Below are 144,179 nucleotides of genomic sequence, written 5' to 3'. Positions count from 1 at the left end.
CTCAACACGCGATATTCAAATTTCCCGCGCCGAAATTGTCTAAGTGCAATGACGTAATGGTTATTTGTGCTCAATTGTGGTCAGCCTTCATTGTATATAGTACTGGGACGTCATTGCAGTCGACAATTTCGGTGCCCGGGAATTTTGAATATCGCGTTTGAGAGACGGATGTTTTTATTCGTTTTTATGAGTTTGTTTTAAATAAAACCACGTGATTCGTGCTTGATAATTACTTTTCTTACATATATAAAGGCATAATTTTGTGATTGCCGTAGACTTCCTTTAACAAAATTGCTTGAACATTAATTTAATTGCTTGAATATTAACAGAATAATGAATGGGATATAACTGGGTCGAATTCACAAAGTAAACATTCTCTCATACACACATACACACCCCACCCCCACCCATCCACCGCCCACTTTTAATCTTTCTCTTCATCATTTCCATTTAAAAGTTCTCGTATCAATTGACAGGCAAATTCAATCGAAGAACGATTTTAAAGCCGTAGAGAACTGTCAAAACATTACGCAACAATTCTGCAACCTGTCTCCGAGTCCGATGACAAAGGATATGCTTCCAATTGCACATTATATCAAGGTCTTCGCTACATTTCTAAACGAAGAACTGAGGTTGGAAAAAGTCAAGTACTGCAATCAACCACTCTTTCCCATCCGTGAAAGTAAGTCTAGGCCTAAAGGTAACTAATATTATTATATTCGTTAGCAAATTACGCACCACTTTATTGGTAAATAAAACCTATTTCCTCATGTGATAACATACGGTCTACTACTGTCATGACTATAGTCAGAAGGGAAATTGGGGCAATTAATATTCCCGAGGTACTGGTCTATCACCCCGAACACACAGAATCTTTTGCGCACTTCGCGCGCACTGGCCCATCAAAATACCAAACCTCACCTTCGTTATTAGCTAGCTACATTAGTCTAAGGTTGTGTTCTCACTACAGACATGGGGTCTCGTACCTAGGTCCGAGTCCACATACAATTGGACTCAGTCCACGTTGATTTCGCGTTCTCACTAACACCAAAATGTGATGTAGGATCGACTCCACTTACCCGGATGTTATAATATCAAGCGCTTCAATGCATGACCATGACGTCACAAATTCTGTTCCAATGCATGTTTTGAGCCGAACTCACAGCACAAATCAAACTTTACTATAGACTATCAATTTGGAAAGATTTCCAGGCCCCCTGATATAGGCCTATTCCTTCAATCTATGGATATGTTATTTTATGATATATATGCATGTATTTGGAAAGATCTGAAATAAACAGCTCTAAAAACTGTTATTTTATATAGGCCTATCTAGCTCGTTCACATAGCGGTTTCGTTGTCCCACTGGCCTACTTACCGCTACGTATAATAGTAGTGGCGCATTCCGGGGCAGAGCCGCGGGTCGTTATGTGCGCAACCGATTTATTCGAAACCTCATGCTCACCTCCTGCCTTGCTCCAGTAGTTATTTCATATATTTTTTATAAGTCATCCATGGCCTTTAAAGAAAGTAATTCCTCTTAGAAGCAGAAATTTAAGTTATATTAGCTCGGTTATATCTTGCACTGTCACGTACGATCAATTTTGGGAAGTCATTTCCTGGTTTTGAGTTTAGGGTTGGGCGATATCGCCAAAAGATCGTACATGCTTGTTTTTTGGGTTTTTCTTCGTTTTTTTTTAGCTGATTAAATTGAAATAGCAGTGTTATACAAATGTAGTAATGTAAATGAATTATTTCTTGGGATAGGTATTCACATTTTATCATGTATAAATATTTACTGCTTTCTTTTTATTATTATTATTATTATTATTATTATTATTATTATTATTATCATTATTATCATCATCATCATATCTTTATTTAGGCCTATACTAAGTATTTTTAATTATGTGAATATTTGTGCATTTTCTTTTCTTATTTAATTTTGTTTTCCCATTTTATAAATCTATTTATGAGGAAGCAGTGTTTTTATTACTATAATTTATTAACTGTTATTGATTTATGTTTATGTGTTAATTTATTTTGGATTAAATAAATTAGACCAAGTAAAATAAAAACAAATAATTATGAGCCCCCGGGTAAAATTTCCAAACGGCCCGCCAAAATCCCCCCCATCTCGGCCTGCCAAAAATCGCTTGCCCCCCCCCCCCCTCGGGCCGCCAAAAAATCTTTGCTCCCCCCACCCTTTGAACATGCCAAATTTTTGGGATCCCAATTTGCAAACCTTAAATGGTCTAGAATTGTCTTGCGAGTGTAGCGAGCAGGAAAATTTGCATATTAAAGCGTTTACGTACTGTTTTTCCCAACTGTTTTTTTTCCAACAATTTTCAGACCTCCCCAGGGCTCATTATTGTTGCACAGCCCCTTATTTTGTTACTGTATTTTGAGAGTTAGATCCCCTCATCAGGCCCGTACGCAGGATTTCGTAGATTGCCTGGCGATCGGAGTGTTATCGTCAGAGCACCTCGGACTAAGGCCTATCATGCTATACGTGTAAAATGAGAGAAATACATCGGGTTGTTTATTTCTGATTTTGGTAAAGCACGCCGATTCACACGCAACACAACCTCTAAATCATCAAAAATACTAATTTTGATTGGTAATTTTAACTCAGTTTAGCAAAATGTACACCTCAAAAACGAATATTACACCTGAATATTCTTTTGTATTATACTGTAAAGCCCAATGTCGTTTTGCTTAATTCTGAAACTGGATAAAATCTGTACTATATTGCCGCGATGCCGTTGTTTTCACACTGCACGAGAAGCATGCTGCTCATCAAACTACGGCAAGCATCTCGAACGAACGATATATCCACTTTCCCCTCGACTTTTCCGCATAAAAAATAAATATTGTAAATTACATGAAATAAAGCATGTATAAATTTGTTCTATAATACCAGCTACGAATTTAAGTTGAAAATGCATGTTTAAATTTTATCATGGAAAATTATACAATGTAGACATGTATATTGTATAGGCCTATAGTACAACGACGGCCATCAAGGTTGTGCATACAACATTTCCGGTATAAGTGGATCGAGTCCACTTGTAAACGCGTTCTCACTATACTGTTTGATACCGCGTCCTAGGTACGAGACTACCTCAATGAGGTGGTCTCGATGCTACATCCTGGATGTAGGATCGAAACCACTTATTTCGCGTTCTCACTATGCTTGGAAGTGGACTCGATGCAGGATCGAGTCCACGTCCTGGTATCAAACAGGCATAGTGAGAACGCGCCCTAAAATTGACAAAGTGGTGATGCAGTGAAGTTTAAATTGATTTTCCTCTCGTACAAAATAAAGGTATTTTTGTGTAATACGAGAATATTGCCAAAAATGCTTCTTCCTTCTGTTCATGTCTTCAGTTCACCAGTCAAAGCAATTTTTGCAGTATCAGTTTGACAATATCATTTATCATTATCATCTCGATGTTCTTTTTAGAGGTGAATGTAAGTGCGCCAGTAGTGTTACTTGATGAAATTGACGTCACACAGTCGTCCTTTTGGATACCGTTACAAACGGCTCTCACACCTTACAAAGACGCACAAGGCAGACCGTTGCAGATGACGCAGTTAGGACTTGACTCCGATATTTTCTTCAATTACACTCTGGAATCAAGAAGTCAAAGAATTGGTATGTATGTTTGACATTATTATCAGCATTTCAAGTCATAAATCAGACAAAATAATTCCAGATATAAGTACTTGAATATCGAAGGTTGAGAGCCATCACCTGTTCCCACAAAATGAGCATAAAGTCGCCAGAGCACTATGGAAGACACAGTTCATTAATCATGACAAATTTCAATAGAAAACAAAAGACATTGTAGAGGAAATATTGATTTTTGAAGACCAAAGCAAGGAGCCAACTTTATACTCATTTTGCGAGAGCTGGTCATAGTGAGTTAAGGTTTTCTGGTTCTGAACCCTCGATATAATCAGCTTGGGTGTTACATTACCACATTTACACAATCTGTCAATCTCTCTGCAAAATCGGTGAGTTGGCGACTATCATGATGGTAGTGCATCACATGCAACTGTACAAGCTGCGGGTACTTCTTCAGCAAAGTTGAGAAAACTTTCTTGGTTTCTAGTGTGCCCTTGCCTGTTTCGATTTATTTTGATTTCAGCCTCAGTTCTATTCAGCTGCAAGAAACGTTATTAACCCTAACCGTGCCAAACATCGAAAACCTCAATTTCAAAAGCATGCACGGGCAGATATCCCACGTGATATTGATTGCGTCACCATGCAGTCATGTGGCTGGCCAAGCTACACCCCCGTGGCAAGGTAGGCACGTGCACGTCTCTAGCACCCGAGGGGCCGGTGGTTCAAAACCGCACCGAGAAGAAGTTTTTTCTTCTTTCTTTCTTTCTTTCTTTCTTTCTTTCTTTCTTTCTTTCTTTCTTTCTTTCTTTCTTTCTTTCTTTCTTTCTTTCTTTCTTTCTTTCTTTCTTTCTTTCTTTCTTTCTTTCTTTCTTTCTTTCTTTCTTTCTTTCTTTCTTTCTTTCTTTCTTTCTTTCTTTCTTTCTTTCTTTCTTTCTTTCTTTCTTTCTTTCTTTCTTTCTTTCTTTCTTTCTTTCTTTCTTTCTTTCTTTCTTTCTTTCTTTCTTTCTTTCTTTCTTTCTTTCTTTCTTCCTTTCTTCCTTTCTTCCTTTCTTCCTTCCTTTCTTCCTTTCTTTTTTCTTTCCATCCCCCTCGCCAAAAAACAACTAGTGCGTTAGGGTTAATGTATTATCTTTTGTTTTCAAACCGATAGGATCAACAGGTCGTGTGAAATTTGAGAATAATGCTGAGTATACAAATGTGACTTTCAATGAGCATAGTCATGATATTAAGCCAAACACCAACTACACCTTACGTCTACAAGCGTCTTATAAGGAGAGATACAGTGCTGATACCAGAACAATTTACATCAAGACAAAACAGTCAGGTTAGTTGTAGAGGAAAAGATAAGTATTTGTATAAAAATGTTGAAAAAAAGACCACATTAGGGATGAAATCAAAACTTGACCGTCGGTTCCGTCCGGTTGGAGCCAGTTTCTATTGTTCTAAACAATGGAACGCGGTTCAACCGCCGGTCAACCGCTTAACTTCGTATTTGTTACTTTTTTTTGTACAGAAAATATTGTGTCGACTTGGATGGTGGGGTCCATCATTATTGGAGTGACATTGACAATGGTAATAGTGGTCGTCCTAGTCATTCGTCGTAGCTGCTTCTACCGAGTTGTTACTGATGATACCTTGAAAAATAATAAAATATTGGTAAGTATTTGTCGAATATCGTATTTCACTGGAGTATAAGAGCCAAGTTTCTCATGAACAGGACAAAATTACTGAGAAAAAAAAAAAAAACAAATAAAAAAACAATTGCATTGGTCCAATACTAATACTTAACCTTACGGAACCTTGTAAGAATTATAAATTTCTTACCATTGTGAAATGTGTATTATTTATGTCATAAAAAGAGGTTGCTAGGGCCATAAAATACTCCTTTAATATCTTGTTTGAGGCGCTTGACTTTTACTTCCCGAGCTAATCGAGCTAAAGTTGCCCGCTGGATGTGGGTACAGTTTTGTTGGATTGCGTCTTCCAAGAATATACGATCATGAGCTTTTCTTAATGTAATTGCATTGTTCCTTATTTTCAACAGGAGAAAGCTCGAACGACTAAGCCTTTGCTACCATATTGCCAAGAGAATAGCGAGATTATTGATGAAATATCTCGATATATTCCCATCCAAGTGAAAGCAGAAGAAAGCCCCGAAGTGCCAGCTCTTTGCAATACATGCCCACAAGATCAGCCATCAACTCTGGATGGAGGGCCCGTACCAGCTTCGACTTTGCCAATGTCACTGGATATAGCTGAACTAATCCACCAATCTTCTCCCATGGACACCTCTGGTGATAATCAACATTGGGCGTTTCCTCACCTGTACAGCAACCATGGCAATGTGGTCAGATCGCGTAAAATATCGGAGACGGATACTCTTGCTTCTGAGCCGAGATCCCCTATTTCACCTTATTGTAACATGTCTGGTAATGCGGATGGCAATGATAAGAAAAGCGTCTCTCCAGATGTAGCAAAGATCGACCATACTACCAAGTCGTTGAATCATGGTAAGGAACAAAATGAACACGATGAGAATCAGAGTGAAAACGCGGCAAACGGAGAACTCTCCACCTGTCAATTCCAACACGAGTCCTACATTAACATGGCGAAAGATCAAAACAAAGAATGCCTCAACAATAATACCCTGATCTTACCAACTCCTTCCTCGGCACTGAATTACTTCATGACGACCGACGATTATGAACAAGATATAACAGAAAGTGAGAATGAAAACAATACATTAGATTCTTTGGACACTGCAGAATCAACTTGCAACAACCCCGTACTTGAATCAAATGTCACATGTAATGTTGAGAATTACATAATCGCTGACAAGTTGGGGTTCTTCTCAGCTTGTGACTTGAAGGGCAAACAGCAGGAATGTCCAGATGTGGGTGATTCATATGTCCAACATCAGTCGCTTGGGGACATGCAATTTGCAATCTCGGATAAAGATGATAACGACAACCATTACGACCATGACAACAATGAAGGACAAGGTGATGATTCTTCATATTGTCCGCATGCTTTCTTGAAGACCGTGTCCAAAGACTTTCGACCACATGATCTTTATCCGGAGATGCCTTCCACTGACTATTTACCTCGAGATCATTTTAAGCTCTCGCAGAATGTGTCCACTGGATATGTCTCACATAAGTTTCGCCCAGACTTACTCTCAGCTGGATATTGCCCACACGATACATTCCAAGTTGTCATGTCAGATTTGAAAAGCTCCTTGGAAGAAGACGCCTGTGCAGGTGCAATGATAGATCCCACCGATGCTTGTTTGCAAGATTCACATGGGAAAGTAGCCCGGAAAGAAGTCACACCTAATATGGAATATACAAAATTTTCGGAGTTGCCATTGCTTATGCCATCAATCGCCGAATCCATGTAGTCGGGGAGAAATACAATCAAATCACTCTTCTCATGTTTGAATCGTATCACCCGTACATTATATCTAAATACGAGCCCACTTGATCATCGACGTCGGGCTTCATGGTTCGGTTAGAGGACGTCGCTCTTGGGGGAAGACCTACCATTATATTCTTCATCAGATCTTTTACTTCATAGGTGCTGGGCAGTATATTGTATGAATTACTGAAGTAGATCTTTGTCAGTAGCCAGGTAGTTCTGGCAGACATTCGCTTAATCACACATTTCTTTACTAATGCTCTAAACATGCTAAATCAGACATGTCGTTTACAACAACCAGGAAAAGCATTGGCCCAAGTATGGTACCTTGTGGAACTCCACTAACAATATTTTTCTAGGAAGAAGATTCATTTCTAAGTAGGACTCGCTTCAAAACAGGAAACCTTTGATCCATTGACGGAGATTTCCCCTGAATCCAAGTTTATGAATATCCCAGCAAACACAAAACGTTTTCGACATCATTCGCAAAAGGTTATAAAAGGTTGTCAGAAAACGTTTAAATGTCGGGTTATATAAAGGGTATATTAAGGGTATAAAACGTTTTCATAACATTAAAAATCATTTTTTGATAATCTACTGCTCAGAAAACAAAAAATGTTTTAGAGAAAACGTTTAAATGTCGGGTTATATAAAGGGTATAAAACGTTTTAACATTTCAAAAACATTTTTTAACTTGATACAAAACATTCTAAACAGAATGTTATTGTGGGGTTGAAAAAATATTTTGCGAAAAATGTTTGCCCAAAATATTTGTAATAACGTTTTAAAAACGTTTTCATAACCTTTATATAACCCGACATTTAAATGTTATTAAAACGTTTTGAAAAGAACATTTTAAGAACATTTCTGTGTTTGCTGAGTGCAAATATTTTAACATAATGTTATTTAAGTGTTGACAAAATATTTGGCAAAAAATGTTTGCAAAAATAGTTTACAATAACATTTTTGAAAACATTTTAAAAATATTGTTGTAGTGTGTTTTCATACAAAACGTTTTAAAACGTTTTCATGACCTTTATATAACCCGACATTTTAATGTTATTAAAACGTTTTTATGTAAACCAAAAGCCAAAATATAACTTATTAAAAACGTTTCTAAAACGTTTTTGTGTTTGCTGGGATGTCTCTGGTATCAAATGTTTTCGACAAGTATAAATAACACCTGTTCCTACCAAGGTTTTATCCTCATAAGCTCTTGTACAATCGGTATACACCCAAACATACTAATTAATGACTTGTAAACAATAGCTCGATGATTTGAGTGGAATTGGCTAAATTTACTAAAGGTTAGACAATTTACTGTGACATTTGCACAGAAATTTTCAATTTCATTCTATTTTAGCCCAAAATGTAGGTGAAATTTGGTATTTGATGGGCCAGTGTGAGCGTAGAATTGTGCAATTTGACCCCCACTTTTTGTTTTGGGGGCTAAAAAGGGAGATGCACAGGGCAAATTATTGCTTCATTATTTATTCTATTGAAGATTTTTTAGGGACTGACTTCACCCCATGGAAAATATTTCACAAAGTGGACAAAATCCATAGAAGTAAGTGCATGCAAAAACGAAATAATATTATCTTCTTTCAAAGGGATGAAATCAAAAGTCGACCACCGGTTGACCGGTTGTTACCGGCGGTTGAACCGCATTCCATTGTTTAGAACAATAGAAACCGGCTCCAACCGGACGGAACCGCCCGGAACCGAGTTTTGATTTCATCCCTTGTGGGTTGTCTGTAACAATCATCTGTTCAGTGGGGATCATAAATTATGCTACATACTGCCAGTGACGTAGCCAGGTTTTCGGAACCGAGGGGGGGGCACAACTGGTAAAATGTACCGACTGAAATATTTTTGCCGACAAAAGTTGTGAATTGTTGACCCCTTTTTTTGGCCAGTGCGGTCCTCGAAAATCTAAAAAGTGTGTGTGTGTGTGTGGGGGGGGGGGTGGTTAGGGCAAAATTTTCCAAAAAAGTTCAGTGTTTTTACGTTATAAATTAGCAATATCCTTCAATGTGCTAACGTAAACAGCTAGAAAGGAAGAGTCATATCCAAGATTTAAAGTATTTGAGCGATATGTTCTTGATTTCTTCACCATGTATACAAAAAATTGTCTATTGTTGACCCTCAATTATTTTTAGCAAAAGCCCGTCGTCTACAGACGGCCTAAGATGAAACGACGGCAATGAAACACAGGCCCCCTGCCCGCCCCCCCTTAAAAAAAAAGCTGGCTACGCCACTGTATACTACGACTTGTTGTGCCCGGCGCCCATTGCGGTTTTGCTCTACATTTGGAAAAACTGACTCTCTTCGTTGCATGAACCTTGAAATGGTCACTTCATGTCTGATGAGAATACTTTCACATTCGAATTTCTGCCGGGAATTATTTCACTTTTAATATTTATCTTTTGATTCGGCATTTATACTATATAACTCACTATTACCATGGTTACAAATATTACACGCGTGGGTGACCAGTGGATCCTTTCAAGATTGGGGAAATCGAAACTACGAGTATAATAGACTTAATTTATATTATCTTTATAACCAAAAGTAAATAACTTTCCAATCTTGACCTTAGATTTTTGTCCATTGAAAGATCATATTTATCATGTCTATATAGATTTGCCATATGAATTTAAGCTTCAGTTACAGCTTCGTGACGTTATAGTGATACTGTAAAATCTCAGTTATCAAAACAATATTGTGGCATTTCTTGAAGAGGACGCCCTCAATTTTGTGTACGCTTGTAATGTACATTAAAGGCCCATTCAGTGATTTGCTCATCCGACCGATCGGAAAAATCATCAAAATTCAGATTTTGGTACATTTGTCATTGTCATAGATCTATGTGCTAATATTGCCTGCTAGTGGCTCAGCCGAAAGCCTTGTATTTAAGACAAAATAAAACATTTACATGTAATCTGTAATTTACTGTCAGTATATAAAGTAGCTACATGTATTTGAATGGGGCTTCAACTTCTTCAATACTGCCGAGCAGGTAGCAGTAGTGATTGGGCCGCCGAGTGCGAATATGTATTTATTTTGGAGGTTCGTGTTTGTTTAAAATTTTGGGACGTTTTTCCAAAATTTGATATTTCCAAAAAGCGACATGCAAAAGGCAAATCTTTGGGCACATACTTTGTTATTGTTAATACAGTTCATTTCCACATACCTACGTTACCATTTCGCTTGGGCGTTTTCAGTGCGTTGTAAGCTTACCATGAAATTAACGCCGATATCTGGACATGCTCCTTTTAGAATCTATGTCTGATCGTCTGGTTTTGCAGGCAACAAAATGCTTCAGATCAAAATCCTTGATTATCTTCTATGCAATAGTTCAATAGTTCCAAACTGTACCATGCGACTACCATCTACAGAAGAATTTTAATTAATTATAAGGCTGACTTGTCAGCTTTTCTAAACCAGGGGTGTGACTCACCAGACATAACAAGTGTTAAAAAATTTGTTTAAAAAAGTAAGTTAACCTTTTAAACCTTGGGGAATTATATAGCTTTCTGCTAGCTGTTCTACTGCCGCCTCAGAATCGCTCATCAAAGAATTATATAAAATCAAAACCAAAAAAGTATATTATATTCCCAAATTATATTCTTGATGAGTTCATTTTAGTATGGTCGTTGGACATTTGGACCCGTATCCAAATGTTGCAGAAGTGGAAGAATTGCAGCCGATATAATCCTTCCGGTTGTTTGCAGGTTATACTATGGAGAAAGCTCTCAAACAATGACTTGGATCCAAAGCAATGGGGTTGGAAACGCTCTGACACCGTACTAGCACTGGAAGATGCAGCACCACAAAGCTTGCTTAATTTTGTACGATGCAACTGTAAACTACCCTCCAGGAATCCATGTGGATACATAAGAATAATTCTAAAATAAAGATACCCGAAAGGTTTCTGATGACCACCGAATGGTCATCGGGTGGTCACCGGGAAAATTTTCTTTTTGCTATGGGTGTGCAATAAAACGTAGCGTTGGGTGTCGAGAGATGTATAAAACCAGTGGGGAATATATGTCTTTTTTTTAAAGTGTACATGATGTAATATTTTGTCCTATTTTTTTTATTGTCATTGTCAATTTGTTATTGTCATACGATGGAGTATATAAACGCATCCCAAAAAGAACGTACCCAGTTTGATTTTGGTCCATAAATCAAAGATGGGGTCTTAAATCAAGACCTACCAAAATCATGTTACAGATGAATTTATTCCGCACAGTTTGATACCTCATTTGTCCGAATCGATGCAGAATTAATGACACAGTGATCTTTTAAATGCAGTCACTTCAATTTTGCAGTAATCTCTGTTGATGTGGTAACTTCACTTCATATGTTTTACAGATACTCTTTTACTCGTTCCTCAATGTTTTCCCCTTCACTCTTCACAGTCCATATCTGGTATGTCCTCCTGCTGCATCAATGACTGCCAGACATCTGCGGCGCATGCTCTCAGCGAGATTTCTGATGCGCCCTGTCCTTGATCTATCGCTGCCCATATGTGATGCGATCAAGCAAAATCAGTCGGAACTCGGAAATATTAAATTTTCAGTTTCTTACAAAATAGTAAAAAGCATTTACAAAGCTGCATTTTGCAGAAAACTCCATTGAATTTGAACAACCAGTTCCAAAGATATGAGCCATTACAGAGTTGCCAAAACAATAGGAAAGAAAAGGAAATATTACCTTTGTTTGGCTATATCTCAAAATCAATATTTGCGAGTTCCGACTGATTTTGCTTGATCGCATCACATATTGAGTAGCAAATGAATAGGAATTTACTGCAACTTTAAAAATTGAGGTGATAGCATTCTAAAGGTCTGTGTGTCATCAATTCTGCATCGAATTGGACAAATGAGGTATCAAACTGTGCGCAATAAATGTATCTGTAACATACTTTAAGGGCTGGGGTATGAACGTTTGGACAGTATTTATTTTGGGACATTAGAGCACATCAGACATATCGAATTGCATTCTGAATACGAAGAATGTCATTCTGATATCAAATAATTTTGTTTTTTGAAATTCGCAATTTAATACACATTTTATGGCAAATCATTAAAATTGATATTTTGATATTTAACAGTACTCGAAGTAAACTTTATAAATCTGATGATTTATACTTAACGTGTATGTAGGTGGGATGAAATGCCGACGATCAATTGAAAATTTTGACTTTTTGTATTGAAGATATGGATTTTTTTCCCCAAAAGACCTAATTTTTTTTTTTTTTTTTGAAAAAAATCTATATCTTCAATATGAAAGGTCAAAATTTTCAATTGACGTCGGCTTTTCCTCCCTGCTACATACACTTTAAGAATATATCATTAGATTTATAAAATTTACTTCGAGGACTGTTATATATCACAAATTTGAAAAACATCAAATTTTTATAATTTGTCATAAAATTTGTATTATATTGTGATTGTCAAAAAATGAAAATTATTTGATAACAGAAAGACATGCTTCGTATTCAGAATGCAATTCGATAGGTCTGAGGTGCTCTCATGTCCCACAAAAAATACTGTCGAAACGCAATAAACGCTCATTTTAGATCCCTTAAGTTAAGTAGGTTTTAATTTAAGACCCCTTTATTGACTTATGGACCAAATTCAAACTGGATACTTTCTTTTTGGGATGCGTTTATTATGTTTTATAAAAAGTTACAGCTCGATAAAAGTAAACATGCACACAGGTGTATACAATGTCATAAAATTATAATTTCTGTAAAATGTTTATCAGAAATGTTTTTTAATACCTAGCTGCAGCTCGATAAAGTACACAGCTGGTTTACTGATATCAAGTTAACCAAACTGTATTATGCTTAAAAATTTACAGCTCGATAAAAGTAATATGCACACATGTGTTTACAACGTCATAAAATTACAATCTCTGTAAAATGTTTATCAGAACAATTTTTAATACCTAGCTGCAGCTCGATAAAATACACAGTCATGTACATTCTCAAAATGTGATTGCAAATTGCAAAAATTCGGCAAAGTTACAAACAAATTGTATTACAAAAAAATTAAACACACTTTTTATGAACTACTATATACATGATATACTGCTTAACATCGTACAGACAAATCGCCCTTCTATGCGTATGTATATACGCCCAGCGGGATTAAATTAGCGAGCGCGATTCGAATCTGCCGCTGCAAGTCTTAAAAGGGGTTTCCTTGAACATGGTGAGGATTTTGCACCTCTTTCACACCAATTAAAGGAAATTTTGGTCATAAATTGGTCTAAAAGAAGAGATCCAGATCAACAACACTGAATTTGTTATTATCTGTCCTGCGTGCAATTAAGAGGAGTAATCCATGCGTGCAGTACGCACTCGTTTCTAACTGGAATTTCTGACAAAATTTCGTTCGCGCAGCTCTTGCTTTTTGACTCTCGCCCACAGACGAAAGAGATACAGACCGTGTACAATCAGTCAAAGTCTCAGCATCACCCGATAATCATGATAATGAGGGCCGATTGTGCCACGAAATGCGACAGGCCAGACTGCTACGCACTTACAGCGTATTTTTACGGTCTATCGCATAATCGCTGGCGTGATTGTTAGACACGGCACGATCGAATCGGCCCTCATGAATATGCGAGAACTCACATCATACAATGCACGGGGACTTTGACTGGTTGTACGCGGTCTGTTGCTCTTTCGTCTGTGCTCTCGCCCCAGTGTGTGTATTAGGGATGGGCAGCGTTTTGGCCCGTTCTACTGGGTCAATTTTGCGCGGAGCACGAGAAAACTTTCCATTTTAACCCCAAATCAAGGTGATTATGTTGTGTAAAGACGGGAATATTTGAAATATATTTACTCTATTTTGCCCCCAAATCATGAATACAATAATAATATTCTAGTTAATTTTTGCCGGTATATTTTTTGTCGCCTATATTGTGCATCTGATCTTCCCGAGGTTTTCACCCACGAGTGGGCGAAAAATTGGGGAGAAATTGGGGCATTGCCAGCTGTGTTGTAAGGAGATACTTGCTTGAATTGTTTCTCAAAATAAATGTTTGATTGATTGCCACAAACTTGTTTTGCAGATAATTATTCTATCTCTATTAGTCTTACTTTGTAAGGAGCTTAATTTCCTAGTCATTGGTCGGGTTGAAACTTGAAAAGTATAGACATATTTTAAGCGCGGATTTGTAATTCTCACTGCACGGATTTTTATTCTCACTGCACGAACGTGCCAGGAGGCACGTTAAAATAGCCCCTGCGACCGCCTGTCGAGTTTTGATTTCATCCCTAAAGTGAGTTACCATAATCTAATCGTGAAAAGACGAGAGATCTTCACGACATGCATGACATGGTGGTTTGTGTCCTGATCCAATGACTGAGCAGGTCTGTGTATGTTGCGAAGTTGAAAAGTTTGTCAAAAAAATAAATTAAAATAATTATTATAAGGCATAATTCTCCTAGACTTAGCTTGGCCAATATTATGATCAAATCTGTCGCGTAGTTTGAGGCCGCGGGTGCAAATTATCAATTCTGTGCCGTCACAATAACTCAAGCACTGTAATACAGTGTCGATACTATTTTATTTGTGTCATCTCCCGCACCGGGAATCAGTGGCGTAGAGTCATATAGGGGCAGGAAAATAGCCGAAAACGGCTTGTGCCCCCATCATGGTCGGTGCCTCCCCCACCCATATGATGACCCACGCTACGCCACTGCCGGGAATCAAACCCTGGACCTCTTGCAATATTTGTAAAAGATCTCAGTCAACCACTGTGCCATGTTGTTCTTATTCGGGTCAAAACCTTTTTTAAAACCTTATTTAAACTGTTACTTCTTCCTTGATGTGGGTAATTTTGATAAAGTGATGCTAGCTTTCTCACTCCGATTATGAAATATAGGCAAATTTTTAAAATTGTATTTCCCAACGCTACAAACTTATATCGTAGATCTTGAAATGCCTTTTGTTTTTATGATGTGTATGTAGGCTGTGAGCCTGGTCTTACTCGGATGGAAATGCTGAATATGAACCTGACTCTAATAATGGTCCCCACCACCAAATGCTCTACAAAACGCACCTGTATCTTACTCTGTAAAACATAGGATGTAAGTGTTCAAAACCTTCAATATTGAAACTGTTAGAACATTAACTTTATGTTGAAACCTCAGAATAATAAACGGGGTTCGAATCCTCTGTCTGAATTCTCAAAATATACTCTCTCCTCTCTCTTTTTCTCCCTCTCCTCTTTATCTATCATTCTCTTTATCATTTCCATATTAAATCTCTCGCATCCATTACCCACAGGCAAGTTCAATCACGGAACGCTTTTAAAGCAGGTGAGAACTGTCAAAACATTACGCAACAATTCTGCAACCTGTCACCAAGTCCGATGACAAAGAATATGCTTCCAATTGCACATTATATTAAGGTCTTCGCTACATTTGTAAACAAAGAACTCAGGTTGGAAGAAGTCAAGTACTGCAATCAACCACTCTATCCCTCCCGTGACGGTTAAGTATATAGTATTGTTACAAATCAGGCGAGGGCGAGGTGGCCTAGTGGTCTCTTTTGGACCATTAGGGAGAGTTGAGCGAGGGGTCCGTGGTTCGAAACCCCATCCTGCCCGATCATTGTTGCTCACTCTAAATAGTTCCAGTAGGTTGGACATTTCACAATCATAATAATTCTCTTTCAGCTAGTAAAATATAATTGTGATAATTTCATCCACTATGTAGAATGTGCAGGTATACACAGTGGATGCCCGGCGTCTCGTGGTTCGAAGGGTCACGTAAAATGGCGGCACCGTGAGTCAGACGAGTCAAACCTGTGCACGTAAAAAGTTGCAGGCCTTATAACATAACATAATAGGCATTTATTGAGCGCCCCACAAAGAACGGAGCGCTTTACAAAAGAATATATACAGCTACACGAATCATAAACTAATACAAACAATACAAAGCATAATATATGTCAAGACAATTGGATAAGAGCATGATTAAAACTATTTGAACAGGTATGTTTTCAGATTTGCTTTGAAAAGCTGGAGTGCACCCGCTTCCCTGATGTCACGAGGTAGAGTGTTCCATATCCGGGGTGCACATGATTCAAATGAATGATCACCGGTACGTGTCTTGGTTTTTGGTTGAGATAGAAGTGTTTTGTCCTTTGATGAACGTGTGGCATAAGCAGATGTTTTAACCGAGATCAGTTCTTGAAGATATGATGGAGATTGTGAATGGAGGCATTTGAACACGTAGACCAGTAGTTTAAACTTGATACGTTCACGAATTGGTAGCCAATGAAGGAGACGTAGTATTGGAGCACTGGGATGGTCTCGGCCAACACGCATAATTAATCTGGCGGCCCTGTTCTGAAGGCGTTGCAACCGCGTTAAGTCACCTTCATTGGCACCATAGAGCAAAGCATTACCATAGTCAATCCGGGAGAAAATGAGCGACTGAACAGCAAGTTTACAAGCATCTTGTGTTAAGTAACGGCGGATGCGTGACAAATTCCGGAGATGATAGCTAACACATTTAATGATGGAAGAAATTTGGACTTTCATACTCAACGGAGGGTCGAATACGATGCCAAGGTTCCGCAAAGACTTAGTAGGTGTTATTGTTACATTACCAAGAGTCAGAGTGATGTTATTGAGTCGGGCAGCAAACCCTGAAGAAACAGCAACAAAGAACTCGGTTTTAGCCTCGTTTAGCTGCAATTTGTTTAAAGTCATCCACTGCTTGATTTCAGAAACGCAGGATTGTAGTTTCTTCAAGGCAAGTTGACACGCTCCGTCTACTCTCGGATCAAAGCTTATGTAAATTTGCGTGTCGTCGGCGTAAATGTGAAAGCAGACACCGTTTGCACGAAGAAGTTTTCCAATCGGGTGAGTGTAGGCATTGTATCCCTGTGGCACTCCAAATTCCATGATATGATTGTCAGAAAATGTACCAGATAGGCAAACTCTGCTTGAGCGATTCCTGAGATATGTATCAAACCAGTTCAAGGCGTTACCTTTGATATGAAAGGTCTCACGAAGTCTATTGATAAAAATGACATGGTCAAGCGTGTCAAACGCCGCCGAAAGGTCGAGCATTACAAGAAGAACAGCATGCTGTTTGTCAATAGCAGACGCTATGTCGCTTTTTACCCGGAGGAGAGCGGTTTCAGTTGAATGAGCTGGTTTATAAGCCGATTGAAACTTTTCAGAAAGATTGTTTCTGTTGATATGTTCATTTAAGCGAGTTGCCGCTGCCATTTCCATGATTTTTGCCACGGCTTTTATGTTCGATACTGGCCGATAGTTCTGTAATGTATTTGCGTCCAATGTTGGTTTCTTTATTATTGGAGAAATAATCGCCTGTTTAAGGGAAGTTGGAAACACTCCAGCCGTAAAAGACACATTAATCATATTAGTCAGAACCGGAATGAAGAGAGTTGAGTTCTCCTTAAGAAGCCAAGTTGGTATTTCATCAAGAAGGCACGACTTATTTGACAGTTTTTTAATAAGATCAGCCACTTCGTCACAATTCATTGATCTCAGCTCCAAAAGGTCACAACTGTTAGCTTCCAAGGGGACATCAATCTCCTCATTGTGGTTCATATAATAGTCAATACTTGTACTTATCGAAACGAGTAGGTGGACATCCCGGGCTTGTTACCTGCCCCTCCCTAGGACCCAGGGCAGTAGTAGTTGTGTGTACAGTGATGGTAGTAGATTAGTTGGTATTAATAGTAATCATGGTAATGTTGTGAAATGGTGATATAGATAGATTTACACTGTTGAGCAGTGGTGCGCCTGCTATAATTTCCAAAATTGATTGATTGATTGACATGCCATTCTGATAACACTTTGATGTTTTGCAAACGTTCATTCTACCGTTTCTACAAATCACTCTATTGGTCAATGGCAAACAACAAAGGACATTTTTGTGCAATACGAGAATATTCATGTGATTGATATGAAAGTCGGGTTATGTAGACTTTATTGGTCCTACCAAAAATACTTCAGTTCACCGGAGAGAAAACTATTTTTACAATTATCAGTTTAACAATAATATTATTTCCATCTGGATGTTATTTTTAGAGGTGAATGTAAGTGCGCCAGTGGTGTTACTTGATCAAATGGACGTCACACCGTGGTCCTTCACGATCCCGTTACAGATCCCGTTACAAACGGCTCTCACACTTTACGAAGACGCACAGGGCAAAACGTTGCAAATGACGCAACTAGGACTTGAATCCAGAATTTTCTTCAATTACACTTTGGAATCAAGAAATCAAACAATTGGTATGTATGTTTGAAAATATTATCAACATGTAAGGTTATACGTGACTCTATGCTATGATCAGTTCGTAATATGCGAGAATTATTTGGTTTTTGTCACTGCGCGAGTCAATAAAGTCCCAACTTACGCCCGCATAAATTCACAAATGCGTGCGTCAGTCTCACAATTATTATACGCAAAGCGCATTTCGCGTAGGTGCTGCGCCAAGCTGGCGTGTAGGCCATTCTATATCAATCCACGATGTTATGAGTTCCTCCTATTACAGGGTGAGTCAAAAAAAGTGCAATAGAAAAAAGAATCCATTTTTATTAAAGAACCGAGTTGAATCTTTTAGGTTTGAAAACATTTAATATATGATATATTCATCAGCAACCTTGTGTGAAGAAATAAAGGAATTAGCATTTACCGTTTTGTTTTTATGACACATTTTATAGCGATACCCAATTTTAATGTTTGTCCAAGAGACATCTAAAGTTTGAATGTCAGAGCACTCTGTGTAAGGTAAATTTGGAACAACTGCCATTTTCTTAACCTCGTTGGCATTGAAATTAAATGGAGCACGCAAAGTGTTATTGCCCTTGGTCTTTTATAAGGAAAAGAAACATTATTTGTTGTTATTTTCATTTTACTTTTACTTTAAAGATGTTTATTCTCAATCAAAAACATATAAATTTGTAGGCGGGTTTTTTCAAATGTCAAAATAAAATGCGCGTAAATTGAAGTGGAGTGAATTACAAAATATCCAGTAATTTGGACATATTGGGATTAAAAAAACTGGAGTTGGAGTCAAGTGAGGTATGAAGGACTTAAAGTAATGTTAGAAAGTTTGTTTTAACAGAAACACGTAATAATAATAACGCAAAAATCAACCTTTTAAGTTGATGTCCGTTTCAGAGCCAATACCTTTACCGTGCATTGTGTACTCTCATTCAAAATACATGGTATCTCGTGGACAAATAACGAAATTGTGTATCGCAGCAAAAGGACTTATAAAAATTAAACGGTACTCGCGATTCACTTCATATTTTCACAGAAGGTGACTTTTGAGTGTGGTATTTATAAAAATTTTCAATAATGGGAAAGTTTGACTTGGTTCTTGCATAAATATCGATTATTTGCTCTATTGCACTTTTTTTGACTCACCCTGTACAAGCTGATCAGAGTATATTATAAACTTGGGTATTACATTCTACGTTATTTACTCCTAACACTTACACAATCTCGCAAGCAAATTAATGTATTATCCATTGTTTTTCAACCGATAGGACCAACAGCTCGTACGGAATTTAAGAATAATGCTGAATATACAAATGTGACTTTCAATTAGCATAGTCATGATATTAAGCCAATGACTAACTACACTTTACGTCTACAAACGTCTTATAAGGACCCAGCAAACACAAAAACGTTTTAAAAACGTTTTAAATAAGTTATATTTTGGCTTTTGGTTTAGGTAAAAACGTTTTAATAACATTAAAATGTCGGGTTATATAAAAGTACAATAAGGACAGTTTTGTTGAAATTTTAAACAATGAGAATTGGTCTTCGGTTTACAACTGTACCAATGTTGATGAGGCATGGATGTCTTTCTGTGATCTATTCACCACTATCCTTGACTCTGTGGCTCCTCTTAAAGAGATTAGAATAAAAAATCATTCTGAGCCCTGGATCACAGCAGAAATTCTTGAGAGTATTCGGGAACGGGATAGTTGGTTGCGTAGATCACGGAGAGACAAACATGACCCCGAACACTACAATATGTACCGTATGTTGCGTAATAAATTACACAATGACATCAAAAATGCAAAACGAAATTATATTGTTGATAAACTTGAGGAAAACAAGGATAATCCAAAGCAATTGTGGAAACAACTTAAAACCCTTGGGTATCAGAAAAGTACTAAGGAATCTAACGGTATTGTTTTAGATGTTGAGGGTGAAAAGCTTTTTGACAAAAGGGATGTTGCGGATCATTTCAATCATTTTTTTACTGAAATTGCTTCCAATCTGGTTGGTAAACTTCCCAAACAATCTACTTTTGATTATAGTGTTGATACAGACACATTTAAAGATTTTTATAAGAATGTTCTGGCTGACTCCTTTGAACTTCAAGAGGTTTGCGAGGAGTTTATTTTTGAGGAATTAAACAGTCTTAATACAAACAAGAGCACTGGACTTGACAACCTTCCAGCCCGTTTTATCAAAGATGCGGCAGAGGCTATTAAAGGGCCAATCACTTTCATTATCAACCTTTCTATTCGGTCCGGCATTGTTCCAACTCAAATGAAATTGGCAAAAGTCATCCCTCTCTACAAAAAGAAGAGTAGGCTGGATGCAGGTAATTATAGACCTGTTAGCATTCTCCCAGTTGTCTCCAAAATTTTAGAGAAGGCTGTCTTTTTCCAATTGAACAAATTCCTGGTTGAAAATAAACTTCTTTATGAACTCCAATCTGGCTTCAGAGGATCATACTCAACTGACACTTGCCTCATTCACCTTCAAGATCATATCAGAAAGAAAAACTGCTGCTGGCTTCTATACTGGGATGATTTTATTAGATATCCAGAAGGCTTTTGACAGTGTTGACCATAAAATCTTGTGTAACAAACTGTCTGCCATGGGTGTTAAGTCCACAGCCTGGTTTGAATCTTATCTTTGTGATCGTAAACAAATTGTTCTAATTGATGGGGTTGAGTCTGACCCTCTTGTCATAACATGCGGAGTTCCCCAAGGCAGTATTTTAGGTCCTCTTTTATTCCTATGCTATGTTAATGACATGTCCACTTCTATTAATTGTATTATGTTGCAGTATGCTGATGATAGTGCTTTGATATATTCCGACAAAGATCCAGAGAGAATCAGTCATGTTCTTCGTGATAACTTGGAGAGCTGCAATAAATGGCTTATAGAAAATAATCTCTCTCTGCACACAGGCAAAACTGAACTGATTCTCTTTGGATCAAAGCGTAAGGTTAATAATGTTTCTGATTTTTCTATCATTCTTAACAATGGTCAAATAATTAAGTATAAACATACTGTTGTTTATCTTGGTCTAGAACTTAATCAGTTTCTTGATGGTGAGGAAATTGCAACCAAAATTGTGAAACAAGTTAATTCTCGTTTGAAATTCCTCTACAGACAAGCAAATTTTTTAATCAAAAAGTGAAGAAAATGGTCTGCTCAGCTCTTGTTTTGTGCCTGTTTGATTATTCTATTTCCTCCTGGTATTGTGCCATTTCTAAATATCATTCGATCAGATTGCAGCGAGCTCAGAACAAAGTTATCAGATTTATTCTGGGCAAAGATCACATGTATCATATTAACAAAGCTGACTTTCAGGATTTAGGCATTTCAAATATCAGGACAAGGGCTGAGCAGCTCCGTTTGAACCATGTTTTTAATATTTTTCATGATGTTTGCCCAAGCTATATGAAAGAAAACTTTGTCAAATTATCTCATCTTCATCGTTATAACACTAGGGGTAGCAATTTTAACTTCCAAGTTCCAAAAATCAAAACAGCAGATTCTGCTTCCTTTTTTTACAATGCAATCCATGATTGGAACACACTTCCCGAAAATGTAAAATTGTGCAATATAAAATCAAGGTTTAAAAAGATGCTAAAATTATCCTCTTAGACCACATGGTTATATAGTTTTTAATATTGTAATTTAGGTGTTTCATGTTTTAAATAGTTGTAATATATATATTTTTTCATTGTTATTTATAAGGACCCCTTTGGAAATAAGTCGCTGACTTTAAGGGATATCCTTGGCGTATTATCGTGTCAATTTTTATGTTTTAATTTGTATTTTATAATAATTATGTTTTTGTATAATGTTCTGTGCAATATGTTATTTGACTCTTACGATGATATGCTTAATAAACTCAAATCAAATCAAATCAAATCAGGTCATGATAACGTTTTAAAACGTTTTGTATGAAAACACAATACAACAATATTTTTTTAATGTTTTCAAAAATGTTATATTAAACTATCTTTGCAAACATTGTTGCCAAATATTTTGTCAATACTTAAATAACATTATGTTAAAATATTTGAACCCAGCAAACACAGAAATGTTCTTAAAATGTTTTTCAAAACCTTTTAATAACATTTAAATGTCGGGTTATATAAAGGTCATGAAAACGTTTTTAAAACGTTATTGCAAATATTTTGGGCAAACATTTTTCACAAAATATTTTTCAACCTCAAAATAACATTCTGTTTAGAATGTTTTGTATCAAGTTTTCAAAAATGTTTTTGGAATGTTATTAAAACGTTTTTATACCCTTTATATAACCAGACATTTGAACGTTTTCTGTAAAACATTTTTGTTTGTTGAGCAGTAGATTATCACAAAATGTTTTGTAAGGTTATAAAAACGTTTTATACTCTTAATATACCCTTTATATAACCCGACATTTAAACGTTTTCTGACAACCTTTTATAACCTTTTGCGAATGATGTCGAAAACGTTTTGTGTTTGCTGGGGAGAGATACAGCTCTGAATCTGATACCAGAACAATTTACATCAAGACGAGCTCAGACAGTCAGGTTAGTTATAGAAGCCAAGATAAAGTATCATATTGAAAACGATCTCATCATTTAAACTATAATTGAAGACCGAATTAAAAAGACCAGTTTGCGTGTGACGTCCTGTAAACTAGACCAAAAATACTGTACTGCACAGGTCAGCAACCAATCAAGCCGCGCCTTTGCCCTGACGTCAGACACAAACTAGTCTTGTTAATGACGATAAGCATCAAAGATCATTTTAATCGGATCAAATTTGATACGTGCGAACATGGCAAAAAGTGGCCCAGCACGGGCGATTAAAAGGAAAGAAACCAAGGAATGTTTTTCTGTTAGTCAGGATATTACTGATTCTACTGCATATCAACTTACGCCATGACCCCCTTTTTGTTCTGAAAAGCAAAAATGCAATTGCTAATCATGAAGGTCAATTTTACGTGATGCAAACTTGATATTCGCGAAAATGTCAAAAGTGGCCTAACTCGTTCTCTGCACATTTTAATTAATTGAGCATATCGTTTGATCCCGAACTATAGTAAAGAAACCAAGTAAAGATATTTGGTTAGCCAAAGTGTTACTGATTCCACTGCATATAACATTGTTGTCATGATCTCTTTATCTTATTCCAAAAAAGCGAAATTGCAATTGTATAACTTTTTTACAGTCTGTTATATTGTAGACTACATATTCCTTTCCCTTGCTCTTTACCATTCAGCACCACAAAATAAACTAGAAGGCTATATATTTGTACACAAATACGGCTATACCCGCATGTTATCGGTTTACACAAACTTACAGTGCTTATTTGCTGAGGACTTAGGTTGCTGTTGTCAGTCTCTCTAATTCACAGTGAAGCTATGCAATTTAATAGATTGAAATTCACAATATGCAATTTGATTAGGGAAAGCTATTCAGAGGGAGTATGTAAATTAAATGGAACAGCCATTTCAGAGGGAGTATGTAAATTAAATGGAACAGCTATTTTGGGATCATTTCAGAGGGAGTATGTAAATTAAATGGAACAGCCTATTTTGTGGCCATTTCAGAGGGAGTATGTAAATTAAATAGAACAGCCAATGGGTATGTAATTTAACTGGAACAGCCTTAACGTTTATGTTATCTATATTATAATTACGCTATTGTCTGTTAATCTGTTTAGTCCTATACGTGTATGGGGTGGGATGGGATGGGCGTTATTAACTGTATAATTCTCAGGTGCAATCTGTGTACAAACTATGAGCCCTGAAGCTGCTTTATTTGATGACAAACGGACGGCCCTTTTTTAACATTTGGGGACCATAATATTTGACTTATGAGGCTCATGTACATATGTTGAAGTATAATTCTCAAGTGCTATCAGTAGACTCAAGCTGGGCACTGCAGCTGCTTTATTTACTGAGTAACGGCTGGCCCTATGTTTTAGCGTTTTGGGCCCTGGGGCCAATGGTGTGACATACGGGGCTCATCAATTCTCAGGTGTAATCTGTGTACAAACTCTGAGCTCTAAAGTTGCTTTATTTGATGAAAAACGGCCGGGCCTTTGCTTTACCATTTGGGGCCCAGGGCCCATAATATTTGACTTATGGGGCTCATGTGCGTATGTTGAAATATAATTCTCAAGTGCTATCAGCAGACTCAAGCTGGACATTGTAGCTGCTTTCTTTATTGAATAACGACCGGCCCTATGTTTTAGCTTTTGGGGCCCTGGGGCCCATATTATGTGACGCATGGGGTCTCATATATACATATAACAATATAATGCTAAAGACCTATTAGTGTACCAAATCTGAACCCTGTAGCTCCTTTATTTGCTGAGAAACGACCGGCCCTTTGTTTTAACATTTGGGCCTCTGGGGCCCTAGACTTAATTAAACATCTGGGCCAGAATAGGCAAAAGGCAATTTTCAACTTAGGGCCCATACATGTGCCACATATGAGCTCTAGTGCCCTTGTAGTTTTATAACTAGCCTTGTCAATCTGTTGCCCCTTATTTTAACATTTGGGGCCCTGGGGCCCATAATATATAACATGTGGGGCTTATGTATACTTGTATATATAGAGTACCACTGGATCTATCACTGAACCAACTCAGGGCCCTGAGGCTGCTTCATTTAATGAGAAACAGCATGCTTTGTATTTTTACATTTGGGCCCCTGGGGCCCGTGACCTTTGACCTCTGGGGCCAAGATGGGCAAAGGATAAATCTACGGGGTAGGGCCCATAAATGTACCACATATGGGCCTTGGGGCCCTTGTAGTTTTAGCGCTATCCCTGTCAATCTGTTGCCCCTTATTTTAACAGTTGGGGCCCTGGGGCCCATAATATATGACATGTGGGGCTCATGTATACTTGTATATATAGAGTACCCCTGGGGCTATCATTGTACCAACTCAGGGCCCTGAGGCTGCTTCATTTGATGAGAAACGGCATGCTTTGTATTTTTACATTTGGGCCCCTGGGGCCCGTGACCTTTGACCTCTGGGGCCAAGATGGGCAAAGGATAAATCTACGGGGTAGGGCCCATAAGTGTGCCACATATGGGCCCTGTGGCCCTTGTAGTTTTAGCGCTAGCCTTGACAGAATGATGTGTTTGATGGAGGAAAAGGAGAAGGAGAAGGAGAAGAAACCATAGAATGGCAATATACCCGTTCATGCTTCGCATGCGGGTATAACCATCCAAACTTTCCAACACAACCGTGGATTGTGCAATACCGAATTTGAGAGACATACGAATTACTTCGCAGATAAGCACTCTATTATACTCTATACGTTTCCTTAACTTATGTGAGAGACGAATGAAAGTTGTCGATAGTTATCGACTTCGCGCATGCCCTGTTATAAGGAAATCATTTGTAAATTTTGATAAACATAATTATGTTGATTTACACACCTGATGATCAGGATTGGGGAATACAATGTGAAATGGAGACGGTATTCGACAATGTCACTTGATTACTGGCCATGTAGGAAATTTCGCAACATTGGAAATTATGTCAATTTTAATATTTTACCATGACATTCCTTTGACCTACCTTGACTTTGACCTTTGACCTACCTTGCGTCGGCACGGATGCTGATGCACTCTGCCTTGCCATCTGATCCACGGTGATTCCATGCCATGCCACTCGGTCTTTGGTCAGCCTTCCTGCTGTTGCTATGGAGGTGATGTTTCGTGCTAGGCAGTCTGATTTAATAGTGTCCATCCATCTTTTGGGAGGTCTTCCACGTGGTCTTTGTCTAGGTCTTCTAGTTTTGCGCGTTTTCGAGCGCAATTGTCTCAGTAAAACAGGCCACAAATTATGACCACCCGGACCATTTTCACCCTTTCTCACCCCTGATATGACACTAGTGGGGACAACAGTAAAAAAACCCAAGGGCGCAGCCTGTAATGGCATGCAGACCTGGTAATGGGGCACAGAGTATTTTACCCATACGAAAAATCATTCCGTACGGACCGTACCGTGCATGCACAGATCACTGACAGTAACGCAATCAACCAATCAGCAGTTGGAAAATCGTTAACCCAATGACGTCATCGCTGCATTTTCATTGATAAAATTCAAAATCGTTCAAAAACACGAGTTTTTAATTGCAGATATTTAATTTTTGTAATCATGAATGTCAATGCCTAACTCAAATTAACATCGCGTATTATCGTAGCGTTGAATGCGCTGCCCGGGATGCGCTGAAGCTTGTGAGGCGGATCCTTTGCAAATTTGGCGGATCTTTTGTTTTTTGTGACATTAAAAATCCATCTTTCGCATGGCCGCTGTGTGTGTGTGTGTGTGTGTGGGAACGGGGTCAGCTATGCACGCATGGATTCTATTAATAGCGACCTGCATGCATAAACACTAGTACTGCTGACTGAGTGTACCAATCGTAGCAGGGTGTAAAATATAAAACAAAGTCAATGTTTAATCTCAAATACGTTATGGGGTAAATATAAGCATTTGAATAATTTAACAATAATTTGAACCTGAAAATAAATGAACATGAAAGTTCATGAGTGATTTTTCAACATATTTGACTGTTGGATAAATATGGGTGCTGCAGCTTTGGAGCTAAGGCAATATGGCGCATTACTTTGAAGTTGGTAATGGGTAAATTACACTGTGTGGGGGCATCTTGATAATCGCTCTGGCTCAATATTGGGTTAGGTTAGCAATACTTATAGCCATATTAGTGTGAATCAGTGTTTAAGCGCAGGCTTTCCTCAACATGTGCAAGGAAACCTTTTATGACCATATAATTTATTTATTTATTTGCGACATAGAGAGCAGTCCAGATCAGTGAACAAAAACACTGCTTAATCATGATACTTATTAGCTATCACGAACATACAGGTTCGATGAGTGTCAGACCGACTGACACAAACTGGCTGTGTAGGAGACTATCGTATAGGCAGTCTATAAGCAGATGACAATGGCGAATGTATGCTCGCTGACCGTACAGAGGTCAGTCACAGGCTAATGTCATTAGCCTTAGTCGGATGTCCTTCAGCCCACTATGCATTTAAAAACTATTAAACAATGGCCATGCGTGGCTGTGGATTCAACCTACCATGGCCTTTTCTGCCATGAAGATATCGGGGCGATGTCACTGTGCGGGGCCCAGGGGGCAGAAGGGGGCACGTGACCCTAGGCGCCACCCTGAGGGGGGCACCGAATTGACCAATTCAGCAGTCGATTCTGCGCCCCCTCCTAGCGATGAAAGTCAAAATTTTCGCACAAAATCATTTGAAAGATCAATTTAAGACCTATATTCAACTTCATTATAACCAAAATTAATGAGAAATATGCACCATGATTTCTGCAAATTTTCGCGCGAAATTGAGGAGGGCGCCATTATGTATCCTTAGCCCTGGGCGCCACAACCCCTAGCTACGCCACTGCCGTGTGACATTTTAAGAGATGATAGGGACACCTGTTCATTTCATGCAACATTTAATACAGAGTTTCTATGCGTTTTTCATTTTCATTATTAACATTTTTAATCATAATACCGTTTAAGGGATCTAGAATGAGCGTTTATGGAGTTTCGACAGTATTTTTGCTGGGACATGAGAGCACCTCAGACGTATCGAATTTGATATCAGAAAACCAGCTCTGTAAAAAACCAGCAGTTGTCAAAAAATGATAATTCATTTAAGGGAAGGGGTATGAACGTTTGGACAGTATTTATTGTGGGACATTAGAGCACATCAGACATATCGAATTGCATTCTGAATACGAAGAATGTACTTCTGATATCAAATAATTTTGATTTTTTGAAATTCGCAATGTAATACACATTGTATGGCAAAATGATTAAAATTGATATTTTTGATATTTAACAGTACTCGAAGTAAACTTTATACATCTGATGATTTATACTTAAAGTGTATGTACTATGTAGGTGGGATGAAATGCCGACGATCAATTGATCAAATTTTGACCTTTCATATTGAAGATATGGATTTTTTCCCAAAACACCACAAAAAAAATTAGGTCTTTTTGGGAAAAATCCATATCTTCAATATGAAAGGTCAAAATTTTCAATTGATCGTCTATTTTTCCTCCCAGCTACATACACTTTAAGAATATATCATTAGATTTATAAAATTTACTTCGAGGACTGTTATATATCAAAATGTGAATATCAAATTTTAATAATTTGTCATAAAATTTGTATTATATCGTGAATTTCAAAAATGAAAATTATTTGATATCAGAAAGACATTCTTCGTATTCAGAATACAATTCGATATGTCTGATGTGCTCTCATGTCTCACACAAATACTGTCGAAACGCTCAAAACGCTCATTGCAGATCCCTTAAATGGATTGGCATTCTAAGTAAATCCAAACATTTTGTTTTTATTATTATTACATTTTACAGAAATTAATTTCGTGCAATTGTAGGCACCTGTGTGCATTTTATGCATTTTTGCAGAGTTTGTATTCGTTTTTGTATTCTGATTAATATTGTTCAAATATAATACCATAAACTAAATGACATTAGTGAACCTGGTGTGTACTTTCGTGGAGCTGTAGGTAAATGATAATTCAATTTGATGAATTTATATTTACCTGACAATGCTTGTGAAAGACCATATGTTTACCAAAATATCATTTGATAGTGCACAGTAACAGAAACCTTGAAAGATATATTTTCAAGGTATGACGAAAGCCATTTTTGAGCCGATCCTACGATACCAAATTCATGTGTATGGGTTCTGATAAGGATAATGAACTGAGTGCAATGCATTAGTCAAGATAATCGCACGCGCCGTGGAGTTATTGCATTTAGCTCGAGAGCCGATAGGCTCGAGAGCTAAATGCAATAACTCCATGGCAAGTGCGATTATCTTGACGAATGCATTTGCACGAGTACATTATCCGTCATATACTTTGAGTGTATTAAAACAATAGGCAATATTAATTGCTGCATTCATTATATTAGTTTGAATATTAGGTAAAATATCTTAAATTTTAAAAACACCGTCAGGTCATTGACCAGGTAGCATTTACTAGTAACTGGTCAAGAAAATCAATCACTGTATAAGTTAGCTATCAATGGTATCGATTGCGCCATACGTCATACTTTAGTAACTTATTCACGCATGGTTTGTAACCAATTGACTTTATGTTGTGATCATTTAATATCGTGGTTCCGAACACAGAGAGCACTGAAGCAGTTGACCTGGAAATAATCGATTTTGACGTCCCACTACATGTAGTACTACGGTGAATGGAGATGAGAGAATAAACTTATATATCAATATCAACTGGACTTTATAGTTCTACAATTTGAACTTTAAAATCTACTAATATTGTTAAAACACACGACAGTGGAATTTTTCAATTTGTTCAGTATTATAAAGCATGATCATGATATTATACGCTAGTGTGTGTTTCCAGTGCGTGTTTATGTTATCTTAGATATAGGCCTACATGTAATTCATTTGTAAAATGCTGAATATTTTGTAATGGTGTCATCTTGTATAATTATGGTCCACCTGTTTTTAGCCCTTTTTAATTAATAGAAGCTCGATTATTCTCATTTGATGTTTGATTTATTTGAGTTGATTAATCATAATTTATGGCAATGATAGTTGCAAAATATATAGAACAGTTTATAACCTATGATTTACAAAGTGCGCATGAAAAACTACCATACCCTATAACTATTTTAACACCACAGAATGTATATTCGTACTTTTTTGGTGGTATATATATATCGAACATATTGATATAAGTTATATAGTAGTGTGAAAGTAGTATTTCTAGTATTTGAGCGTGCACGTATTATCAGAGAGTTGATATTCTTGAGAGGGCACTCTATTCACGTGGTTTCTTTTCCAACGCTAAAAGATCACGAATTTTGGTGGTTTGCAAATGAAAAGTGTCCGCACTATCGATTGATTACGTAACTGTTATGAATAATGTATTAGGTTTTCAATGCAATCGCCTCGACCCATCAATACATCTGTATTTATCAAAGTACTTGGAATAGCAATCTGGTGAGTTCACTGAACTACGCCCTAATACTGATGGAGTTTTAATGGCGTTTAATGGCGCTAATCCTCTCCATACACAGATGAACAAATACAATAGGAGAAGGTCAACACATATGACCTCCTATATGACATGTTATATGAGATGTACAACAACCTGAATATCATAAAGATAAGTGTTCGTTTGTGCATATGAACTGCATATTTACAATACTAAATATTAGTCGTTATATATTATGCCAAATATTGGTATTATGACAACACGGTATATGCATTGTATATAAAACAACTAATAGATCCTGCTATCATGGCGTCAGGTCATTGGTTCATCATATCCCGTATGTTTCTTAAAATTCATTCATATTTGAGACAAATTTCTGTGCCCATTTTATAGGCGTACAGGTGGATCCGGTTTTTTGGTCATTTTCATTTCTTTTGATGAAAGAATTAAGGTTTTCCACTGCACGGAGGCCACTATGTGATACTAATTTAATGCTATTTGTAAATGAATGCGGATTCCCGGTTGTTGTTTTTCCACAGTGTGACAACTGTCCACCCATCCAGACAACATCATAACATAATAAAACGTCTGTATTTGTACGATGAGTAAATATTAAACTGAACTTTGCCTTGGAACATTGTGTAAGACGGTGTAAGATTTTGTGGGCGCCCTCAACATTATTATCCTCTTTGTATCCGTAAATGACATGGCATAGACTGTGTGAATTCTATGAAGACTACCCGTCGTTTTATCTTTTCAGTTTCTGTTTCCGTATCCGTAATAGTTTTTGTAAGTCATTGTTATTCTGAAGTGGTAGTCTCCCAGGTATGACCAATCTTTTATTCTAGCCTTTTGTTAGTTACTGAAAATTTGAAGCTCGTGAATTTCAGTTTTCGTTTTGGTAAGTTATATTGATTTTTTACATAAAACCTTGAGATGTGCGGTTGGGTGCCAATCTAGACAAAAGAAGAGCCTAAATTTTACGGTCCTAAATTCGCGGTAAATTGTACGGCTTCAATTGACTTGTGTTTGGGTATATGCACTTACGCCTAGACGTAAGTGGCTCTTAAAAAAAGTCTTGCATTAAAATATATACTAACCATGTTGCCAAGTTATAAGCAAAAGTCTTTCATATTGGCGATGAAACGAGCGTCTAAAATCTCCCAATGAGGCGCGTACAAGTTGTGATTTGGTAATCATGTTTTATATTGAAATGCAATACAAAAGAATTTGCATTGGAGCAAAGATAATGTATTCTATTCATGGCAAGCTAATCTGATAATTGGTTGGGCCTATATTCAAGACTCGGGTTTATTTTAAATGTTTATTTTTGCAGAGCTTATTTTCAGTCATGGATCATACTGATAAATTTCGCGAGGGGGAGGGAGGAGGGAGATACTTAAGTTGAGACTGAACAAGCGAGAGTGGGAGGGGGTGAGGAAGAAAGAGAGGAGAGAGGGAGAGACGGAAAGACTAGAAAGAGGAGAATTCAAGAGGAGAGAGTAGGGACCGGGGGACGGGGAGGGAGTGGGGAGACTGATCATAGGGGGGGGGGGGGGGGGGGGGAGGCAAAATAGGGAGATAGACATTGATACGAGTGAAGGGCGACACTGTGGCCCTGCACAAGTGCTTTGGGGTTCGACAGGCTCATAAGCGGACCTTTTGTGATTTTAGGGCTTATTTGCAACGTTTTTACAGAAAAAAGTGGACTTTGTCATTCGGATTGGCATTCATTTTGTCAAATCAATGTAGATCAATTTACCAAGAGGGCGCTAGGCCATTAAAAACACTGGTGTTATCATAATTTTTTCTCTCCCAGTTTTATTGACATAAGCAATCACCTCTATTGAAATAAGCTGATTGGTACTTCAGAGTTAACAATGAAATCAGATTACAGTAACTTACTGAATCCCTTGCGTTTTCGTATCTGAACAAAAGACTTACGGAAACTGAAAAGATAAAAAGACCCTACTTATACATAGGGTCATATCCATGGACACAAGTAACGATAATTGACAACACGATACGCGACTGTATTTAGGGGCTTAGCACTAATAATTAATAATACCGGGTAGGGCCTACTCCTGGGCGACTCGTGTGGGCAAGGACGGTGACCAAATGAGTCTCAAATTTCACCGGGGTGGGGGGCACTCAAGTATGATAGTGTAGGCCTAAACGCATGACTTTTTAAACACCCCTAAAACGAGTTTTACCCTACCAGCAAATTTAGGATCAATAGGCCTAAGCTAACTTAATACACTAAAGGAAGTTTTGGATGAGAAAACGGACATTTTGATGAGAAAACGGCCAAAATGGTGAGAATTTAAATTTTCTCATTCTTTTGGATGAGAAACTTCCTGGTGTGTGTGTCAATCATTATTGTCTTATTAAAACTGGTGAAAATTGGTAATCCCTGCTGAGCTCAAAATAAACATTATTATTTTGTCATCCAAAAGAAGAATGAGAAAATTAAATTCTCATCAGTGGCCGTTTCTCATCGAAATGTCCGTTTTCTAATCCAAAACTTCCTCTCAGTAGTGATAGGCCTATAGCACATGACGCAAAGACAGTTGTGGTAACACCATGGTCGCAGACATGCAAAAAAGCTCAAAAACAGATAGTAATGAAACCAGTTTTTATTTTCCTTGCTCTAGCGAATTCACAGAGAAGGTGTTTCTAGTACAATACAGCGTCGGACTCTAGCTGAGAGCGTAGCCTAAGTCCAAACGGACTCCAAGAAGGGCTCTCCATACACAAATGAACAAACACAAAGGAAGGTAGTCTCCTCCGTGACCAGCTTGATTTCGATGGAGCGAAAACAAATTGGCTGCAGAGGAGACGGGTAATTTTGCCATGCAAATGAGGTGAGTGTCATCCCCCTGGTATTATCTAAAATCTATTGTTTAGCGTGCGGGTTTTAGATATTAAATGTATTGTTTAGCGTGCAGGTTTATATAAACCTGCACGCGAAGTAGTTCGCGAAAATAATGCACGGGAGAAGAATACATAACGATGAATAGAAACGGGCACTAGAAGTATATATAAAGAAAATCCTAAGGTTTTATATATTAATGGGCGTCATTTCCAAGTTAATACCAATGTGCATGCTAGCATGCTATTTTAGGGATGGGAAAACCACCCAAAACTTTCGTTTTGATAATATTATTACCTTAAACGTAAGAACCGCAAGACCTGTGGAATATAAATGTGATTATCGGTTTCCATGATTCATTTTCTGCCGGATTAATGTATTAATATTAAGAAATACACCGAAACTTAAAGACCCATTCAGTGATCCCAGCGCAAGTGTAAAAAACTAAAATTATTTATAAATAGCTTAAAAGTGAAGGATAAGTCATTCAAATTATCATTTGGTATTTTTGAAATGAAAAAGTTGGTAAAAAACGAGGAAAACAGCAGTATTGACAAAGTTAAAGCCCCATTAAGATTCACGTAAATGTCTTATTTTTTCTTAAATACACAGCTTTCGGCTGAACCACTCGCAGGCTATGTTAGCACATCTATGAAAATGACAAAGGTGCCAAATTCTGAATTTTGATGATTTTTACGATCATCCGGATGAGCAAACCACTGAATGGGCCTTTATATGGTTCAAATATGACTCCTGCCTTATTAGTTCTCGTCTTAGTAACTTTATTTCCTATATTGATGAAACAAATGCAAAATAAAACTTTGAGCAACCGAAATTGAATGCATTTAAAACAATAACAAAAAACCGTCAATATTACTTGTCTATACAAATTTTCACTAATATATTTAATGTCTTTTTACTCTATGATTTCTAAAGATGCCAACAATACAAAGCCGATGCAACTAATGGCCAACACCACATCGAAGGACAGTGTGCATATTTCATGGACACCTCCTATGTCCAATCACAACAAAGGCGATGGTGCAACGTGCGTTACACAATATTAAATCAAATTAATAAGCGATACATATTACAGCATCAATATCTTACAACATTCAGCTTCCAGGCTTACACCTCTCTGTGCTTACACCCTGGTAATTACATCATCATGATGCACTCCCTTCTTAAGGGAATTAAGGATATGAAAGGAAATGTTGCTATAATCACATTCGAGTTCAAATGTGAAGGTAAGTAAGTGGTCACCTTGCAGAATTCAGTCGGCCATATACTATGTCCCGTCTGCACCAAATTGGTGTTGTTACTGCCCAATTGGGTGGATTAAATCCTGCTTAAAATCGGCATTGAATTGTATTGTTGTAAACTTTCATCATTCTTAGCTATTCTTTTGTCTACATGTAACACGGGTGATGAAATGCGGTTTAATATCCGCCAAGGCCACATCATTTCACATTTTAGGTGGGATATACCTAAGGGGGGACCCAGCTATGGCTGCCATTCAGGTGTAGGAATGCGTGAAATTGGATTCGTCTATAGCTCAATACAATGCTATACATTGTATTTGTATAGGAGGTACTGTGTCGACTTGGATCATGTGGATGGTGGGGTCCATCATTATTGGAGTCACATTGACAATGGTCATAGTGGTTTCCTAGTCATTTGTCGTAAACTGCTTTTATCGAATTGTTACTGATGATATCTTGAAAAACAATCAAATATTGGTAAGTACTTGTCATTAGAATATAAGGGCTAACTTCGTCTTTTCTTACAAACAGGGCAAAATTGCACTGAAAATAACAAAACAATTGCATTGTCTTAAACTAATTACGGGACCTACACAATGGTAAGAAAACAATCTTACGATTGTGTGCTTTCATAAATGGATATACAGCTCTTATTTATTCAATATCAGATTGCACAGCCAGTCTCTTCACTATATCTTCAGTTCAATAATTCATTTCAGTTTATTTCATCAAATTATATGCCATACAAATTGTATACAATGATCAGAAAGAGCTATACAATTATATAATAATCAAAACTACGAGGATGCAAGTGAAACACAGCTCAGACCGTGTAATTGTGGCATCCTTACTCAGGGGTGTGAGAGGCCACAGACCAAAAAAGAGGAAAATTACAAAAAACGCTGAAAAACAGCGTAAAATCAAGGTAAAAATGCCAAATATGGGCTGAAAATAAAAGAAAATACTTAAATTTTGGCAACAAAAAAAGAGGAAATCAGCTGAAAAGAGGAACTCTCACATCCCTGCTTACTAAGGGTGCCACAATTACAACCATTTGAAATCATGGTAATTGGGGCACCCTTGAAGCAGGATATTGTTTAAAACTATTGTTTACAGCAAAGTATTATCATTACTGTACGCTATGATTTAGGATAAATTTTACCTCAATATCTTGTTTGAGGTGAGCGCCTTTCACTTCCAGTGCTACCGTAATTGCTTTGTTATTTATTTTCAACAGGAGAAAACTCGAACGACCAAGCCAGCCAGAGAACAGCGAGATTATTGATGAAATATATATTCCCATGAAAGCAGCAGAAGGCCTACAGAATGACCCAGACCTTTGCTGCGATACATGCTCGCAAGATCAGCCAGTCTTTCGTGACCTTGACTACTGATTTTCCAAGAAAACCGGTTAAATCGATTCTAGCCAGAATTGCTAGGGAATAGATTAAAGCCATATTGCTACATTTGCTGAGGAGGACGCCCTCAATGTTTTTCAAAAATGTTTTTTACACGATTGTAATGTACATTACTACCATGTAAATATCAAGGCCTTTTGTTTTGTACTTTTGAATAAAAGATTTTGAATAAAACGACTGAAAAGTCGTTTAATTATTATGATCGTAATATTCGATTATTGCGATTGAAACGGAGTGGCTCGCATCGGCGAAATATACGCTATATTGAATAGCGATTTTCTTTGTATTGCCTCATCTGTTTGGGCCAGAATTAAAAGAGGACATATCTGACAGTAAAAACTATTCTATTTCTTATGGAAATGTTACAATATGGCTTTAATCACATTATTTTGTCGTACTTATTTGGTTATTTATTTAATTATTTATCTATTTATATGTTAAAAGTTGTAAATTTACCTATACACTTGGAAACAAATCAGCTTGTGTGCAATATCGACACTATTATTCATTTGGCTATTATCCATTCGAGACAGTTGAGTCCGCCTGTAAGTACACGCGCGATCAAAGTCGGTGTATCTGTAGCGAAGTGACTATGTTCTACAGAAACAGCGCATTTAATCGTGTGTGTATTACACGCGGACGCTGCTGTCTCGAGGAAGCCAAGTGCAATCGACACTATTATCCATTTGGGCATTTGGCTTCCTCGAACAGTTGAGTCCGCGTATAAGTACACGCGCGATATCTGTAGCGAAGTGACTATGTCCTACAGAAATACCGACTTTGATTTTGCGTGTATTACACGCGGGAACTACTTTTTCAAATCGGATATATATAGTATGACTGATGCAGAGGTAGTTTGGTTTCGGGATTTATTTCATGTGGTTGTGAATAAAAATAATTGCCAGGTCTTTTAGCAGTTTAGAGAGCAGTTGCACGCATTGCCAGACACTACCGGGATCCAGACCAAGCTGGGTCACGGTCCATCATGTCAATGCGGATGCCAATCGTGAGCAATAAATTAAATTTCATCACCATGATCACTGCATAATCGACCCACTCCTTCCTCGGTAGCATTACGGTCATAGTTCAATCCTCTTTGATATGAGACAAAACAAATAAAACGACCCACTTTAAAGGATGATAGTCCGATTAATAACATCATCCCCACTTCTGTGAGGTTCTGTGTGAATAAATGTTAAGGTGAACTCACTTAAGACATAATATGGCTGACAAAATCCAAATAATTGAGGTCACTGAGTAAGTTTAGCCGATAACAAAATATTGATACATAAAAAGTGTGGATGAGGTTATTGATCGGACGATTATGAAACTTATGTGTTAAAAAAGTATCGGACTTTCCCCCAGATTTAAGGGAACGGAGACTATACAGTTGTAACTTTGAACAGATATTTTTAGAACAGCAGCAGGGCACAATCCTGTCACAACGGCGCGATAGGACACATAATGCCGAAATACTAAAATATATCTTAACAATTTACAATCATAAAATTGGTATTTCAGATATTAAGGAATAAGTGCAATAACATAACTGTATTATTTACAAAATGTGAGATGGATGAATAAATAATTATCAGACCAAAAATAGATTATGTTACAGATTTGATAGACGCATATTATCTTGATGCTCCCAAACATTGAGTAAAAAGCATTACAATTCATGTAAAACAGTTAATGGAGACCACTCCCAGAAAACACAAAAATGTTTGTACACGTTATAAACGTGTTATAAGCGAGTTTTGGTTTTGATCAAAACGTCTAAATAAAAATGTCACTCCGGGTTAAAGGTCATGAAAACATTTTTGTATTGTAAAATATATTTTGGTAAACATTTAATAATATTATGGCAGTTTTCAAAAATGTTTTCTGAATGTTATTAAAAGGTTTTATACCCTTTATATAAGCCGGCAATTAAACTTTTTCTGTAAAACTTTTTGTGTTTGCTGGGCTACTAGTACTCTATTGTACTCCATTATGTCATGCGTTTTGCATTTTTTCTACGTCCGATTGTATTTTCCTGGGTAAAATATAAATTATAGAAAAGGATAAAGTGTTCACCAACCGAATATTTAATCTTTTTCAAACTTAAATTGTTTGCACACATTATATTGGCTTTGTTATTGAATACCTCAGATACATATTTGGACACCATGTAGCTCAGTATCAAGACACCCATGGACAACAATTCTCAAGTCTTGTTTAAAGAGGAAGCACTGCCAGAGCAGTTCTTCTGGGGTGAACCAAACTTGTCTGGTTATCATTAGTCAATGACAAGGTTATCTCTGAAACTTGACAGGGGCTAATTGATGCAATAATATTAAAACATCAATTAGCACCTGTCAAATTCAGAGACAACATTGTCACTGATTAATTTGATAACCAGGCAGGTTTGGTTTACCACAGAAGAACTGCTCTCGCGGGGCTTCCTCTTTAAAAAGTAACGAATACTTTATTCCATTATGTAGCGATTTATTCGTAAATGTCCGAGATATTCAATAAGTAACTGTAGTTATTGAAGTGACAAGCTGACGGTTCTAACGCTATTTAGCGTATCCCGACCGTGGTGACCTTTGACCATGTCAAAGGTCACCATGTGTCTTTGTCTTGTGAACATTTTAATAAAGTTTCTTATAATTCAGAAATTAAGATATATGGTTCAATTTCATCCACCTTGTTACATTCCGTTGAGGCAGGTGGTGGTGATGTAGGTTGTGATCCGTGCTGAACGTACGGCGATATTGCTACCTGATCTTGCTGCTGCTGCGGGATTGTCACATTGCCACAATTGAGATTCAATATCTCGTTGGAGTCACACACATAATTGTCACTTTTGTTAATACTATTGGCCGCCTTCTCTTGTGATAACGCAACATCAGACAGCATGAAACCTGCCACAGTATTATCATTTGCTCTGTCTGCAGGACAATTCTTGTTTTTATCACACCCAATATATTCAGGTGTGTCATTAAAGATGTTTTTAACGGGAACGCTGTTTTCTCCAAAAGCCAATTTGGAATATGGATAGGAGTCTTGACGCTTGACTCTACAGGGTTTCGGTATCATTCCTGGTGTGTCAGCTGTTCCTGGTGAAGTATCATATGCATCCTGTGTGTTTTGTGTTGCTGTTGGTCCATTCTCATATCCCAGAGGCAAAGTATTATCTTTGTTATCAAATGTGTTTCCAAAATTTGAAACATTCACATCACATGAAACATCGGTATCAGAATATGAGTTAAGTCTAGAGTATTTAATGTTTCTCAAATGTGGTATTTGTGACATCTGACAATATGGGTTTATATTCACCTTGTCTTGATTCGATATTTCGTCTTTTGCTGACAGTAACTGACTTGACTCAGAGTCCATATCTGTCTCTGGTTTGTGTGATCTGAGGTATAAGTCATTCATAGACAAAGATAATTGCACTTGATTTGGTTCTCCTGTACCGACTTTGAGGTAATTGTTTCTTTTTACCAGAGGTTGATTTTCCAGCAAAGGATTCCCTCCCTCCTTCTCATTATGGGACTTCTTTGTAAAATCAGGGAAGTGGAAACAGGACCACCCAATATCTGGCGTAAGTACAGGTAATTCAGAAGAGTTACTCTCAACCGACAGATCACGTCTCACAAGTAGCCTTTTGAACAATTTGTCTTCATCCGTGTTTACGAAAGTTGTAGAGCAGCAGCTGCAATTAGTATTTGAACACGATCCATTTTCGTCGGCATTAGGGCACGGATGTTTAGATGTAACTATAGCGTCGAACAACTCGGGCTCCACGCGTTTTACAGGTGTTCCCGGTGAGGTGTAGTTTTGAGCAAACTGCAAAATAAAAAAGTTAAAACAGAGTGAGGTACGTTGCAAGAGCTCAAATGGAGAGTAAATACACACAATGTAACTCTCTAAATTCCAAAGAGTGAAAAAGTCAATCCTCCTCGGAGTGACTCTTCGGGTCAATCGAAAAGATTGACATTTCAATCTACCAAAGAGTGAAAATCACATATTTTCCTCCATACGAGTAAAATTTAATAAACATAAATAAACTTCAATCGAGAGAGATTGTGCTGAGGGAAGACTCTGTAAAAAGATTGAAAATTTCACTCTTAAAAAGATTGAAATTTCACTCTTTGCAGAGTGAAAATTTTACTCGTATGGAGAAAAATATGTGATTTTCACTCTTGGTAGATTGAAATGTCAATCTTTTCGATTGACCCGAAGAGTTACTCCGAGGAGAATTGACTTTTTCAATCTTTAGAATAAACCAAATATGGAATAGATTGATATTGATATCGTACTCAGATGCTCACATTAACAGCTGAATATCCCCGTGAATATCCGCGCAAGTAAAATGATTTCCCAAGGTACAAGCACCAAATTCAAATACTGTTGAGTATGATTTGGGTGCTTTTAAGACACTTGTGACCTGCTACCACAGCATGAGCGTAAAAGTCGCACATTGGTAGTTTCGAGACGTCCTGGCTGTCTGAGTTGATGGTCTTTGTTTGCCGCGCACCTGTACAAGCCAGTAGTATGTCCTTCGTGAATGGCCAATTCGTCGTCCGTATTCCATAGTGGCGTACAGTGGGGCGCCGCGAATAAACAACTTTTCGAGAAAATCGGGTTTGAAGAAATGCCAATTTAAAATCGAGTTGTGTAAATCAGACATTCATTATATTTTGTAAATGATGTGAAATTTCTGTAGTAAACTAAATAGATTTTATTGTTATATATTTTTCAAAAGAAATAAATACATACTATGGCTGGCAAACTGAAAATAAAACTATACGTCACTATGGAAAACAAACAAAACGCAATACCCTAACCTAACGTTAACCGTACGCCACCTCGGTCGCCGTGTAATCCCTATGGCGTTACTTTTCGTCGTTCGTATTCCATAGTGGCGTATAGGTCCGATACGTGTACGCCACTATGACATACGATGTTTTCATTTTTGCCGATATTTCATAATTATAAAATGTGTATAAAAAGTGGCGTATGGTCGATACGCCACTATGGAATACAAAAAATGTCACTTTGTAACTATACGCCACATTTAATTAATTAATTACAAATTAATTAGCTAATTATGACTGACGAGACTTAGAAAAATGAAAGAGAACATCATTAAAAACATATGTGCCAATTTTCAAAAAAATGACCAAAAATCACTATACGCCACTATGGAATACAGCCGACGAATTGTGCCCCCACTCAACAGGGGCGTATGAAACAAAGAACACCAACGCAGTAGCCAGGGCGTCTCGAAACTACCAATTTGCGACCTTATGCTCATATCTTGGTAGCATAGTGATAACCCGTCATAAAACTAGGAAAGGTCACTCATAGAAAGCGAGCGAAGTTGGAAACAGTCCAAAAGATAAGTTTCAAAAAATCTCATAGGTTTCTTAAACGTATTCAAGATACTTTTCACAATAAGTACAAATTTCTTCATTGATCAGAAATCAATGACTGAAACTATAGCCGGAGACGCAACTGGTACTGTGAATGAATACTATGGTAAAATATAAATAATTGTTTTCAGAATAATATTAACACTGATCGTTAACCAGTGGTAATTGTAAGTAATAATGGTGAATCATCAGAATTAGGTGGCATCAACTAGACCGGTTGCAGCCAAACGGCGCAAATATAATATATCCACACTAGATAAGGTATATTGCTGATCGAGATCGATGGGCAAACGTGATGCATGCTGGGAGTGAAAATGGCTCAAAAGCTATAGAATTCGTCACCCGAGATCGCGAATTTGAGCCCTTTTCCTTCCCAGCATGCATCACTTTTGCCTATCGATCGCTACCAGCAATATACCTTATTGTAGCACCACCACACCAGTTATCTTTGCAGCATGTTAACTATTGCAGAAAATCTAAATCTTACCCTGATAATTTTGTTGTCTTCATCAAGGTGGAATAAATTATGCAAACCAAGAAATCTTTTAAGCTTCTTCCGTTTCCAGAGACAGATCCAGAGACCAAATGACACCACGATGACAATGGCTAGTACAGCTACTATTGGAGGCCATCTAATCACGACTCCACCTGGCAATAAATAAACAAATAAGTAAACAAATAAACACCAAAACATAAACACTTTGTAAATAAAGGTCTGTCTGTATTTTGAATATAATATATTTGTCAATGCGTTTAGAATAGAGTTCTCAGTTCTCAGTGAGCAAATCACTGAATGGGCCTTTAACAGTTCTTCTTTGATTAACAAGGCAAAATGTTAAACGTGCACAACATTTGATTCATCATAAAAAATGTGCCAGAGATAACATGCAGTATGATGTATTAATAGTTTTGCCATTTGATGTATATGCCACAGTGCTGTTTTCTGTTCGTGTGAAATATTTGCTATACAGCATGTGCAATATCCATTGATGTGCTTCATTCTCTCTGTATTTTAAATGCTAGAACCTATTTTATGATTGTATAATTATTCAAAATATCCATTGTCGTGTTCATGTATTTTATGCTTGTATTATGTTCAGCGCATTTTAATGTAATGCGCTTTATAAGAATAAATACTATTTTTATTAGTATTATCATTATTATTTTTATTATTATCATGATTATTACTAATCGTTATCGCGTGTGAAAGTTTTCAATTAGCCTTGAACCATGTAAATAGAAATGTTTTATCGATCAGGATCATTACACAATTATTAGTTGAATGTAATGTTATATAAGTGGTATTATACATAGTTCATTTAATATTAAACATGATGTACCATTATCTCCAGTTTGTGGGTATGTAGTACTGGCAGCCAAGCCGATAGTATAGTTATGGTCACCACTCTGTATTTCAGACGCAACTTCAAATGTGTATATTGCAGGTTCCAGCTCCTCCATGTGATAGCTTGTATTATAGACGATGATCTGCCTTCTTTGCTTCCCATCAACACCTTCCCATTGGTAGATCACGTGATAGCCAACAATGCATTCTGGGTAATCATTTGGAGGTTGCCATGACACCAGAATTAATGAGTCTCTGCCTTCTTGGACCTGGAGATCTTCAGGTTGGGACAAACGTTTGTCTGGGTAATCATAAAAATCAAAAATATTATTTTTGTAACATTTTTAAAAAGATATAGAATTTCTTTTGAATGTTACTTTCACTGTCAGATTTCACTATGGACCACAATGGCCTCATCCCAGTGACATAATTCAATAACCTCAATTAAACAATCATAGTGCAAAATTTGACCTCAAGTTGCAGAGTATGAGTTTTGTACCCAAATTTTCAAAGGTCATTCAATGCATGTACAAATGTATTGGGGTTAAAGACATGTGCCTTGATAGATGAGCATGTTGTGGATCCTAGCGTTTGTACCCGAACAGATGAGGCAGAACAAAGAAAATCGATATTTTTAAATATCGATTTAAAAGTCCAGCACGTGTCGATCGTGAGTTTTGTGACTGATCATGTCGGCCCTTTTGATGTACGTACAGCGTTCGGGACAGTGATATGAACATCGCGTATGCGTTCGACTATTTACCTAGCTGGGGGGTTTACACCCCCCAGCTAGGTATTGTAATCGTTCGGGTTCTTCCGCTGGCAACAAACCACTGTAATCTTCCGTTTTCTTCCGCTGGCAACAAAGTGAAAATGCACATGTTTTTTTTTGTTACCCTTTGAGTATGAAACCCTGACTTGATGCTATGTAAGAATTATTTGACTAGTGAAGATATGGTTTGGTCTTTTTGAATCATTGTTTTCTAAAGGAATGAATGTGTTTGTTAGTTTGTTACTGTAATTTGTTATTTAACCTAAGGCACTTAATTAGTTGAAAAGGTAATTAATGACCTGTTGTTTCTGCAAGCCCAGGGAATGTATGTGTGGGAGGATTGATGGCTAATATGATTTTGGATGCAGTTAGTTGGAATTGAAAGGTTGTTGCAGAAAACTTGGATAATAGTGACAGTAGTTTGTGTAGGAAGCAATAGTTGAAATAATGGCATATGGGCACATGAACAAAGTGAATAACTTTAGGTGATTGCAAAGCCAAAGGTTTTCTTTAAGGTTGAATGTCAATGCAGTGGAAATAAGCAGTAATGGCATATTTATATAGGTTTTTTTTAATAGAAATGTGATTTTTGATATGAACCATGCAGGTGTGTTAAAGGCACTCCTTAACAGTAATTGTAGTATAAATTTATAGGTTTAATATTATGTTTACTATTAAAAGTACTAGTATTAGGCTCTGGCTTATCTTTTGATTTTGATTTTGCACCCGTATTTTACAGACTTTGGTGGTATGTTTGGAAACAGGGGATTAATGAGCCAGGCTTTAAAATGTTTAGCATTTATTTCTGTATGGTTATGTCCGACCTCTTTCTTTGTATTAATGAAAGTGTTCTCTGGCCTCTTTCTTTGTAATGAATGTGTTTTTGGCTTGATTAGTAATTCCAATGTTAGTACCGGTATATGAAACTATCAGATGTGTTTCCTTTGCAGTAGGAACTTTAATTCTTTCAGTGCCATTATCATGGCAGTTAATATCAAACTCTAGCTAGCATTTGTTTACAGGCTCTATGTTTTGCTTAAGTAAATGATTGTTGGGGATTTTCTTGTCTTCTGATGTTAGGGTTTTTGTTTTATACTTATATCTTAGAGTATGTATCTTATTTTGTTTGATTAAAAACATCTTGCATTAATATATATTTGAATTCCAGTTCCTAATTTGTGTGGTTTAAAACATTAACAATTGGTGTTCTTGTATTTTACAGGAAATTAAACATGGTTTAAGATTATGCGCAACACAAAAATAGCTTGCAAATGGAATAGACCTACATGAATGCGGGACATGAATTCATTTGTTTTCCCTACCTTTTTTTGTTTGTTTATGAAGTTGGGGAAAATAGTATAAAAGCCTTTAAAAGTCTAGTAATTGTTGTTAACTGTAAAAGAAGGGCAGGAACCCTTCATGATACCTCCCGAGTCCACTGGGTATTATACTGTGCGTGCGCGGCAGCACTATTGTGGTGCCACATTACATTTGATGTAGTATATATGTCATGGACTGTAACATTTGAGCTGTTTAAGGGGTCAATAGGTCAGGGTATACAAGTAATATTGTAAATAATTTTTATTGCACAACCTTATGCCCTACAACAAGTTAAAACTGCATTTCTAAAAGGTTTCAGTGTTAGATGAAAATTGGTCAGTGCATCGTGGTATGATAAAATTCCTTCTATAATCTGTGGATAAATGTTTATAATCTGTGAGTTAATGGTACCAGTACATTTTATTGTTATCATGGTTATCACCCATTTGCTGTTTTCTGTAATCATGGTGATCTTGAATGAGAAATACTAGCTAGTACTAACAAGGTAAGACTGATCATAGTTTAATTAATTTAATTCTATTTAGTGATAGTTACAGGACTATTCATGGGTATTGGAATAATTCTGGTAGACCCTGCGCACAAGTATAACCCTAACCCTAAGCAACCCCAATTATAACCCTAACCCTAATCCTCACCGTTTATAAACCTACCCCTAATCCTAACCCTAATTTAAATTTAAATTATAAGGGGCTGTCATTTTCTTTGGAAGGGGGTCATGAATATACTGGGGAGTGGGGGTCATAGAATTTTAGACCAATTATAGGGGTTATAATTTTTCAACACCCAAAATAGGGGGTATAGAATTATTAAGGGCTGGTGACTCAAACTTTTCGCGCGCTGTGCATGTATTCTTGCACACAATCTTTCATTATATAATGCAGATATTTTGCGCATATAGACGAATCCAAATACACGCATTCCTACACCTGACTAGCAGCCTTTAGTTGGGTAGCCGTCGGCTACAATGCACTCAAAATGTGAAATGATTCGGCCTTGGCGGAAATTTTAAACTGCATTCCATCACCCGTTTTACACCTTCCGCGAAAACACAGGCAGACAAAAGAATAACACAATACAGTTCCTTCGACAAAACACACAGCATGGTCTATTCGCTGTTGAAGTGACATAATAATCGGATTAATACACGCGGTATCTATGCATTGATGTACTTGCGAACAAAAGGGCTATATGTATGAATAGATGCGACGGGATTACCTGCGGAATTATCTCCATTATATATATTATTAGCTATTATTCTATTAACCCTCCTCGTCCTTGCATCTTCTATAGGTGTTAGGCGGCTTTTATTTGCACAATTGGACGCTCAAAGCACCAGGTTGGTGCTAGCGGCTACCCAAAGATGTCCGACCAAATCCTGACCATGACTTGGCTACTTGGATTCGTCTATAGCGCGCCTTCTTTACACACACAATTAAATTTTAACGCACTCCACACACTTTCTTTGCTCTAAAAGTTTTGATGCGCTCCTCGCCTTTGTTCCGGCAATGAATAATTTGTCTTGAGTCTGTGTAGGTGGAAGTGGGTGGGGGGGGGGTCATAAAATTTTCGACCCAACATAGGGGGGGTCTAAAAAATTGTGCCCGCAATAGGAGGGTCATAAAATTTTTACTCCGGTCACCGACCCCCCCGACGAAGAAAATGACATCCCCCTAACCAAACCCTAAAACACAGGGTGCACAGGGTAAACCAAAATTATACCTGGGTAATAATAATAATTTCTATTCATGTTTTAGTCCAAGACACAATATGTTTATCAGCACCGTTCAACATCTTTATTAACCACTCCCGTTTACTAACTGCTCCTGTTTACTCTACTAGTGCACCTGCAGCTGTGAGAGCCCTGATGCTGTGAGAGCACTGGCATGATAGCGATACTGTTTGATGACCTAAGACCTCGGTGTAATTTTTTTCATGCTCCCCTCATACGAAGGATTCCACCTATCAAGTTTAAGCCCAATAGGGCAAAGTTTAAATTTAGCCCCTACATGACCTTTGACCTCAATTTTGTTTTGCGCATATATTCCCCTCGTATCAAGGATTCCACCAAGTTTGAGGCCGATAGGACAAAGTTTGAAATCCATGACCTTTGACCTTTGACTTCGGATGACCTCCATATAATGTTTTTCATGCTCCCCTCATACGAAGGTTTCGACCCACCAAGTTTGAGCCCGATCTGACCAAGTTTGAAATTTGACCCCTCCGTAATGACCTTTGACCTCAGTCGACCTCGATTTTATTTTGGGCATATATTCCCCTCATATCAAGGATCCCACCCACCAAGTTTGGGCCCGATTGGACAAAGTTTGAAATTTTGACCTTTGACCTTGACCTCCGATGACCTTCGAAACTACCTGGTAAATAGCGCCCGCCCGGTACCCATCTATGTGTGCAATATCGGGACGATGCGTCGAAGTGCGGCGGAACGCATAGCTGGACAGACACACACACAGACAGACACACACACAGACAGACAACGGCTATTAGTGCACCTGCAGCTGTAATGGCCATGTAGCTATTAGGGCACCATCTGCATGAGAGACACACTTTTTGACCCCAGCTGACCTTTGAACTGGGATGACCTCGATGTAATTTTTCATGCTCGATCAATCAAGTCTAAGCACAATAGGGCAAAATTTAAATTTAGCCCCTAGATGACCTTTGACCTCGGCTGACCTCAATTTTGTTTCGCACATATATTCCCCTTATATCAAGGATTCCACCCACCACGTTTGAGCCCGATAGGACAAAGTTTGAAATCCATGACCTTTGACCTCGGATGACCTCCATATAATGTTTTTCATGCTTCTCTCATACGAAGGATTCCATCCACCAAGTTTGAGCCAGATCGGACAAAGTTTGCAATTTGACCCCTCCATAATGACCTTTGACCTCGGTTGACCTCGATTTTATTTTGGGCATATATTCCCCTCGTATCAAGGATCCCACCCACCAAATTTGAGCCTGATCGGACAAAGTTTGAAATTTGACCCCTCCGTAATGACCTTTGACCTCGGTTGACCTCGATTTTATTTTGGGCATATATTCCCTCGTATCAAGGACCCCACCTGCCAAGTTTGGGCCCGATCGGACAAAGTTTGAAATTTTGACCTTTGATCCATGCGGGGTATTTTTCCCCTATGACCTTTGACCTTGACCTCCGATGACCTTCAAAACCACCCGGTAAACAGCGCACGCCCGACACCCATCTATGTGTGAAATATCGGAACGATGCGTCGAAGCGCGTCGGAACGCATAGCCGGACAGACACACACACACACACAGACAGACAACGGCTATTATTTTAGTAGTACTAGTGCACCTGCGGCTGTGAGAGCCCAGATGCTGTGAGAGCACTGGCATGATAGTGATACTGTGTAACCCCAGATGACCTTTGAACTCAGATGACCTTGGTGCAATTTTTTCATGCTCCCGTCAGTCATCAAGTTTAAGCCCAAATAGGGCAAAGTTTCACTTTAGCCCCTAAATGACTTTTGACCTCGGTTGACCTCAATTTTGTTTTGCGCGTATATTCCCCTCGTATCAAGGATTGCACCCACCAAGTTTGAACCCAATAGGACAAAGTTCGAAATCCATGACCTTTGACCTTTGACCTCGGATGACCTCCATATAATGTTTTTCATGCTCCCCTCATACGAAGGTTTCGACCCACCAAGTTTGAACCCGATAGGACAAAGTTTGAAATCCATGACCTTTGACCTTTGACCTCGGATGACCTCCATATAATGTTTTTCATGCTCCCCTCAAACGAAGGTTTCGACCCACCAAGTCTGAGCCCGATCGGACAAAGTTTGAAAGTTGACCCCTCCGTAATGACCTTTGACCTCGGTTGACCTCGATTTTATTTCGGTGATATATTCCCCTCGTATCAAGGATTCCACCCACCAAGTTTGAGCCCGATCGGACAAAGTTTGAAATTTTGACCTTTGACCTTGACCTCCGATGACCTTGAAAACCACATGGCCAACATGCTTTTCCCGATACCTATCTATATGCGAAATTTCAGCGCGATGCGTCGAAGCGCGGAGAAACGCATAGCCGGACAGACAGACAGATAGAGACCGCTTATTATTTTATTAGTGTAGATAGATAGATAGCTCCCGCTAGTTTTGAATAAAATAAACACACTATCTGTGGTCATCTTGTGACTCCCTACATTTTGGTCATCAAAAGTATTATGCCCCCCCCCGTATTTTTCTTTCCTAAAATTTATGACCCCCTGTATATTTGGGATCCTCCTTCCAAAGAAAATAATAGCCCCTAAGGGGTATTTATGGGGCTCAAACTCAGTGACAACAAACCTCACAACCAGGGGGACATTTTGCAGGGGTCATGTCAAATCTTAGAATTGCTGCATTTTCTGGCAATATGTAGGGGGTACGAGCTCAAACTCAGTGACAATAAACTTGATGAGAAGAGTAACATTTTGGAATATTTTGCATGGATCAGGTCAAAGGTCAGCTGGGGTCAAATCTTCGAATTTCAATATCTGGACATCTGTGAGGGGTACTGGGCTCAATCTCGGTGACAACCTCATGACCTGGGGAACATATTGGAACATTTTGCACGAGTCAGCTCAAAAGACATCATTCTGGGGCCAAATCTTAGAATTGCGTTATCTGGACATCTGTAAGAGGTACAGGGCTCAAACTCAGTGACAACTCATGACCAGGGGTGAATTATGGAACATCTTGCAGGTGTCTGGTCAAAGGTCATCTGGGTCAAATTTTAGAATTGCATTTTCTGGACATCTGTGAGGAGTACAGGACTCAAAACTCGGTGACAACAAACCTCATCACAGGGGAACATTTTTGGAACATTTTGCAGGGGTCAGATACCTCCACAACACCAACATGCCCCAGCTAGGTTTGTGGTCTATGACCACCATTTGCCTCTAGTTAATATTAAGAGTAGACGAGGTATTGTTGGTCGAAGCAACCTAAATATCGATTTTCATTATCTAGATCATATATTATTGAAAATTAACACCTTGATGTTTTGCAAAAGTTCATTCTACAAATCGTATACTTTGCAAACTTGCTTAATTTATTGTTGTTAATGAGTGTTGTTGTTTCAGTGCTCTTTACAACGTAACGCAAGAACCGCAGCACCTATAAAAGTATCTGATTCTCTGTGATGTTTTAATTCTTCTACACACTCGCTATGAATTGAGCAATGCAGTTTTTTGCCAAAGCTCACTACCATTCGTAAGATGCTGTGAACTATAACCTTAAACGCCGTACGTCTCGTTTTATTCAAAATCTAAGATTTTGTCACAACTACCGCACAGGGGCGTAGCAAGCGGGTGGACTGGGTGGATGAAGTCCATGGGCCCCGAGCAAAAGCGAAAATGAAATAAGGGGTTCAGCTTGAGGTTCAGATGAATGAAAGTAGAGCCTTCGTGGCTGAATTGTAACACTTACCATACTTTCACTTTATTATCATGATGTATTAATCGCATTTTTTCCTTATTTCAATGTCAAATATTTTCTATAGAATATGTAAATTGTTGACATGGAATGATTTATTTATATAACTGTGATTTATGCATGCATTATTTTCTTTCAAATGTTTCCATGACTACTTGATTCAGGAGAAGACACATGAATAATTTTCATAATGATCAAATGACCCGTGAATTCTGTATAGCTAAGTAAGAATAAAGTTCATTACACATGTTAAATGACGAGTTAGGACTATTAAATTTAGTTACGATGGTAATGGAATGACTTCCTCGTCCATTTTTTGCAGTCATTAAAGTTTTAAAATTCATAACATTTTGAACAAGGATTATAGACTTTAGCAAACATAGAAACATACGAATTAAAAATTGATATATTTTATATTTAACAGTCCTCGAAGTAAAATTGATAAATCTAATGATATGTAATTTTAAAAAGTTTTAAAAGTGTATGTAGCTGGGAGGAAAAGCCTACGATCATTTGGAAGTCTTGTCCTTTCATATATTGAAGATATAATTTTTTCCCAATCTTCCCCTTTAATGAAATTTAAAATCTGAAGGTCATATGCAAGCCTTCCTTCCCCTATCAAATACTAGTGGGGGAGGCAAGTAGACCTACCCATACGGCAGATCACAATGGAAGATAAAATTCACAATTTAAAGCCATAATGTATGAGTTGGGTCAAATCTTAATTTTATTATTCTTTGGGTTTGCCAAAAATTATTACATAATATATATTAGTAACAACTGTCAAGTCGAAATAATGAGGTATTAAGAAAACCAATAGCCGCGTAACTATGGAGCTCTAAGGAGGATTTGAAGAATAAAAATTAATGCACTTCATGCTTAGTCTTTCACATGGCATTTTTAGTACATTATTGGCATTACAATCTACAAAAGGTAAAAATTGGATAAAAAAATTTCAAGGGTTCATAAATTCCACACTGTCCCACTGACTCCTGCCTACAAACATGAATTACCACCGACCTACATTACACAACCATGTTTTCCAATTATGCCTGAGCACTCTCTTTTAAAGGGTTTTTTATTGTACATGCAGTTGTAGAAATTTTCCGTGGCTACCCATGTAATAATTACGAAATATTGTTTTATATTCAAAAGTATAATGAATAAGTTTGGGATCTTTATTAAATGCGGATCAGAATCCTAGATTTATGATACCTTCATTTCTCACAAAAATAATTTATTCATTAAATGGAGCACAGATAATGATTTCACCTGTACATAAAACATGTAAAATGTCAAATAAATTATTCCCGTCGGTACTATTGCGTGACAAAATTGAAATAATTAAAAAAATATTTGGTATGGTAAATGTAAAGTAAATCATTGCACTTTACGCGAATTGGGCTTTTATAGCAGCAACAACAAAATTCCTTCAGCTTGATCATAAACAAAATAGGAAAAAAATGGTGGCAAGAAATGCACCTTGCTCAGAAACGAGCTACACAAATTACTCTAAATCATAGTACTTCGACTTAATTTGACCTTTCACATGTGATCTTTAACCTGTAATGTAATCCACATTATCTTTACTTTCTTCATCGTACACATCATTATTTTTATTTCGTTCAAATAAAACATACAAAATATTTTTGTTATTTCTTCAAATCAAACATCCAAGTTTCATGCCAATCGGGCTAACACCAGACAAATGAGAATAAGGTCTCAAAAATTGTTTGATTGGCGTAACCCGGCCGACCCGAAAAGTAGACTTTTTTCCAAAAAAATAATAATGAAAAAATAAAGAAATTAAGAATATTAAACAAATTAAAAAAAAAAAAAAAAAAGTTCCAATGCCTTTAATATCGAACGCAATGTACAGCTTAAAAAGTAAAAAAAAAAAATCCCGAACTACCTACCCTAAATTTGTTTTATGTTACGCCAATCAAACAATTTATTTTTTTGAGGCCTAAGTCCAAAACACCGTGCATAGGGACAAGCCACAGATTGGAACACCGAACACAAACACCTGTATCATAGATACTATTGTGAACACCCCTCACACCTAAAAGTACACGTCACCTTGACCTTGAACATTATTCAATGGATTAATTAACCATGCACAATGACGTAGAAAAACATAGATCGCTGAGCTCGAGCTGGTACGTTGCCGTTTCATTGACAATCACACACTGAATAAGCCATTATGAAATGAAGGGACCTAACAAAATCAGCATCAAATACAACTAAAATGGAAACTGAATTTACTCTAGCATGTATGGATTAATAAAATTAAATAAATTACTTGTTTTAGCATATTCAACTTTACTGTGTACCATTTTTATCAAAAAATTGCTGAATAATAAAGGCAAGCACGCTCCTAAATCTAGTTCATTCGCCCGTTGCCATGCAGCGCTACAGGAACGGCGACTGAAGGCGAAATTTCGTAAAGTGGTAGAGTTGTTTAGCGTGGCAACACTGATGAAATACCAGATTCAGGCGTGTTTGCCTTTATAATTCAACAATTTTTGATAAAGACAATGGTATACTGGGAAATTTAATGCGTTTTAATACATGATTTGTTCAACTTTGTGATCTATACAGCACCCAAACCGGGACCCAAACCTGCTTCACAGATTCGGCGAGCAGGGCACTCTATCCTTTCTACCTCATTGACCATGCATAATCTCCATCCGGGTTTTTATGTTTCAACAGTTAGTTACATTGTATGTTTAATTATTTCAGTATGAGTAAACAAATCGATGTATTGCTTCATGTTTTGTCACTCGTTTCCATGCTAACCTGTTTTAGACAAACATCTGGCGACATCCCTTTTTTTTTGTATCGGTAGCATTTGTGGAAGTTCCCACGACTTGCTATTTGTTGCGAGAACGTTTGAGTAACCACTGTAACATAGAAATGTTACATAGCTATGGGTAGCTAAGTTAAACTGTTATTTTAAGAGGGAAAATTATAATCCCCGCCCAGAAAATGATTGCTTCTTACCCCCCTGAATAAACTCTTAAGGTTACTATTTTAAACTGTTGTGATTCGGTAGTTCACATCATCTTGCGAACATAAATAGTCACTCGATAGTCGTTTCTGAATATGCTGAATAATATTTAGCCAAAAATTGTTTTATCGAAGAATTCAAAGATATACTTTTGTAGGTCCTGTGGTTCTTGAGTTATGTTGTAAAGAGGGCTGAAACAGCAACACTTTTGTAAAACGTACATAACTCATTAACAACAATAAATCAAGCAGGTTTTCAAAGTATATGATTTGTAGAATGAACTTTGGCAAAACATCAAAGTGTTATTTCTCAATAATATATTGATTTAAATAATGAAAATCGAAACTAATTCTGCCATTACCCTCTCCTGCCGTTGGCCTTAACCATAATCGTAATTTCCGTCTTACTAGGGGGGGGGGCGGGCAGTTTGCACAGCCGCTAATGGTTTTGGTACTCTAAAACGTCCACATAAACCAACAAATGACTTTAGCTAATCTTGGTGTCACCCGCCTTACGCTCATGTATATAAGTGAATATAGAAGGCACTCCGACTCGACTAACCTTTCGTTGTATTCCTAACCATAATTGGTATTACTAGCGGGACACCCGCGCTACGCGCGGGTCCCCGCTAGATGAGTAAATGGGAGCGTTCACTAAAACAGGAGGAATTACTGAACAGGTAGAATCATTGAAAAGGTAAATTTTATTTATCTGAACCTGACCATCTTTAAGCCTACGTTTCCATTTTAACTTCTTTCTTTCTTTTTAGTTTTTTCTACATGGGCCAATTTTGTTCCATTTAAAAAAACAAATTCTGCTGCTATAAGCTTCCGATTTTCCGTTACCATGTTTTTTTTTTTTTTTTTCAACCCCGTTCCCGTTATTTTCTAAATCTGTCCTTTCTTACATTTCCATTTTAGCTTCTATTTTATTTGCTGCATAGCTTGTGATTTCCCGTTTTCATGTTATTTATTTAATTCTGTCCTCAGTTTAATAGCTTTTTTATTTATTTAAACTTCCTGATTTTATTATAGCCATTTTTCCCCTTACATTTCCTGAAGAGTTTCTTTCTTTCCTTCTTTAGCCTATTTTATTCCCGGTTTCATTTTGTGACTTAGTATAACCCACATATGCCTACTCGTACAGCCTGTTTGTCCTCATTTTGTTTTCTTTTTTATTTACTAGCGGGATACCCGCGCTTCGCGCGGGTCCCCGCTAGATGAGTAAATGGGAGCGTTCACTATAACAGGAAAAATTACTGAACAGGTAGAATCATTTAAAAGGTACATTTTTATTTATCTAAATCTGTCTCTTCTAACATTTTCTTTTTTAGTTTCCTCTGCTTAGCTTGTGATTTTCCGTTTCCATGTTAGTTATTTATTTAACCCATGCAGTTCCCATTATTTTCTAAATCTGTTCTTTCTTACATTTCCTTTTAGCATCTTTTTTTTTTTTTATTTGCTGCTTGTGATTTCCCGTTTCCATGTTTTTTATTTAATTCTGTTCTCATTATTTTAGCTTCTTTTTTTTCTTACATTTCCTGAATAGTTTCTTTCCTTCTTTGTTTCATGCCCGTTTCATTTAGTTACTTTAACCCGTTGGTCTAATTACTCGTACCTTTTTGTCCTCATTTTAATTTAATTTTTCTTTATAGTACCGCTTCATCCCGTGACCCGTCCATGTACCTTTTTGTCCTTTATTATTTTTCCTTCTTTCCGTATTATCATGTCCACTGGTCTCTGGCTCGCAGTCGTGTGGCTCTGCGCCGTTTACGCGCCCATTGGCGTAGTGCGCATTACGCACGAGGCGCCGACGCGCTTACGCACGAGGCGCCGACGCGCTGCCGGCCAGCTGCAGTGACGCGTAGGCTGACAACCGATTTTCATAACAAAAAACCCGTTTTTACCCATATTTTCACTGTTTTTGCAGCCAATTCTTGACCGATTTCAACCAAATAAAGTCGAGGCAATTTCCCGTATATTCCTCGATCTCCCGTATGAATTTGGCGACATTTGGATCGAAACTGACGGAGCCTTTTACATAAACCACATAGATACATACAACATTCCCCTATTTATAGTAAGATAGTAGGCCTACCTCTTCATGTTGTTTGTACTTTTTAACACACATCTGTTTCCCGTATTTATTACGCTACGGTCGTTCACCCGTAATATCATTCATTACGTGACTCTGCGTCGTTTACGCGTGCCATGGCGTAGTGCTGCGTTACCCGCGCGGTATCGCTGCGCTACGCGAGCGGCATGGCATTAAATACGCCCGTGCGACGCGCAGGCCTAGCTTAGTAACTGACTCCTCTTTTTGTTTACCTTGGATAGCAACGGACCACATTTTCACTGATTTTGAGGCCAATTCTTGACCGTTTTCAACCAAATAAAGTTTAAACACGTTCCCGTATATTCCTCGATCTCCCGTATGAATTTGGCGACATTTGGATCGAAACTGACGGAGCCTTTATAGCATACACAGATACATAGATAGATACATACAACATTCCCCTATTTATAGTAAGACTAGCGGGACACCCGCGCTACGCGCGGGTCCCCGCTAGGTGAGTAAATGGGAGCGTTCACTAAAACGGGAGGAATTACTGAACAGGTAGAATCATTGAAAAGGTAAATTTCATTTATCTGAGTCTGACCCTCGTTAAGCCTAAGTTTCCATTTTAGCTTCTTTCTTTCTTTTTCTTTTCTTCTACGTGGGCCAATTTTGTTCCATTTTTAAAAAACATTTTGCTGCTAAGCTTGCAAATTTCCGTTACCATGTTTTTTTTTTACTTTTTCCCGTTCCCATTATTTTCTAAATCTGTCCTTTCTTACATTTCCCTGTTGAATTTTTTATTTGCTGCTTAGCTTGTGATTTCCCGTTTTCATGTTATTTATTTAGTTCTGTCCTCAGTTTAATAGCTTTTTTTTATTTAAATCATCTAATTTTATTAGATTTTATTATTCTTTCCTTCTTTAGGCTATTTTATTCCCGTTTTCATTTTCTTACTGTGACTAACTATAGGCTAACCCACATACTCGTAGGCCTACCTGTTTGTCCTCATTTTGTTTTCTTTTTTAATTACAGTAGGCCTACCTCTTCTTGTTGTATGTACTTTTTAACACACATCTTTTCCCCGTATTTATTACGCCTACGGTCGGTCGTTCACCCGTATTATCATTCATTGCGAGACTCTGCGTCGTTTACGCGCGACATGGCGTAGTGCTGCGTTACCCGCGCGCTATCGCTGCGCTACGCGAGCGACTTGGCATTAAATACGCCCGTACGACGCGCACGGGCTAGCTTGACAACTGACTCCCTTTTTTGTTTACCCAGCATAGCAACGTACCACATTTTCACTGATTTTGAGGCCAATTCTTGACCGTTTTCAACCAAATAAAGTTTAAACACGTTCCCGTATATTCATCGATCTCCCGTATGAATTTGGCGACATTTGGATCGAAACTGACGGAGCCTTTATAGCATACATAGATAGATACATACAACATTTCCCTATTTATAGTAAGACTAGCGGGACACCCGCGCTACGCGCGGGTCCCCGCTAGGTGAGTAAATGGGAGCGTTCACTAAAATGGGAGGAATTACTGAACAGGTAGAATCATTGAAAAGGTAAATTTCATTTATCTGAGTCTGACCCTCGTTAAGCCTAATTTTCCATTTTAGCTTCTTTCTTTCTTTTTAGTTTCTTCTACATGGGCCACTTTTGTTCCATTTTTAAAAAACATTTTGCTGCTAAGCTTGCAAATTTCCGTTACCATGTTTTTTATTTACTCAATCCCGTTCCCATTATTTTCTAAATCTGTCCTTTCTTACATTTCCCTGTTGACTTCATTTTTTATTTGCTGCTTAGCTTGTGATTTCCCGTTTTCATGTTATTTATTTAGTTCTGTCCTCAGTTTAATAGCTTTTTTTATTTAAATCATCTAATTTTATTAGATTTTATTATTCTTTCCTTCTTTAGCCTATTTTATTCCCGTTTTCATTTTCTTACTGTGACTAACTATAGGCTAACCCACATACTCGTAGGCCTACCTGTTTGTCCTCATTTTGTTTTCTTTTTTAATTACAGTAGGCCTACCTCTTCATGTTGTATGTACTTTTTAACACACATCTTTTCCCCGTATTTATTACGCCTACGGTCAGTCGTTCACCCGTATTATCATTCATTGCGCGACTCTGCGTCGTTTACGCGCGACATGGCGTAGTGCTGCGTTGCCCGCGCGCTACGCGAGCGGCTTGGCATTAGGTACGCCCGTACGACGCGCACGGGCTAGCTTGACAACTGACTCCCTTTTTGTTTACCCAGCATAGCAACGTACCACATTTTCACTGATTTTGAGGCCAATTCTTGACCGTTTTCAACCAAATAAAGTTTAAACACGTTCCCGTATATTCATCGATCTCCCGTATGAATTTGGCGACATTTGGATCGAAACTGACGGAGCCTTTATAGCATACATAGATAGATAGATACATACAACATTTCCCTATTTATAGTAAGACTAGCGGGACACCCGCGCTACGCGCGGGTCCCCGCTAGGGGAGTAAATGGGAGCGTTCACTAAAACGGGAGGAATTACTGAACAGGTAGAATCATTGAAAAGGTAAATTTCATTTATCTGAGTCCGACCCTCGTTAAGCCAAGTTTCCATTTTAGCTTCTTTCTTTCTTTTTAGTTTCTTCTACATGGGCCAATTTTGTTCCATTTTTAAAAACATTTTGCTGCTAAGCTTGCAAATTTCCGTTACCATGTTTTTATTTACTCAATCCGTTCCCATTATTTTCTAAATCTGTCCTTTCTTACATTTCCTGTTGACTTCATTTTTTATTTGCTGCTTAGCTTGTGATTTCCCGTTTTCATGTTATTTATTTAGTTCTGTCCTCAGTTTAATAGCTTTTTTTATTTAAATCATCTAATTTTATATTAGATTTTATTATTCTTTCCTTCTTTAGCCTATTTTATTCCCGTTTTCATTTTCTTACTGTGACTAACTATAGGCTAACCCACATACTCGTAGGCCTACCTGTTTGTCCTCATTTTGTTTTCTTTTTTAATTACAGTAGGCCTACCTCTTCATGTTGTTTGTACTTTTTAACACACATCTTTTCCCCGTATTTATTACGCCTCGGTCGTTCACCCTATTATCATTCATTGCGCGACTCTGCGTCGTTTACGCGCGACATGGCGTAGTGCTGCGTTACCCGCGCGCTATCGCTGCGCTACGCGAGCGGCTTGAGCATTAGATACGCCCGTACGACGCGCACGGGCTAGCTTGACAACTGACTCCCTTTTTGTTTACCCAGCATAGCAACGTACCACATTTTCACTGATTTTGAGGCCAATTCTTGACCGTTTTCAACCAAATAAAGTTTAAACACGTTCCCGTATATTCATCGATCTCCCGTATGAATTTGGCGACATTTGGATCGAAACTGGCGGAGCCTTTATAGGCATACATAGATACATACATAGATACATAGATACATACAACATTTCCCTATTTATAGTAAGACTAGCGGGATACCCGCGCTTCGCGCGGGTCCCCGCTAGATGGGAGCGTTCACTATAAGAGGAATAATTACTGAACAGGTAGAATCATTGAAAAGGTACATTTTATTTATCTGTTCACCCGTTATCATAATCCCGTGACCCGTCCATATACCTTTTTGTCCTTTATTTTTCCTTCTTTCCGTATTATCATGTCCACTGGTCTCTGGCTCGCTAGTCGCGTGGCTCTGCGCCGTTTACGCGCCCATTGGCGTAGTGCGCATTACGCACGAGGCGCCGACGCGCTGCCGGCCAGCTGCAGTGACGCGTATGCTGACAACCGATTTTCATAACAAAAACCCGTTTTTACCCATATTTTCACTGTTTTTGCAGCCAATTCTTGACCGTTTTCAACCAAATAAAGTTTAAACACGTTCCCGTATATTCATCGATCTCCCGTATGAATTTGGCGACATTTGGATCGAAACTGACGGAGCCTTTATAGGCATACATAGATAGATACATAGATACATAGATACATACAACATTTCCCTATTTATAGTAAGATTATATTTGCACACACGTAGCTGTTGCCGCTATTGTCAATTTTATTATTGTTCTTTTCCCTGTGTCTTCGCCTGGCTATTGTGGGTGATGTTATCGCTCCCACATTGTCCTTGTTATGCTAACACTGATGTAATATTAAGCAACCATTCCCCTATTCCTTGTTTTAATCAGTATCAGGATGTCGCTTACCTATTATGTCAGCAGATATAGGCAGCCATGCACTAGGAGTGGCACCCCCGTTATTATTGGCCGAGACGGAGACTTGATAGAGCTTCCATCGTGACAGACCCACTAATGTATGCGAAAGTTGTAATAGGTCCGTAACTGTGTGGCTTGACGTAATTGCCGACTCCTGTTCTCGCCACATCAACGTGTAGTTGGTATTTGTCCATTCCAAGAATCAACAGGTGGTGCCTATTGTTATTCAAATTATAAATAAAATTCAGTCATATTCAGCGGTATTTTAAAGGGGCATTTCGTGATCCACAGCCTCATCCCCCACTTTTCAAAAAAAAAGTTGAGATTTTTATATCACTGGAAACCTCTGGCTACATAATGTTTATGTACAAAATATTTCTTGCAGATTAATTCGTTTTGCAAAGATATCGTGAAATTTGAATTTCGTTCTGGTGCACCAGAACGAAATTACAACGCATTGTCTATGGAGCAGTGTAATACACATAATCATGCATATTATTCGCAAACGCAAAATCGGAATCAACTGAAATTTTGGGAATAGGCTTTTTTCGTGGATATGTACTGAAAAATGTCATAAAAAGAGGATGCTAGGATCACGAAATCCTCCTTTAAAATGACGCTACATCAGTTTGCTTTGAAACCGAGGAATATCTGGTGCGCAGCCTCGAACGGTACTTCAAGGTCCATACAAAATGCTTAGCTTTTTCACTAAACTAAATGGATTAATAAAACTTATAATGTGACTTTTATTGAGGTGGAAAATGGTTTGCAATTTAGAGCGAAATACAATAATCCGCCATGTAACACCGGCATACATTTTGAGACAATAGTTATAGAGTATGACTCAACAATATCAATAAACGCATTGAAATATAAACAAATTAAAAAAAAACCCAGACGACTTTTTTGTCAGGATATTAACCCCCTGAGCACTACTTGCCGATTTAACATTGCCTCTGATTGGTCAATTACATGATATCTTCATTTTAATCACCAATCAGAATGGAGTTTTGCAAATAATTCACCCAAGCTTTTTGCGTGGTGAAATTATTCTAGCAATGTTGCTGATTGGTCCAATTGATAATGAAAACTTCTTTGTGACCAATAGGCAGGTAGTTCTCATTGAGTTAAGTTTGGAAAGTAATAAATCATTCCCAATGTAACTGTAAGGCAATGTCATAAAAACGCTTGCTATGATGTAAAGTATGTATGTATGCTTACCTTCCATTTAATAGTTATGTTTCTTATGTTAGGTTGTGCACAGTTGGGTTCACTTATTCTGCCAAGAAAAATATCTGGACCGTAACTTGGACCTGTTGAAAAACAGTAAATTTGACATAATTTATTATTATTGGCTATTATTATTGCTATTTGCAGAAAGTTGAATGAATTGTTTCAGTAAAACTGATTTTATGAAACAAAATGTTTTTATGTTCACCGCAAATTGGTATTCTGTGTCCAACACAATTACAACGACGAAGAACGTCGTTTAATTATTATGATCGAAATAGTAGTCGAACACGTACGCGATGTTCACAACAGTCATTTAATTTAATTATTAATTGAATAGCAAAATTATTACACATGGGGGAGGGGGAATTTCAAATTTGTAATATGTTATCAAAAACAACATTTTGAAAGTATTTGACGACGGAAAAAAATATTCAACGACGGAAACGTGTAAAATATAATCACAAAGTTCAACAAAATACACAATTTTGCTGCACAGCAGTCTCATGTTGTTTCGCCTTTGCATTTAAATGTATAGGAAGACCACCTGCTATGTAGAAGGTCACTTCGAGACGTACCGTCTACAAGCTGTTATGGCAGCACGGAGGTGGTCACGTGCGTATTTATAAAAACGTATTTATAATAGTCAAAGCACACTGTCCATCGTCATTATACACATTAAAACCGAACGATAATATGCTCCAAACTTGGAATATAGGCTACGGTACATTTACTATAAACACGTTAAATGATTTCACTTAAAATGACGTATAATGATTAAGCCATCAAGTTTTACCCTGTCATCTACTTACTCTCCATGGTTCAAACTGATATCACATTATTTTAATCATAGAAAGTTCACGCTATTTGGTCAATTATTCACATTTCATTTAGCGACACTGATGGCTTCCCGCGACCAACTCATCCAAAACTAATAGTCGTTATTACATCCACTGCACCGAAAAGACATTTATTAAACATTATTATTATTCAGTAAATTGGACTTTTTGAAAAGTCATATGAATTAGATAAAAGTTGAGAAACAGACCATTATCATAAATAATCGGTTACTTGTTGTGGAATGGTAAGCTCTTGTTCCAAATTTATTGACCTGTCTAAGATTAGGGACCGTTCACAAACACTTGTAAGGGGGGCCTGATGCAAAAAAAAATTATCGCAAACATTTTTGGAGCCCCCCCCCCCCTTTACAGACCTCGAAAATTTCAGGGCCCCCCTTTTGACATGAAAATTATCGGTCAACCCCATAGAAAAGCATATAAACTCAATTTTCCCAGAAAAATTGTGGCCATTTTTTTCAGGCCCCCCCTTAGGAGGGTCAACATTTTTCAGGCCCCCCCTTTTTTTGCATCAGGCCCCCCTTACAAATGTTTGTGAACGGTCCCTTATCTTGACCTGACCAAGATTAGGGAGCACGTGTGGCCGAGTGGATAAGACGCCCGACTCGTAATCCATAGGTTGCGAGTTCGAGCCCCGCTCGTGCCAACGTGTTGTGTCCTTGGGCAAGGCACTTTATCCACATTGCCTACTGGGGGATGGGGTTGGGTTGGATTGGATGTTTGTATAGTTGTTTGTTTCAATGTTGCAATATTGGCGCTGATTAAGCTGCTGTCTGCAAATTGCATTGAATCTGTTTAGGTGTGTTTAATGTACAATTCTAGCAATTTGACCTGCGGGTCACCATCTAGAGTTTGAAATAAAACCTTCCTTTTTTCTTATCTTGACCTGACCATGATTATCTTGACTTGACTATGGGTATCTTGCCCTGTCCACATTACTTGATATATTCTACAGTTTACCAGACTTTGAACAAAAGAAATACAATGGATAATGTGGAACAAAAGAAGAGGGCTAGATAATAGGCCCCCTATGCAGGAACGATTTCTTGCAAAATGGACCGATACTGTTTGCAACTTCATTACTCCTGAGCAGTGCTCGGCTATACTGTAATACATTTTGTGAGGGTGTGTGTAATTATATTAGCTTATATTAATTCTCTATTGTATTGTGCTTTTTACTATAATGACATTTATCTCATCCCAATTAAAGCCATGATGTGTGATTTGCTTTACAGCGACGCCCTCAATTTTACTCATATTTCTACTTTTTGCATAATTATAATGCCCAGTGGTGCACTAAAATACCACGTAAAAGACTAAGCCTGAAGTGCTTTAATAACAGTAAAATTTAACTTTTTATATTAAAACCGGTGCTGCGTGCAAAACCACATACCTCTGCAAAATATGATATTTTGCATATGCAAAATTACATACTTTCCAAAAGTATGTAGTTTTGCATATGCAAAATTACATACTTTCCAAAAGTATGTAGTTTTGCATATGCAAAACTACATACTTCGGCAAAATATGTAGTTTTGCATATGCAAAATATCATACTTTACGGTCACTATGAAAAAATACAAGTTTTGCTGGGAAACCCCGTGCAGTTCGTGTTTGTGAATAAGGGCGCATGTCACAATTGGTAACTTATATTTTAAAAGGCAAAATATAGCGGACTGTGTATGTAGCAAATGAATTAGCAATATCTGTATATCTGTCTCCACAATCCTAAAGTATTAGGCTACATATAATAATATAAATTATTCTTTGAAAGTAGAGAATATTAGAACAGTGACCGTATGGATCCATTCTGCCCCTAAAGCGGCCGATACCGAACAACACATAGGGCCTACACGGCCTTGACCTGCCGCTGTCTAAATTCTGAGGGATTTGCATGCTGGTCAGGTAGAAGATAAATAACAGAGTGACCTTCAGCTTCTCCGTGTTTGGTCAGACCTACCGTATAGGCGTAGGCTGCATGGGGTGTATCCTGCATAAACTTTAGTGTTCTTGGTCAAACCTGAGACTAGTGTACCTCAGGTTCAAACACATGTTTCACACTTAAGTGTACGCTGCATGACTGTATGTTTCTGTTTTCAGGGATGATTATCCTAATGTCTAATAAATGATGAGGGACATTAATTTGGTGGCATGCACCCTTACAACACACATCGCGCGGTGTTTCTTTATGCAAAATAAAAGTTATGCAAAACATCATACTTTGTTAGTATGTAGATATGAATGCTATACCGGGTCGACCTCCACTACGTGGATGTCAGCTTATGTGTACACACGTCGAGCGCGATGCTCTGTGCAGTATTACATGTTACGATCGGCGAGCGTAGTACACGCATTTATAGGCGCTGTAATGTAATGAAACCGCAATTTTCTTCGTTATACATGTACCTCATTTGTTTGGCTCGAAATTAAAAGGGGATAATGTGATCAGTAAAAACAAACATTTAAATAGGAATCTAATCTTTATGCAAATCACACATTATTGCTTTAATTAATAACATACGCTCATCTCTTTGTATTAACGATACTTAATTATAGATGTTTCTACATCAATGACCAAAGTGGACATGCATCATTATAAAACTACACTTTAAACGATAATAATGATCATAGATGTGTGGTGCTTTGGCTTTATCACTAGGATCCACAACATGCTCATCTATCAGGGGCACAGTTCTTTAACCCCAATACATTTGTACATTCATTGAATGACCTTTGAAAATTTGGGTACTAAAACTCATACTCTGCAACTTGAGGTCAAATTTTGCACTATGATTGTTTGATTGAGGTTATTGAACTATGTCATTGGGATGAGGCTGTTGTGGTCCATAGTGTATCTCCTGGTCACTTTGTGTTGCACGGTAATGAACTTATTAACAAAGTACCATATGACCTTTTTTTAAATCGTGACCTTTTAGAAAATGTCAGACCTTTTCTGATTTCCATCGGGAATCGACTGGATTAATTCAAATCTGGTCTAAATATTGTATTTAGTGTAGTGCACTGAGTATCCCAGCAAACACAACACGTTTTCGACATCATTCGCAAAAGGTTATAAAAGGTTGTCAGAAAACCTTTAAATGTCGGGTTATATAAAGGGTATATATTAAGAGTATAAAACGTTTTCATAACCTTAAAAAACATTTTTTGATAATCTACTGCTCAGCAAACAAAAATGTTTTACAGAAAACGTTTAAATGTCGGGTTATATAAAGGGTATGAAAACGTTTTAATAACATTCCAAAAACATTCTTGAATACTTGATACAAAACATTCTAAACAGAATGTTATTTTGAGGTTGAAAAAAAATGTTTTGCGAAAACTGTTTGCCCAAAATATTTTCAACAACGTTTTAAAAACGTTTTCAAGACCTTTATATAACCCGACATTTAAATGTTATTAAAAGGGTTTGAAAAACATTTTAAGAACATTTCTGTGTTTGCTGGGTTCAAATATTTTAACATAATGTTATTTAAGTATTGACACAATATTTGGCAAAAATGTTTGCAAAAATAGTTTACAATAACATTTTTGAAAACATTTAAAAATATTGTTGTAGTGTGTTTTCATACAAAACGTTTTAAAACGTTATCATGACCTTTATATAACCCGACATTTTAATGTTATTAAAACGTTTTTACCTAAACCAAAAGCCAAAATATAACTTATTTAAAATGTTTTTAAAACGTTTTTGTGTTTGCTGGGATTCTACGTACCTAAATTCACTAGACCTAAATAAGGATTATTTGCACTGGTTGACACTATTTCAACATGTACCGTATACAGCTTACAATGTCATTTAACAGTTTGACTGTTATTGTTATATATTGTGTTTTACCTATACACTCCCACACATCTACACCCCCCAACAAATACCTTCACATCCCGATATAAACATATTAAAAATGTATCGTAATGGTTAATTGTTTCAAGCAAACAATCATGTAAATTATGTTAAATCTAGACTTTCCTTGTTCCGGACCACCTCACACAAACATCACACACAATTTGCACTTTTGTACACTTAAAGGGGAATTTCGTGATCCACAGCTTCACCCCCCCACAAAAAAAAAAAAAAAAGTTGAGATTTTTATATCACTGGAAACCTCTGGCTACATAATGTTTATGTACAAAATATTTCTTGCAGATTAATTCGTTTTGCAAAGATATCGTGAAATTTGAATTTCGTTCTGGTGCACCAGAACGAAATTACAACGCATTGTCTATGGAGCAGTGTAATACACATAATCATGCATAACTCGCAAATGCAAAATCGGAATCAACTGAAATTTTGGGAATAGGCTTTTTTCGTGGATATGTACTGAAAAATGTCATAAAAAGAGGATGCTAGGATCACGAAATATTCCTTTAAAGGTGGAAATAATTACCTGTATGATACACCCCAGACACACCCTACACACCCCATACTCTCCACACACCCCCCCACCCGTTCACGCACCCCATTCATATTGTACTTATGGTTAACGCAAACAACTGAGCCATCAATGTAGACTTTCCTGTTTCTGGACTTCCTCACAAAAACAGTCCATACAGTACTTTTACTTTCGTGTAATTAAGAGTGAAAATAATCAGGTGTATTGATACACCCATACGACACTAACCGCACAGAAACATCCCCCGCACCCACCCCCACCCCCACATGCGAACCATTTTCATGATTTACCCAATTTTAAATAGATCGCGTAAAAAGATAAGAGTCAGTTTAAAATCCTTTTAGTTGATATAATGAAAAGATGCCTTTTATACCAGTAGAGACGCATTTACTTGGTACAAATAGCAATCCCAAGTTTATGATGTAACAAAATGTAAAATAATATTCCTTAAATACATGTGTCCTTCGGTATATGCTTGTGACTTCAACAACAAAAATAATTGTAATTATTTAACAAATTCATTTAACATACTCACTCTTCTGTTTCGTCGTGAAAGTACTGGTAGCCACATCGGGACTGTACTTCATACCATACATGGTGTCATATGTAGTGAATACTCGAAGTTCGTACGAGGTATCTGGACGTAGGTCGGTCAAGTGTGTCATATCTATACTTGAGGCTAGAGATTTTTCCTGCAATATTGATGGTAAATGTGAATTTTTAAAAATAATACTCTCTCCAAGTTATGTGCCTAATGTCGTTAAGGTTTTCTGTTCGGACCCACTTTTCTGCCTGACATGTTCTTATTGTGTTAGTCGGGCTGCGCAGATTTACATCTTTATATTGTTTTTTAATGTGCATGTATATTGTGCAATATTTCATATACTTCGCTTTATGTAAATTAAATGTCCCTATTGGTCGTCGGAGTCTGGTCGGAGTTACAACCTTTTGGTGACAGTGTGTTGACGCTGGGACTGTCTAACAACAAGCATGCCAAGCTATATAGCTCTCCTGGTCTACCTTGTTGGTGTTCTTTTGGTGGTATTGATAATATGTCATTGTTTTTTTTTAATGTGTTTTTGCCGAATTTATCAAATTAAATTAAACAAGAACATGAAGAAGGAAAACACGTAGGAACAGCAGCCGAATGTACATTTGAATGCAAAACTACGCGATATCGTCATGGTCAAATAGTTGCAACTAATGTATGTACAGTAAATGTATAAGCTTATTGCATGCTTGCCTTAATCATGTGAATGTGCACCCGTTGGATATTGGCTCATGTTCAACTACAGTTTGCGGATTTTTTTCAGGAATATAGCCTACTTCTGTGTAGTATGTATAGACACAACATGACAGCTAGATCAGGTGGTCCAATTTTGACTTGATTTATTTATTCTTCATGGTACATTAACAAGCTTGAATATGAACAAAATGCGTGGCTCCAAGCTTGACAATTAAGCTCAGCATTTGACCTTGAAAATCCTTATGATACAGACAATAAGAATTCAGTATCGGAATGTCATGTTTAATGTTTATGCATTTTGCAATGTCACTTTTAGTGAACTACTTACCAAAATCTTTGTTGTTTGCTTCCACACACTAATATTATACTTGATAGATATTTCTGTGAGTTGTTGGGTGACGACCGTATCACCAATTGGGCTAATTGGTGCCTTTAGATATGCTACTGCCTCATATGGTCCAATCTTCTCCGGTGGTAGTGTTACAGTTGGCGCACCAACAGTAGCTATAAAGTAACATAAACATCGAAATGATACTGGCATTAGCAAATCACAACCAATCATGATTTGTACCCCAAATAATATATTATGTAAACTGCCAGAAAATGATGCACAAACTTTTAATTGAAAACTGCCAATATGCGACTCATTCCTCTTGATCATGTCACACTGATGTCACATATGTGTATTCAATTTAACATCTGGACCTCAAACTTTGTATCCTAGGCAACAGACAACATTGGGCTATTCCATTTAAAATACATATTACCCTTGCGGAAGATTTGGGTAAAGTCTGCCACAGAGGGAGTATGAATTTTGAATAGAATAGACAGTTGGGTAACATCTATTTGAAATACTCAATCCAGTTAAAGCCATAATACAGGAGGAGTGTGTGTTTCAAAATGATTAACCCTGGACCATAGTTGAAAAACATACTCCCTCTGTGGAAGATATTTCCAAAATCTTCCCACAGGGGTAGGTGGATCAGAGAAGTACATTGTAGTTCACTTCAAGATAATGTGTTTTAAAAGGAAAATATAAATCACTTTTGACAACTTTATTGCAATATGCAATTACAAAATATATCACAAGAGCGCGGACAAAGTAACTATTCAAATTGACAAGAACTCCAACTCGACAAGATTACCATTTCATTTTGACAATATTTTCTTATGTCCCTCTCTGAGAAGATAAACTACTCAAACTTGATAAGTTGACAAGAATTTATTTATTCTGTAATAATTCTTTGGCGGTCAAGTTGGCTCAATCGATAAGGCATTCGACTATGGTGCGAGAGTTTGCGGGTTCGAACCCTGACGCGACGGTGCCTAGTACGCTCTCTTGGAAAAATTGCGTTAGCTTGAACGCCCCCTGGCCAAGGAACTTACTGCTAATTGTCTCGTTGTAACCCTGATCCTGGTTGCGAAGGTTATTTGTGGAATGTATTGGGTGTGCGCTCTTGTAGCTGCAAAGTCCCTGAATTGTTGTTAAATGGTTTATGTAATGATGTGGGGCCGTAGTGGTCAGCGACAACATGTTAAGTGTGCTGAGGCCTGTGGATCAACTTCTGGGCGTTGTGCCTTTGCGTAGCGCATTATAAATCACTGTTGTTGTTTTTAAATAATAAAGGAGACAATCCTTGTACCCAAGCGAGACTGACTACAATTTAGGGAAAGCGATAATATTTTGTGCCCGTCTTATTATAGTATGAATACCTTCCTCGACTCAGTACTTTACTCAGTGTTTTTACTGAATCTCTGAATGTAATTATGAGAAACATATAAAAGTATACATTTTTAGAAAGGAACTGATGCAAGGAATCCACCTAGCATAACAGAATGAGCAGTTTATGAGAAAATCTCAAAATTTGATTTTACTTGACTGACTCGAGGAAGGAATACGGACAATATGACATTTTCGTGCGAAGCGCGCAAAAAGTGTTCAATTGCAGACCAGTGCAATTGTGCAATTTTGCTCTATTTTCGCCCCCCCCCCCCCCCGACCCCCAGGAAGATGCCCATGACCAGGACGCCTATATTAATTTACTAGTCAACATTTGCATAGGAACCGAATAGTCGGAGGCAAGGTTCATTATTGATTGGAGATTATACGTATTTATTAGTAATAGACAAGTAATATATATCGTGTGTTTGCGATTTATTCCGTAATCAATAAGTATGATGAACAAACGCATTTCTGGCAGAAGCACTCACAGCGTAGTGGTATTCGATCTCGACTGTTAATCGAAAGGTTGTGGGTTCGAACCCTGGTAGAATTTTAATTGGAATAAATTTGTTTTTCTTTTGTTAAGGGATCTAAAATGAGCGTTTATTGCATTTCGACAGTATTTTTTGTGGCACATGAGAGCACCTCAGACCTATCGAATTGTATTCTAAATACGAAGCATGTCTTTCTGATATCAAATAATTTTCATTTTTTGAAAATCACAATATAATACAAATTTTATGACAAATTATAAAAATTTGATATTTTTCGAATTTTTGATATATAACAGTCCTGAAGTAAATTATATAAATCTAATGATATATTTTAGAGTGTATGTAGCAGGAGGAAAAGCCGACGGTCAATTGAAAATTTTGACCTTTCATATTGAAGATATGGATTTTTTGCCCAAAAAGACCTATTTATTTTTGGTGTTTTGGGAAAAAAAATCCATATCTTCAATACGAAATGTCAAAATTTTCAATTGATCGTCGGCTTTTCAACCCACCTACATACACTTTAAGTATAAATCATCAGATTTATAAAGTTTACTTCAAGTACTGTTAAATATCAAAAATATCAATTTTTAATGATTTGCCATAAAATGTGTATTCAATTGCGAATTTCAAAATTCAAAATTATTTGATATCAGAATGACATTCTTCGTATTCAGAATGCAATTCGATATGTCTGATGTGCTCTAATGTCCCAAAATAAATACTGTCCAAACGTTCATACCCCAGCCCTTAAGTAAGAGGTAATAATTATGACAATAAATCCGCCGTATAAAACTGAACACAGCTCAATCCAGCCGATTCTAGCCTCATATAGGCCTATAATCATGTAGACCCTAAATGTATTATGTGATGCAAATGTTGACTAGGAAAAAAATATCGCGACCAGGACTCTTTCGTGCATGTACATGTACAAGTTGTGCACAATATGACTACAGAACTTTTAGAACTCTCAAAATCAATACACGGTGTCTTCTCTTATGCTTATGCATTTACTACACATTTCAGTGTCATCGTTTTGAACTATATGTCGGGTTTTTTTAAACTTGACGTTTTATGGCCGCTGTAGCGTTGGATATCGACAGATGTATAAAACCAGTGGGGGGGAATATATGTCCTTTTTTTAAAGTGTACATGATGTAATATTTTTTGTCCTATTTTTTATTGTCATTGTCAATTTGTTATTGTCATACGATGGAGTATATATTATGTTTTATAAAAAGATACAGCTCGCTAAAAGTACACATGCACACAGGTGTATACAATGTCATAAAATTACAATCTCTGTAAAATGTTTATCAGAATTTTTTTTATTAATACCTAGCTGCAGCTCAATAAAGTACATAGCTGGTTTACTAATATCAAGTTAACCAAACGGTATTATGCTTAACAATTTACAGATCGATAAAAGTAAACATGCACACAGGTGTATGCAATGTCATAAAATTACAATCTTTGTAATATGTTTATCAGAAATGTTTTTAATACTTAGCTGCAGCTCGATAAAGTACACAGCTGGTTTACTGATATCAAGTTTAATAACCAAACGGTACTATGCTTAAAAATTTACCGCTCGTAAAAAGTAACATGCACACATAGCTGCAGCTCGATAAAGTACACAGCTGGTTTACTGATAATCAAGTTAACCAAACGGTATTATGCTTAAAAATGAGTACGCGCTCGTTTCTAACTGGAATTTCTGACAAAATCTCGTTCGCGCAGCTCTTACTTTTTGACTCTCGCCTACAGACGAAAGAGCAACAGACCGTGTACAATCAGTCCAAGTCTCAGCATCACCCGATAATGAGGGCCGATTGTTCCACGAAATGCGACAGGCCAGACTGCTACGCACTTACAGCGTATTTATACGGTCTATTGCATAATCGCGAAAACACAACGCTGTATCGCGTATACTGAAGGCACGCAACGCTGGCGTGATTGTTAGACACGTCACGATCGAATCGGCCCTCATGAATATGCGAGAACTCACATCATACAATGCACGGAGACTTTGACTGGTTGTACGCGGTCTGTTGCTCTTTCGTCTGTGCTCTCGCCCCAGTGGGTGTATTAGGCATGTTAGGGGTGGGCAACGTTTTGGCCCGTTCTACTGGGACAATTGTGCGCGGAACACGAGAAAACTTTACCTTTTAACCCCGAATCAAGGTGATTATGTTGTGTAAAGACGGGACAATTTGTAATATATTTACTCTATTTTGCCGCCAAATCATGATATACAATAATAATATCCTAGTTAATTTTTGCCGGTATAATTTAGTTCGCCTATATTTCGCATCTTCCCGAGGTTTTCACCCACGAGTGGCCGAAAAATTGGGGAGAAATTGGGGCATTGCCAGATGTGTTGTAAGGAGATACTTGCTTGAATTGTTTCTCAAAATGAATGTTTGATTGATTGCGACAAACTTGTTTTGCAGAGGATTTTCTATCTCCATCAGTCTTACTTTGTAAGGAACTTAATTTCCTAGTCATTTGTCGGGTTGAAACTTGTAAAGTATAGACATATTTTAAGCACGGATTTGTAATTCTCACTGCACGGATTTTTATTCTCACTGCACGAACGTGCCAGGAGGCACGTTAATATAGCCCCTGGTTCAGGGCTCGTGTTTTTAAAACTCCCGCCACGTCACAAGAAGGCTATATATTGAACAGTGTAGTGGTTGCATGGGGTTTACTCAAGCATATCGATATACCAGTCCTTTGCCTTTGTTGATAAACATTGAGGTCAACTCATCTACAGAACGATTAAACAAAAGAACAAACAAACAGATCACCATCTTACCATTTGTGAGCGGATTGAATGTAACATTGGCTGGAGCTCCAGTACTACCGGCTTCATCATGAGCTTGGACGCTTACTTTAAGGTCCCTAAAAACATCATCGTGTGTGTTGAAAACAGGGAAGATGTAGCAACTATGTTGTGTGATGTTGACACAAGAGGGTAATGGTAACCATCCGAACCCCAACCTGAAATGTTGGAAAGAATAAATAACATGTTGCTCAGGAATTTGGATCAGGTAGAGTATTATATTCCGTCTCCCCTACATTGCTTTAACTTTTAGGTGCCTTTCAGTATCTTTGTGCGTAGCGATATCCCCACCAAGGAATGATGCTAAATCCTTGACTCTGTCCAGAGAAGATGTAGGGGTAGTTATAATCTTGCTATGCCATAACTATTATTGATGGTCTCATTGTGTTAACAAAGATGGTATATAGATAGCTAGTTTTTGAAGACGGGCAGGAAGTACCATTTACCACGGTTGTTTGATGTGATCATTTATTAAATTTTCTAACAAAACTTAATAATAATGTTCAATTCTAGACCTGGACAATACCAACAGCTTACAGCTATCACACTAATATATGCATATATTTTTTAGTTATTTTTAACATAGATTTTTTTAAATACTATAAACTGTATGTTTGTGTTCAAATTGAGGGCGCTATTTACATATATTTTAAATCTAATTTAGCCAAATAATAGAAATTATTCATTACATTTCATGATAAAAAGTTTTTGAAAATTTCCTTGCTATCTATTACTCTTTTTCTGGTGTTTAATGCCACAATACCAGTGTCTACACCTTGTAAAGATTTTAAGATAAATAGCGCCATCAGTGTTCACCTTTTCTTAAAAATGACGTAGTTTTACATGACATCAAAAAACCGTGTTACATAGCCGTATAATATGCGTTTGAACCCACGGAATTTGACCCATATTACTTTTATGACCTCATCACTAAGCTCATGAATCAAAAGTTTGATGAATAGGAAATCCTTGCTAGAGTCCCAGTAGATCAAACTTTTTGGACGAAAATACTACAGATTCTGTCTGCATAGAATAATATTTAGGGATTCAATCATGTTTCACCGTTGTTCATCACCGTTTAACAACGATGCGGCCGCGTCGTCTGCGTGGTTTACTTCGCGAGGGCAGCTTTCGCAAGGGCAGCTTTAGCTGCCCGAGCGAAGTAAACCACGCAGACGCGCCGGACGCGAGTTGTTAAACGGTGATGAACAACGGTGAAACATGATTGAATCCCTTTCAACAACGAAAAGAAGCTAAAGATCGTATAATTCACGATTATTTCACAAGGAAATGTCAGTTAATCATTGTCACTAAGCCTTACAAAACTTCGATGATTTCTCCGTTAATATCAGCAATAAAACGGCAAAGTTTAGCCGCTACCTGAAAAATACTGAATTCAACTTGTAAGCTTGCATACGCACAAAGGTTCCAGGCATGACGAATTTTACGCGCTCTCGCGTAACGCGTAGTCTCGCTCGCGTATACGCTACAGTAAAAGTGTCGATTCATCACGGATTAACAACGGTTGGCTCCTGTACAAAGGTATAGGAGGAGTTGTTGAATAATCTTTCTACAATGATCAACTTAAACTTTAAAATCGGTGCACACCCCCTGAAGAAGAGTTCTGATTTCAGGACTTTTTGACCAGTTATGAATGCTGTAAATCCAGACATTCAAAGTGTCTAAATGCGAAAAAAAATACAGCCAAAAATAGTTCACAATCAAAATTCCAAAATTTGAGTGGCTCATTTTGGACAATTCCGTAATTTTTAAATATATTTTATTGCATTTCAAAGCTTTTTCCAGTGACATTCATTGGCAACTCGTTTTCAGGAAACAAACTTGGAAAGGCAAACATTTCTTTTATTGAAAATTTACCTCTATAAGGGGTGTGCATTTTTCTGGAATAGCCCATTGACTCTATTGAATCTATTATGGGAGCTTACAGAGGCTCCACGATATTGGAACTGACCCTTCGATTAATATAGAAAACGATGCAAACACACTTTTGTACGCGCTAAAGCCTGAAGCCTCTGTGTGCGCAAGCCGTACTACAATCTTTGCTTAACTCATTGCATGGTTGCATGCAAGAAAGTCGTAAATGCATAGTAATAACAAAGGTATTAGCACCGTCTTGCACGAACTGTTTCCTGTTCTGACATAATGCACTTACCCGAAGTAATAAACCGTATAGTAAACAGTGCCATCTTCACTTGAACTACTCGGTGGATTCCAGTGTAAAGTATAATTTAAATTTAGACAGGACACAGTGACGTTAGAAGGTTTCCCTAGCGCAGATTCATCTGAAACGAAAGAGAAAATAAATTAATGATACGACGCCGTGAATCCTGAAGAAAGAAAGAACTCGCCCACACGCTCAAGGGTATAGGAACACAAACATTAAGTGATTTGTCCATTTGCTCAGAAATTTGTTCAATTGCTGACATTAGGCGGACAGTGCCTTATAAAATCGAAGCGGGAAAACCTATGAAAAGGCCAAAATCACCGGTCATAAGCTTATATAATATTCCCAATTCCTAATCTTTCCCCTGTTTTCGATAGCGCAATAGCACCATGCCATTTGGTGCATTGGTTGCGCCAGATTACACAAGGGCATACAGGAAGGGTCACCTGTTACTACTGGTCAATACTGACTTTGACTTGTCCATATGAACACATTCTACATGCCCCGGATGCGAATCGAATAGCTGTCAAAGATCTAGTTCAAACGTGTAAAACAAAGACCACAATGCTTCCAGCACCCACCCTCTTATAAAGGCTCTGACGCAGCACAATCTTACTTAATGCCGCCGTAGAATGCATACAGATCATTTTATTATAAAATATTTTATACATCTCTATTTGCAAGGGCGTTGACAGCTTTTTCGTGTGAGGGGACAAAGCCAAATTTGTCAGTTTTTTGTCCCATTGTGGGGGACAGAGCCAAATGTTCGTCCCCATTTGTCAATGTTTGGTCCCATTTTTTAGTCATTTTAAGGACACTTTACTCTTTGTCCTCATTTTATCCCTAGAAATTTTTATTTTAATCTATATATTACAATCTTATTTATGATAATATAGTGAGCATTTGAAATTTCAATTCACTGGCATTTAAAACATGTGTCGTCCCGTCGTATTGGTCACTTTGGTAACCTTTCTATTGGCTTCCCCTGTAGCGGCCCGATTTGACCAATACAAATACCCGGGTACAAATATTAGCAGAAATATTGCAGCTAGGAATAAATATTGTTAAACTAATTATTGTTAACACTTCGGCGGCGTCGCCGGGAAAATATAATATGTGACCGTACATCACGAATGAGCCGTACAAGTCGGCAAATTGTATTCTGAGATACAGTGTAAAATGTGCATGAAGGTCGTATTCATACCTCAATTTGGTTCTATATGTATCTCATTTTTGATAGCGCCAGTCAAACACCTTTTAAACCAATCGATAATCCTATTGTTGAAGAGGATAATAAGCTTTTACCTATGTCTATAGAATTTTTAAATAGCTCTAGTCTTTGTTTGCTTTGACTAAATCCTGTTCAAGTGGTGGGTTACAAAGCATTGTATTTTGGTATGTACATTATAATAAGCAATTAACAATAAGAGGACAGACATTCCAGAATCTCGTTAACTTTGGGATGATTTAAAATGACCGCCAGTTATGACTGTTTGATATTTATTACCAGCAATGTGGAAAAAGAGACACCTGTAGAACCGAAAAAGGTACCATTTTGTTGAAGGAGCAAAGTTCAACAAACCATAACCCCGCTTCTGGATATCGTTTGAAGTCAAATGATATACTATTTTAACAGTGTTTAAAGCTTCTGATATATATTTTCTAAACACAAAGTAAAACACAATTGACCGGGGCGACTTTACGGCTCATTTGTGATGTACATATGGTTTGTTGCTTTGCTAAACAATTTACATACGAAATAATAATACACAGTAATTTATTTATAATTATCATGATTATTTTAATCATTATAACGCAGAAAAACGTTGTTTATTCTATGCATGAACTCCTTTTTGTAATACTGCTGATACTATTAACACGATCATGACGGTGAACTCATATGGCCCGCGAATCATTGACAACAAAATTAACGCTAAGGCCACTGGGCGTGCTAATGGTCGTTTTATTCATTCAACCGTAAGACAAAATTAATGACATTTTTGATGAATTCGATATAATTAGGGGTTCATTATTACAATACCATTTGGGGCATGATTGTTTTTGTCCAAGGCAGAAACCGTACATACATGTACATATGTAAGGAATAGTTCACTAGTGGACACCAGAGCTGTCACCCCGGGCTGCCATTGTCCCGTTTTATGACAAGAATCAATCAAAATAATAACAAAAAATGTATGCCTGAATCTCTTTATTTAGGTTAAACCATGACTTTCGTCATGCACATAATTGCCTTTAGACATGTTAGAACAGGACCAGCATTCTGGTCGATGCGAACCCTGGGTAGAGGCTGCTATATTCGCCAGCGAAGTGTTACGTGTAATCCGATTATCACTATGTCAACTGGATCAAGCTTTTGAGTTCTGCACCGCGATCGAAATGATCGCAACACAAAGTTTATGGCATGTACTACCAATATTCCAAAAGATGCGTGATCCAGTTAGTAAGGAGTTATGTAACCACTTCGCTGGCAAATAGTTCATGTTTTTCGTAATTGACTACTTCCCACCCGTGGCGTTTGGCTCTGCTAACTCCAATCAGGGACTCCAATTAAGCCGGAGTTAGCGAAACAAAAAACTGAAAGCGAGACCAAAGATGTAACTACATACTCCCAATTATGCAAAGTCAATTTGCCAAGGACTATCTAGCTTAGACTTGGTACAAATGTAATACAAGTAAAATAGAAGTATATTACGTTTAGCCTTTTGCTAATTTTAATCTGCATAATTAATTAGAAACTATTTCAGTTCATTTTATTTTTTCAAGAAATTAATCAAATTCAAAAATCAAATTCTTACTTTTGTTGGGGTAATAGCTTGTCATGTTGGTTTGAAATAATTTGTGTAAGAACAGCATTTTGTTTGATCGGAATACCCTGGGTAAATAAATAAATAAATAAATAAATAAATAAATAAATAAATAAATATATAAATAAATAAATAAATAAATAAATAAATAAATAAATAAATAAATAATAATGATGTGTATGTGATCATAGTCTGCTTCTGTTGATACCTGGTATTGTTTCAAATTTGTTATTGCTATATGTTTCTAAATATTGAGGCACTACGTATGACGTCAAAATACAGTAGCATCAAAATGCTTATGATATTTTCAGAACTGAATCAAAGAGTGATGAAAACAATTAATATGCTATAACCTTTCAGGTTTCAGAATATTATGTATTTTTATGCTTTCATTGTCATGAAATGAGTCAATCTGTCAAGCAACAATTTTCGTATTTAAAAACTGTTTTTTGCAAATGTATGACGAAGGACCCTATCATGTACTACATTAATGTAATTAATGGAATTTTATCAAATAAATAAATAAATAAATAAATAAATAAATAAATAAATAAATAAATAAATAAATAAATAAATAAATAAATAAATAAATAAATAAATAAATAAATAAATAAATAAATAAATAAATAAATAAATAAGTAAAGATTGATCATTTCCGATATACAACGTAATATAATTGATCATATTAATGGATAAGTTCACCTCCAGTAATTTTTGTGACATCATTTGAAACTTTTATCAATACTTTTTGTTGAAGAAACCGGTTGTCAGTACTATTTTATAGATGTATTGTGAAGTCTTCCGTGGTAATAATGACGATGTTAATGTTCTTATTAGGATGATCAGTTTTATATCATAACACTAGTAAGAATTGTCAATGTTTTTATTTACAATCACTCATATGTATCAAGTTAAAAGCGGAACGGCATTACCACATTCAACTCTTAAGAGTTCTTGGAGGACGCAGTCAATAAATGAGCAGTTAATATATCGGTTAAAAATAAGAGCAGCGCATGATTCTCTTTCAGTTCTGTTTAAATATTATTCTTGTTTTGATTTAAAATAATAGATGCGTATGTGAACAAAAACACCTGTATGTCGAGTGCGCGCGGTTGGGTAGGGGTGGGTGCTGAGACGAAAATACTTAGGTATTTTCGTCTCAGGGTGGGCGGGTGTGAGTGGGGAAGGGGTATGTGATTTGGGTCATATTAACCTGAATAACCTACAAGCAAACAATAGACAAAATGAGAAATAAGTCTAAATATTTAATTTAAAAACAAGGCTCAAATGGGTTAACTTTTGGTACCTCATGGGAGAGAAGGAAGCAACATAGGTATATGATAAGGTTTGATGCAACTTGGAAGGAAACATATGAACAAAATGTGAATTAGCTTAACTCTCTTCACGCGGGTGTCGACTGCAGACGACAAGTTTTTAAAAAAAAATCAAATTCAAAAATTTCAGTAATGTAAATGTTCATGACCATATTTGGAATAAGCATGAAAAATGCATTAAAATGAGTACAAACAAGCCTAGTATTGGTCCAGTAGTTCTTTAGATAGAAATAAACGTTCTACCGACTGAAACAATAAAATAATAATTGCTACATGATAAAGCAGGCATTATAGCAGGCAATATAGCGTCTCCTTCAATACGGACGAGGTACAAAACACACTAAGAACCAAAAGATGATACACGAGGATACCTAAAACATATAAAAACAGATCGATTTGAGCTAGGTATAACCAACTTGATGCGGGGAAGAAGACAAAAACGAAGAAGAATAAAAACTAATGCAGTATGCAAACCATGGAAATGTACATACACTGTGCAAGTAAAAATCCAAAACAACAAGGATAAGTAGGGAAAATGTAAATAAAAATACAACCGACATTTTGAGCAGATAAACTGCCCTTCTTCAAGGACAAACATAATATTACAGCAAATGATAGAAGCTAGCTATATACATAGGTAGCAAACACCAAAAATTAATACAATTACAGCAAGTAATTGAACTTAGGTAGTAGGCAAAATATCATACCCACAACTTAGGTAGCGAGCAAGATATCATAACCACTATTTGGGTAGTAAGCAAGATAATCATAACCACACATCGAACTGCAAGCAAAATATCATAACCACAACTTAGGTAGGATGCAAAATATCATAACCATAACTTGGGTAACTGGTAAAATACCACGTAGCAAGCAATATATCATAACCACAACTTGGGTAGCGAGCAAAATATCATAACCACAACTTGGGTAACTAGCAAAATATCATAACCACAACTTGGGTAGCGAGCAAATTATCATGCACAACTTGGGTAACTAGTAAAATATCATAACCACAACTTGGGTAGCGAGCAAAATATCATAACCACAGCTTGGGTAACGAGCAAAATATCATAACCACAACTTGGGTAACTAGCAAAATATCATAACCACAACTTGGGTAGCGAGCAAAATATCATAATCACAGCTTGGGTAACTAGCAAAATATCATAACTACAACTTGGGTAACTAACAAAATATCATAACCATCACTTGGGTAACTGGCAAAATATCATAACCACAACTTGGGTAGCGAGCAAAATAACATTACTACAACTTGGGTAACAAGCAAAATATCTAACCACAATTTAACTAGCAAAATATCATAACCACACATTGGATAGCAAGCAAAATATCATATTAAACCACAACCTAGGTAGCGAGCAAAATATAACCACACATTGGCTAGCAAACAAAATATCATAACCACAACTTGGTAACTAGCAAAATATCATAAAAACAACTTAACTAGCAAAATATTATAACCACACATTGGGTAGCAAGCAAAATATCATAACCACAACTTAAGTAGCGAGCAAAATATAACCACACATTGGCTAGCAAACAAAATATCATAACCACACATTGGGTAGCAAGTAATATATCATAACCACCACTTGGGTAGCGAGCAAAATATCATATCCACAAGCAAGCAAAATATAACCACAACTTAGGTAGCGAGCAAACTATAATCACACATTAGGTAGCATGCAAAATATCATAATCACAACTTAACTAGCAAAATATCATAACCACACATTGGATATAGCGAGCAAAATATCATAACCACAACTTGGGTAGCGAGCAAAATATCATAACCACAACTTGGGTAACTAGCAAAATATCATAACCACAACTTAAGTATAGCGAGCAAAATATCATAACCACAACTTCGGTAGCGAGCAAAATATAACCACACATAATTTTTGGCTAGCAAGCAAAATATATTATCCACAACTTGGCTAGCAAGCAAAATATTAGAACCACAACTTAGGCAGCAAGTAAAATATCATAACCACAATTTAGGTAGCAAACAAATTATCATAACCACAATTTGGGTAACTAGCAAAATATCATAACCACAACTTGGGTAGCGAGCAAAATATCATAACCGCAACTTAGGTAACTAGCAAAATATCATAACCACAACTTGGGTAACTAGCAATATATCATAGCCACAACTTGGGTAGCGAGCAAAATATCATAACCACAACTTAGGTAGTGAGCACAATATCATAACCACAACTTGGGTAGCGAGCAAAATATAACCACAACTTGGGTAGAGAGCAAAAATATAACCACAATTTGGGTAGCGAGCAAAATATAGATAAATCCAAGACACACTCCAAGATGGTTGAACATGATTATATGCTTCTGATAAGTGAGGCCCTATGGCTTTAAGAAACAGATCTGTAAAGTAATGTAGCTGTATCAACACAAGTCCAAATTATTAACCACAAATTGGGTAGCAAGCAAAATATCACAACCACATCTTAGGTAGCAAGCAAAATACCATAACCACAACTTGGGTAGCAAGCAAAATATCATAACCACAACTTGGGTAGCAAGTAAAATATCATAACCACAACTTGGGTAGCAAGTAAAATATCATAACCATACATTGGATAGAAAGCAAAATATCACAACCACAACTTGGGTAACTAGCAAACTATCATAATCACAACTCATGCAGGTAGCAAGCAAAATATATATCCACAACTAACACGATTTTGCTTTAAAGGTCCTTGACCCGATCGGCAGCCTCATCCCCAATTTTCTTCATCAAAACCATGAAAACTAAGATTTTGGTATCAGAAGAAATCTTATGGTACATTGTTATAAACGGTTTTTCTCGTATCAAAACCGCTGGAACAATACAACTCAAAATTTGAATGGTAGATCTCACTGTTATTAGAACATGAAAATCGGACCACGCTTTCTTAAAAAAGTACAAACTAAGTCATTTAAAAGTTTCAAGTGTATCATGTTTACTATATTTTTAAAGTTTACCGATCACGAACAGAACTTTGTCATGACAACTCGTGGATTTGATACAACGTGATCAGTCATCTGGACAAAAGTTTGCCGCAAGAGTTGTTCACTTTGGAAAGAAAATGTCGACACACGCGATATTCCCAAAAAGTTTTTTTGATATAAAATAAACCACAATTGTGAAATGTGAAGGTCGCTCAGTGCTGAGATCGAGGGTAGCTGAGAGTATAATGAGGCAAAGGAGAATTATTAAACGAATTATTCCACACTCTCAAAACTTCAAAATGAATAATGATCCCTGATCATGTCACCCAATGCTCCTACACCTTTTTCATCTCCAAGCAACTCCTATATTATCTTAAATATATTAAGTGTTTTAACACTTAACACATTAAAGATAATTAAATTCTATTCATTTAAAAAAAAAAGAACCATTCAGATTAAAAAAACCAAAAAGCATTCACTTGCATATTTGACAGTTGGCTATTAGGATTGATTTGATATTATGACTATTCAACACCTTTTCAAAGTTTAAGCTTGTCAAAATGCTTCCACCCCATGGAAAGATGTATCGACGAAGCATCGATTAATCGGTATTTCATACTATGCCTTACGCCCATGCCCTTTTTGTGACAATGTTCCATATGAAGGAATGTAATATTTACATTGAAGTCCTAAAAATCAATCGAATCGTATTGATCAAATAATGATCAAAGTTAAGCATGATGTCCGATGATTGACAAGTGAATATACAATTAATAACCATTATTATATACCATTATCACAGCAATATAAATGTCATAACGACTGCTCAGAAGTGTGTAGCTGCCATATGTAGCTGCCATGTGTAGATGAGTACAGTACTGTGTGTAAATTGCCAAATATTCACAGGGCAGCTATTGCACTTACCCGCTTCTGGCACTGAGCAGTCGAACATGAATGCAAACAGTACAAGTCATTTGTAAGTTAATAGAGAGCTTGCGAAATGACGTTACGTTAACTTTAACTTTAACTTCTAGAGGATTATAGAGGATTATGTATTCAAACCCATCTTGGTTTTGAATACATAATCCTCTATAATCCTCTAGAAGTTAAAGTTAAAGTTAACGTAACGTCATTTCGCAAGCTCTCTATTATAATTGTTCGCACTTGCTATGAAGATATTATGTTAATTAACATGATTAAGCTGAAAAGCTACCAAGAGCATGTTCAATTGCCTATAGGAGCTTTCTGCTTATAGACTATAGAGGTTATCCACGTTACTCATGTGTGACTTCTAACAAAAGGCGCTGGTTCCCGTATAGTATTCCTCATTCAAACAAATTCAATGAACGACCTCGGAGTTACTTGCATGACTTTGGCGGGCTATTTTGAAATAGTCATGGTTGCACATGCAGGTGCTTCTTTTGAAAATCCTAAACAAGGTATAGCAGTCGCTGAAAGGATATGCAGCTTATAGAACACGGATAACCTCTATACCTAGTAATAATAATTTTCATTTCGATTTCATAAGTAACGACTGCACAAGGCATCACCATGATCACACCAAACTTGGTTGTCGAGTTAATTTTAGATTACGTATAATTATAGACTTCTCCGTAGTCCACTTGCCCATTGTGCATATATACTAGTACTCTGGCTATTATATTTAAGCATAAAACTCTGATTTGTATGAGCACATCCGATCTTTTCAGTCACCGCACTCCCTCCCTCTGTTAGCTTCCCAAGTGAATTTTACTCGGGCTTTCGTGAAACTGGTAGATTCTAAAATCAGAATTGTTCAGTATTGAAGTGAGCCATTATAATTATGCCATTAACATATGTTGCATTGAATAATATCTTAAAGCCTAGTGACGTATATACTTTACTTTTAATGTCAATCAACGTTTTATAACCATATAATTAGATGTAATTAACATCAGTATAATTTCGAGTTCAACCGAATGCGTTCATCATGATTATAGCATATTCTATTTATCAAAAATCGACTATGGCATAGTCCAGCAATAAAATTAGTATAAAGTTCACTTTTCAAAATGAATTATAAGTTAATGTCATGGTTTCTATCATATTTGTACCACTGCCAACATGGAGAATACCTTCCTAGAAACTACTGAGCCATTTTCCCTTATGTTCATATAATTATTCAATATTTCTATATCATGTAACACAACAACTTGTATTTACATGATTTACTTTTCAAATCTAATTTATATTTGTGTCATTGAAATGACATTTCTTCCTACATGTACCGTAAGCCAATTTTCTCTTCCAGTACGATTCAAATTACAACTGCTTTCTCATGTTCTGCAACGACCACGATTTGCAAATCAAATCATTCACATCTCCAGCACACATATTTTCACTTACATGATATGTAAATTCTTACTATAACATGAATGTGATGTTTTGGCGATACAATGATTTCACCTTGAGAAGAAAAAACAGGGTATCTGTTCGGAATTTTAAGATGTTGAACATGTTGAACTTGAACCGGCTCGGGAACTAGCGATACATAAACAATTATTTTTCACCCCACATATTAAATATATCCTTAAAAATCTCTTCTCAGTGTTAATGCCCACAACACCCCTATATACGAAACACATAACATATTCAAATATATCAAACTATATGTCATAAAGTTCAACTATAATCGGCCTTATTCTTGTATGTTCTACAGTAAAATTGACTCGATTTACTTCTGTATGTAATAAACATACCACGCATAAATAAATTAAATTTCGGAATTTTACATTTTCCAGAGGATTAAAAGCGCTGTAACTCGCTGCGTTATAGTGAATCATCACAATCAGATCGCATCAACTAGGCTGGTTGAAACTGGCGCAAACCTATCCGCACTTAGATTGTTACATCCACCCATTTTCTGCAGCTCCCCAAATTCCATTGGGTAAAGGAAGTTTTTGATAACCAAACAACTAATCACCGATTTTGAAAGCAGGAGGAAACCGGAGATCCCGGAGAAAACCTGCGAGAGCGAGCATGGATCGGAATAAACCAAATGCATATACAGGCCTTCGGCACGGCCGGGGCTTGAACCTGGGACCTCAGTGGTGCAAGGCGAGGGAACTACCGCTGCGCCAACTCGCTCCCACATAACCCTTAACCATATTATATGCAAAAATAAATTTAAAAAAAACTGTTCAAAAATGTAGACAGTTATCATGGTATGGTAATGAATCGAAATCAAATTTTGATCTAGTGGTAGAAAAAAAAAAGTCGACCTGGTGATCATATCAGTTGGTTACGTGGGTGATACAGCATAATCACTTAATAACCAGGCAAACAAACTTAACCAAATAATATCATGAGAAAGGAAAATCCAACAAGAAAATATTTATGCATATAAACAAATACAATCAAGGGATTAAGTGTCCTTGAACATCTGCTCAGTGAACCCAAATAATATATAGTCCTATATATGAATTGAATTGAAGTCCATTATGCCGTGCCATGACCCTGTGAAGTTAACCCTATGATTATATATAGAATCACAAAAAAGGTTATAATTACACAAAATGTTTTCGACAATATTCGCAAAAGGTTAGAAAAGGTTGCCAGAAAACTTTGAAATGTCGGTTTATATAAAGTGTATAATTATAAAGGGTATAATGTTTTCATATTATTCAAAAACATTTTTGGAAAACTTTACTGCAAAATATTTGAACATATAATGTTATTTTTAAATATTTCGTCAAGTGCTCACGAAATATTTGGCAAAAAATGTTTGCAAAAATGTTGATAATAACATTTTTTAAGATTTTAAAAATGTTGTTGTAGTGTGTTTTTATACAAACCTTTATAAAAACCCGACATTTCATATTTAATGTTGTATTCGCCGTAGAAGTGATGATGCATCATGGAGTCGTCCATTATCAACCGGTGGGTGCCTATTACCGAAGAAACATTGATATTTTTTTTGTTTTGTCATAATTTCTTTTTGTCTTCATCTTTTTTCAACTTTTTTGAAAACAAAACAAAAATGACAAGACACAAAACACAACAAACAAAACAAAATTGTTTGTCATTTGGTGTATTAAATTTGCATATTCAAACTGCGATACTTAATACGTAAAAAGTACAAAATGGTTCACCTCGGCAACAACTGTGACTGACATTTGAAAATCAATGTATGTTGATTACTTGTAAAAAGCGATAGAAGAACATATTCAACAATTTCCGTTTCCATGTTTGTGCAGTATTATCTTTGTCTTGTTTCTCCACTTCAAGTTGGTATACCTGGCTCAAATCAAAAGTTTACAAATAAAATATACTTCATATCGAGGGCTTAGAGCCATAACTAGCTATGTCCATTTGTTTTCTCAATTACATGTTACTCATTTCGGTAACAAATGGACGGTTAATTCTGCCCTCAATAAGAAAATGTAAGTGACTTTGGGGTATATGCATGGTCACTTGCGTATAACTAACTGTTCAAGTGACAATGCATACCCAAAAGGCACTTGCATTTATTATGGAGGGCATAATTAACCGTACATTTGTTGCCGAAATGAATAACATGTAATTGAGAAAACAAATGGACATAGCTAGTTCTGGCTCTAAGCCCTCGATATGAAGTATTTTTTATTTGTAAACTTTTGATTTGAGCCAGGTATACCAACTTGAAGTGGAGAAACAAGATAAAGATAATACTGCACAAACATGGAAACGGAATTGTTGAATATGTTCTTCTATCGCTTTTGAGAAAACTAATAGACATAGCTAGTTCTGGCTATAAGCCCTCCTGTTGAGGTGAATTATCAATAAAACTGCACCCGGATGATAGCAACACTTTTTTAAGTGTTTGGTATAGCTGAAGTGTGCGGAGTGCTTATATGATATGAGTTCCGGAACAAGGAAAGTCTACACTGCCATGGTTATTGCACTTAATATTAAGAGTATAGCCACTTAAGAGTCATTTTGTGATGATATTTACATTTCTAATAAAATAGTACCGGCAGACACTGACGACACTTCAGTGAGATGAGCTGAGATGATCACGATAATGAATTACGAAAATAAGGTGTTCTGGTGCATTACTGACCTGCCCCCGAGCCTACGTGTTGTCCATCTGCATGCTAATGGCGTCAAGCCATGTCTAAAAGTAGCATTTCCCCTTAAGACATGAAAGATATCTTTCATACTCAAGATATAGTGAAGTTATAAAAACCTTTCGATGAAAATTCATATTCAAAAGTATTGACATACTGCTTTTCAATGATTTTGACCTAAGGGAATGGCCATAATTCAATACAATGTTTCCATGGCTACTTGTATTAAATCGTCCCCAATCAAGATTCATTATAAACTGAAGTAACCTATAACTGATCATTTTGTACAATTGGGCTATTGTAGTTGAAATACATCCACCCTCTACATGGGAGAGCGTGGCGCAATGGTTAGGGTACTTGCCTTTAGTGCATGAGGTCCCGGGTTCGATTCCCGGCGGTGGCGATTTGCTGGGATATTGACTTGGAAAAAAAAAGTCTGAAATTAATTGGCAACTTCTGTAGATTAAATTCAGACTTCCGCTCTCCCCATGGTTCATTTAGAATTGGGTAAATGAATCATGAAAGTACTCCGTCCTTCGGAGGGGACGTTAAGCCGTCGGTCCCGTGTACAGAGCCATACCTGTACATGTATCTCACAGCCAGTTTCGAAAAGAGTAGGGTGTTAACCCCTGACTGTTCCCAACCCGTCCCGGTGTTCAAATGGACCCCAATGGAAATAAGCTTCAATAGAGGCTTTCTTGGGCTATCCAGGGTTGTCAAAACCCGAACAAATCAAATCAAATGGATAATATGACCATAATATTCCACACAGGGAGTGTGAATTTCAAATGAGATAACCTGAATGGGTGACTCCATTTGAAATCTTATGCACCCGGCGGCCCCTTCGTGTGGCAGATATGATCATATCTTCCATAGGGGGGATGGATTTCAATTCGAATAGTCATAATTTGATTTGGTTTCAATGCTGGAGACCTAATTCTCCACATAAAGGCCCATTCAGTGATCCCAGCGAAGGCGTAAAATATATGATATTTTATCAATTGCCTGGGAGTGAAGTGTAAGTCTTTAAAATTGCCATTAGTATTTTTGCTATGATATATTTGGTAAAAAACGAGGAAACAGCATATTGACCTATAAATAGTATAGAAATTTCGGCTAAACCACCGTGTTAGCACATATATGACTAACAAAGATTTTTACTTTCTATGAAGATGATATTCAAGGGGTCCTATACATTCTGTTTTCAAGGTGTTCACAATGCAATGATACCAGCATAGATTAAGAGTGTCGAATTGCATTTATCAGTGACTAGCATTCATCACTTCACTTGTAAGATTTGTTTTGGTTTCCATTTGATAGTAAAAGAGCTAGTGTATACTCTTTTGATCGTGTAAATTCTTCCATAGAGTGAAAGTTTGCGTAAATACTGAATTTTCGATACATAATTTTTAATCGAGTATTATGATAATTATTTTGTCAACTTGTTATCATCTTTTTCTCCAAATATACAATAATTATCATGTCAAATATGTAGCAAAATAGCTTAGAATCATCGGTGCAAATCTTTCACCCTATATAATTGTCCACAATCAACTCATATTGGAGACTTGCCACAAAGTTGACTTTAGTACTGATATCATTTATTTGTTATTTCAACGTCAGTGAGGCAATACATCAAAAGGAAACGTACTGGATTTCTATTTGGTTTGTTCGTATAGCGTGAGGTTTACTATTCACTTGACAATTAAAAGTCTACAAGATCACCCCACAGAGACACGCAACCACCATCCCAGCAAACACAAACAAGTTTTCATATACACTAGGTCGCTAGTAATAAATAAAAAAGGTCGCTAGTTATAAATAAAGGTTATTAAAGGAGGATTTCGTGATCCTATAGCATCCTTTTTTATGACATTTTTCAGTAGATATCCACGAAAAAAGCTTATTTCCAAAATTTCAGTTGATTCCGATTTTGCGTTTGCGAGTTATGCATGATTATGTGTATTACACTGCTCCATAGACAATGTGTTGTAATTTCGTTCTGGTGCACCAGAACGAAATTCAAATTTAACGATATTTTTGCTAAACGAATTAATCTACAAGAAATATTTGGTACATAAACATTATGTAGCCAGAGGTATCCAGTGGTGTAAAAATCTCAACTTTTTTTGGGAAAAGTGGGGGATGAGGCTGTGGATCACGAAATGCCCCTTTAAGGGACGCACCATTAGACTTAGGGGTAGGAAGTTGGGGTCTTGTAATGGCAGGTGCCCGGAGGATTTAAACCATAACGAGATCTGGGCGACCAATCACAAGCCAGATCCATTTAAAGATGCATTACATCATGGCCAATTTTAGTAGGCCAGAAATCCGACAATCCCATCCATAGACAGCCGTGTTAAGCATGCAAACCGCAATCCAAAGTCAGCAGTAGTCCACTTGGAAAGCTAACAAACAGAGGGAGTACGGTGACTGAAAAGATCAGATGTGAAAATCTATCAATTGTGCACAAATTAATTGAATCAGAGTTTTCAGCTTAAATGCAATAGCCAGAGTATGCACAATTGGCAAGTGGACTACGGAGAAGTCTAATTGACGTTTAAAGCTATTCAACGTCTGAACGTGAATGTTTAAAAAATGTTTTTAACTTTTCAATAAAATATTTTGCGTTTCCTGAGATTTACATTGGCAACGGTTGAAGTTGCACAATAATAATTATTCTAATTCAGTGTAAATTACCGCCCATCCATGCATGGTCAATGAGCATATGATCCGACTTTTACAATCACCATATTCATATAATTAATCATGTTATTGTTAATAGTTTTAACCATGCTAAATCATTAACCATAAAAGCCTATCATGTTAATAGCCATTTTAATTAAACATAGCTCTTGGGTCCAAATCATACAGCTCACAGCTCACTGACATTTAAAAATATCACCAAGGCTGTAGGCCTATCTGATTTGGACCGCATATATTTACAGAGAAAACAGTATAATTGGCTACATTTTTGATCTATTGAATGTATTTTATTAGCATAAGCATGAAAGCAGGTATTATTTTATTTGCTGTCTTTATTCCTCTAATTTCTGTACAACTGACATTATCCCATTTCGCGGGTTCTTTGCAGTGTGCTAGCAGATGAGGGGCACATTGATAATGCAAACTACTGACTTCAAAAGTTCAAGGTCATGGTATCGTTTGATAATTCATTTCACAATTATACATGTGAGAACACTTTCTATTTTACAATATCTGTGATTGTAGATCAATTGAAAAGGGCATTTCGTTTTCCACAGCATCATCCCCGGTCCCCCACTTTTCTCCCAAAAGTTGAGATTTTTATACCACATGGAAACCTCTGACTACATAATGTTTATGTACAAAAAAAATTCTTGCAGATTAATTCGTTTAGCAGAAATTACGTGAATTTTGAATTACGTTCTGGTATACCAGAACGAAATTACAACTATGGGGCAGTGTAAATAGGGCCTATACATACATAACTCGCAAAACGCAAAATCTGAATGAACTGAAATTTTTGGAATAGGCCTAAACTTTTTTTCGTGGATGTGTACTGAAAAATGTCATGAAAAGAGGATGCTAGGATCACGAAATACTCATTACATTAGGAAAGGAATTTGGAGAAAACCTTCTGTTAATAAAATACTATGCTGAGCCACCAGCCTGGGTGACTCACGCTCCAGTAATTTCAGATGATTGAGCTCAGTAATACATCAAAGAATGTCTTCCAATTCATGAAAACAAATAGATAATCAGCTTATCGGATTAAAAGCTTGAGGGAAGGTCTTGCTGCTCAGCAAGTGTGTTTGTAATTATCAGAAGGTTTTCTTCAAATTATTTCTCTAATGAATACCGGTTATTTATTTTTGGCCAATTTTTAAACACAATTTTACGCTCGTATTTGGTTAATTTGAATTCTTATATAGTTGTGTATATCATTTGTAGTAAAAACACTGTAATTTGAACGGACTGAATTTATCTTAAGGCTATTTTGATGTCAGGGCATAGAATGCAAGGGTATCTGAACAAGACCCTTTTGCATAATTGTAATCGACACCTGCGCCCTTTTATCTCATTTTATAGCTATTTAGAATATACATGTATCAGTGTTTCATTCTGATGAGTATTTGAAATGAAAGGCGTAATGCTTTTAATTATAAGAAGTAAAACTGAACCAGATGCTATGAAAATCTATCTTCCAGCAAAATAATCTTAATTTTGTTTTGATTTTGAATAAGGGTCCAAAACATGGGTTTTTATGGTATTTTTTGTATGCTGTGACAATCAAGCCCAAAGACTTGTACTAAGGCTATTTTCAGGTTACGCATTCTAATTTTTGGAAGACACATTTTCAAATATCTTTTATAAACGAAGTATCAAAATTAACATAAAACACTAAATTTATGAGCAAACTCATAGCAAACTATTCCCTATTACAGAAAAATACAGCACTAATTTTTGGGGATTTAAAAGATATTATCGTGTTTTGCCAAACAATGAAACAAAACACAGCTAAATCCTAATCCTTTAGTTCTAACTGGCAATGAAAGGTTTAATTTTAATATTTGGCCAATTTTTGAAAATAAGGGCCAAAAATATGGGTTTTTATGGTGTTTTTGTATGCTGTGACAATCAAGCCCAAAGACGTGTACTAAGGCTATTTTCAGGTTATGCATTCTAATTTTTGGAAAACACATTTTCAAATATCTAAAAGTACAAGTATCAAAATTAACATAAACCACTAAATTTATGAGCAAACTCATTATAGCATATATTTCACATTTTGAATGCTTAGACTTTAGACAAGTCTTTGAATTTTGTGACTGCAATTGTGATAAATTATGCAAAATTTTCCCTCAAATTGCAAAACTATTAACATTTGACCTTTATTGTCAGGTAGAACTAGCTAAAGGATTAAGATTTAGTTCCGTGTCATTTGGCAAAACAAATGATATTTTTAATGCAAAATAAAAACAAACAAACAAACTAGTTCTGTATTTTTCTGGAATATAGGGAGTCAGTCCATTAATTCAAGTTGTTACCATAATTTACAAAGTAGGCCTATTCCATTAATGCATGCTGTCTCGTCTCTATAAATGACATAATTAAATATAAATTACTGTGATGTAATAATGTTATGTAGCATATTGCACGCTGCTACAGGTGCTTGCTCTAATTTTGCGGATTCTTAGTAATTCTGAACTTTAAATACAATGATTTTTAATTAACATGGGACGCATTCATTTCTAAATTTCTAAATGTTTTGTAATTTTTATTTTTATTGTACCGAAACAAATGATCAAAAATTCCGAATAAATTATGTAATTTACATTAATTTTAAGGCTTGGTCAGTGTCAGATAATGAGCCAGACCCGAATTTGAACAAAATCCAGATTCACAATGTTATACTTGAGTGATATCGTGTGATTCTGTAAAATATTCTTTGTCATGCATGACACTCAAGAAAAGAAGATAAAAAAAAAGGAACAGAGAAGAAGAAAAGAAGAAGAAAAAAGAAGAAAAAAAAAAGAAGAGGAAAAGAAGAAGAAAAGAAGATGGAAAAAGAAGGAAAAAAGAAGAAAAGGGAGAAAAAAGAAGCTAAATTGTAAACTTGTCACTTTTTATATCTTGATGATACACACATTTGTAAATCCCAACTGCATATTTTGATAAATTTTATTTTACTATTTCAGTCGTTTTTGCAATTTAAAAGGTAAGAAAGTTTTTGTTGAATCAGCCGGGTACACACGCGCAACAACGCAACGACTTTTTGTGAGTACATGAATAGTTAATTAAAATTTGGATGTTAAAATTTTCCCGACAATCGGCATTTTATGCACACCTCAATACCCACGAATAGTCCTGTAACTATCAAACTTAGAATTTAATTAATTAAACAATGTTTATTACTGTTTGTTGTGAAACAACATACATCCCAGCAAACACAAAAATGTTTTTAAAACGTTTTAAACATGCATGTTATATTTTGGGTTTGGTTTAGATAAAACGTTTTAATAACATTAAATGTCGGGTTATACAAAGGTCATGGAAACGTTTTAGAACGTTTTGTATGAAAACATGCTACGACAATACTTTTATTATTTTAAAATGTTTTCAAAATGTTATTGTAAAATATTTTTTGCAAACATTTTTTGCCAAATATTCTGTCAACACTTAAATAACATTATGCTAGAATATTTGAAGTAAGTTATCAACAAATGTTTTTGAATGTTATGAAAACGTCTTATACCCTTTATATATTCTTTATATACATTAGAGAACGAATTTAGAGAAAACCTTCTGATAATTACAAACACTCGCTGAGCAGCAAGACCTTCCCTCTAAGCTTTTAATCCGATAAGCTGATTATCTATTTGTTTTCATGAATTGGAAGGCATTCTTTGATGTATTACTGAGCTCAATCATCTGAAATTACTGGAGCGTGAGCCACCCAGGCTGGTGGCTCAGCATTGTATTTTATTAACAGAAGGTTTAATCCAAATTCATTTCCTAATGAACCCGACATTTAAACGCTTTCTGACAACCTTTTCTAACCTTTCGCGAATGATGTCGAAAACGTTTTGTGTTTGCTGGGATGTCAATATAAGTGGAACTGTGTGGATGGATTAAATACCTGTTCCTGAAGAAGTGAGTGAATTTTTTGCTTTGTCTTCTGTAGATTTACTGAAAGCTGGTTTATGAAACAACACATCTGTCAAGTGTATGTACTTATAGCGCAAAGGATATCCGGGGAATTACCCCGGGGAATTACGCTGGACAAGTTTGAATCATGATATCATATTATACATCAGTCGTAAAAATATGCGCTGCAGCCTGGTTAATAGCAACGAGATTTCCCGCCATTGACCATGTGGACGATTTCAGATGGAAAAGGGTGAAACATCATAATTAAAAATTGACAGAAATTTGGTAAAAAATTGAAAAGCCAAAATATTTCAGTTCAAACTTTAAGTACACAGACTAATGAATATAGAATTCAAGAAAACGGGAATTCGGCATTTTTTAAACATGCCATGGTTCAAGGTGGCTGTGTACTCTCATGGTAAAAGTGCCATAACTTTGTAATTATTCACGCAAGACATATAAAAGTATACATTTTTATAAAGGCAAGACATCAATGTATCTCAATATAAATACAGATTTGGTGTAAAAACAACAATTATAAATAAAATCACAAAAAAGTGAATTTTCGGCAATTTTTGTTCGGTATATACATCATAACAAAAAAACGCTCTTTCCAAAAATGTTTGTTTTGTTTTTTTTCCTAATCTAGAGGCACCATTCCAAAAAAGGTTTTTTAGTTTTTTGATATTGGCCTTATTTTTTGAGATATTGACGAATTTATTCCACTTTTGCACCATATTTCACCAGTTTTTAAACTTCAATATGGCAATATTTTTTCGCTCGCTTCGCGCGCATTTCTGCCATAAACTTATTCTGTCACTAAAAGGTGCTGGATTAATTATACTTTAAAAAAATACAGTGGCTTGCGCATGAGGATTTCATGATGGCCTAAGAAATAACAAAACAATGTGCGCGAAGCGCACACGTATGAACTATAAAAATGTTAGGTTCTTGAATGGGCTCCGAAACTTGCACCTCATATAGCGTGACCTAAAATCTAATCTGCGCCTGAGTAATTTTTCATTGGTGACTTCTAGCCCTCAGATGAGTTTTGAAAAAAAAGGTTGTGACTCCTGAATAATAATAATTGACGATGCATGGATGATTTATAATAACTCAAATTTAAATTAGAACGATATACATATGTTCCTGGACACAAAGCACGATATTGATTTGTATAGACCTACATGTACATAATTATGTATTTTGTTAAACAAAGATAATTATCGTCAAACAAATCTATAACTATAAATATTCGATAATTAAAGTATGTTAATTAATAAACTAAAATAAGCATACATAAACTACATACATCTCCGCTCATGAAACAGATTGTACTGTTTGTACATCAAAAATACATTCTAAGGGAACGATGTAATTATTAAGGGATCCAAAATGAGCGTTTATTGCGTTTCGACAGTATTTTTTTTGGGACATGAGAGCACCTCAGACCTATCGAATTGCATTCTGAATACGAAGCATGTCTTTCTGATATCAAATAATTTTTATTTTTTTAAAATCACAATATAATACAAATTTTATGACAAATTATTAAAATTTGATATTTTTTCAAATTTTGATATATAACAGTCCTCGAAGTAAATTATATAAATCTAATGATATATTCTTAAAAGTGTATGTAGCAGGGAGGAAAAGCCGACGGTCAATTGAAAATTTTGACCTTTCATATTGAAAATATGGATTTTTTCCCCAAAAAGACCTAATTTTTTTGTGTTTTGGGAAAAAAAATCCATATCTTCAATACGAAAGGTCAAAATTTTCAATTGATCGTCGGCTTTTCATCCCAACTACATACACTTTAAGTATAAATCATCAGATTTATAAAGTTTACTTCAAGTACTGTTAAATATCAAAAATATCAATTTTTAATGATTTGCCATAAAATGTGTATCAAATTGCGAATTTCAAAAATCAAAATTATTTGATATCAGAATGACATTCTTCGTATTCAGAATGCAATTCGATATGTCTGATGTGCTCTAATGTCCCAAAATAAATACTGTCTGTCAAACGTTCATACCCCAGCCCTTAAGAATCACACTCTGTGCAATAAAAATACTATTTGATAATTAAAATTGACAAAATTTGTTTGGCAAAAATTGGCGTTAATTCTCATTTTGATTTTGATGTTTCAGTGCTCGTAGGGCTAGTTCCAACACTACATGGCTCACTAAGTTTATATACTCAGTAATGGCTATTTTTTAATGACAATTTATGGTCTGATGATTGCCTTGTCTGCATGTGTCCATATGGTCATCTAAATGAATAGTTTTAACATGTTTAATAAGATATTTTCTCTTAGTTTTAATGAGGATAATTGATGAATATATTGAAAATGCGCTACGGTATAAGAAAAAGAGCAGGTATCGGAGATGGGCAATACGGTTAATAAACATAGCATTATTCAAAATACAATGCAAATAAATTATTGAATCAAATTCGTCCATCTATTTAGGACATTGAAGAGTGTGAAACTCGCATAAAATACGGGGTTTGTATATTATATATTTTGGCCCGTATCCACGCATAACTGCGCGTATATGCAGTTTGGTTAAAAGCTCTTTGGTGGACAATAAAGTTGGATTAAGGCGGGTGGGAGGGGAGCATAATCTATTTAGCGGTGAGACGAACAAAGCTGACACACAAGAGGAATGGTACGGGTTTTATATGGGAGATCCAATTGCAAGGCTTGATAAGGGGTGTCATATCCGCCCATTTTCTCGGAAGGTACTGGGGCGTAGCAAGAGCCTAGGGGCCCATAGACAAGGAGCAATACGGGGCCCTTTTAACATCTCCTTTATTAGCCTTATGCCCTAAGGGAACAACCCGACAGTTTGATGAAGTCCTATAAACGAAAGTCCTTTCGTTAGGAGGCTGAACCCCTCCCCTCCCTCTGACATAAATGTGAAATATCGAAAATTCCAATATTTCTAGGCAAATAAGAAAACTAAGTGGCCCAAAATTATATGGTTTAATTAACCATAAATTGGTAAATGGCCATTTGCGACTCAGTTTTCTATAATCTTTAATATATAGGCTACATGAATTTTAAGGCCGCTGTTAAGGGATGTGGAATGAGCGTTTGGACAGTATTTTTTGTGGGAGATGAGAGCACGCCAGAGATATCGAATTGCATTCTGAATACGAAGAAAGTCCTTCTGATATCAAATAATTTTCATTTTATGACAAATTATTAAAATTTGATATTTTGATATATAACAGTCCTCGAAGTAAACTTTAAAAATCTAATGATATGTACTTAAAGCGTATGTAGCTAGGAGGAAAAGCCGATGATCAATTGAAAATTTTGACCTTTCATATTGAAGATATAGGCCTACATTTTTCCCCCAAAAGCCCTATTTTTTGGGTGTTTTTGGGAAAAAATCCATATCTTCAATACGAAAGGTCAAAATTTTCAATTGATCGTCGGTTTTTCATCCCAGCTACATACACTTTAAGTACATATCATCAGATTTATAAAATTTACTTCGAGTACTGTTAAATATCAAAAATATCAATTTTGATTATTTACCATAAAATGTATATTACATTGCAAATTTCAAAAAATCAAAATTATTTGATATCAGAAGGACATTCTTCGTATTCAGAATGCAATTCGATATCTCTGGTGTGCTCTCATCCCCCACAAAAAATACTGTCCAAACGCTCATACCCCATCCCTTAAATAGATTAACTTTTTCATACCATAGGCCTACATTAAGTAATTAACACACAGGAAACAAGAGGCAGACATTTTGAATCTTTGTTGTTGGTTTTTATATGTCGGGGAATGATGTTAAGGGGGTACGTACTACACCGCTCGATAAATTTGTGTCTATTTTTGCATTTTTCTCAAAAACTAATAACACACTGGTAACAAAAGTTATGCATATTATAGGGGCATGGAATCCAATTACTACACTGGAATTTCAGTAACTCAAGACAAGCGGTTCGTTATTTATGATAAGAAAAGAGGTACAGCTAGGATGTACCTAATTTCACAAATTTACCACAGGGGTGTAGTACCCCCTTAACAATTGTTAACATTATATTTATTCATCTGTCATTGATGATGAGAGTGTCATCTCACATTTTTATTTCCAAAGTGCACTATTAAAATCATTTACAATAATTTAATTTGCTACCTATTTTGTCTGAATTAATTTTACAAACTATAATTATGTAAATTAATTCATATGTTTCCATGTTTGCTAAAGTCTATAATCCTTGGCCAAAATGTATGGCTATGAATTTTGAAACTTTAATGACTGCAAAAAATGGAAGAGGAAGTCATTCCACATAGGTCGATCCTTCATGTAATTATTTCGTGTAACTCTAACCCTAATCCTAATCCTAATCATAACCCTAATCCTAACCCTAACCCTAATCCTAATCCTAACCCTAAACTAACCCTAACCTTAACCCTAACCCTAATTTCGTGTAAAAATTACATGAAGGAATAACCCTATTTTTAACATCGTAACTAAACATGCTAAATGATAGTCTTAAGTCTACCTGTAACATGTGTAATGAACTTAATTCTTAGCTATATACAGAATTCACGGGTCATTTGATCATAAGAAAATTATTCATGTGTCTTCTCATGAATCAAGTAGTCATGGAAACATTTTGAAAGAAAATAATGTGTACATAATTTATATAAATCAATCCATGTCAACAATTTACATATTGTGTAGAAAATATTTGACATTGAAATAAGGAAAAATTGCGATTACATCCTGCCAGTCTCAACTTACACGCAATTGGATTCAACCAAATTCATTGAGTTTTAGGACAAAGCTCTAATCTGATTGGTGATTAAAATGAAGATATCATGTAATTGACCAATCAGAGGCAATGTTAGATCGGCAGGTAGTGCTCAGAGGATTAAGAACTGCAAGATCTATGAAAATATAAATGCGAGTATTGGTTTCCTTGACTCATTTCCTATAAGTATGATATTAAGCACAATTTTTTAATCGTTTTCATATGTCCCAACTTACACCAGGGATATCCCTGCTTACACCTAATAATGACAAATTCGATGCATTTGTAGGTCAACAGCAATTCAGTCGCCATAAAATTTGTACTATATCACGAATTTCAACAAATCCAAATTTAATATTTGATATCAGAAGGCCGGCAATTTGATGTGTTTACTATATGCTCTCATGTCCCACAAAAAAAAATGTGCAAACGTTGCTATCCGATCCCTTAAAATCTCCATAACAACCTTCCCTAGTTATCATATAATTTCCGTTTTAAATGGACAAAAACCCTTCTTGGTTTCGGAGAGAAGCATGACAGCGGTGTTTGCACACAAATATTGAGACAAATTAAGTTGACACACAAGAGGGATATATGTTCTATAAACGAGATCCCAAGGCTTGATAATTGGTTGTTATTTCTGCCCCATGTAGGCCTACATGATTTATCTTGTGAGGAGGGGGGGGGCACGTCCAAAACGGTTTTGATATATTATTGCCTTAAGGGAAGGGGTATGAACGTTTGGACAGTATTTATTGTGGGACATTAGAGCACAGCAGACATATCGAATTGCATTCTGAATACGAAGAATGTCCTTCTGATATCAAATAATTTTGATTTTTTGAAATTCGCAATAAATACACATTTCATTAAAAATTGATATTTTTGATATTTAACAGTACTTGAAGTAAACTTTATAAATCTGATGATTTATACTTAAAGTGTATGTAGGTGGGATGAAAATCCGACGATCAATTGAAAATTTTGACCTTTCGTATTGAAGATATGGATTTTTTCCCAAAACACACAAAAAAAAAAACCAGGTATTTTTGGGAAAAAAATCCATATCTTCAATATAAAAAGCCAAAATTTTCAACTGATCGTCGGCTTTTCCTCCCAGCTATATACACTTTGAGAATATATCATTAGATTTATAAAATTTATTTCGAAGACTGTTATATATCAAAAATTTGAAAAATATCAAATTTTAATAATGTGTCATAAAATTTGTATTATAGGCTATCGTGAATTTCAAAAAATGAAAATTATTTGATATCAGAAAGACATGCTTCGTATTCAGAACGCAATTCGATACGTCTGAGGTGCTCTCATGTCCCACAAAAAATACTGTCGAAACGCCATAAACGCTCATTCTAGATCCGCAGGAAATACAAACGCGATTCTTGGCTTCCTTGACTCATTGGAACTGAAGATCAATGTATTATAAGTTAATATTAATTAAAAGTGTAATGCAGTTATTCTCCTAATGGCTCCGCGGGAATGGCTCTTATCATCCTACCGCTCGGGTCCCACCGTCGCCTTAAAATGGCTAAAACTTGAAAAATATGACTTTTGCCATCCCACTCGCCTTAAAAATCACAGCGAGTGACTAAAACAAGGCTAACTTTCTGTAACGTCGGGTCGCAATGCTGCATTGCATGTGCTTATCAAAATAACACTATAGGCCTAACATATGTAGGTCTTCAATTATTTATGGTACCGGCGCCCGGGGCCGGCGCCGGTATCCGATCTTTGGATACATTATATGATGATAAACGCCCATGTTACATAGTTAAGGTTATGGTTCATGTGTTTGAAAATGGTATGACCCGTGGCGGTGCTGAAGGCATATGCACTGAATTCAGTGGCCAGGTTTTGGTTTACGTATAATAAAGAGGGGGACTAACATATTTTGTACCATAATACTTACCACTCTGTCTAGAGTGGAGTCAAAACCCATGTACCACTCCCATGTACCACTCCAGACATAATGAGTCACATGGGAGATTACTTGTCCCACACTCTAGTATAAACTTTAAAAATAAACAGACCCACCCAGAGAGTGGCCCTACTCCAGACATAACATTTGACATGGGAGACTACTAACTTGTACCATCCTCATAACAGGTGTGCCCAGAGAGTGGTCCTTTTTTCAATTAAAATTTCCCAGTAACCTCACAAGACAACATTATGTAACCTCACAACAAGGGTACTTTTAGGACATAACCATGACCTCAGCATGTTTGTAAACATAGATTACTTGGCTAGAGTTTGTCCTTGTAGAGTGCTCCTTTTTGCCATGTATCACTCTGCCCTGGTACAAGTAACTTATTCCACTCGTGGCCTGAAGGCCACTCGTGGAATAACTATTACTTGTTCCGATGTTACTAGGAGATTTGCGCGCAAAGCACGCGAAAAAATTCAGTGCTATTTTAGCCCCATATCAACATGAAGTTCGCTATTTGAATGCGAATTTTACAATTTGCCCTATTTTGGCCAAAAAACATGCTGTTATTGGGGTTAAAAGAAAGATGCATAGTGCAATGTTGGGGGCCCTGGACCCGGGCCCATTTGGCCTAATGGTAAATCCGGCCCTGCTCTTCATTATCAGCCCTTATTTAATTTTCGCTTTTGTGCTCGGGGCCCCTGTAACCTCGGGGCCCATGGACTTCGTCCACCCTGTCCCCCTGCTTGCTACACCCCTGGCTACACACCTTGATAAATTCGTGACTATTTTTGCATTTTTCTCCAAAAATAATAACACACAGGCAAGAAATCCAGTTACTGCACTGGAATTTCAGTGACTCAAGACAAGCACGGTACGTTATTAGAAAAGAGGTACCACTAGAATGTGCCTCATTTCTTAACACATAATATAATGAACCACTTGTCTTGAATCACTGAAATTTCAGTGAACTAATTGGATTCCTTGCCCCTCCTGATATACCAGGGATGTGAGAGTAGTAACTTTTATTACCAGTGTGTAGTTATTTTTTGAGAAAAATACAAAATTAGTCACAAAATTTATCAGGGGTGTCTTTATTTTGACATTTCAACCTTCCCATTTGAAAATGTCAACCAATAATCATGATAATAAATAGCCTACTAAAAGGCCACCGTTATTTTACACGTATTCTCACTAGGATCCACAACATGCTCAACTTCCAAGGCACAGTTCTTAAACCCCAATACATTTGTACATTCATTGAATGACCTTTGAAAATTTGGGTACAAAAACTCATACTCTGCAACTTGAGGTCGAATTTTGCTCTATGATTGTTTCATTGAGGTTGTTTAACTATGGCATTGGAATGAGGCTATTCTGGTCCATAGTGTCTGTGGCTCATTCGGGCCAAGTCATTTTGTTCCATCCCAGCAAACACAAAACATGTTCATAGCATGAAAATGGCGCAGTAAGGTTGCCAGAAAACTATATGTAAGTCATATGTAATGGATTATTATCGTATAAAACGTTTCAATTAATACTTTCAAAACATTTGTCAAAATGGCCATAGGCTTAGGAACCGGGGTGAGGGGCTTGCGGGGGCTCACCCCCTCAATAATTTTGATGTGGGACTCAGCCTCTCCCCATAATTCCAGATGAAGTAAAAACAATGTGGCCAAACCGGGAAATGGGTATTTTTGACCTATTTTTCGCCAAGACACCGAGGGGGGGGGGGGAAACTCCCCGGCACCCCAGGATGGGTCATCAAAATTGTCTGTTTCGTCAGCCCTCCCCCAGCAGTGCTGAAAATCTTCCTAAGCCATTGATGGCCACAAAACATTGTAACATATAGCTGTGTTGACAAAATGTATTTTTAAAATGTTTGTATAAAATATTTTGCAATAAAATTCTGACAACATTTTGATATCGAATATTGGATATCTTTTGATTAATAGACATTTAAAGTTATTAAAATGTTTTTAAAATGTTTTAAAGGATATGTTGTGTTTGCTGGGATCATTAAATATGTTCGAACTCTATGTACACACCCCGACATAGAACTTACATAAAATCATTTGTTATACCGGCTTTAAAAAGCTTAGCCCTCGATCGGCTTAACCTCAACAGTTGTGAATAGGAGCTTACAAGTGTAAGCCTACTGAACGGCTAAAAGAAGTTTAGTTATTAAAGGGCCGTCCCGAATTAGATAGCACTTACCTTTACCGATGTTAGAACCATCGTCGTGCGACATCCCTCCACATTGAATAATTTGAAGATCTGATAGCAGCAGCAACAAGGCCGGCACCAACAGCAGAAGGCACATCGTAGTAGCCATCCGTAGATAATGGCCTTCACGGACGGACGACAATGTATAAAATAATTGTTATTTCCAAAATTCCAAATACGAAATTCTTCTAGCAATTCACATCAATTGTCACATTCTATTTAAAGAGGCAAAGAGGCAAAGACATGCTGTACATTTTGAACACATGTTGCCGCTATGTTCATAATGGTTCGTTAACCATTAACGTTGAGCGTTGTCAGTGTCATCACTGCATTACAGACTGCGGTATATGAGATACAGACCAGGCTGATATTATTTTGAGTCATTATTTTTCAGTTCTGCACGGTGACACTAAAAAATCTATATGTATAGGCAACTTAACGCATGCATTAACTGTTTTATAACTGAGTTCATTGATCACGTCAACCAATAACAATCCTCACGGTTCGATTGTAAAATTGACTGGGTACTAATGTGTACTGAAAACTTGCTGCCTCGATGCCTGGGGTTCATTTTCTCATCCAGAACGAACGATTACCTATACAACTGGTTTTCTTAACCTATAGTCGGGTAAATTAATGTACCCAGGTATAAAACAGGTTCAAATTAAGTACAGTATGTATGTATATATACGTGCAGTTATCTATGCGCCTAAATATCCGATACGCAATCAGTTTCTCATGATACCTTCCCTTCTGCAGCTGGTTGTTTACCTGGAATATCGTTAAAGTCTTGAGGTTTGTTTGCTTATATATCCACGTGGTTTGTGTAAGGTGTTTGACCCTTCCGATCTATATTAGGCCTATATAATGTATAGTGTGTTTTGATATTATAATGACTATTGGTTTAAGCCCAAATTGATCAAACATTAGGAACATTCAAGTCAGATGGCAGGCGCAGCGCTTTCTTGCACTTTAGTATATCACACCCTCGAACTTCCACCGGATACCAGATGCCTCGGAAGCTAGAAGCTGATAATTTTCTTTGAACAGACAGTTGACAATTCTAAAAATCTTTTGTATACCGGGGATGTGACTTCTGAAGTGGTCACACTTAAGAGAGATGGTCATCAAATGGCATACTACATGTATTAGGTCACGGTGCAGGAACAGGGCTAAACAGCGTGGAGAGATGGAGCAGAGGAGTTTTTGGAAAACGAGATGTAATGCGAATAATCTTGCCCCGGCGTTGTGCATCAACTCACCAGTTTTAACCAATCTCATAAAGCTCTCATATATTAGTGATGCATGCGCGACGATGCATGCTTCCAAAGCTTTCTTAGAACGGATTAAACATTTACACTGAGAATACATGTAGGCCTCCGTATTGCGTCCTTCTCTAGTGTCGCCATCTTTTAATGCTTACAAATGTGTATCCGTTTCTAGCCCTGCTTTTAGTATAATGGCCTTTAGACCGTGACAATCCAACAACCACGCTATATCAGACCCTGATGGCTATATCCATCCGGAAAACTGCAGAACCCAGTGACCGCTCCACCAGCAGTGGTCACTTGGTCTTAGAGGTTCTCGGGGTATAGTGTGTTTAAAAGACCCTATTATATAGGGCTATAAACCAGGGATATATTCCTGTGCTATTAAACTGTTTGTGTCTTCACTTACTCTTCAGAAACCGACGAAGCAATCAGCACCATATCTTGCATATCTCTTGCCTGAAGAATGTGACTCTATAAATCTTAGTGCTTTGCCATTAGCCACAGTACTGATAAATATCTGCGAGATAGGATTCCATCACCTTCAGGGATACTTCCGTAGTATTTTTTATCATCTTACAATACACTATGGACCACAAGGGCCTCAACCCAATGGCATAGTCCAATAACCTCAATTAAGCAATCATAATGCAAAATTTGACCTCAAGTTGCAAAGTATGAGTTTTTGTACTCAAATTGTCAAATGTCATTCAATGAATGTACAAAATGTATTGGGGTTAAAGAACTGTGCCCTGCTAGATGAGCATGTTGTGGATCCTAGTGATAAAGGCATACCGTACATTGACACATAAATAAATATCTCTTGCGTTTGAAATCAAGTAACCATGGTAACTTTGAAAAACTAAGTTTAATATACTCCAGGGGTTTACACTATCCTTGGGAATGGAATTTAATGTTGAGCTGAATGTTGGCGCGAAACCTTTCGATCATTAAAATTCACCCATTTATCATGTTTATTGTGTGGTCGGCAAGAACACAGTATAGGCCTATATATGGTTTCATATCATGAACATTTTTTGTGTCTTCACTTTTATATAATTATTATAAAAGAAGAAATCACTTTTTTTACTGGTGTCATGACAATAACACATGTTTCTTGGTCAGGATCTACATTAGAAAACAATTCTTGTAAATTAACAAAAAAAATTAAGACATGCAGACACACATCCCATGCTCAACCATTAACTGTGGATATTCGCGGGTAAAGCGTGGATGTTGGAGAAAATGGAACATATCACCCCGAGACTAAAATTCGTTTTTTGGCTCACAAATTACCATTGCATCTCAAATCCGGACTCAAGGTTGTGAATATCGTCAAGGTTGTCGTGTCTTGAGTAATTCAATAGACGTACCCGACAGTATGTGAATCAAAACTGATTTTTTTTCCAGACATAAATCTCTCAGACTTTGGCTCAGATACGTGGACGATACCTTTCGTTATGATCAGAACGAACAAGCTCTTACTATTAATTCCAATATTAAGGTTATTAAAGAAGTTGCATAGACAATCGGTTAGCTTTTCTAGACAATTTTGACGACCTGTTCTGTCTATACTTCTGTTTTCAGGAAACTGAACCACACTGACCGCCTTGAGTTTGGGCCACTTGATCATCCCCTTGCACACGGAATCAGGGGTGATTCGATATTCGTACCTTAAATTACCGCATGGATATACAATCATTTGTGAAGCCTGAGAGTTCCGCAGTTCTATGTCGATGGCTTTTTAAAAATGCCACCAAATAATGATTTTGATGATGGCACAGTTGACGGGTTGACATCATGGCGATCAGAATCAGACTGATGTCCGGATCTGATGATGCATGCTGACGAGGAGGATGAGCCAAGGGCGGTCCGGATTGCAGGAAAAGGTAAAGATCGACTACTCACGCGGTCGGACAGCTCGGGCGGAGTTAGAGATGGCCATATGAAAAAGTTCATTTTATGTGCTTTTCAATGGAAACTTTATTTAGTTGGCTACACCGCCCGAACACCGTACCCATGGTACCCGTAAGGCATCAGAATTTTTGACTTGGCACCCCCGGGATTCGAACCTTTGACCCCCTGCATGCCAAGCAGACGATCGCGGACCGGTAGCTGAACGGGTTATTGCTGCCCGGCCAGCAATTCCGTGAGCATATCACACTTAGGGTGATTGCGTCATCGCAGACCCTGCAGGATGCATGCATGCGCAGAATTTTCATCGTGGTATTTTGTGTTTTTTACTGGTGTTAGGGTTATCATGTTATCTCAGCGGACCGTCACTTTATAGTGTTTTGGCCAATTTTGAGCTATTTTGGAGTTATCATAGGCCAGGGCTTGGCATAGACAACATTCGTGGACATGCGCCCCCATCTATTTATTACAAATGTGTATAATACCTAGAGGGCACTCACATGCATATCAAATGCAAAAGGCTTGACAAACGGGACCACTGAGTATTTTAGTAGGGAGGCAACGGAAACCACACGGAAACGCTTTGTCATCAGTGTAGGCCGGCCTAGGCCTACTTACCAATGACATTACCATGACATTACTATTATTAACACAAATAGAGCACCTATTGTTAAAAGGTCTACATAAATATAAGGAAACCTAAACATCCGTTACGGTTTACCTAGCCTATTTCATACAGGTACCGGCTTCCTATTTTTATTTACGTCAAGATAGAAACCTCATTCCCGGCCTCACTGGCCTACACGATGTAAACCTCATATCAAAATATTATTACTCGCAATCTCCACCTAACAATGTTGAAAATGGCAAATAAAATATAGCTTTGGACCAAAAATAACCCATTCAAGTAACTTTAAGGGTAGACGAGGTATTGTTGGTCGAAGCAACCTAAAATCGATTTTCATTATCTAGATCAATATATTATTGAAAAATAACACCTTGATGTTTTGCAAAAGTTCAATCTACAAATCATATACTTTGCAAACTTGCTTAATTTATTGTTGTTAATGAGTTATGTACGTTTTACAAAAGTGTTGTTGTTTCAGTCCTCTTTACAACGTAACTCAAGAACCGCAGCACCTATAAAAGTATATCTGTGATATTTTAATTCGTCTACACACTCACTATGAATTGAGCAATGCAGTTTTTGCCAAAGCTCACTAGCATTCGTAAGATGCTGTGAACTACCAAATCACAACAGTTTAAAACAATTAATAACCTTAAGCTGGCAGCTGAAAGGGACAATGGGAGATGTTGTGTTGAACAATTTGTGCACAAATTTTGTTTTAGAAAAAGTTTAACGATATTTTCAAAATGCGAAATCGCCAATTAAGTCGTTTTGATTGAAACAAACCTGCGGATGCTTTATTGGACAGAAACAAACTGGGGAAGCAAATCTCGGCCTATAATCTTCTGATTTTTTTAAACAAAAATAAAAACAATTTTAGACTCCCAAAAAGGAAACGGATGGGACACTAAAGATTTATTTTATTTTATCGACCCCGGCCCATTCCACGGTGTAGAGTGAAACCAAATCATATTTAGCATGCTACATGAATCAAATGTCATATATAGTATTTTTTTTACTTTTCATGTCAATGCATATCAAGGCATTTAATAACAGCTGTTATCATTATGCATGGTTAATATGTAGTTGTGTGTACGCGTACATTAATGTAGTACATGATAGGGTCCTTCGCCTTATATTTGCAAAAGACAGTTTTTAAATACGAAAATTTATGCTTGACAGATTGACTCATTTCTTGACAATGAAAGCATAAAAATACAAAATATTCTGCAACCTGAGAAGTTATACATCCATAATTGTTTTCAGTACTCTTTCATTTAGGTCTGGAAAATATCATAAGCATTTTGATGCTATTGTATTTTGACGTCATACGCAGTGCCGCAATAGTTAGAAACATAGCAAAAACATTTGAAACAATACCAGATATCAGCAGAAGCAAACTATTATCATATTTACATTATACAAATCATTACTAGTATTTATTTATTTATTTATTTATTTATTTATTTATTTATTTATTTATTTATTTATTTATTTATTTATTTATTTATTTATTTATTTATTTATTTATTTGTTTTTTTATTTAAAATTTATTTTAAATATATTTTTAAATTTAATTAATTTATTATTTAGACCTATATGTTTTTGTTTTTTTAAATTATTACAATTAACTAATTATTTATTTGTTATTACCCATTTGTTTTAGAAAATCAAATTTATATCGATACAACATTTTTGTATTAAGGGAGCAGCTTATAGGAATAAATACTAAACGAACATATTCTTGTTTATGCCATATTTGTAGTTTTTCAACCCTTTCACAACTTCAGCTGCGTATTAATAACTTACAAAAATTCTCGTAAAAAGTGGTTCTTTTAATTTTAGAAAATACATTAAAAATCGCTCTGGACTCATTTGTTTATCTTTATCGCCGAAGACGTGATAATCGTGGCAAAAATACGCAAAAACAATTTGAGTGAGGCCCGGTCAAACTTCTTTAAATATGTTAAATACTTCAAAAATAGTATGACGTATCAAACTGTTATTATGCCTGTACGTCACCATGGGAACAGAAGTTGACAAATATGGTAATTTCAATGGCACGGGTGAACTTACCATGCAGCTCAAAAGTTCTCTAAGAATTGCGGGGGCGTGGTCATGAACGGCGCTTGGTCATATTATTTTCCGGAATCAATCAGATGGGCATTCCTTATGTAGTATCTTCTTTTTATCTGTCTGAAGAACACGTTTTAGACGTATCGTAAGTCTTTCACTGGATCTATTACAATGTGTAACGATTTGAAAGGTTGTGTTTTTGCTACACTCAGTTTTTACCAAAGAATCAAAAGAATCTGAAGTATTTGGTACGGGGGGGGTGGTCACCAGCAATTTCAAAATGGTCACCATTTTTTGCAATACTAATTTCAAGTATGGTGACATTAAAATATGTAGGCCTATAGGCTATAGGCCTACAATCCAAATTCGTAGCCCAACAAATGTATCAGTGACAACTAAAATTGTAATAGGCCTATTTTCCATGATTCCAGAATCATGATATTCTATCATCCCACCAACAAATCCAAAATGGCCCCTATTTTGAACATTTCTGATATAACCTATTTGGGATTTTTGGCATTTAGCAAAACTCAGTGATATACATTTAAAACAATAGTTTCCCATGATCCTGGAGCGATGAAATTCTACGGGGCACCAAAAATATAATACTGTCATTTTGATCATTTTTTAAACATTTCATGGCTAATTTTAGTATTGAGGATTTTGTGAAATTAAATGAGTTAATTCTAGTGGTTATACCTAGTAAAGCTCGATGAAAATATAATTAACATAATTGTTTCATAAAAAATTATGCATCTAGAATCATGATATGTATTCTATACCTGGGCAGCACAAATTTCAAAATGACCGCCATTTCAAAAATTGTATGCTATTTTTACTAGCATTAAAAGTTTTGTGAAATTAATACAAATATAGTAGGCCTAAACATGATAACTACAAAATATAGCATCCACTGTTAACTTCAAAAATGGCTGCCACTGAAATGAAAATTCACGGACCAAATTCATGATAAGAAAAGTTTCACAAACTCATTATAGCTCACTAGAAATATGGAAAATGGCAGCCATTTTGTATCAGCAGTACCGGTATTATATAGCATTCATGTCACTCTCAACCTCAGGTACAAATCAACAATCAGATAATAAGTGAGCAATTGATTGGTTAGGTGATGAATGGGAACAAATTGGGCTATTCTTGCCGGTAGGGGGGGTATAGGGTGAGACACCCCCTCCCATTCTTAGTTTTGTCGGCAAAAAGTAACTGTTGTCTGCAAAACCATAGGATAATTGTTGGCAAATTACAAGTCATATAAATTAAATGTGCGGTTTTTACCAACTTGGGCTGTTGTTTGTTGTTAGGCCTATCCCCCCGCCTATACAATTATTGTTAATGTAAAAGTAGTTACTATAAAAAAAAATGAGGAAAGATTTTGATCCTGTATCTGTATAAAGTTTTCCTTAAATAGGAAGCCCGTCTGGCCAGTTCTCCACAGAAGAACTGACAATACACCTGTTACTGTGAAATTGAAAGCCCCACTTTTGGTTCAAGTTCCCGCGAATATTAAATTTATCCATGAAAATTATGTTCTGTCTGTCATCACAGTAACAGGTGTATTGTCATTATTGATGAGATTCATCAGGATCGTTCAAAGTCAAGTTAAATTATTAAGATTCTGGTAACAGATCCAAGAAAATAAAGTACTCACTCGATATATTTCAGTTCCTATCAGGAACCTTGTTCACTCTGCAATGACTGTAAAAAGTGTTTCTAGATGTCAGCAGACCCAAGTGGCTGTGATGACGTCGCCACTTTTGTTGGTTGCTGTTGTGAGAAAAAAGGCGCCGCCATGGGCAGTCCCCTCAGCCCGATTGCTGTCGATTTGTTCATGGAATGGTTGGAAGTCCAGGCCATAGCAACTGCATGCACCACCCAGCTGTAGGCCGAAGCTTTGGAAGCGCTACGTGGATGATGTCCTCGAAATTGTCAAAAAAGGTGAAACTATCAACTTGACTGATCATCTCAATCAAATTGATCCAACTGGGAGCATTAAATTTACATATGAGGAGGAGGTAAATGGCAGCATTCCTTTTCTAGACACTCAAATCACCAGAAAACCAGATGGCAACACAAAGTTGTCTATCTACAGGAAGCCTACACATACAAATCAATACTTACAATTCCATTCGCACCACCCTTTACACCAGAAATTGGGAGTGGTAAGGACTCTCCTTGACAGAAAGGATGCTATCGTCACAGAGGAGGCTGACAAAGTTGAAGAAGAAAGCAAGATCAAGGACGCTCTCTCTCAATGTGGATACCCCGGTTGGGCCATCGACAAGGTTAAGGAAGATAAACAACATCCAAAAACCAAGAAAAGGGAGAAGAAAGACGACAAAGACAAAGCTAAGGGGTCAGTCGTTGTACCCTATGTCGAGGGCCTTTCAGAGAGAGTGCCTAGAGTGTTCAAGAAACATGGTTTTTCAACCGCCATGAAGCCGCACTGCACTTTGCGCAATTTACTGGTACATCCCAAAGACAAACGGGACCCCCTCCAAACAGCAGAATCCATATATGAAATACCATGCAATAGCTGCCCTAAGACGTACATCGGAGAAACGGGCCGTTTGTTCAAAACAAGGCTGCATGAACACAAAACTTAAGCTGAAAAAATAAGCGCCAAAAATTTCACCAGGTCTCAAAGAAAATCCTCCACATCCCAAATCCATAAATCGGCAATAACTGAGCACGTCGCAGCTAGCAACCATGTAATCAGCTGGGACGAGGCTAAAATCATCGATCAAGAGGCAGACAAAACCACGCGTTGGCTTAAAGAAGCTATTTGGATCAGGAGCAGGGGCAAAAACACTATGAACAAGGACGAGGGGGCATACATATTGGACAGAATCTATGACCAGATCATCTCACAACAGCAACCAACAAAAGTGGCGACGTCATCACAGCCACTTGGGTCTGCTGACATCTAGAAACACTTTTTACAGTCATTGCAGAGTGAACAAGGTTCCTGATAGGAACTGAAATATATCGAGTGAGTACTTCATTTTCTTGGATCTGTTACCCGCAGAATCTTAATAATTTAAGGTGTATTGTCAGTTCTTCTGTGGAGAACTGGCCAGACGGGGCTGCATTCCAAAGTCTAACTTTTTTTGAACAATCTAAAAAAAAAAATTAAAAAAAAACCAAACAAAAAAAAACCAATGATATTAAAAACAAATCCCAGAAATTAAGACAGGGGACAAGATTCACGAGAACCAAAACACGGATGATTAATTTTATGAGGCCTTACGCTATAGGCCTACTAATCGGACTTTTAGGGTAAAAATTAGGGGGGGGGGAACCACAAAACATACATTCAATTCAATTCAAAGTAGCTTATTCACATACTTATACTTTAGCAACAAGGCACATGATAAAAATATAAGGCAAAAAAAAAACATGTTTGTTTCCTGTAGCAGGTCAAAAAAGTCAAATGCGAAATGCGGTTTTTTAATATTATTTTTGTGCGATTTTTTCCCGGTTTTTGGATTTTTTTTCTTTGTAAATGAATAAAAAAACCCAATGCGCAAAATAAGTTGTCAAAAACGTAATGCACGCGCGCTACAAGAAAGAGTATATGAATATTGAAATAAAAAGATACAGTATAATAAATACCCCCCCCCCAAAAAAAAATAAACCCACCAAATGCGCATTAATTACCCGGACCAAGTATTCTGACTTTTCCCAAGTCTACCAAAATGTACATGCTACTTCAAATGGATACAATATAGTGTGCTTCCCATTCATCGTGTAACAAGTGGTTTATGCCCGGTAGTGCTCAGTGATTGCTGACCTCATAACTTAGGAATTCGTCAAATTCCAGCATATAAAAAGCTTAAATTTTTTATTCTTACAATCTTGTCCCACATATCTTCAAAACCAACAAGCGAAAATGGCAACCAGAACACAAGCGCACGGACTTACAGCCGATATTAATAGGAAGGTAAGCTTAATTTAGTCTGCACTGTACTTGTCTACGGTGCCATGACTATGGACTGTCTGTATCTGTCGTTGAAGTGCATGTGATGTGAGTGTAGTCATGTAGTACATTGATGACCAGATATCAGGGCAGGGTCTTTTAGGATTTTACAAAGTGCCCGCATTTGAGCGATGATATAAATTAAAAGGCAGTACTTCTGATGTGGTCAAAATTTGTTCTTCACAGTCGGGAACAGCATGCTGCAGTGAAGGCTATTGCCCTTTAAAAATCAAACCAGCTATAAAATTTAAATTCCAGGACTATAGGCAGTATAGTACACATGTACAGCAGTGCAAAATCATGCCAGAAATGCTTTATTTAAAGTTAAAATTAAATAGGAGAGGGTTTACAGCTTCTATTTTGGTGTAATACAGTATTTTGTACTTTGCTTTGTTGTGAACTTTTTAACTTTTTCAAATTACCATGAATTTAATATTAGGCCCTTCGCACTTGATTATTAGTTTCCTGTTTACCGCCCGCGTCCAAAATTGAAAATCACAAAATAATTAATTATTTTATTTTCTGATTTTCACCATTAAAAAAACTTTCAACTACTTGTTTGTATTTGACATTTTCTGACTTTCGTAATATCATCAATATTAATGATGAATAAACATTAACAAGGAGTTTGTAACTCTACCTTCACTTATTTATAAAATCAAATATTGTTGTGAAATAATTAAATGCCCGCGCTCTTGTCAAAATGAGTTGAAGGTTGCATGTAACTGTTCAAACTAAATAAAGAAAATAATAGATAATTAATAATTATTAACTAAAAGTCACCTCGTCCCTTTTTCAAAATCTTCATTCTTCAACAGGAAACTAATAATCAAGTGCGAAGGGCCTTAGGGGTGCACCTATTGTAACTAGTATTAACTAATATACTAGGTGGGAGTTCAGAACTGAACTACTACTACTGCTGGCACAAATCAAGACCAATTTCTACAAACTTTTACATCTTTCAGGAAATGCCATTTCGTAGACTTACATCTTGAGGTTTGCCCTTCATTTGAATAAAATTGCCTGTCCTAATTTGACCTTTATTTTAAAAACATTTACCAGACTTCTGCAGCCCATTGGGGGTTCAAAGAGTTCAATATGTTATAATTGCTATAGCCTTGTTTTGCGAATCTGGTCTACTAAAAAGGTCAATAGCCTTTATTAACACCTACAAAATAATATAGCATCTGTCAAAGATGTGGCAGATGGGTGTCTAGCTAAGACAATGCCCACCTACCCCCTGTACATCAAGACTGTTTGATTTTGTTACAAATCTTCCTTCCAAATACTTGTCAAACTATGTACGGGGACTTTGGTGTTAAATGATAACCCCATTGTCAATTCAAATATGTGAATTGTAGCACCAGGCCTCAAATTTTAATTGTTTGGGGCACCCATTTTCAAGACCACTGGGCATGCCAAAGGCAAAGAAGGGCATTAGACTATCAATGAAAGCCTCTTCAAATATTGCCGCATTTTCTGAGAGCTGCACTGATTTGCCAGGTTAAGTAGCTGCTTACACAAACGGCAAGGCAGTGAGAGCACAGACATGATATATGTAGAAAACTTGCCCGAGTTGCAATCAAGCATTTAATGTTTGAACACTCATTCAGCAAGATATTTAGAGTGGAGTGGAATTGACAATTATTGTTGTTGTCGGTTTCAGATTGCAGCTAACTATGATGTAGAGAGAGAGATAGTAGCTCGGGACTGGATCACACAATTAACTGGAGAAGAATTACAGGGTCCACCAGGAATGGATAATTTCCACCTTGCTCTCAAAGATGGTGTGATTTTGTGCAAGTAAGTTACTTGTGTTTTGTAGAGTCAGTACTACATAGCAGAGTTGCTGATTTTTTTTCTTATTTAAAAATCAATTAAAAAAAAAAAATTACAGAACTGCCATACCTCATGATAATGTCAAAAGAGACCAGTGGAATGCTAGACATGTTAAATAAGCAACCTTATCAGGTATACAAAAATTCAAAACATGTTTTACATAAAAATTTCAAAGAAAAAAAATTGGATAAAATCATGGGGAAAAAACCTGTTGAATTCTGCACCTTGAAGATGAATAGAGAGGTATTTTAATTGTATCTAAAAGTTGTAGAAGCATTAGGAATGGTGTAAAACAGTCAATTTTTAAGAAATTAACTTCTATTTATCAAAAATGGCAAAAAATGAAAGAGTTAATTCAATCAGTGATTTTTTTTTTGGAAAAAAAAATCATGTGATTCATCACGATGTAATCAAGCAACCCTGCTACATAGTTGTAACCTCATCATACTGAAATGTTGACGTAACTTGTAAAGGTCAGCTTTCAGTTATTGAAATTGTAAGTGAAATTTTCGGTCTACCTGTATGTCAAAAATTGGTTTTTTTCTATCTTGGCACTAATTTGATGTCAGTCATCATTGATAGGTACCGTAATACGAAAACTAGTTGCTAAGTAAGATTGATGTTGTAGCAAATGTACAAAACATGAAACCAATGGTGTATAGAGGCCCTGCATGAAATTATTGATTGGCTCCAAACAAAGGATTTCAACGGGTGTCCTTCACCGTAGTTATGGCGGAGTGCAGTCCATTCAATCAAATGTTGTCATCAACCTATTTGATCGTAGTGCAGGGTTATGTGTGTGAGACTTAACTGTCACGGTAGATTGCAATCATGCTTTTGTTGAATGCATTTGAGTAGTCCGCCATATTTACGGGATGATACGTCACATGCAAGGCCTCTAGGCTCTATACAGTTCCAGTTATCCTCAACAAGTTTATATTTTACACCTTTTTCTCACCATATTTCCTAACTTTTTGTGTGCAGATTGGTTAATGTGCTTCAGCCAGGTTCAGTTAAGAAGATAAATACCAATAAGATGGTATTCAAGCAGGTAAGTCATTAATATTGATTAGTTCATTGATTGATTGATTGATTGATTGATTGATTGATTAATCTTTCTGGTGGAAAGAGGTAGGGGTAAACTAGGGATAATATGATGAGGGAAGTGATATACTTTTCGAATTCAAATGAATCCAGTGATAAACTTGATTTGTGTTCAGTTCCTAAGATTTGGTTGTATACTTTATGCCTGCCTAAATGGAATTAAATAAGCATAGGTTATGTAGAAAACATTGAACCTATGGAGCGATTACCGAATAGGGTGCAACTCTACTAATCTCATTACAAGACTGACCTACATACGTACACCAACCCTAAACCCAAACCCTTAACTCCGTAAATGAAGATTGGACTCAAATCTAGCAAGTTGTACTCAGTTTTGATGTATGCTAGCTCCAAGATGATATTGATAAAGAAGAAACATATCCAGCACATACTTGGCCCAAGTTAGGAACATTCTAGAATTACTGGCCTGGCTGGAGGCTAACCACATCGTCAGATTGAGAACAATTCCCAAAATCAGCTTGACCACAAAATAGTTATAAATAGCACAATGTGCCTATCTGGATTTCATGATAATTATGTAATAAGTGATTGGCAGGCAATTGCAGATTTACCAGAATTGACCATTGTGTATTCTTAGATAAATTTTATTTTTGAAAAATAAATAGTGGGCCCCAGAAATGTTTGCAAATATAGAGCAATTGAAATGTCAGCTCACTACATACATAAATTTGGCTGGAGGGGGGGGGTGAAGGGGCAAGACTAGATTTGTTCAGTCTGTGTCCAAAGCGATTTGGTCACAGATTTGTCTTTCATAGGGGGTGATGGACTTTAAACAATAGCCCAATATGGCGGTGTTGCAAGTGGCAAAATAATTAAGTTTCAATAATGTTGGATACAGGTCTGTCACTCACAATGCAATATGATTTAGTCAAATCCAATGTGATAAATATAAATTCAAATTCTTGAACTTGAACTTGGTATGACATACTAATATTCATTCCATTCCATCTCCCCCCATTTTTATGTTGGAAAGATGCGCCAGCACTTTGTAATTAGCACCCATTCCCTAATAAGCCCCAACCCATATGGAATTTTTCAAGTATCAAATGTACAAAAGCTCCCTTTTCTATGCACACAGTATACAATTCAATACTGTCAAATGTTTTGAAATTACCATCTAAACTTTCCAGCTTAGAATTATAATTATTTTTGACATCCGAATCACTGTATTTACATTGTTTATGTATGCCAATTTCTAAGCAATTTTGACCGTAATTTAATTTTTTTGATAAAGCGCCCCCATTACCCCCCCATTGACTAAAAGGGTTGAATACCGTAATTGAATTTGTATGCAATCCCGGTATGCAGTACAGACATTTACATCAAGGTCATATACTTTCTCACATCTATATAAAGCGCACAGAGCCTTGTTCATTTTTGTACAGTATACCAGTTGTACATTTTACCACGACCAGAACAATTTACAGGTAGCTTTGTTCTTTTTTTTTTTGATAAGCGCCCCATTACCCCCCCATTGACTAAAAGGGTTGAATACCGTAATTGAATTTGTATGCAATCCCGGTATGCAGTACAGACATTTACATCAAGGTCATATACTTTCTCACATCTATATAAAGCGCACAGAGCCTTGTTCATTTTTGTACAGTATACCAGTTGTACATTTTACCACGACCAGAACAATTTACAGGTAGCTTTGTTCTTTTTTTTGTGGACTAATTTGCACTCAATATCCCCTAATATTCACTGAACAGCCTTTACACAATATCAGACTATGTCAAGCATGATATAAATTGCAAATAAACGGTGGAGGAGAATGTACATTGTGCATTTAAGTAGAGTAAATTGCAGAGCTATTGTATTGTCAGAGTGACTTGCACATATATTAATGGTTTGTTTGGAAGCAATGGAGGAACCTTGGGGTTAAATGGATGAACCTTGGGGTTAATCGCTTTATGTGATCAAAATTTGTATAATGGAGGGAAACATTTCAAATATTGTCATAACTGATAATGATTTAAGATATTACAATGATTTCATTTTGGAATGTTGATAAAACGTTGCTGATCAAAGTATTCAAATAGATAGGCCTATATAGATCAAATAAGAAAAAAAAAGAAGTAGTAAATGTCCATATACCCCCTAAAAGAGGGAAAAAATGCAAGACCATCTTGGTTGTATTTTGTTATGAAAGTCCTACTTAAAAAAATACTGTTATTAGTGGAAATATATGCATGCTACATTTTGTTGCACCTATAGGGAGGTTTCATGTACGCCACAGGTCACTAGCCCTGGAGGCACAACAACGATATTGGAGCACGTGAAAATGAAATATCACCTACATTGTACAGAGTGGTATATTCCTTACAAAACATGGGTTTGAATAACGCGCCAAAACTTCACAGAGGAAGATAATAGTTTGTTTGTCCTCACCACACTTGACTGACTCTTTCGTGCAAGCGCCCTATTGTGTTCTAAGAAGCAATCATGAAAATAACCCGGGGGAGGGGGCACTCGTGTACACCAGGCACAAAAAGAAACTCGTCAGTTATATTCATCCTTGCTGTTCAAAAACTTGATAAGTTTGGATTATTCTGAAATATACATTTTGTTAATTGGACACCCTGTTTGTGACAAACGAACAAGAATTGACCAAGATATGCGCCTCCAAAGTCTCAAACCCCAAAATCAAAAGTTGCATTTTCAACGATTTTCAATGGGAACGCATCGTTGTATTGCACACAAGCACCACGGGCCAATCAATAAAGTACACAGTGTAACAGGCACAATTGAATTGTTAAAATTGCAACTTTTCATTTTGGGGTTTGAGAGTTTGGAGGCGCATATCTTTGTCAATTCTTGCTCAATGTTCACGAACAGGGTGTCAAATAAGAAAGAAAAGTTCAATTAACAAAATGTATATTTCAGAATAATCCAAAATTATCAAGTTATTGAACAGCAAGGATGAATATAACTGACGAGTTTCTTTTTGTGCCTGGTGTATATCAGTTGTAAGCATCCGTGTGAATTGACTTTCAAAAATGACCCTAAGCTAGGATGTCGAAAATTTGTCAAACTAACACAAAACAAGGATTTTACTCCAATAAAAACACCCTAAGCAAGGAATTGGTTTGAAATTTACCCCTAAACAAGAAAAGACATTATAAATATATTATAAGTGAGGAATTGGTTTGAAATTTCCCCTAAACAAGGATAGACATTGCATGTGTTGGTATGAGTGTCATTCAGTCATTTCAGTGACAGTAATATTGGTAAGCTGAAAATTAAACTAACTGTTGAAAACGCGGCTCCGAATTTTAAAAAATCTGGTTTGTAAAATCTCTTGCAAACCACTTTTTTGTGTCCAAAAACTAGGTAAATATGTCACCACTAATGGCTGTTAATTGGGTAATTTTGAAAAACTACCTAGTGAGGATCGTCCTTCAAAAAGCACCCTTATTCTAGTAAAATGAGTGTTTGAACCACCCTAAATCCGTGTTTTCTTTCATGCGGATGCTTACAACTTTTATACATGAGTGGCCCCCTGGGAAAATAACATGTGCGAATATGTTCCTGTCAGTGTAGGAAGCTTAGAATCACAAATTTATATAAAACAAGTGATACAGTTGGAAATTGGCGGAACGTGAAAAAGTGATCACACGTAACCATGCCCACTTTTATACTTCATAGTATAAGCCTACATCTCAGGGGTTATGAGCCCCCCCCCTCCAAAAACCCCTCGCCCCCCCCCCCCTCGGCCCAGCAAAAAATCTTTGCCCCCCCCCTTGAACATGGCAAATTTTTGGGATCCCAATTTGCAAACCTTAAATGGTCTCTATGTATATTTGCATATTTAAACGTTTCTGTACTGTTTTCCGAAGCCTTTTTAGAGCGTATTATTAAAAAGGCGCCCCATGAATGTGTGCCAAAATCGCTTCCCCCCAATTTTACCCTCCCCAGGGCTCATAATTATTGCACAGCCCCTCAGGATATGCCCTACCAGAAAAGTTTCAGAAGTTTTAAAAATGATATCAATTTAAACAGGTACATACTACTAGTATTGTACACGTTAATCCAAGACCTATTTTGGTTTCAAATTATTTAATTTCATTGTCCTTTTTCAAGTATGGTATATTTTAATTCAATGAGAGAGACATGCATGAATGCATTTTGTGTAATTGTTGATGGATTAAAATTTGATTACAAAGCAAGTGGTATTTCTGGGTCAAGGATAAATCATGAACTTCCTTGGTTCCAATGTACCAGGTATATTAAATGCATAGCATATCTGTCCTGTGAACCAAAATGAGGATAATAATTAATATTAAGAATAAATTTTTTGATTTTTGCATTATGATAACGAGCTTTTAAATCAGCTTTATTTGATGAAAATTCCATCAATAACAAAAGGAAGCCAGTTGTAGTATTTTAACAATACAGAACATAATATAAATTGTATATCGGCTCAGAACTCAAAATATGGTTTGGCAAAATTGGGCTATTCCATTGAAAATCCACACTACAGCTGTGGAAGATTTAGCTCAAGGCTCCCACAGAGGGAGTAAGAGTTTTGAATAGAATAGACAATTGGGTACTTGGTAGTAACTTCCATTTGAAATACTCACACCAGTTGTGGAAGATATAGGTCAAGCCATAATACAGGGGGAGTATACGTTTCAAAATGATTAACACTGACCAGTTACATTTGAAAAACATACTCCCCCTGTGGAAGATATTTTTGAAAATCTTCCACAGGGGTAGTGTGGATTTTAACTGGAACAGCAATTTGCAATCATTTGGCTTGTTCAGGTTACAAACTATCTTGGATGTAAGTAAGCTCCATAGTAACCAGTAAATATAGGACTAAACAATACATACTAGGGCACAGAGAGGACTTGTTACACTAGGATCCACAACATTCTCATCCATCAGGACACAGTTCTTTAACCCCAATACATTTGTAGATTCATTGAATGACCTTGGAAAATATGGGTACAAAAACTCATACTCTGCAACTTAGGTCAAATTTTGCACTATGAGTGTTTAATTGAGGTTATTGAACTATGCCACTGGAATGAGGCCATTGTGGTCCATTGTGAGAGAGGACTTGTTAGCCTGAAAGTAATGTGAAGCAGGTGGTAATATGAAAGGTTCAAACTTGCTATTGGGCTATTCCAGATTTAGCTAAAGTCTGCCACAGAGGGAGTATGAGTTTCAAATAGAATATAGACAGTTGGGTAAATGCCATTTGAAATACTCACTATAGCTGTGGAAGATATAGGCCATAATACAGGGGGAGTATGGGTTTCAAAATGATTAATCGTGGCCAATTAATTTTGAAAAACATACTCCCCTGTAGAAGATATTACCAAAATCGTCCATAGTGGTAGTGTGGATGTTAACTGGAATAGCCCATTTATGAGCTTTACACAGAGTAACAATAAATATTTTGTAGAATCTTAAAAACTGAGTCAATAATTGCATTAAAAAATATTTCCATAGGTCTTGTGATTCTTGAGTTAAGGCCAGATAATTATAACAAAATAACATTTTTTTTGGCATTTGCCCCCTAATGAATAATATCATGTACATGTCATGGGTTGGAAATGACACCGGGGGGTCACCTTTGTAAAACGTATACCATTCCCCTTGTATGTCAGCTTTATTTGTCTCAATATTTGAGTGCAAACACTACTGGGTCATGCTCTCCTTTGACCTGCCTTAACTAAAATTATACACATTTTTATGGTTTTCTTAATGTAGGGACCCTCAGTCTCCAAAAACATCTAGCACACCAGCCACTCCTGCATGCAAAAGGCATGCCATTTCCCGCATTTTTATTGCACTTCTCAATTTATTTGGTGGCTTAAGCCCGATCCTGACTCCACATCGGGCTTAAGCCCGATTCTGACTCCACATCGCAGCGATGCGATGCTATAAAAACTGCAATCCGAGCCAGGTTTTTACGAGCTCAGCGTTGGAAATTCTCATCGCGCGATGGAAATTTTGGTCCGCGATGGAGTTGAACAATGTTCAACTTTTTCACATCGCGCTACGATATCGCAGCCGTGCACGCTTGTGATTGGCTGCTGGAAAATCAAGGTCGGTAGAATGACCTTAAAAGGAGATACAGATTCCCCACATGCTTTTCAATCATTGCAACATCGTGCGATGAAATTAAAATAAACATTTCAATTTCGCCGCGCGATGCTGTGATGTTTGAAATGCATCGCAGCATGATGTGGAGTCAGGATCGGACTTTACACTGTACACAAAACTATATAGTATCAAAATGTCATTACAATGTCATATCTGCCTGAAGAAGAGAATGATGGTTTTTCTGGGATGCTTTTCTTATGATGCATGTATGGACCATACTCTCATTTCATGATTATGGCACTGCAAACACATGTGTAATTATATTTTGAAGGCGTATGATGGTGTATAAGAATAGACAAGTATCAGGGTGGATCCTTGCAATAAGGTGATGAGGTTGCAAATGGTAACCATGTGAATGAATCAAAAAGCCACAATCTACATGATAAAATGTAGGTAACATTTTGCGTGTGAATGTTAGTGATAAAAATATGTGGCGCAAACGTGTGCTCCCCGCCCACCCAGTGTGACCTCAGAGTTGCTAGTGAAATCCTTTAAAAGGTGATGTGATAGTAGCACATTCAGAAAGGTAGCTCTAGAGTTAGATAACCCCAAAATATCACCTGAGCATCTACTTTAAAGACCTATTCAGGTATTTGTTCATCCGGACGGACGATTGGTAAAATCAATAGGTCAAACTATATCTGAATCCTATGATCAGATGGAATATTTCATAATTTGTTTTTTTTAAAACAAAATTGGCATGAATTTTGACCCCTGTGTAAACTTTGACCAAACTGGGTATATCAGAATGGCCCAGTACCCAGCACACCTAATATACACATGTACACCTGAGAAATCAACCTAAAAATATGCTATAATTTGTTAGTATACATTAGGGTGCATCAAACGCCCCTCATGTCAATGTTATTTTTTTGCTCATATGATTAAAGTGTGCCACTTGTCAAGTTAAATAAGTGGTCCAAATTTAAATTCAAACGGAGGTCAGGAAATGGGTCCACCGCAAGCTCAAAGTTTGAACGTTATTTGCATGTATAACATATAATTACACATGAGGCAGCTATTTAGTTTTCGGTACTTTATGACATGCACAATAAAGGCTGCCTCGTTGATTTGTGCACTAAGTAGCCAAAATGTATCATCTCAATGATCTCATACTTACAAATCATAATAATCATGCTAGGATGATGTCACAGGTTATAGATATGCCTTCAAAATGAATAGCTGCCCCATGTATTCAAATACATAATAAAGCATACATATCTCTTATAGTCTTATTTGGTGTTAATTCACTTTACGGTTGCCATCAGAAAGGAGTCAATAGATAACCAGTTAAGTACAATAATGCTTCTGCTTGAGCAGTGAACAATTAAAAAGCCATTATATTATTTATATTACCATTGCTCAAGATACTGCCCATGAAGTGAAAGTTACTAGTTTAGTCTTAATCACGGCTATCGCTATACAGTTTACACTTCCGCAAATTTGGTGTCTTCTTCCGATCTTGCTCCACCACCTGCAGAACATTCTGATAATGTTTCTCACTGTGGGCTGTAGCCAGGAAATCGGTTTCACGCCACGTTGCGCTGCGTCATTAACCACATTGATGGCTTTAACATTGTTTAAGGAGGATAGATACGCTGGGGATTCTGGCCATGTGTCTACGTCATCTGTTAAGAACGCCTCATTAATCTGCAAGATGTTCATAGTAAACCAAGAGTCTCTGCCGGCAAAGTCAGCTAAAGCTGTTGTTTAGTGTGATGTTCTCATCAGAGAACTTAGGCTTACCAAAGCCTGAACCATACCGATTAGTTGATGTGACCATCACTTCATCGGGTTTAACTGCGAGAAGCCTACTAGCAAGAGCATGTTTCTCCTGTGGTGGCACCTTATCACTGAAGAGAGCCAGTGGGATCATTTCTTGGGAGATGTACCACAGATGTCGTTTCATGGCTTTTAGGGCACTTGCAGCAACATCAGCATTGACATCAGAATACTTAAGCAGACTCTTGTATAAGCAGAGATCGTTCTAGGGAGCATCAACTGCAACGCTGCATGTCATCCACCAGGAGCTGTAGATTACAGTTGCGAAGATGACAAACTCGCGTAACTTGGGCAGCTGTAGCCGTGATTAAGACTAAACTAGTAACTTTCACTTCATGGCCATGGGCAGTATCTTGAGCAATGGGAATATAAATAATATAATGGCTTTTTAATTGTTCACTGCTCAAGCAGAAGCATCATTGTATTTAACTGGTTATCTATTGACTCCTTTCTGATGGCAACCGTAAAGTGAATTAACACCAAATAAGACTATAAGAGATATGTATGCTTTATTATGTATTTGAATACATGGGGCAGCTATTCATTTTGAAGGCATATCTATAACCTGTGACATCATCCTAGCATGATTATTATGATTTGTAAGTATGAGATCATTGAGATGATACATTTGGGCTACTTAGTGCACAAATCAATGAGGCAGCCTTTATTGTGCATGTCATAAAGTACCGAAAACTAAATAGCTGCCTCATGTGTAATTATATGTTATACATGCAAATAACGCTCAAACTTTGAGCTCAAGGTGGACCCATTTCCACCTCCGCTTGAATTTAAATTTGGACCACTTATTTAACTTGACAAGTGGCACACTTTAATCATATGAGCAAAAAATAACATTGACATGAGGGGCGTTTGATGCACCCTAGTATACATGTATGTACAATATAGAGGGAAAACTTTGCAATGGTCCCACCTTTAAAATAGCACCACTTGAAATAATTATATCTCTAGAGACCATAATATTTTGAACTGTCTCAAATTATTCACAATCTCCATGTGAATTTATTTTTCATTTGCAGCGAGAAAACATCTCCATGTTCCTTACAGCGTGTTCAGATATTGGTGTTGCTAGTCACAGTTCCTTCCAAACAGTGGACCTCTTTGAGAAACAGAATATGGTACAGGTAAGTCGACCGACCGACGACCGTGGCACAGCCATGTAGCAAGATCATAAAATAATTATTTTAAAGCCTTGCATATTGTAAAATTTCCATAAGGTGATGGAAAAAACCTTGTTTCATGGTCCCGTCCCAGATTTTGCATTTTGGGATTTTTTTAAAATTTTTTGCTAAAACCAGCCAATGCAGTGTATTGATTTTAAAGACTGAAAATTTTTGAAAAAAATCAGAGCATTTTCAATATATGTTTGCAAAATTTTTACCAATTTTTCGAGCTTTTGGTGATATTTTTTGAGCCTCTAGGTTTCTTTCATTGCCTAAAAAGTAGAATTTTAATTTAATTTTAAAAGAGAAGAAGAAAGAAAGAAAGAAAGGAAGAGAGAGGGAGGGAGGGAGACGGCACTGAAATTTTAAATAAAACAGTGCTTTATAATTAAATAAGAAATGCAAATTTTCTAGTAGCCTACGGAGGTTTTAAATATACATACAATGTACATGTAGGCATATATGTATTTGAGCTACATTAAATGTATTTCTGTCTCATCATTTTATTAGTGAAGAGTTATAAATTTTTATTCATACTTTTATTCTCAAAAGATCTATTATTTCTGGTCCATAAATGAAAATGTTGAGAGACCGCAAGACAATGGGTGAATTATATTTAGCTCAAAATGGTTGTTGCAAATTTCCGATAGAGGTAATCAAATATAAAGTAAAACAGATTTCAATGATTGGAAATGAGTCAGCATTGAAATGTACATATGAAATAAAACACCTGTTTTTGTAAGCTTGCATGGTAGCATCAGTGTAGGTAATTGGCATTGCATTCCATCCCAATTATAGTCCAATTAAATCCTCAGGTGCGTTTAGGTGGATGCAGACCTGAACTTGGAAAAAAAAATCGTTTTAAATTGTAAATGGGTGGTTCCTGAACATGCATGCAGTGATGTTTGATATAATGGCCATGTTATCTCATTTTACATGTTTGTCACTCAGAATATCTGGTATCCAGGTGTGTTGCCCTAACCACATGTAAAATGTCAGAGGTCAAGTTGACACCATAACCTTCATAAGAATTGTGTCAAGTACAGAATCCACAATTTATCTCTGGGTCTGTTTGTGTTGTAGATGTATCACCTGGTGTTTTGGCTGCACCCTAATGGGTTGCTATGACAACAGATCAGTCCATTTTGCCTTTACTCAGTCAGATATTAATAATGTGATAATCAGTGAATGAAGGTCATGTACATTTGTACATGTACAGTGGGCCACAAGAACATGAAATATATAGCCCCAATCTAGCCAAGTTAGCTCGGTACAGGGCCGTAGCAAGGTTGGAAAATGTGGGGCGGCCATCACAAATGTGGGGCGACCAAAATACAAATATATGCCCCTATTGAAATAAAGATAACAAATTTCTCAAAAAGTGGGGCGGCCATGGCAACCCCGGCTGCCCCACTTGCTACGGCCCTGGCTCGGTATGCAAGTTAGGCACTGTACAAAATGTACATGAGATAGAAAGTTTGACAAGAAAAATATTTTATTGGGGATGGAGCATGAATAACATTTTTATCAATCGAAAGTCACTTGGAAGAAAGGTATAGGCCCTGTATACATGTAGGTACTAAATGTAGATTTTGTGTATAATATGTACATGTACATGTATAGCCTTCATAAAATCCAGTATGAACATGGTTGTGGTAGCTAGGATATCCAAGGGCAAACTCCCAAAATATTAAATGTGATATAATGTACAAATATTGAATGTTTACCAGTACAATGGTAAGAATATTTTCATGAGGTCTTTTTCTAGGGTCTGTAGAAATATTGACTGTTCCATTCAACAAGGCGATTTGCTAGGATGGAACAGTTCATATTTCACCAAATGATTAAGGCCTAATATTCTTTCCCGAAATAACCTAGCCCTTAAAAGTTTTTAGCATTACACATTTGCCTTTATAAACCACCCGGGGGGGGGGGTACAAATGACCATATGGGGACGTGCCGCAAATATGGGTAGCATTTTCAGCCTTTTGGTATATCAATGACCCCTTTTTCAAAGCCTATTTTGGTATATGAATGGGTCCTTTTTTCAAAATTTTCTCAATTTTTTCGGAAAATAGCCCAATTTTTCCTTAATCTAGCCAAAATTTTCCCAAAATTTTGGGAAAAAAAAAAAAAACTAAGACAATTTTGGTTTAATTCGGCCAAAACTTTTGACTTTTGGTATATCAATGGGTCCAAATTTCTTGAAAAATTGGTATATTTATGGGTCCACTTCCAAAATCTCAGCTGCACGTCCCTACCAAAACCAAACTTGAGTACCCCGGATAAACCTACACATGTATAGGCCTACTAGATATTATTTAGAGAACAAAATTCCATTCCTGCTGCTTTTATAATATAGCCTAAACACTCAGAGGATACCCCTAACAATAAACTTGACACACTTTTATAACAATTTCCTCAATAAGTCCTGTTTGCGGAAGTTTTCTATTTTTATGGGTCAGACAAAATAATAGAGGCCAAACGTAAAACTTCCTGGATATCAGAGTCTACAAACGGTCTACCTCAGTTTCCTCAGCAACCAGGCATATCCAAGCACTTCCATTTCGACACCTACATGTACCTGGTTTGTCGGCTGATTTTACCGGCACTAAAATCTGGCTAATTTTTATCATTTCAAATGACATAGGCCTAATACTTTTAATAGGCTACATTTTTTTCAAGGGAGACTTGTGAGCAACTTTACCATAATTTTTTTAAATCCCCTTTGCATGCAATTTGCAATTAGTGGAATATTTCCGAAATTGATTGAAAAAATGGCATTAGAATACTGTTTTAAATTCCATTCAAATGTTGAACTTGACTTTTTTTTATTCTATGGCATTGATTCCCCAATACCTGAACTCTAACATGTACCTAAAGGGCATTTTTTTTATCAAATTGCAAATTGACCCTCTTTGGGGGTAATTTTGTGATACTCTGAGCTAAGGTGAGAAGGTCAGTGAACTGAAGGTTCCCTCCTTAAAAAATATGATAAACGTCTTTTGAATATTTGACAAAAGGTGAAAGTGCTAATCTTGTATTAAAACATAATTTTCTTTTAAATTTGGGAGGATTGTTAGTTAGACTGTCCTGATGTATGCCTAGATGCTGTGCTGTGTTGATTTTGAATCGCATTTGTGGACCACTTTCCTTGGTTTTTTTCACCCAGGCTTCAGCCTGGTGATATTACATTCAGTTTAGACCTTGTCCTTTGAACCCAAATTTGGCTACTTTGAAACGAAGTAGCCAAATGCATTTGCTTCATCCTCATTAAAATTATTTTACAGGATAATGCAGAGTATCTAATGGATCTGCAGGCTACTAAAAACTAACCTCACTCCCCATGACAAAATTCATAAAACTATATTCAGTAGTGCTTGACTTTACCCAGGGAATGGATGGAATATTAACCTCATTCAAGTCCCCATGACAATTATTCGTACAGCTGTTCTGTAGCCTATGAAGTTATTTTTCCAGCCATGGCTTAATTCTGAATTGTCACCTAATTTGGGTGTACTTTGTCTTGGGTCCAATCTCTATCATGGAAAGTTTGCTATATCTTTCTAAATATAATGATTGTTTGTTCTAGATTTGTGTTTTAGCGTTTCATATTTGAAAGAACTAATGTTTAATTGCAACATTTGAAACTACAAACCCAAACTGGGTGCTATGATGTACAAGATTGGGCTACGAGTATGCATTTTATCAAGTTAGCAATAGGTATTTCCTTCATGTTGCCAATGCATGACTTTCTTTATTATACTCAAAAACGGATTTTATTATACATGTACTAGAAAGTTGTTTACGTGCATACATTTTGTATAGGCTCCTTCACAGTCGGTTTCTGTTGTGTATGTTTACAACTGAGCAACATACAGACTGGGTTGCCGGGACTACCAGACAAAGAATCTGTTTTTTGACTATAATTTGGCCTCCTATCAGTTTTACTGATAAGATGGCTAATTGAAAATAAACACTTATTTTGTAAACAGATAATGCTCTGTGGTTATTTATGGATGGAAACTTAGGAAATTGCTATTAATGAAATAATTCATATATTAAACATACATTTTGCTTTGTTAACGACGGAAATCCGTTCAGAAATAAGGTTTTTTGGAACCATTCGACAATAAACATTTTGAACAATTTTGCTCTATGAAAAAGGATACAATTGCACCCCTGCTGATCCGACTACTGATAAGCTGTCAACAAGCATTGACAAGCAGTGACCACTAATTAAACAATAATAATGAGCATTATCTGACCATTCCCTGATCTGACCAGAGCTGGGTATAAATAGTGCAGGTGCCTACTACCAACACTAATTGATGTTGGGAGTGATACTAGTCGTCGAGGGGGGCGGGGGTACCAGTAATTGGGGTAGATAATAGTGGCTTTGGTTTTATACATTTTTGGTACATGTAGAGCAACCGGGAATCCCTGGGATTGAGTAATCAGTCTTTTTGTGATTAGGCCAATGAAAGTCGATTTTGAGTTTCCCGTCACCTCCCTCACTTCATTTTCTGACCCTCACTTGAATTCATTATTGTGACTATTTTTAATATACTTTTGAATCTCATTAGGGCTAAACATCCATCTTCAAGTGAATGAGTATACAGTGGCAAATAACAACACATTTTACATACGTGTTGGTCATATAATGAAAGGCAGAAAAATAATGAATAATGAAAAAGTTACCTCACTTGTTTTCAGAAATTATGTGACGGAAACTCAAAATTGACTGTTAGTGGCCTTATAATGTGATTGTAACTACCAGTAAACTATACATTGTGAATAAATATATCTAAAATTAATTACCATGCTTTTAATGGATTTTATACTAAATATTGGTAAATAGTAAAACACAGAAAAGGTAATAAAGGACAGAAATTTGGAGTTTAGATGAATAAAAGATTTGAGAGGAATTCGAAGGAGTTAGATTGTTATGGACATGGTGGGGTAAGCGGAAAATGTTGAAGGTCATGCAGGTCAAAGTCACCCGAGGTGAATTGAGTATAGATTGTCAGATTGTGGATAACAATTCTGCCCAAAATTGTTAAAGGTCATTTGAGGTCGACTATTAAAGTATATATTGTGTTGGATTGTCAGAATGTTCAAAGTGGTGTCAAGCGCATTTGATGTCAACAGCGCATCGATAGTCTGATTTTCATAAAACGTGGTGCATGTAATCACAATTAGGCCCTAAGGGTCAAAACCATCAAGGTCATATCAAGGTTAACAGTTACTGATAATAGATAGTTGGATTGTCATGAAATTTGGTTGATATGAAATCTCTTTAGCAGCAAACATTCTTAAGGTTATCTGAATATAGATTGTTGGATTGTTGTAAAACTCAGAAGATGCGATTTCAATTGAGCCGTTTGTTACAAGTATGAATTAAATGTAGACCAATTTAGCACACATTTTCCAATTGAGCTTTCGACATGAACATTTTGAGTATTTCCTAGCATGTCATTGGTGGTATTTACCAATAAATGCCAATATTTCGCACCCAGTTAGTTGTGCCAAACATTAAAATTTACTAGCTTTCCAAGTACTTGCAATGCAAAATTATGAAACATGATCTTCATCCATGGCGTTGTCTTTTTAAAGACATTTCTTGTTTGACATATAGGGATGATGTTGCAATATGAAAGTTGACTGGTGAATGGCCATGGCCACTAATTCATGAACTTGGCTAGCTGGCTGGCTGGTCTGAGGTCACACTTCTTAAACATCTATGATTTGAATTGCATTGTTGTTCTCATCACAGACTGAATTAGAAGGAACCATTAAACTACTACTATTAAAGTCTGCTATTATAATCGGACTCTAAATTAATTGTAAAAATCCTCCTGCTCCCATCATGCAAGTTATTCCACTTAGACTGTTTGATATAGGCCTACTTTTATCAAAATAAGCATTGATTAAGCATTTGCCAGTGAAACATTCTCACTCACAAAAATCACAGATACACAACATGAGAATCTGTGCAATGTTTGACAGAGAAGGTCACTAAATCTGGCCGTCTCAAGTTCATAATTAGTTTTGATTGATCTTCATGTACCAAATCATTTACTTTAAATTGATATCCTAGCTGTGACCTCTGAGCCAAATGTTCTATATAGCATAGTAACACCACATGCATTCATATACATTTATATAGGCCTACAAACATATTGGCATAATGGGGATTGATGTTCTCTGACTGCAGTCAGAGGGCTACAAAGTAGGCCTACCAGTATGGCTAGTAGTAGCATACAGGTAGTTCATATACTTATTCAGCATTCAGCAATCATAGCTCAGTTGTGGAGTAGGCCTACTAGTTCTTTGGTTGAATCACCACCTTCTTGACTGATCAGAAGACTGGTGTTTTATATAGGCTTACTGCATACACTGCCTACCTCTTTGCAGCTATGTGGAGCCAAGGTGGGGCAGTCCGGGGGGGGGGGTGCAGTCATGTGACCTCCGTGCTGCCTGGGTATTCCCTTTTAAAGGGATTTTTATTAACACTGCAAAGAAAATTTTCTAATTTTTTTTCTGACCGAAAAAGAAGTTCAAAATAGGTTGATTGTAGTAAATCTGATTTAACTTTGTGTACAGGCTTCAGATACAATTTTTTGCATGGCCTAACTTTTCCAAAAGTGGTTTTATATGAATTGGAAAGGCATGAACCTTATCCTCTACCAAGCAACCAGTGATACCAGAGATATTCTCCTATATAGTAGGGTATAAATAAATTTATGCTCAACCAGACACTTAAGTTCCAATCAAACTTAATTGACCTTGACTTACAAAGTAAGTGAATTTTGTAGTCGCAAAATTTGGAAGCAGCATGTGAACTTTTCCCCAATAGCAATACATCACTAGAATCCACAACATGCTCATCTATCAAGGCACAGTTCTTTAACCCCAATACATGTGAACATTCAGTGAATGACCTTTGAAGATATGGGTACAAAAACTCATCCTCTGCAACTTGAGGTCAAATTTTGCACTATGATTATGTAATTGAGGTTATTGGACTATGCCATTGGGACGATGTCATTGTGGTCCATAGTGATGTGAACTTTTCCCCAATACATGCAAATAGGCACAGCGAGGTAACCAAATACTAAAATCGCAGCATGTTACCAGTCTGTGGAGGCAGTCAGACATGCTTAGTTCTTAAATTTCTAAAAATATCAAAATGACAAGTATTTTAGGATTGCAAGAATATTTTTGCACAAGTTACTGGATATTTGGGAAAGATGAGAAGAGCGTACAACAAGTCTGTAGGCTTAAATATAACTTAATTAAATGAAAATGAAGCAAAGGTTCGGGGGGGGGGAGGAAGGTTATGTCATATATGTGAAAGTTAGAACTGCCTCAGTTCCCTCTCATTGCGATGCCCCGATCGGCAGTGGTGATTCGCATGAGTGGCGTGGGAGTGTCATGATGGCATGGATATCTGAGCACAGAGCTACATGTGTAGTGCTAATATTCAAAGTGTCTGTGTACATGTAGGTGCAGGCCTAACTAAAGCCTAACACCTTTACTTACATAGAGGTTAAAGGTTAAAACTGGGTGGGTGATGATGATGGTATGTAGGCCCTGCAAGGGAAAAAAAAGTGACCCTCCACAACTCGTGTGTGGTGGTGTTATTTACCACGCTGTCCCAGGAAATGATATGCAAGTTTCCAAGCCATTTTGGTAATATGAAACTTTATTTGGTATTGTTGTGGGTTGGTTTCTATGTAAGAATTGATATTAATATTAACACAATATTATTAAACCATTTGGTGTATGACTTCATGTATCATGGATGTATATTCTTTGGAAAGTAAAAGTGGAAATTATATGTAGTCATATTTATATAATTTAGGTAGTGGATAGGCCATATAAATTTTTGATATTAAAGGGGCACTTCGTGATCCACAGCCTCATCCCCCCACTTTAAAAAAAAAAAAGTTGAGATTTTTATATCACTGGAAACCTCTGGCTACATAATGTTTATGTACAAAATATTTCTTGCAGATTAATTCGTTTAGCAAAGATATCGTGAAATTTGAATTTAGTTCTGGTGCACCAGAACGAAATTACAACGTATTGTCTATGGAGCAGTGTAATACATAATCATGCATAACTCATAAGCATAATATCGAATCAACTGAAATTTTGGGAATATGTTTTTTTCGTGGATATGTACTGAAAAATGTCATAAAAAGAGGATGCTAGGATCACGAAATACTCCTTTAAGAGTATATAAATCAACATTTGAATATATTTGTTGAAACAGTATATTAAAGAGTATTTCATGAACCTAGCATCCTCTTTTAGGACATTTTTCAGTAGATATCCATAAAAAATGCTTCTTCCTAAAATTTTAGTTGATTACCGATTTTGCGTTTGCAAGTTATGCATGATTGATATGTGTATTACACGGCTCCATTGTTCTGCATGAATGAAAAATTCAAATATAAAAGACAAGACTATAATAAACAGGAGTATTTATTCTTTGTAAAATGTTCAACTCATCTTATTTTTCCATTTTCTGTTTATTACAGGTGCTGAGTACCCTCTTTATTCTTAGCTCAGCGGTAAGTATCAAATAAGCTTCACATTACTCCCAGTTAGTCATATTCACAGGGCTGAATTTACCATTGGGCCAGATGGGCTCCCAAAATTATCTATGCATCTTCATTATTTGCCCCAAAACACCATTTTGTTGGCCAAAATATGGTAAAATTGCATAATTTTGTGTGCTTCATGCCCTTCAAAGATCAAAATTCACCTTCATTTAAGGATAAAATAATTGATTTTTTTTTCACACGCTTCACATGCAAGTCCTAGTAAATTTGGGACAAAATATGCTCGCCCCCCTCTACACTTTAATGCATCCGCCACCATGTCGACCTTATATAAGTAAACCAAAATTTGGCCACTTGAGTGCACATGCCTTCCTCACAGTGAGTTGGGGCCTCCAAATTTAGGCTGCATGGCCCAGGGCCCCAAAAAGGTAAATCCAGCCCTACTGATATTCAGATTACAGAATTCAACGACATAAATATCACAAAAACAAGATTATAGCACGCTAAATTGAACTAAAAATTCATCATTTTGATGGATTTTAATTTGAAGGATTTTTTAAACAACTTCAGAATAACAGCTTATGAGACACCATTCAATATCATTGACTATAAAACTTTCAATCTGGATCAACATTTCCTTCCTCATTACAGTTGGGTGTCATTTCCAGCCTGAATACACATGGTCCCAGTAATTTTGATTGGTTATGTAATTGTAGACAATTCTATGTGATGGTGGTTTATTTTATGCACATGTATGCTTGATATATGTACATTAAGTGGTTGACAGACCCGGGGGGGGGGGGGGCACTCAAGTTTCACAGCTTACATATGCATGAACCAGATATTTTCAAAACTTACCCCAAACTTTTGCCTTTTGCCTTTTTGAGCAAAAAACACCCCAAAACAGGAATTTCAGCAAATTTACCTCTATACCTGAAAGATAAACCTAAGCAGGATTTTATCTGAAAGGTACTACCCTTACAGGTTTTTGATAAAATAAACCCTTATAGTATAAACAAGGGAAGAGGCCTACGCATCATACACTAGAACATGGAAACATTCAAACATTACAAACTAGCGCACGAGATCAAATTAATGATGCTTAATCGTATTCTTAATATATCAATATACAGGGAAAGAAGAATTACGATCGCACGCTAGCACAATGAAACATGAATTTACAAATGGAAACATTACAAGCATAGGCAGATATACCAGAGTAAAAACTCCGGACATACCTGCCTGTGCGGGGACTCGAACCCCAGACCTCTCGCTTGTCGGGCGAAGCGCCTACCACTGAGCTACACAGACTGTCCCTGATAAACAGGACTCAAGTCTGGTACTTATGGATATGAGCAGTCATGCGGGGTAAACAGTACAAACAACACATTACATACCAGTGTACGAGATCAATTAATGATGCTTACCCGCCGCCTAATATAATCATGCAAACAAGGGAAGAGGCCTACGCATCATACACTGGAACATGGAAACATTCAAACATTACAAACTAGCGCACGAGATCAAATTAATGATGCTTAATCGTATTCTTAGGGAGTGTTCATAAAGACTTTGGTAGGGGGGGCTGGAAAATATGTAGGGGGGTTATAAAATTTTAGGAGTTCTGAAGAGTTAAGTTAAAAAAGTTTTGGGTGTATGAACAGGGGGGGTTAAAAAGTTTTTGGGCAGGTAGGGGGGGTGTAAAAACTTTAGCAACATTATAGTCCTGAAGCAAAAAAATATAAAATAGCCTGAAATTTTTTCGCGCGCATAAAAGTTCATTCCAGATAAGGGTATCAGGTCCTTTATGTATTTTGAAAAGTCATTCAATATAAGTATTAATTAATTGTCTTGCTGTCTATAACCTCAATTCTAGCAATTTGACCTGCGGGTCACCATTAGAGTTTGAAATAATTAAACTTAATTTTGAGGTTTGTGTCAGTTCCTTCTGATCTGCTCTTTAAATCACTAAAAAGGTGGTGCAATATCTTTGTTCTCTGTAGTGTTGACAATTTTTGCAATAATGTTTCATGCAGTACAGATTATTAATTTATTATCACTGATACAACTAAATCATGTTGCTTTACCATTATAGGCGGAGGAATCTTGGAGAACCGGGGTACAAGTTTCCACCCACTAATTTGTCCATGGGGACATCCGCCTAAAGATCCTAGTAGGAGAAAAAAAACAATAATTGCCCTATGCAACTTTTTTAGCACATCGAAAAGCACTGTGTTTTGGGCCCAAATAGGGTAAGAGTGCACAATTTTGCGCTTCGCGGTCACACAAACTGGCCCAGCAGATAGCAAAACACCCCATTTCGACAGTAGCGTAGCTAGGGGGCAAGGGGGAAAGTGCCCTATGACAAAGATGAAAGAAGAAGTTCCCCTGACAAAAATGAAAGATAAAATCTGGAGGGCAAAGGAAACGAATATGGGCAAGGGCCCTTTTCCACCCAAATTCACCCTGATCATGGGCCAAAATAGTGTAAAATACAAACGTTTAAAGGCTCACGCTGGCCGCTGTATGCGGACATTGTCACAATAAAGGCATTTTTATCCCCATCATGGGCGAAAATAGTGTACAATACAAAATTTGTGCACACTACGTGCACACACCGTCCCAATAAAGTCTTTTATGGAAGCTCAAATACATGAAATGCTCAAATTACAGTCTCTCTAAAAACAAAATTGTTATGTATTTGCAACTGCAATTTTTTTGTCAACTGTGCCCCCGAAATTTTATTTTGCCCCCCCCCCCAAGTTCCAGTAAAACCAGAACAAAATATACTTGTCCCCAGACCCCTTTAAATTTCAATGCTTCCATTGGCACTGATTCCAATCATAAATGGATGTTTTTTTAATACTGGGTTCAAAACATACTTATGAGCTATACTTTACAAAATGATAAAACATTTCCACAATTTCACATATTTTATATTGATCAATGACATGGATGTACACTTTAATTGCACATCAATACAAATTTTAGTATCATTAATATATTTCCTCTGCCCTTTATAATATATAGGCCTACGGTACAAATTTCTTCAGTCCTTTGATGTAGAATGGTACATTAAAATGGGGGGGTCAAAATAGTTTTGAACCTAATATGAGAGAGGTCAAAAAAGTTTTGGGTCCATTAAGAGGGGGGTCAAAAAAGTTTTGGGTTCGAAGAGGGGGGGGGGGTTAAAAACAATTTTGACATGAAAAAAAATATTTTCCAGCCCCCCCACCAAAGTATTTATGAACACTCCCTTAATATATCAATATACAGGGGAAAGAAGAATTACACATCGCACACTAGCACAATTAAACATGAATTTACAAATGGAAACATTACAAGCATAGGCAGATATACCAGAGTAAAAACTCTGGACATACCTGCCTGTGCGGGGACTCGAACCCCAGACCTCTCGCTGGGCGAGCGCTCTACCACTGAGCTACACAGACTGTCCCTGATAAACAGGACTCAAGTCTGGTACTTATGGATATGAGCAGTCATGCGGGGTAAACAGTACAAACAACACATTACATACCAGTGTACGAGATCAATTAATGATGCTTACCCGCCGGCCTAATATAATCATGCAAAGAAGGGAAGAGGCCTACGCATCATACACTGAAACATGGAAACATTCAAACATTACAAACTAGCGCACGAGATCAAATTAATGATGCTTAATCGTATTCTTAATATATCAATATACAGGGGAAAGAAGAATTACGCATCGCACACTAGCACAATTAAACATGAATTTACAAATGGAAACATTACAAGCATAGGCAGATATACCAGAGTAAAACTCCGGACATACCTGCCTGTGCGGTATTTTTATTCATAATTTTCTAATATTTAGGGCCTATGTTTGTGCGACATTGAGCCAAGTAAATACACCAGGGAAACATGCTTTGTGAAATAGCGGGATCACTGAAATAACTCCTAAACGCACCAACTAGAAGTTTAAAAACTACACTTTTTCTTGACAAAAAGGCGTTTTGACCCCTAAACAGGATTCGCACGGTTTGCGTTCATTCTCAGAAAAGGGCCTTTAATTCAGGTTTTTCTGGTCATGCATGTGTGTACACTGTGCAACTTGAGTGGCTCCCCTGGGTCAACAGAGGACGTTGTAACCACACTGTAATATTAGCATTGAGCTGATATGGGAAATTCTGTTATAATGTCGCATCTTGATAGGAATAATCTGGAAAATGGATTATTAAAGGAATTATCCACTTCCTCTATTATTTTCTTGCCTTACATCATACTACTAGTAGTAGTAGTTGTGCATGTGGTCCAGTGTAATAAAGTTTATCACGGTTGCCAGTTTAAGGTATGTGTGGTGTGGACTGGGGGTGGAGGTGTGTGTTGGGGGGGGGGATAGTCAAGACACCCAATTCCCCAGTCATATGAAACAACACATGCAATCTTAATCATGTTAATATTTGGACCTTTTACTGAAACATATGTTATATAGTTAAGGGATCTAGAATGAGCGTATTATTGCGTTTCGACAGTGTTTTTTGTGGGACATGAGAGCACCTCAGACATATCGAATTGCATTCTGAATACTGAAGCATGTCTTTCTGATATCAAATAATTTTCATTTTTGAAAATCACAATATAATACAAATTTTATGACAAATTATAAAAATTGATATTTTTCAAATTTTTGATATATAACAGTCCTCAAGTAAATTATATAAATCTAATGATATATTCTTAAAGTGTATGTAGCTGGGAGGAAAAGCCGACGGTCAATTGAAAATTTTGACCTCTCATATTGAAAATATGGATTTTTTCCCAAAAGACCTAATTTTTTTTTTTGTGTCATGGGAAAAAAATCCATATCTCCAATACTGAAAGGTCAAAATTTTCAATTGATCGTCGGCTTTTCATCCCACCTACATACACTTTAAGTATAAATCATCAGATTTGTAAAGTTTACTTTGAGTACTGTTAAATATCAAAATATCAATTTTAATGATTTGCCATGAAATGTGTATTAAATTGCGAATTTCAAAAAACCAAAATTATTTGATATCAGAAGGACATTCTTCAGATTCAGAATGCAATTGATATGTCTGATGTGCTCTAATGTCCCAAAATAAATACTGTCCAAACGCTCATACCCAAATTAATTTAAATACTGCCCATGAATTTTGCGGCCTGTGCCCAAAGGAGTTTGATAGATTTCAATCTGACAGTCATTTTAATTTGTGTGTCAATCCATGAATCGTTTAAATAAACACACATACAATAATTTCATAATTGTGTGGATAATTGAATTCTGTTAGTGACAGATGTGCACAGGCTGATAAGAGTTTTGACAGTATTACAGACAAAACGTAGCCTCGCTTAATATACCCAGGTAATATACATGTAGGCCTACATGTAAATTAATCCTGGCCAGGTCTGTAGATAAACACACTGTATGCATTTTGGCTGCCATTGCCAATTCACCCATATCACAGACTTTGTATTCACAGTTCAGACAAACATGCATTCCATCATGTTGTAGATCACTGACTTTTTCCCCTGGCTTATATTTTCCTATTTTGTCCAACACTGTGTGCTAGTTTACTCCAGTGTAAAACCAGCTGACATAAATTTGATTAATCATGCTATAGGTGTGAGGCTCAAGACCTACATTTTTTTACTCCTAAGGTCAAGAGGTCTATATTGTGTGACTGACATGGAATTAGCCCTACTATAGGACCTTTTGATTGTGGCAATCCAAAAAACCTGTGTTCTGTCCATAGAACTGTAAAAGTAAATATGTTTTAAAAGGCCCTATGGTAGGGCTACATGTGATGGGACCATGTGGGGGGTTGCAAAAATATTGTAAACATAGGCCCCCTACATGGTGTGTAACCAAACAGAAATCTGAGTGAAAGGGTTTTTTTAGGCAGGCAAGTAAAATATGTTTGTGCTTTTAATAATAGAGCAGAAAATGCTAATTTTCAAGAAAAATGGTAGCTGTTCAGATTTAAAAAAAAGTATTTTTCAAAACATTTGTACATTGAGCCCCAAGATTGGCCATATTTAAAGCAAAAGGCCCTTTTTAATGAGGGAATAATTTGTATAAAATATTCTTGTATTTGAAATGAATACTTCTGTAGGGCTATCTCGAAAATGATATGGGTCACACATGTGTAACCTAGTTCATACTTGAATGGCCCTGGGACTTCCTACTTGTGCTTAAAAAGCAAAAAGTCAAGAAAATTTGTAGATTGTATGTGGTAAAGTATGAGAGCAAAGGTTGTGAGCAAAACATAAAGAATGCATTAATAAGTATTTGGTCAATGTAACTATATTGATGGACAACTTTTTCTTTTGCAGGCAAAAAGAAAGGCTTTGCAGGACCACACATTGGAGTCAAGATGGCAGATGCAAATAAGAGGGACTTTGTGAAGAAACCCTGCAAGCAGGAAAAGTGCATTCATCACTTTTTACCGCTGGAACCAACAAAGGGCATCACAAGCAGGCATGACATCGTTTGGAACATCGCGAAAGCTGTAAACTACTTCTTCCGAGGACATGAAATCAACTCTGCATCATCAAATCATTATCATTTATTGCCATGAAATCATGTTTCCAAATTGTGAAGGATACAAAGTTTTACATTTAGTCATAAAAAATTATATTGTGTAATTGTCTAAATATTGCATGCCAATCTATTTTTTGAAAATAAGGTAGGGTATGATGTAGTAGATTTGTTTGTATGGCCTCAGCCTTGCCACCTAGCTAGTTGTATATTTACCATACCTGATAAGTTCACACAATGTAATGAATGTATATATAAACGCTACCATTCTGTAACATTCACACATATACTGTTACGAAATTTGGAGAACAAAATAGCATCCAGACTACAGAATGTTGCAACATGCTCATCTATCAGGGCGCAGTTCTTTAACCCCAATACATTTGTGCATTTATTCAATGACCTTTGAAAATTTGGATACAAAAACTCATACCCTGCAACTTGAAGTCATATTTTGCACTCTTGATTGTTTAATTGAGGTTATTGAACTGTGCCATTGGGATGAGGCTATTGTGGTCCATAGTGATTGTCTTAAAACAAAATGGGAGTTGACTATGTAAGCTTTTGAAGAGCTAGGCCTATTTGGTTAAATTAAGATGCCTATTGTAGTATGAAGTTGTCATGGCCAATATTGAACTCGGGTGCCAGTTCTGACGAGCCTAAAGTCTTGTACGAATGATGCTAGTGTATTTTTCTGTGATTTTTAGAAAGTAATGAAAATTGCTTAATTGACCTAGCATTTGTCTCCTGGATGTATTGCCGGAAAGGTTTATAATTCTTCCGTTATGTTCTATTAATTAATATTAAAACGCCATATAGACCTTGTCATGGCTTGGTTTACACAGGGAACCCATCAGTGGATAGCTTGTCTTCCTTTCTTTGTAATTATATCCACATGTTGTTTCCTTTTCCTTGTTTTGATATATCAAAGATGTTTCCATCACTGTCAGGGGATGAGTAGTATTTACTTAAACTTTTAAAGCAATAATGTGTGATTTGCATAAAGAATAGATTCCTATTGAAATGTTTGTTTTCACTGATCACATTGTCCTCTTTTAATTTCGAGCCAAACAAATGAGGTATAACGAAGAATTCTTTCCAGCGCCTACAATGCATGTACTACGCTCGCCGATCGTAACATGTAATACTGCACGGAGCATCGTGCTCGACGTGTGTACACATTTATAAGCTGACATAAATGGGAGATGTTAGCAAGTAGTCGATCGATGAACTCTGAATAAAACCGGGTCGACCCGGTTTTAATATAAAAAGTTAAATCTTACTGTTATTAAAGCACTTCAGGCTTAGTGTTTTACATGGTATTTTAGTACACCACTGGGCATTATAATTATGCAAAAAGTAGAAATCCAAGTAAAATTGAGGGTGTCGCTGTGAAGCAAATCACACATTATGGCTTTAAGAGATGGTTCTAATAAAAGAAAAAAAGTCAAATCATTGGTCAATCTAATTTTAAAATTGATATTATACACCTTTAAAAGAAAAAAATGTTGTAAACGGATTACCATAGAAAAATGTTGTAAAACGGATTAAATTACAATGCATGGTCATAAAATGATCTATTTGTATTTTAAATCTGCTGCACAATTTCATTAATATATAGGGGGCTTAACCCCGAACTGCAAAGATATTGTTATCTTTATCGAGGTTTTAATATCATTGTTACAAATGGCTTGTACAAAGCGTTTGATTTTTCAATTTGATCAGATGGCAGTGTAAAAGGATTGAATCACTTGAATGCATGTCAGTTGTACAAATTGTATGTTGCCTTATTGAACTATGTTATCAATTGGGCAATTCCAGTTGAAACTCATACACCCCCTGTTGAAGATGTGAGCTTAATCTCCCACACAGAGAGTGTGAATTTCAAATGGGGTTACCTATAAAATTGGTGAATCCATTTGAATTTCACACCCTTTGTGTGGGAGATTAAGGTCATGTCTTCAATAGGGGTGTATGGGTTTTAACTGTAATAACCCATTGTTTGTTCATTGGTTGGTTTTAAAGGTTCACAGTAATATCAATGTAATTTTCTCATTTTAAAATTTAGGCTACATATAGTTGAGCATAATTTCATAAATTGCACAAAGGTTATTAGTATGGTTCCTGACAAGAATTAACTGTCAATGTTTTATAGTTTGTACCTGAATCATGTGAATGGTGTTAATATAATCTTGTGAAGTATTTAAATCAAAATTCATGGTTTAACTTATGGAATTTCTTTGAAAAAGGTATGGAGAGGGTCTGCTCCTTTAAGGGACCATTCACAAACACTTGTTGGGGGGGCTGATGCAAAAAAAAAAATTCATCGCAATAATTTGGCGGGCCCCCACTTTTCAGATCTCAAAAATTTAAGGCTTCCCCTTTTTGACATGAAAGTTATGGGTCAACTTTTAAGTGCCCCCATTTTTGCATCAGGCCCCCTAACAAGTGTTTGTGAATGGTCCCTAATTGTTAATTTATTTTTTAAGGAAAACTTGAGTATTAATTACTCGTCGCCCTATTGATTGGTTTATAACAAAAACAACGTATGCACTTTATTGTATAAATAATTTATTAGAATGTTTATATCATACAAATTACACAATCATTGTAAGAACTGTAGATCTAATCTATTTATATAAAATAATTAAGACTTTTGAGAAAAGCCAAAATAAAATGATTATTAAAGCATATAGAACATGTTATTTTTTAATTATGTCATCATGTTTGGATATATCTGTTGTGTCTTCCTTTTGTAGTTTGTTTATACTTCTCAAGTGTGAGGGATGAAAACCACTTGTCACAAGCTGTTATGTACATTGTATTTGTATGATTTGAGCATGGGTATGTGGTGTGGTTTAGACTAATCAAATGTGGATATCATTTTTACATGACTAATACAATAATACACTTGGATCATTCCTAAATAGATAGGCTTCATAGTCTTTTGGTATACCGTAAACGTTCGCCTAATGGCGCTATGGGCTCCCTTAACAAAACTGGAATTTTAAACACACACTAAAAGTGTCCTACCATAAAAATCCCACCAGCAAATAAGGGCACGTACCCTTAATTCTTGTTGGGATTTTTAGAGGAGGGAGCTCTCTATTTGTACACAAAATTTACTCCAAGGCAAAGGAGCCAGGGGCGCCATTAGGCGAACGTTTACGGTATATTAGTAGCCTAAATGTATTGCAATATTGAACTTCTAAAATGAAAAATGGCTTGAGATTCCTTGATTTGACCAACTGCAAAATCACAATTACTATATATATTTGGTGCATCAAACTGTAGTACCGGTACCTTACTATATGTTTTGCTTCAAGTTGTAGTGGTGTACATACATATTTTGCTGGCTGCAGTAATGAATTGTGCAGGTAAAGTAATTGCGCAGAGTGTACCCACACACGAACAAAGGCGGTTTGTCGACACATGCTGCGCAAACCCCGAAAAAGCATTGACGTTGCTACCGAACTTGAAGCGAACCAATGCAGACCACATCTGATTACTTACATACCACACCAATTATGCTCAAGTTTTGCGATGAAAATTTGTTTTGGTTTAATCAGGTTAAAGGGTGAGCATTCCTAGTACATGTATGATATTTGCATGTTTGAATGATGGTAAAAAGGACATGAAGTCTAGATTTCAATGAATACGTTAAATGCACATATTGCTACTTGTGATGAATGTATTGTGGGGAATTGAGAACATTAAAAACTTATGATGTAGACTTGTGGATTATGAAGAAAGATGAAGGGCAGTACATGTATATTTGAATGGATCAGATTGAGAGCTGACATTGAACATGTTATTACCAAAAGTTATATAATATGTGCAAGTAATGGCTTGGTTGAGTCCTTGATTGCTAAATGGTGTGAATTTGGTGATATTTTGAATCAGATTGACCTTTTCGATAAATCCCATAAGCCTCTGCTGGTAGACCCGAAATGTCGTCATTTGATGTCACGCTGATGCGCACACTGTTTTAGCGAACATCGTTATTGCACATTGCAAGTTGGCATGACATCAAATGAAGACATCTCAGGTCTAACCACGATGGGATTTACCAAAAACGTCAAAGAAGATGTATGCACATGAGTGCCTTATAAGTGACGATGTGCCAAAGTATGTAATTACAAACTGATTTGTGGTTACAGGTTGTGAAATATAAGTCAGCATATCATTAGTTACTCATAGTAAAGCTACTAAGCAAGCACCTTTCACTTGTGGTTTCCATATAATTCCCATTGCTTGTAAGTCTGATTAACAAAGACCTTCAAGCACCTATACCCTGCTTTTAATAGTATCCCAGGGAAGCTTTTTATTTGGCCATTGGAATACACTCGGTTTCGGAGAAGAATGGCAGTCCCATGCTCAGATTGACATGAGCGCCCTGCCCTGTTAATGAGCGACATACAAGCTTTATGTGCACTGACAAACGTTTTGACGCCTAATTAGACTTCTCCGTAGTCCACTTGCCAATTGTGCACTACTCTGGCTATTACATTTAAGCTTAAAACTCTGATTTAATTAATGAGTGCACAATTGATAGATTTTCATTAACTGATCTTTTCAGTCACTGTACGCCTCTGTTTGTTAGCTTCCCAAGTGGACTACTGACTTTGTTTTGAGAGTTAGGCCAATTTCTGGCCTAACTAAAATTGGTGATGATGTAATGCATCTTTAAAATGAATCTGGCTTGTGATTGGTCGCCCAGACCTCGTTATTGTTTAAATCCTCCCGACGCTGCACTGGTACCATTAT

The 144,179-nt window shown here is 36.7% G+C and overlaps 3 protein-coding genes and 1 long non-coding RNA gene across 5 annotated transcripts in view; 3 read left to right on the top strand and 1 right to left on the bottom strand.

Moving 5' to 3' along the window:
- LOC140151941 (uncharacterized) overlaps nt 1-3,652 on the top strand; it is a 4,084-nt gene extending 432 nt beyond the window's left edge. The window contains exons 2-3 of the long non-coding RNA XR_011859005.1: nt 477-682; nt 3,467-3,652. This is a non-coding gene — a long non-coding RNA (uncharacterized lncRNA). The remainder of the gene's footprint in view (nt 1-476; nt 683-3,466) is intronic.
- A 578-nt stretch (nt 3,653-4,230) lies between these two features.
- Nucleotides 4,231-7,494, top strand: LOC140152335 (uncharacterized). The gene is made up of 4 exons (XM_072174638.1): nt 4,231-4,312; nt 4,782-4,955; nt 5,145-5,287; nt 5,676-7,494. Exons 1-4 carry the CDS (start codon nt 4,231-4,233, stop codon nt 7,029-7,031), a joined length of 1,755 nt encoding a protein of 584 aa, XP_072030739.1. The 3' UTR covers nt 7,032-7,494.
- Nucleotides 7,495-36,948: 29,454 nt separating this feature from the next.
- LOC140153563 (interferon alpha/beta receptor 1-like) lies at nt 36,949-102,969 on the bottom strand. Of its 2 annotated transcripts, XM_072176342.1 has the most exons (7): nt 102,360-102,969; nt 74,543-74,672; nt 72,343-72,527; nt 67,636-67,811; nt 66,597-66,753; nt 60,784-60,875; nt 59,600-59,778 (listed from the first exon to the last, which is right to left on the bottom strand). In XM_072176342.1, the coding sequence occupies exons 1-7, from the start codon at nt 102,475-102,477 to the stop codon at nt 59,731-59,733; spliced, it is 906 nt and encodes a 301-aa protein (XP_072032443.1). In that variant the 5' UTR covers nt 102,478-102,969; the 3' UTR covers nt 59,600-59,730. The 2 variants fall into 2 exon arrangements, with proteins under 2 accessions (XP_072032442.1, XP_072032443.1); XM_072176341.1 differs by lacking the exons at nt 66,597-66,753; nt 67,636-67,811; nt 72,343-72,527; nt 74,543-74,672; nt 102,360-102,969 and adding exons at nt 36,949-39,760; nt 41,837-41,997; nt 42,690-42,995 and having other exon boundaries at nt 59,554-59,778.
- A 9,048-nt stretch (nt 102,970-112,017) lies between these two features.
- On the top strand, nt 112,018-132,922 carry LOC140153562 (calponin-3-like). The gene is made up of 5 exons (XM_072176340.1): nt 112,018-112,212; nt 113,915-114,051; nt 115,072-115,138; nt 124,149-124,253; nt 132,842-132,922. The coding sequence occupies exons 1-5, from the start codon at nt 112,162-112,164 to the stop codon at nt 132,887-132,889; spliced, it is 408 nt and encodes a 135-aa protein (XP_072032441.1). The 5' UTR covers nt 112,018-112,161; the 3' UTR covers nt 132,890-132,922.
- Nucleotides 132,923-144,179: the final 11,257 nt, after the last annotated feature.

The sequence above is a fragment of the Amphiura filiformis genome, chromosome 5 (assembly GCF_039555335.1).
Source record: "Amphiura filiformis chromosome 5, Afil_fr2py, whole genome shotgun sequence".
Taxonomy (NCBI): Eukaryota; Metazoa; Echinodermata; class Ophiuroidea; order Amphilepidida; family Amphiuridae; genus Amphiura; species Amphiura filiformis.
The sequence above is the reverse complement of the archived record's forward strand: the minus strand, read 5'-3'. Positions and strand labels throughout refer to the sequence as shown.

Bases quoted from the DNA above. Each gene is read 5' to 3' on its own strand.
- LOC140152335 (XM_072174638.1), top strand. From the start codon at position 4,231: ATGCACGGGCAGATATCCCACGTGATATTGATTGCGTCACCATGCAGT. The intron at 4,313-4,781 runs GTAGGCACGTGC...TCAAACCGATAG, and splicing joins AGCTACACCCCCGTGGCAAG to GATCAACAGGTCGTGTGAAA. The intron at 4,956-5,144 runs GTTAGTTGTAGA...TTTTTTGTACAG, and splicing joins CATCAAGACAAAACAGTCAG to AAAATATTGTGTCGACTTGG.
- LOC140153563 (XM_072176341.1), bottom strand. From the start codon at position 59,731: ATGTGGCGAGAACAGGAGTCGGCAATTACGTCAAGCCACACAGTTACG. The intron at 41,998-42,689 runs GTACATCATGTT...ATTTATTGCCAG, and splicing joins CCCACAAACTGGAGATAATG to GTGGAGTCGTGATTAGATGG. The intron at 39,761-41,836 runs GTAAGATTTAGA...TTTATTTTGCAG, and splicing joins AAGACAACAAAATTATCAGG to TTTGCTCAAAACTACACCTC.
- LOC140153562 (XM_072176340.1), top strand. From the start codon at position 112,162: ATGGCAACCAGAACACAAGCGCACGGACTTACAGCCGATATTAATAGG. The intron at 112,213-113,914 runs GTAAGCTTAATT...TGTCGGTTTCAG, and splicing joins CAGCCGATATTAATAGGAAG to ATTGCAGCTAACTATGATGT. The intron at 115,139-124,148 runs GTAAGTCATTAA...TTTCATTTGCAG, and splicing joins ATAAGATGGTATTCAAGCAG to CGAGAAAACATCTCCATGTT.